General features: G+C 42.6%; 1 protein-coding gene across 1 annotated transcript; it reads left to right on the top strand.

Moving 5' to 3' along the window:
* The first annotated feature begins 29,357 nt into the window (after positions 1-29,357).
* REPS2 (RALBP1 associated Eps domain containing 2) lies at positions 29,358-128,011 on the top strand. The gene is made up of 18 exons (XM_035334034.1): positions 29,358-29,534; positions 60,577-60,700; positions 63,153-63,301; positions 64,852-64,975; positions 67,784-67,881; positions 69,480-69,618; positions 71,903-71,966; positions 73,710-73,852; positions 77,007-77,101; positions 81,662-81,731; positions 83,808-83,873; positions 88,450-88,492; positions 91,022-91,158; positions 103,709-103,773; positions 115,243-115,326; positions 117,218-117,363; positions 119,434-119,539; positions 123,231-128,011. The coding sequence occupies exons 1-18, from the start codon at positions 29,358-29,360 to the stop codon at positions 123,297-123,299; spliced, it is 1,899 nt and encodes a 632-aa protein (XP_035189925.1). The 3' UTR covers positions 123,300-128,011.
* Positions 128,012-144,179: the final 16,168 nt, after the last annotated feature.

Below are 144,179 nucleotides of genomic sequence, written 5' to 3'. Positions count from 1 at the left end.
AAACAAACGCACTCTTTCTACCAAAAAAAAAAAAAAATATGTAAAAACCGCTTTCCCAAAAATCAGAAATAATAAAAATATATATAGACATAATAAAAATATGTATATTTAACATCAGTTTAAAAAACGACCTCAGCGAGTTTTGGGCACGGAGCCGGCTGCAGGCCGCCGTGCGGGGCTGCGGGCGGCAGGGGGCGCCGCGGTGACACCGGGCTGCCGGGGGGCGGCCGGGGACGTGTGGCGGAGCCGGCGGCGTCGTTGTCGCTCCGCGTTATTAAAGTTTTAAGTCCTTCTGCTGTTTAAATGGGGGCAGTCGTGCTGTCGGGCTGCTGTGGGGACACAGCTTCTTTTAAGTTGTCACACAGAAGTCAGAATCGTGGTTTGGCCGCGGTGCCCACGCAGCCGTTCTGTGCTCTCCTCTCGTTCCAGCTGCCGCTAACCAACACTTTAACTTAACTGCTGTCTGTGCAGCTTGCCACAGGTGCCACCCTTAACCAGAGCGGATAATAACACTTTCCAGCTGAATAATGGAAGTGGAGGCCGTCGGGAACCAAGCTAGGTTATCCTAGATCACGCTGAGGATTCAAAGGGACGCGTTGCCTCCAATCTGCAGAGGTTTTATTTCATTTTATGCCTTACAGACACACGACTGCAGTCAGCCCTGTAGTGCAGCTCACCGTGCTGCGCTGGAGACAGCAGCAGGAGAGGGGGGAAAGGGCAAACAAGCGGCAGCGCTTCTCAATTTCCCTCCGTGGAGACAGTCTTCGTGGGCTGAGCCTTCCACCGTCCGGGCTCCAGTGCTTCAAGCAAGGAACCCAGAAACGTTTATGCCTAGGAGAGGCCGGCGGGCACCGAGGCTGGGAACGGCAGCCAGAGGTTGCAGCATGGGAACTGGGGAAAAAGTCAGAGGTAGGCAGCCAGCCTCCCCAACAGGAAGCCTTCTGTAAGGAACCGCTGCCTTTTTGGCCAGGGTGTCAGAAAAGAGACATATTCCGGTGAAAAAGCTGAATAACTATATACTAGTCTTCCCCTTATACCTGCGCAAACTGGAATTAAAGCTATGCATGGCAAATGCAAAATGTGAATGTTGTTAACTGGAAGCTGTAAACTAATCTGCTGGATAGGAGTGCATGGGTGCATGTGTTAGCGCAGAAACAGAGCCTTGATCGTGCAAGGCGTGTTACCAGCTTGACTTTGGCAACACTTACTCGTTGTTTTGGTGTTTGCTGCCAAGTATGTGTCAAATCCTACAAACTTCCTAAAATGTTTGAGAGTGAAGACTGAGCCTTTCAGAGTCTGTGTGTGGCTGCAGTGTTGATCACTTAAAACGCAGATACGGGATAAAGGAAATCTCTGTTGGGCTTCCTGGCTGTGCGTGACCTCTGTTAGCTCTCAAGGCCCCCTGAAGCATCAACCCCATATGAGTGTCGGGTGGGATGCTTTTGCTGTGGATAGCAGTACTTTCTGACACACCTTACCTGGAATGTGATGGGAAAAATGTGATTTGTGTCTGGAATAGTAAACAAAATTGTTTTTAATGATGTCATGTAAGGCTTAGCTGACCTTTTACAGAGTCAAGTCCTCAGTCCTCCACAATTTTTATAGACTCTGTTTAGGATCTGCAATTCAAGCTGGATTCTAATGGGCTGCAAGGAGCAGTGCTAGTTTTGATGAACAAAGTCTGCCACACCTGCATATATCAAAAGTGACCTGTGCCGTTCTCTTTTCTTTGTTAGCAATATTTGCACACAGCCAAATTTGCTTTTAATTTAAACCCACACAACACCAAAATCCTAGTGCTTTTCTCACATTGAGACTGTCATGGGAAAGTCAGTTTATAAACAGTACAGCTATCAAAGAATACACATCACCAGCTCTCAAACTGGTTATTTGCAATTCATCAGCACGGTCGTATCTGTGGCCACACATCTAAAACATATCCTTTGATCCCTCTCTTTGTGAGGGAAGTAATTATCCAAGGCCATTGTTCATCATAGGCAGTATGTGTAAAAGGTACGATAAATTAGTTTTGAAGTAAAACAGTGACTTGAATCATAAGCTTTATTTTATTAAGCTATACTCCTTTCAAGCCTAAGCGTGAAATACTGCATTTTCATTTCAGTAAAAAAAGCATCCATCTTCTGCATCCTCAACTGTATGTGCTGCATCGTGATTCAAATTGCCAGATACACTTACAGAGAATTATCTGCACTTATTAATTTTCAGCTTGGAGACGTGTGCTGATTTATTAGTCTGCAAAGAATGAGCTGGCTTGCTGGTGCTTATGTCTCTTATACATTATGTGGAGCTGGTGGATGTTCATAGCAACAACTCAGCAAGTAGGTGTAGGCTGTACTGTGAATAACTATCTCAGAAAATTGGTTAACGAGAAGTGGGCTTGTACAAAGCCTCAAAATAGTCATTGGAAAAGTAAAGTAGCAGCCCCATAACTTATTATTCTTGAATGTATTTGCTACCATTGCATAGTCTTGGGAGCCTGTTTGGAATAAAGAAACGTATTCATCAAACATGCCAATAAGAAAAGCACACCTCAGATTAATTGATGCAAACCTCTGTTCAGAATTTCCTGAAATGTGATGAGATTCTTCTTCCCATTGCTCATCCACTATTTCTTTGTATTTACCCAACAGGTATTATCTCCTCGTTAAAAAATCTCACCTAATCTCATCACTACCCAGCCATCACAGAAGATCTTGAGCTGCAGGAGTGACTTGGACTTGTCTTCTGTCTGTGACGTGAAGCGTGGGATCTGTCTAGTGACAGCATGTTTCTGGCACTTCACTTCTAAATGGGCCTGGCTGTGCTTCGCCCTGATATGCAGTATACATACCCTGCATAGCCATGTCCAAACGAGAGCTTTTGCTTTACAACGGATAAAGTACGTTTGTAGGAACATCGGTGTTAAGGGGAAGGCACGACTCACTCTGAGATTACATCCAGCACTGTAGACCAATCCTCCACTTGCAGCTTCTAGGTGGGATCAGGATACTGCAGGAGGAACTCTCTCTCTGCACGCTTTGGATAACTAGCACTGTTTTCACTCTTCCAGTGGACTTTTGTAGATTGTATTGAAGTTGGTGCTGCAAATGAGAAGGAATCCTCTGCCCGTCTTGTGCATTCCTTCAGTATTCAGGAACAGATAGTGTTTTACTTTGCTGTAGAATATGTTTATGTTGAAGTAACAAACACAAACTGAGCTTGTTTTCATATAGCAAGTCTCCCTTCTTTACCCCAGTCACCCCAAAATACCACAAAGCCTAGACTTATAAATCCAACCCTGCTGAACACGTCTTTGTTGTTTGTCATGGACATGGCAGTGTTCCCTTGACACCTAGGCTTGCTGGGCTATTTCTGTGCTCTGCGGAATTTGCTTTGCATTTTCTGTACGTTTTTAATGATGCTATCTAGAGTGACAGGTAAATTCTTAGAGACACAGACAGCAACACTTACATAACTGGCCTGGTACACTTGTATTATTTTTACTCGGGGTAGTGAAACTGATTGAATTACTGAGGAGCAGGGGAGTATGTCAGTAGTTTTTAACATGTCACCTTGTGAAACTGGTCTCTGTGCTGTTTCACATGCAATGCATTTCCAAAAGGGTGTGTTTTTGTTGTATAGTCTGCTGTAGTTCTGCTGCCTGCTGGTCTGCACAGATGACTGCTCATAAGCAGAGTCTGTAGACCTGTAGGGGTATTAGAAGACAAGGAAGAGAATATTTTGCTCTGCACAATATGCTTTGGCTTTTAGATAGAAGTAACAGATGTGTGAATTTGTACAAAACCAATTTATTTTCCTAAAAGTACAGATGCTTAAATGAGTGCAAATGGGGGGATTTGCAATAAATGGAGGGACACATCTGTCTTCTGAAGCTTGCAGCATTCAGCTCAGCACAGTGAAGTTCCACATCCTTAGAGTTGCCTTGGCCTTTCCCGTTGTGATCTCAGAGGAATCTGGGGAGCAGGGGTGGGTTAGCTCCAAGACTATGTCTGGGTCACAGGACTCAGGGGAGACTAATCCAGAAGCTGCTGTTTGCAGTTGTATTGGAAAGAGTGAAGGCAAACTGCTCTCCACAATGCGCTGAAGCAGAGTGAAGTGCAGGAAAGTGTAAACCTTCTGTGACTGGAGGTGCCAAAGAAGGTGAAGGGGAGATGTTTATCATCATTCACTTCTTCCTCATCCTCCATTCTAGGGCTTAAAAGCCTCTACAGTGTTCAGTGAAGGAAAGTGATCTCTGCATGTTCCTTCTAATCTTTGGGAATATCTCTCCCTGCCTGGGCTCCCTGGCCTCCTTTTTCAGAGACTTCTGTGAGATCACCATATGGTTCCTTTCTTTATTCTTCACTCTCATCCTTCTGAGACTTGAAGCAATTAATAATGGCATTATCTTCAAGGTTCCGGGTATCTCAGAGGTGGGTCCACTGAGACAGGAACTGTGCCAGGCTGTTTTAGCTCACTGATCACCTTCTGTGGCAAGGAAGACTTTTGTTTGTTCTGTTTGATTTGCTCAGTTGTTCTGGCAGCTCACCCTCAGGTGCAGTCTTCAGAAGCTCTAAAGACCTTGAATTTTGTATTTTTTTTTTGTCTTTCTAAGGGTTTTGAATGCTGAGGACCACATCACTGCACAGAGTATACAATAACGGGTAGGTGGCATGGCCGTACAGCTTTGTGCTTTGGAAGGCAGGGGCTGTGGCCAGATTAACTAGGAATTCAGTGTGCTAGGGACATCACATAAGGGAAGGGAGGAGTGGGCAAATAGCAGATCTGCTGAGCCTGGGTTGGTGCCTGTTTGCATTTCTGGAGTCAATTCCAAAACTGCTGGGTACCCAGGCATCATAGGGGTATCCAGTACATATACTTTGCTGCTGTTTACTGCACTAGTTACTCCTGGTGGTGTCTGCAGCTAAAGCAGCATAGCCACACATTCCAAAATGGGAGAAAAATAAGGCAGCAGCACTGCCCTCTCAGGTCAGAACTGTACCTGAGCATGTCGTGCCGTTAGCAGGGCTTTCATCCCTTACATCCCCTGAGGGCCAGTTCATCATGCTGTTAGTGCATTTTGCATTACATTTCAGAGCATGCTTTTGGAAACAGCTTAAACCAAACAAAGTGCATAATAAAGCTACAAGGAGCAGGCCTCATCTCCCCTCTTGGTAGGCCTGACATTGTGTCAGCACTAACATTCATATGGTCTAGATGTTTTTCAGTCTACATGATTTTTTCTTTTTTTCTAAGCAGAGCTGATTTTCAGCCAGATCACCAAGCTGAGCATACTCAGTGCATGACTGCCTGGTCTCTGACCCTGGCACAGTGGGGAGCACATGGACAAGGGCAAGAGAAGAGATGGCTCCATTCAGGCCCTGGTTTAGGTATTTTATATTGATTGTGAGGTTGTGCACATAGACCATGCAAGTCAGAAACGTCAGCAGTCATTGGTGCATCACTGCAGTGTCTGGAGCATTCAGCTCCCTCAGCAGCCAGCAATGCAGTCTCTCTGCCACTTGTCCGTCTTCTGCAGATGAGGAAACTGAGAAAGGTGAAAACTCCACTCATGTGCTTTCATTTTTCTAGCATGGAAGGAAAGCTTTACATTTTCTGCTTAGTTACTGCTATAAATGGGATATATAACTAGGACTTAAGTGGGAGACAACTGAGCTAAATATGTGTACAGGGACTCTCAGTATCATGGGACACTGCTGAGACCTTACTTGACATGCATTTAAAATGTTCTCCACAGAGGTTTTTTTTTTTTTTTTTTTTGATTTAACATTGATTTAACAAAATCAATGCTTTGCTGAGAGGCAGCACAACTGGGTCAAATTAAATAAAGCTAGAATTTTAAAAGCACCTTGTGATTTGAGATACTGCAGAAAGCCACTCTAAGAGGTGTCAGACACTACACATCCATCAACTGAGGAAATCCCTAACACTGGGGGCTTTAGAAAAATCCAAGCTTTCATATTTCCATACAGCTGAAAATGTAATGTAAACAGAGCCTAAGCGACTTGGCCAGAGTAATTTAGGGATTCAGAACTGCTGACTGCTAATCCTAGCTCAAGTTTCTAGCCACATGATGAGAATGCTAACGTTTGGACTTAGTGTTTTGTGTTTTCCTTTTAGTTCCTGCAGTGAGGTACATTTTGGGACAATAAGGCAGTGAAGACAACAAACATCACACCTCTGCCCTCTTTCTTTAAAAGGACCTCTTTTTTGCTGAGACCTAGGGAGCCAAGACAGACTACATGATAATGTATTTCTGCGCGAGAAGTCATTTTAGGCTATAACCTCACTTTTAAAAAAGTTTGTACACGCAAGATTAAGGAGGGTGCGAATAACCTGGTTTCTTTTTTGAAAGAGTGACTCACATGCAGTATGTTGGATTCTGGGATGGCTATGTTATTTGTTATGTTTTTTCAATACATCTGTATACCACAGTCACAGGTCAGAATCTGATTCTGTCAGCACTCTACAGACACTCTACGAAGACGTCAGCTGTTGACCTGAAGGTCTGTCTTATTCTTAGATTTTGAGACAAAGGCAGTTGGATACAGGAAGATACAGCTGCCCAAGGCAAAAATAATAGGTAGCTAAATAAGCATTTCTTTTCTCGTCATGGTTACAGCCTCCTTGATGGCTGAAAAAATACATAATGAGAACTTAGAAGACACAAAACGGCATAGTGAATGCTTATGGAGAAGCTATTTTTTTAGGTTACCTCCCAAGAGAGTTGCTCCAGGACCTTGATTGTAAGTCTTCTGGGGTTAACATTAACATTTTAGTTTGGATCAGGAGCAAGTTTTTGAAGCAAACCTTCTGATTGTCCCTTCTTACTGCACATTGCTTTACACTACAGAGTGGTCCCTGAGCACATGAATTGGATTCCTTCTGAGGGAAACTAAATCAGAAGTGTGTTCCAAGTGCCAATGGGTAATCAGGCCTACAGAATCAAACGAGATAATCGTAAAAAACAACAACAACAACAAAAAGCAACAACAAAAATATATGTTTAGCATGGAGTCAAAGTCCTCAAAATCAATTGCTTCGCTCTAAAGATCCACTCATATTGCATGATGTTACTTGGTAATATAGACACACATTATCTTGTTTCATTTATGTTTTTGAAAGGAATTATTTTATATATTTTTGATAGAGTTTCAAGTGCTTTTTGGTTTTATTTCTGAAATATGCTGATATGCTATCTTCTGTAACTCCTCAGTGGCATTTGCTCAGGTAGTATCATATGATTTGTTCAGTATTTGCACTGAAGTCGCACCCATTTCAGGACAAAGTTTCTAGACGCACAGCAAGTATCTTGTTAGGTAAAATGGTGTATTGACGATACATTTCGAATGACTGCTTAGTATTTTGGCAGTGGCACAGGTTCATGTGGAAAAGAAGAGTTAAAGATAGTGAAGGTCAGAAATTCTGCCTCAGATGATTTTGACTTGAAATGCTAGACTTAAAAAAAAATATCTTCTGTGTTCAGCAAAACATTTGGAAACACTCTTCCCTCTTTTCCATGTGTGGCCTGTGGTCGTTTTACTCTGCTACAGAGCTGAACTCCACCCCAACTGCTCTCTCACTCCCCACCCTCAAAGAAAAATGGGGAAAAAATAGGATGAAAATGGCTCAGGGGCTGAGATAAGGACAGGGAGATCACTCAACAATTATCCTCATGGGTAAAACAGACTCAGCATAAGGAGATTAATATAATTTATTGCCTATCACTAGTGGAATAGAGCAGTGAGAACTGAAAGAAAATACAAATAATAATATTAAAAAAAAAAAAAAAAACTCTCCCCCATCCACCCTCTTCCACCTCCTCCCCCCGAGCAGCACAGGGGATCGAGCAATGGGAGCTGTGGTCAGTCCCTGAGACTTTGTCTCCGCCACTCCCTCACGGTCCCTCCCTGCCCCTGCTCCCCGTGGGGTCCCTCCCACGGGATGCCGTCCTTCCCCAACTGAGCCTGCGGGGGCTGCCCACAGGCAGCAGCTCTTCAAGCACTGCTCCCACACGGCTCCGTACCACGGGGTCCATCCCCCAGGAGCAAACTGCTCCAGCACGGGTCCCCCACGGGCGGCAGCTCCCCCCAGACCCCTGCTCCTGCGTGGGCTCCTCTCCACGGGCTGCAGCTCCGGCCCGGGGCCTGCTCCTGCGGGGGCTCTCCATGGGCCGCAGCCTCCTCCAGGCCACGTCCACCTGCTCCACCGGGGGCTCCTCCACCCATGGGCTGCAGCATGGAGATCTGCTCCATGTGGGACCCATGGGCTGCAGGGGGACAGCCTGCTCCACCAGGGGCCTCTCCACAGCCCGCAGGGGAACTGCTGCTGCCTGCCTGGAGCACCTCCTGCCCTCCTGCTGCACTCAACTTGGGGGCTGCAGGGCTGCTTCTCACTCTTCACTCTCCCAGCTGCTGTCACGCAACAGTTTTTTCCCTTTTCTTAACAGCTCTCCCAGAGGCCCACCCAGCATTGCTCCCTGGCTCAGCTCTGGCCAGCGGCAGGTCCCTTTTGGAGCCAGCTGGAGCTGGCTCTGCTCTGACATGGGGCAGCTGCTGGGCTCTGCTCACAGAAGCCATCCCTGCACAACCCCAGTTACCAAAACCTTGCCACATAAACCCAATACAGAGCTAAATATAAAGCCTGATAGCCACAAGGTAAAATTTACAGAGATTGATGGGGTTATAAAGGAATGCCCTACAGCAAAAATTGCCTTGTGGCTCAGATGAATAGAAATTGACCCACGCTAGAGTGTTGGTCAGTGATGCTAATACCAGTATTTTAGGGTTTTATATGTTGTGTGGCAGAACATGGGAACTGACTCCCAGTCTGGCGTTTCATGAGATGAGGTGAATGGGAAATAACATGGTTTGAAGAGGATAAACCTAAATCTATGATTTTTTTTTTTTTTTTTTTTTTTTTAGAGATTTATATACCTCTACTCCCATAAAAAATTACTAATGTAAAGCAGTACCCTGTGCTAGCAGCTTCTCATTTGGACAGTGACAGGGTGGTACCAGACTTGTAAAAAAAAGAGGTATTACTGCTTGCGTACATTCCCTTTACAATTCTCTTGTTTGGCCAGTGAAAAAGCCAAATAGGCAGTGGTGGCTTATGACTGATTATAGGTGATTGATTGCCAACACTGCACCTTTAACTGCCTCTGTGCCAAATATTGTGGAGTTGGTAACCCAAATTCAGGGGGCATCACACCCATGGATGGCAACTTTAGATGTTACATACATGTTTCCCTTGATCCCTCTCCAGGAATGTGATAAGGCTCAATTCATTTTTGCTTGGAAAGGGATACAGTATACCTTCAAACAGGCTGCCTCAGGGATACAAACGCTCCCCTACTATAGCTCACAATTCCTTGGCAAAAGGTTTAACAGAAAGCCCCAGCCTGCCAGGCATTGTAATATATTGATACATGGATGACATATTGATAGGAGGGAAAAATGCAGAGGGAGTCAGACACGCAACGGAAGCTGTATGAGAAAAAATTATAGTTTTGGGATTAGACATTCCTCCATCAAAATGTCAAGAGGTCAAGTTCTTGGTAGTCTGATGGATTAAAGGAGCCATTTCTGTTCCTCCAGCCAGCATGGAGAGCATAGGCATGAAAATAGAGCATGAGTCCTTCTAACACAAAGGAGTTACAGCAAGTTCTGGGAGCTTTACATTACTGGGGTAAACTTATCGCTGTTTTTCCTATCGTTGTCTGTCTCTGTCCCATATACAATCTGCATAGAAAAGGGAAATCATGGGTCTGGGATAAACAGCATGAAGATGCATTTGAGCTATTAATAAAAGAACTGAGGTTCTTTTCCTTTTATTCTGAGGTTCTCTTTATTTACTGAGCTTCTTTACTTTTATTTACTGAGGTTCTTTTTCCTTTTTTTCCAACAGATAGGTCTCTGACACCCAACCAACCCTATCCACGTAGAATGTGATTCAGTGAGCATGGTTCCCATTGTGATCTCTGGCAAAAGGGACCAGAAGAACCAAAGACACTACTACAGTCTAGCTCCCACTCTTTCAATGACACTGAAATGAGATATTCAGATCTTGAAAACAACTCGCTGTCCTTAGTGTGAATGAAGCAGGCAAAACAGATAAGAATGAAGTGTGATTGTTTAGGGTCCTTGCCATCTCCTAGATGCAGTCCACAAGGGTACGGTACCACCCACAGCACTATCCAGAAACACACAGGTTGGACGTGGTGCTTAGGGACACAGTTTAGTGGGTGACATTGGTGGTAGGGGGATGGCTGGACCAGATGGTCTTGGAGGTCTTTTCCAACCTGAATGATTCTGTGATTCTGTGTTAAACTGATGAGAGGCTAGAGCCTGAGCTGGAACACGTCACGTGGAGCATGGGGACAAGGTAGATAAGGCTGCAATTTGCAAGGTCCTGCAGTTTTGGCACCTAACCTAACCCATAACAGTGGCCTAAAAGCAAGCTGGAGAGGGATTCTATCAGGAAGTGTAGCGATGGAACAAGCAATAATGGCTTTGAACAAATTCTTCACTCAGAGAACAAAGTGCACATGGGAATTAGGGCAGAAGATGCACCTTGCTTCTGTTCTTTTCTGTAAATTAATTTTAATTACTTAAAAAACAGTGTTAGCAATAAACCTAGGGCACAGGATGGGAGGTGGAGGGCAGTCTCTGTGGCTGAGGGGCACCCTGTCTCTCTGGCAAGCCAAATGTCTGGGGGAGCCAGCCCCAGAAAAGGGGCCCTCAGCCCCCCAACCCTCCTCCTTCTTCCACGTGAGGGCATCTTCCAGGCCGCCTCCAACACAGCCGCCTTTGGCCATGCATGGACCACTCCATCACAGAGGCTTGCTGAGGTCACAGTGGCCACCACTGCCTCGTGGGCCCTATAAAACAGGCCCCCTGCAGCTGGCCCACCAGTGACTAGCTCCTCTGACAGCCAGCGTAAGCGGCAGGAAGACGACTAGAAGCAGCAAGGCGAGAAGCGGCCCTACTTGGTGTGCGAGGACAGCGATGCCGTCCAAAGAAGCACCAAGAAGGAGTGCAGCTCACAAGAACAAGAAGTGTCATGGGCAGAGGGATAGTGCCGGCAGCACAAGAGACATCGGTGCTCGTGAGACCTCTGGCGCCCAGCCCACAGGAACATTTAAGCGGTACCACTGGTACTGGTACTGGACGTGGGGAACAGGCCGCCCCTCAAACACCCAGCAACAGGGGGCCTGGGCCTTCCCATAGGCGCAATGGTGGTGTGGGGCAAAGTCAGGAGCATCAGGCCGAGAGCCATGGGGAGCAGAGGTGTGCCCATAGTCTGGAACGGAGCATGGGACCCAGGCATGGCCGTAACCCAGGCGGCAGCATCAAACCTATGCATGAAAATCAACCAGAGAGTGGCATGGGACCTCGGCATGGGACTGGACGACCCCCTGGTTCTGCACCCTGGCCTGAACACATTCCAGACGGAAGGCATCCTGTGTGGGCAGTCCTGGGCAAGGACTGGCTTGTCCTTCTGCCAAATACCATAGAGCCCATGGAGGTGGATGCACCCGAAGATGTGCATTTTGTGAAAATAGACTGAGGGGTGAAAACAGTAGTGATTATTGGTGGCTAATTTCTTATATAAGGATTTCGTTTCTATATCTGAATCATTGGTAACAACGGACATGGAGAAGACTGAAGTACTCAGCAACTTCTTTGCCTCCATCTGCACTGGTAGACGGGCTTCCCAAGTCTTTCATTTCCCTGAACCCATAGACGGAGGCTGGGGGATCAAAGTCCCACCCACTGTAAGTGAAGAGCAGGTTCAAGACCACCTGAAGAATCTAAACAGGTACAGGTCTATAGGATCTGCTGACATGAATCCCAGGGTCCTGAGGGAACTGGCTGATGGAGTTTCCAAGCCTCTCTCTATCCTAGCTGAAAACTCCTGGCACTGGGTTGATGTCCCTGGTGAGTTGAAAAATGGAAACGTCATGCTCCTACTCTTCAACAATTAAAACAAAGAACTGAACAAAGAGCCCTACTTTTTTTTTTGCCTCTGTTAATCTTCAACAAGGTTGATGTCCATTTTGTTTGCTTCTTCATGTCACGTATTTTTAGTCGTAATGCTGAGATAACAGGAAGAGAAACAGCACTGCCATGGTGACATAGCTTTGCCACTTTGCTCCATTGTTTCTTCTAGTGCTTATCAACACAGATTTCCATCCACAGCAATTCTAGTGTTTCCGTTACGCGTATTTACACCCCGTAATGGCAAACAGGGTTTTCCACTGTTCACTGTAAAGATACTCAATAACTCAGTACATCTCAGCTTGTTAGAGTACTGAGAATCCTGGGGGTGTTCAAGGAAAGGTTGGACGTGGTCCTTAGGGACATGGCCTAGTGGGCGACCTTGGTAGTAGGGGGATGGTTGGACTGGATGATCTTGGAGGTGTTTTCCATCCTTAACAATTCTATGATTCTATGAAACCTTGGTGCTGCATGCAAGTGTGTCTTTCCTCAAAGGACATTTGAGCATAAATGATCATCATTGTGCAATGAAGTTAAATGAAGTTTATTTTCATGCCCAGACACTTTCCTTTGACCCAAGGTTACTACTCCTGCTTTCCGATCTGTATTCCTCCCAATATCACAAAGAAGAAAGTGGGGAAATGTCTTGCATTCCTTGACAGATACAAAACTTCTATGAAGAAGCAATGCTTTGTTTATTTATTTATTTATTACTTGAACTGGAGGGAAAAAAAATAAAAAAAAAATCAAGTACAAAGTTATTTCAGCAGGTCACTTGGGGTGCAAAACCACTTTAACAGTTATTAACACAAGTTCTCCAAACACTTGCATATTCCAAACTGTTTCTTCTTGCTGCATATATTCAGAGCTGCAGATGTACTATGTCAGGCCATTTATAGAATAAAATAGACTTTTTTTTTTTTTTACTTTTTTTCCAGTTGTACAATTTTAGTGCATGTGAAAAAATGTTGACAACAACATTTAAAATTTTGTCCTTTATTGTTTTCTCCTTTGATTAAGCACATTAGTCTTTGACACTTTTTCAGTTATTAAAGGTTATTGACAAGCTCAAAACAGGTTTGTTATCACTGAGAATAAACAGTATTCATTTCAAAGTCCAATGAATTGCAGTCACAAGACTGAAATCATCAATATGAAAGAGATCTATCTTGGAAAAATAATCATTCTCCCCCCCTCTCCCCCCCCCCCCCCCCCCCCCTTTTTTTTTCTCCTCAATTTCTTTGCCTGATGGAAAATATTTTTTTTCTATCTGGAATATGGAATTTGTCCTCCTGGCTTGAACCAGCCTAATAAAGCTCTGTCTCCAGTAGATGTATCTAACCAAATAATGGAGGTCTGCATTGCCAAAGGGAATAGTTTTTCTTTTGTGGATCTTACAAGTGATTGGTTTCTTTGATTAGGTTTATTAAAGTGGCTTGCAACCAGTTAATAGTCACTAAAATTACGTAGCACTTCAAAAATGTTGGTGCAGCAATTAATTTGGTGATCATCTGCAAAATTTAACTCTGGGTTTATTCCATTCAGCTTTGCAAAATTATAGTTTAGGACTTAGATGTTAATGTCAGTAAAGTAAGAGTTGCAATGATATATATTGTTATTGACCAAATCTTTGTTGTTGTTCTTCTGCCAGAGGTGACTTCAACCACACATTCCACATCCTCAAATCAGTAAAGCAAAATGGTCCTTCAGCCAGTTTGAAGGGAAATCTAGTAGTCTAGTAACCAAACTTAAATTGCTGTGAGAAGCAGTTGATGCCAAGCTTTCAGATTGTGTATGGAACTGGCTTACGAACACTTAAACGTTATTTGCAAGAGGCTTGGAAAAGATGAGTGGGGCTGGACAAAGAGGAGAGTAAGGAATGACAACATCTTAAATCACTGCAACTGTTTCTTAAATGAAAAAGCACATAAGGCCTAGAATTCCAGTTTGCCATCACAGTAATTATTGTACCCCTGCTTTTTGTTGTCCTTTACAAATCTCTTGGAAGAGCTAATGAGAGCGCTCAGCATGAATTGGCTGCTTGCTCACATTTGTTCCAGAGGAATGGCAATCAGTCACTGCTGAGATGGTTTGAGAAAAAGTTTGGCTTTGCCTTTGCATAAAAGATGAGATACTGTTTGATTTTTGCCTTGCAATGCAGCCTCCAAATTGCTGAATCACAAAATGTGTGTGAAGAACGCAAGGGTAGAAGTTCAGGGATCCCTAAATTTTATGGGTGTTAGTTTTCCACTCCAAACTGTCAATTGTTCTCAATGTTAGGTAGCAGAATGTGTAATGAATTGCAACAGACAAAATGCTAAAGATGTGAAACACCTTCACAGAAATGTAGATAGGAGCAAAAACATTCCCCAGCAAAAAGGCACCAGACCAAAGAAATATGAGCTGGAGTGGAAGAAGGGGTGCCATACTTCCCGTGCAGCAGTATATATGTACAGCACAAAAACCACAGACAAATCTGAGGAGGAAAACTCTTCCCCCAGAAACAGCAGTTGTCTTCTGCTGTAATTTTAGCATGGGAACGTTGCCGGACAGCCTTGCTCAGCAGCCTGCCCTGGCGAGCTGAAAGCCCAATGAATGACTTTGCACTCAGGCTTGTACCAAGAAAGCTGCAGGAAGCTTTCCACCCTTGCTTAGCGCAGTCAGTGGCACTAAGAGCTGTATTTGTCGGCAGCTTTGCACTGCTCTTGGTATCATGTCCAATATCCTTGCTCCTGAGGTTTCTGTTGGCAGTGCTGCCCATGCTAAAGTTGCAAACAACAGCGCCGCTGAATCGCCGTGAGCAAAATTCTTTGCTGTGCACAAAGCTCGAGAGGACTCGAAATTGCAGTGATGCACTGCCATCAAAAAGTGTCTGAAAGTAAAAGAGAGATAATTGAAGCTGACCAAAAGCTGCCTTGTGTGAACGGCTATCCTTCTTGCTTATGGCTGGGATAGATAGTATGGGTCATTTTACAATACAATAGCTTTGTGTAAAAGGCTGCAGCTATTTGGAACACGCGCAAGCACACACCTTCAAGGGTGGAAACAGGAAAAAATATTCAGTGAGATAGTTTTAGTGGTACTATTTTATATCCTCTCCCCAAGGGCTTCTAGTGACACAGGATTATTCTGAAATGATGTGTGTGGAAGAGTGCCCTTTTCTGTATTAGTTTGTTCACCTTTACTGGTGGGTGGTACAACATTACAAGGCATTCATAATTCTGCAGTGGCTGTCATCCACACGTGGAGTAATTGTGAAGACCTGTTCTGAGGATTCTCGTCCTGTTTTCATCCCAACTTGTTTGCAGGTTTCCAGGTCGGAAGGAGGTAGCTCGCTGTTACTTCCCAACGAGCTCCCCCAGACTCCCTGTTTTGTTAATTCATCAATATCCTGATACGGCTTCCCTCCTTACATCTCCCTCCCAGCAGACCCTAACCAAAAGGCTGTTCCACTCCTGTTGGCAATTTAGGACCATTCTTTGCTGTTGGCCTTTTCCGATCTTTTATCTCTGTAATTTATTAAATTCATCACCAGCTGCTTCATTAAAACATCCGCCTGCTCCCTTATGCCTACCAGCAGTAACTCTTCTGTGCTGTATGAGCTTTAGGAGCCTGCTTGAGAGCTGTAATGTGTGTCTAGGTGCAAGCAGGCAGGCATTCTGGAGGAGAGCAGCAGGCTCTTATCTCACTTCAGATCACAGAATCACAGAATGGCTGGGGTTGGAAGGGACTTAAAGACCACCCAGTTCCAACCCCCTGCCATGGGCAGGGACACCACCCGTTAGGTCAGGTTGCTCAGGGCAACCTCAGGATCTGGCCAGACCCTCATCCTTCCTGGGCTATGTACAATATGCATAATCTGTTCCTGTTAGCTGGCCATGGGGCGCTTGCAATCTTCATACCCTCTGATGTTCTTTCTTTGCCTGCAGTGCTTTCCAGAGCATTCAGCCCAAGTGATTTTTATATGGAAATGATCTAAAGGGCAATAATAAATAAAAAGTTGCAAAATGATACTGACACTGATTTCCAGCTGTCATTATCTGGGGTCTCAAGTGGAATCTATTTTGCCTTCCTGCCAAAAACCTCTCACTGCCCTTGACAGGAGGCAATTTTATTTAATGAAGACACCCATACGTTGGGATAAAGGTGTCAAGTAAATTATTCATGAGCTCCTTTATCTCCAAAGCATTCCAGCTGCTTTATCTCACTGTAAAATTGTAAAAGAAAATTAAAGTTTTCTTGTTGGAGTGCAGCTGTTGCTTTGAAAATCATCTGTCTACCAGCTAATATTGAGAGACAGTATCATCCTCAGCTTCTGCTGTCAGGCAGCAGAAGTACAAGACCAGCAGAACCGGGCAAACACAGTAGAGGGAAACAAGCCTTACTGCTCACCAGGGCTGTGAGGAAATCTATATTCAGATATTTTTAGGTGCCTCATTTTCTGCAATTAATGTCTTGAGCGGTACTGAAAAAAATGGAGCGGCCGAGCTTTTCCCCCCTCTTTATTCCCCTTTCTTTAACATATGGCTGTTCCTTGCTGCGAAGTATTTCATCGCAGACCAGGACTGTCGTTAGCGCAGTACGTCGACACGTATCGTTACTCACAAAGGAACCCAATATTGTCAGCACGGCTACACACGAACACAACAGTCGTTGCATTTCATCTAATTTCAGAACTGAGATGCACATACACTGATTCAATTGTGGAGGCTAATTCACTGCAGCAACTGTTGGCCTTATTGCGACTTCTCTTGCTACACAGCTACTTAGATTTGCACAGACTAGCAAGAGGGCTGCGAAAGAAAAGGTTATGATTGTTTTCCTTGATGGTATTTTATTGCTGTTGAAGTAAAAATCAACTGTAGTGAGAAATATGGTTAAAAAATCCATATCTTTAGAAGTGGGAGCAGACTACATACAAGCAGCTTGCTGAACTTATTATAGCACTCTAGAGGTTTGCCAGAGCAGGCACACTGGGAGCTTTTGTCCTTTATTTCACCCACTATATCTTTTGACCTTGTGTAGGGAGTTCTGGTGTAAAGGACAAGTCGCCGTGGTTTATAGTTTCACCTCCTCTATTTTGCAGTCGTATTGCTAAGTATTTTCTCATCATCATTTAATCATAAGGAAAGCGTGGCTCTGTGCCTGTGCACATTTCTACAGAGGGGTTAATGTCACGTGTGAGCAATCACAGTGCCACACTTCAGGGAGGCTCTCCAGAGACTGCATACACCATACGCTTTACATCCCTGCACGAGAAACTGGAGTTCATTGCTCATGCTGCTGGTCCGCTCATTTACAGCTGTGGTACACATAGCCAACCCTGCAAAGCTCGGTGCTGAGTGAGTTTGGAAGAGAAATATCACAAACAACTCCCCCAGCTCTCCCTGACCTGCCCTAACTGCTTGGACCACACTCAAGCCAAACTCTGGCTTGTTCAGCCCCCCGTGTTACTCAACATCGCCTCTTTCAAGGCTTGTGAACTACAATTCACAGTATAATTATCTAGTTCGCTGCTAGAAGGTGTCCTTATTCACAAATTAGTAAGGTCGTGTCTCCCCAGTAGCAGATGATCTGCTAGATTCCATCACTATTTAGCAAATACAGCTGAACTTGATAGATTTTTTTACCTTGCATTTACATTTTGGCCTCTGTGCTCATAACAGGATGGAAATAACATCGTGTAGGCCATCTCACTTGTGACATTTCCTAATTTTGTGGTGCTTTATTTTTTTATCTCAGTGTTTATTTTTGTGTAGGACGTTTTGTCTGGAACAGTCCTAGTGCATGCCGTCTATCCTCAGATACCATCTTCAGTTAACCAAACCAAAGTAACATTTAAAAATGTGATTATAATCTTAAGGGCTCAAGCACAGAGATAAGAAAATGCATAACCATAAAAAAAAAAAAAAAAAGTTACTCTCTTCAGTGCAGAAGTGGATTGCAATTATTCCTAATTAATTCTGGTGCTGCTGAGATCAGTATCTGGTTTAATATAGATGCCTTGCCAACTGGATGCTAATTTCTTCCTTCTGAGTGTGAAGTTTTTTCTCTCAGTTTTAATTTAACTGATAACATAGGATTTCCTGTGGCAGCTGGAGTGTTTTTTTACCCTTGTTACATCTGACACTAAATTTCACAGTTGATCTGGAGAAGCTACAAGCAAATGCTTCCTTCAGTCTTGGGAACAGAAGGATGTTCTCAGCCAAGGCTTCCTGCCACTGTCGGGAGGGCAGAGACAGACCAAGGCGATGTTCACACTGGGGAAAGTTTGTGGTGTTCCCTCACCCCCCTGTGGGCACCCAAACATCCAGACGAGATAAGTGTGGGAAAACCACACTTCATAAACCCTGCTTCTCACAAAATTATTACTATTTTTAGTTAGGAATGCTGATAACCCAATTATTTTCATCTGCATCTCTCTGCTGAGTTTTCTCCGAATAAGATACCAGGGTTTTTCTGAATCTATAGGATCATCAAAAATTACTAGAGCTGACTTCTAAAACATCCACAGAATATAGTATGTCCTTCTTGAGAACATCAGCAGCTATGACATTTCTCATGCGGTTTTGGTTTTAAGTACTACAAGCAGCAGACTGCCTCTGAACATCTGTTCACTGAACTTCCCAGAGAGATGGGTTTTGCACTGCAGATTTCAAGCATCTCTAATATTACTATGCAAGACCATCATCTTTTCTCCTCTTGCTGAGATGTTTTTAATGTAGATAACTTAGAAAAAATATATTGGTCTGAAAACTGATAAATTCCTGCATATTTTTTGAATTTTGGAGGATTTTGCAATACTCACCTGGTCATCCAGCTTAGCTATTCCTTTTAGCTTTCTCTTTTCCTTTTATTTAATTTTCTTTCCATGGCATTTCCTGGAACTGGCCAAGCTGTTTGACTTTTTAGATGATGATGACTTTTCATTTAGGTCCCTGCTCAGGACTCACTCTGCCATTAAAGCTTCAATGACAATTTACTAGAGTAGAAAATTATACTCTAATGTTTGAGACTGGGCCTCATCTGGCACACTCATTTATTGCAAATCTTTACAGTGCTGTCTATCTTACAGTAAATTCATAGGCCATTATCGTGCACGTGCTCAGCTTTTCAACTGTGGGCAGCCCTGTGGAAATTCAGTATTTCTTCATGGGTTTTAAAGTAAAGGAAGTACAAAGAGATCTGGCCTTCAAGGTATGGAATTCCCTGACTGTGTGTTCGGAGAAAGAGCTGTCACAAGAAAGTAGTAAAACTACCCCCAGAATTCAGTATAGCCACATTCTGGTTTTGACTGTGGATCTTCATAATTTATAAGCTTTTTTTGTATTGTTTACTCCCAATATTACAAGTTAATAAACGTGATGCAGATGACATAAGCATTTCTAGGAACGAGCAAATGCTTCTGTAACTGTCCTGGGATACAGACTTCAAAGAAAAATTATCTTGTATACATTGAGCAATCAAAATGAAAAATACATTATCAACCAATTATCAACCCCCCACCCCCCCCCAAAAAAAAAAAATGAAAAGAAAAAAACACCCCATGACTCTGAGCAAATCTTACTCCTCCAAATCAATTACTCTTTCAGCAAATACACTCTTTACATTATGCGTTCTTCCCTTAAACTAACTATAGTTTTAGAGAGGTTGAGGCTTGCTAAACGTGTGTTATTTAAACGATGTGGAAATACAACAATGTTCAAAAATACAAATGCTCAGAAACATGTGCTAGAAAAAGAGAGTGGATATTCACTATGAGCCCAGGGACCCTAGTAAGAAGGGCCTCACTTCCCAGTACTTCTACTTCAGAACGGTTCTTTTGTGGCTTCCTCAGATCCCTTTACGGTTTCTGCAAGACTGCTAAGCACGGACGCTGCTTAACTGGTCCACACGTTAAAGCAAAACCACCAGACATCCCTAGGAGTTTAAATTTAAAATGTCAAAGTTTTGTAAGACCTTATGTCTCTAGCTATGTGCAGAACTCTTTTAGGACAGAAGAGTCCCGAGTTTCACTGCAGTGCTCTTGCACTGGAACATCGGGGCTTGCAATATCATTTACGAGTACAATTGGAGCATTGTTGTAGGAAGTGTTTGTAAAAGTCTAGCTGACCAAGTGTAAGAGAGTAGCTACACATCCTGTGGCCAAGCTCCAATTGTTTTTTATTTTTTTTTATTTTTTTATTTTTTCTAATATTAGGGCCAGGAACAGCTGATTTACCACACCCCGACGAGCAAACAGGAAAGGCTGCATCCATCGCTTTGTTCTGCAGCCGTGCATGACGAGGGGAGGCGCAGGATACGTCCCGGCGGCACAGCAGGCAGCCCCGCGTTGTGCGGTGCTCTGCTCCTCCAGCACACCTGAGCATATCCCAGCCTGCAGCAGCCTCAGGGCCAGCCAACCCGGGAGAACAACAGGGAGCTTACACCTTGCCTGTGATTCTCTGCGTAGGCATCCTTTGAGACAGAGCTTCTTTCTTTCTTCTTCTTGCCCGGCTGATCTCCACTGTGACACATCTGCTGCAGTTTAGAGCTGAATATTACGAGGTGGCATCAGCCATAGGTTCCAAAGGATACCTGCAGGCACGGGAGCAGGATTTCCTAGACCAAGGGGCTGAATCCTCTGATAGAAATGGGGTGAAGAGAGTCCTCTTATTAGCTACAAAGAGGGGGATGAGGAGGGGAACGACGTGAAGGTTCCCATGTAGCTTGCAGAGGGAGGTATACAGCAAGGGAAGATAGGGATGACAGTGGTAAGCCACTGGTGAGGAGGATGAGGGAGGGATCATAGCAAAGGTCCCAGGTCACACGCAGCCAGTGCAGGGAGCCATGAGATAGAATCACAGAATCACTCAGGTTGGAAAAGACCTCTAAGATCATCTAGTCCAACCTGTAACATAGTACTGACAAATCCACCACTAAACTATGATACTAAGCTCTACATCTACACATTTCCTGAAGACCTCAAGTGATGGTGACTCACCCACTTCCCTGGGCAGCCTGTTCCAATGCTGCACAGTAAAGAAATTTCTCCTAATATCCAACCTAAACCTCCCCTGGTGCAACTTGAGGCCATTTCCCCTTGTCTTATCAGTTGGTGCTTGGGAGAAGAGCCCAATCCCCACCTCACTATAACCTCCTTTAGGGTAATTGTAAAGTACAATAAGGTCTCCCCTGAGCATTCTTTTCTCTAAGCTAGACAACCCCAGCTCCCTCAGCTGCTACTCATAAGACTTGTTCTCTAGACCCTTCACCAGCTTCATTGCCCTAGACCCTTCCCCAGATTGACCCTTTGTTTTCTAGACCCTTCACCAGATCGATCACCCAAAGTAGGGGGATGAAACAGGGTGGGGGCAGCTTGGGAGAAGCTCTTTCCTTCTTTTATTGGAGAGATGCTTCTAAACCTTGTCCCTTTTACTGTGCCATTGACTATTCTCCCACCTAAAGTTTTCCTTGTTTTCCGTGTTGTGCCCCCGTGCTTCTCCTGTGCAGTCCGCTCCTGATGCACAGCCAAAAAACACAGTGTTAGCATCACTGCAAATCCTGTGGCTGGCACCAACCCACCGGTGTGTCACCACAGCCCGGCCCAGTGATGTTCACAGGTGATGGTTTGGACTCCAGAAAAGCAACTTTGCCATCATCCTTCGCCTGAGCTTGTCAGCCTAGGCACGGGCAGCTGTTCCACTTTGATTTGGGAGCTGACTGGTCTGGCTGCTGCCTGGGGTCTCTGAACTTGGCTGTATGGCAGAGCCTGGTCAGAATTCAGAATTACTTCTGAACCACGCAGTCAGATTCTGCATTTCACCAACTCATTTCCTGTTAGTCGCTGTCATCACACCTCAGGTCACCCCAGAGTTCATGTCAGGAATAATCTGACCGCTAGTCCCTCACTGTTTATTTTCTCCCCATTACCCTTTCACAGCATCTGAATGCCCTACAAACCTTGTCTATACCTCATAAGACTGCTGTAAGACTAAAAAATACTACTAAAAAATACTACTAATGCTACTAGTGCTACTAATGAAGAACGTTTGCAGGATTGTGTGGCAAATATAACAAAGACAGGAAGGGTACCAGGTTTTTGTGAATCTCACTAAGATGAAATCCTTAGTCACAAGGTTGTAATTTATCTTCCTTACATGCACCTTCCCTCTTCACCATGATGAGATTTAATATCTAATCTGTATACTGAATGTCACCTGTCAACTGCCTGGAATTCTTACCTCAGGGAAAAATGAAGAATACATGTGAATGGTGAAGGAAATTTTAACAATATTTAGTCTTTGCTACTCAGTACTGGCAATGAGAACACAACTAAAAAATAGAAAAATAAGATTTTCTATAAAAACAAACACAGGGTTGGCTCAGTGACATAAGATGTATGTACTAACAGACTAGCCTACATTTTAAACCCAATCCTATTCCTATTTTAAATCCTGGCTTTAGATACCTGAATAGGAAATCTATAAAGGATTTGTAGCACAAGAAGTGGCAAGGAGTACAAGCCCTTTCTTTTCTCATACTGCTGTAAATGAAGAATAATTTCAGCGAAGCTGTTGTGGCTTCAGCAAAGGTGAGTGAGGAAGCAGGCTGGCAGCACTCTGATGAGCTGACCGGCTAGCCGTGCTCCTGCCTGAAGTCTGGAAGCAGGAAACAAACCTTGAAGAGGGGTCTGGGAAGAGCATCTTGCCCTCTGTTGTGAGAGCCTTCAATGTGAGAACAGTCCCTGGGGACGTGCTGCAAAATGCTTTGTGCTCTGCCTTCACTGTGGCCAGGGTCAAGCTTCCAGATCCATGTGTGCAGGTCTCCCGTGTGCAGCTCTGCCTTTTGCACGGGAGAGGGGCAATGATTTACCTCTGTGGTACCTTCCCTTACTTGCAGATTGCTGAACATGAACGGGCAGGCGATGGAAGCTGTTTGGGCTAGCAGGGGCTGTTCGAGCCCAGCTGTGGTCTGTGCTGTCTTTCCTGTGCTGCCTCCTGTTTGTGGCTCTGGTGGTCAGAGGCTGTCCCTGCTGCAGAAAACGACAAGAATCTCTCCTGCGCTGCTGAGAAGCAATGCCAGATCCAAACTAAGGCAACTCGGGACTCTCAGGTTTCTTTCCTTCCAAAGCAACGTCCCAAATACCTGTCAGGAGCTAGGCAGGGAGAGGAGCTTCTCACACGACGCAGTAGCAGCTCTGCAACCAGTCTGCAGCTGGCGTGTCTCTAAGCAGCGCTGGCTGAGCTTTACCGAGGGCACTGAGCACTTACTTGGCCAGCCCTGCACCAGACACAGCCGCACGGCTCCTGGCACTGTCTGCAGGCAAACCCTGCCTTGCAGGCTGGGTTAGGAGAGGTAAAGAGGCCACGGTGCAGTGCTGCAAAGGAGGGAGCTGCAGCTCTGGCTGCCGGTGGCTGCGGGCCAGCTGCACGTTCCTCTCTCTCTGCATGCGAGGTCTGAGAGCTAGAGTTTGCTATCACATTGCAGGCTGGGTATCAGTTACGGCAGCTTTTGCATAACAAGCAATGCAGTGAAAGTACACCCTTTCTCAAGCTGGTGCTGGACAAAAAGATGCATCATGTGCAGGTTACAAGCGTTACGGCACGCTGCATGCTCCTGCAGAAAACACCTGCGATGATACTGCAATTGCAATGACATTGTTGTAGCTGAATTTGGCCTGGGAAATTTGGTAGTAAATATAATTTATTGTTGCTGTTATCTCCGCTGTCAGTGGTGGTAGAAGAATCTGTAGCACGTTGCAGCTGATTTGTTTGTGCTTTATATCAAGCTGATGAATTAACTAGAGGACAAGGTGGACTATTTTCTCTGTTAAAATGTAACCATGAAATTGGCATAAGGGCATACTATTTTCCTAAAGGAAACTTGTTTAGGTCAAAACTGCATACGAAGCATGAGACCGCAGCAGCAGCACTGAAAGCCCTTTTTGGTCAGCAGGTTATCTTGTAACAGAACACTTCTTATAGGCTTTTTTTCCCAAGTCTTAAGGCAAAGGTTTTGAGAGGAAAATTAGCTGAAAAACACACAGAAAAGTGAACGTGCAGTATATTTTTTTATTTAATTGTTACCTCTTCAATTGGAAAATACACATTTGCTTTGCATTAGTGGCTCCCTTGCAATGAATAACGTCTCTCTGCCTTTCTGTGGTGATTATGCACTTAGGAGTGTGGTTGCCAGTAGCAGTTCATTAGACTTAACAAGCGAGGGAACGTTAGCCACCCCACCAAGCACTAAGAAATTTTCTTTAATTATTATCCATGTTCTCATTATCGCCCTTCTGCGTGACACACATTTCCCTCCTTGTTCATGAGAACACAGTTAACTTTCAGGTTGTGCTGCAAGACCCCTCTTTTAACGCATGTCTGTGGGATAAGACAGTCACATGTCCTTATCAAGCTACATTTTTTTGCAACTCCCAGGATCGTGCAGATCTTCCTCGAGCAGCATTTCTTGGCTCAGGATGTCAGGCGTGCTGATGATAAGATCTTGAGGAAGTGTTGTCCTGCTATGTGGTAAGGTTTAGTGTGTTCTGGCCGAAACCAGATGCACTGATGGCTGCCGAAAGCTCCATGAATTTCCTAAATTAAAGCACAAATGATAGAGGAACCTCATTTTAGTATTTGGTGTGCTGAGTGACCTTTTGCGTCTATGGAGCATAAAAGCAAGTGGATAATCTTGCAAAACAAAAACTAAAAATATAGCAAATGTGCACCTAAAATATTCAGTTTTTCAATTTTATGTGAAGCCAATATTTTAAAAGAAAAAAACTACCAGGGACTTTGATGGAAATTAATGGAAATGAACCTGTACTTTCCTGGAAAACTACGTAAAAAGCAGTATACTAGTTTTTGCCTTGATCTTATAAAGATGTGTGCATGGGCCTAGCCTTATGCCTCCGAGCTCATACTACATGTCTAAGTGTTTGTACAATGACTTTGTATGAAGACTATTCTAAACACAGCTAGTTGTGATATCATTGTAAGCTTTCAAAACTTTCTTGTAACTAAGAAACTCTATGTACCAGTAAATCAAAACAATGTAAGTATTTGTTATTTGCTGGAAAAACAAAAAAAATAATAACGCCACTTACGTAAACTAGATAGAAATCTGATTTATCAAAGTATGTTTTAAAGCTGTGTGTGGTCGTCTTTTCCTCGTTTCAGTTGTTATTCTCTATTATGGATTCAGCTGCTTACAGAAAACAACAACAACAACAAAAAACTGTCATGAACTGTATCTTCCACAGTCTGCTCAGAGGAGGCAGTTTTCACCTACGGTGCCATCCAATTTTTGAAAACAATGAATAGGTCAGAGCTAGGAAATAGCCACTCTTTCTTAGGTGTTTTTCATGCACTAGAGGCATCAACAAGCTGGAAGACAAGGAACCAAATTTTGCAACTCACTGAACATCTCTCCTGTTTTTCCTGGAGATGGCACATCTTCGTGCAAGCAGTAATGTGAATAATGAAGGACCTGTACTCTCAGCAAGAGTATTTGCACGCTAAATTGCTACATGGATCTACGAGGCTGTCAACTGCATTCCAAGCATGCTTGATGCCCTGGGTATGAAACCTGTGCAACCAGCTACTTGTCACCAAAGCCTTTTCTCATTTTCCAGAGAAAGCAAATAAAAAAACCCCAACATGTTATTAGTAGCCGGGGGTGTGCTTCACTCAGACTGATTTGGGAAAATCTGGATGACAGCTTTCCAGCCAAACATTTGCCTGTGTTTCTGAAGCTTCGCCCAGTGATACACGGGGTGTTGTCGCTGTCAACAGGACACAGCTGTCAGCTGGGCCTCGTGCCTTCTGGGCCAGGGCAAGCTTAACACGGTCTGAACCCTATGGTAAGTGAAATAATGTACGCGTTCTAATGGCTGGTCTTTGGGTTGTACTGCTCAAAAAAAGAAAAGATAAAATAAAATAAAATAAAATTAAAATAAAATAAAATAAAATATATGTTCCCAGGATCCCCTAAATACTGCCACATTAGAAGGGATTTTTTACTGTTAATTACATATTATATGTCTTACTATCTATGACTATACTGACAATTTCATTATGAAAAAAGCTACCTATCATACATATTAGTACAATTCCTATTAGCAAATCTTTGGAAGGAGGATTTTTTTTTTTTTTTTCCAATAACACTTTCATCTCCCTCCCACACTTGATCAAGGAATTGTTTGTAGGACTGCTGCTGGCTGTTTTTAGAATAAGTCACTGCGTTGTTATTTGGGTGGGGAGGCAGGGAGGAAAGGAGGACCACACACAGATCCAAAGCATACTTTGATAAGTCGCATTTCAATCCAGTTTACATTACTGCCATTATTTTTCTTTCCAGCAAACAATAAATAATTACATTGTTTTAATTTGCTGATAGGTAGAGGTTGTTAGCTGCAACAAACATTTGTAGCCTATAATGACATCACAACTTCCCTGTAAACAGGAAGGTTTAAACCATCTTCCTACGGTACTTGCACGGCTTCTGTTACCACTGAGTGCCTCTCAGCCTGAACTAATGTACCCTCACAAGAACTTCAGACATGCGATGTCTGTCAATACCAGCGTAGAGAGAGGAGGATGAGGCCACTGTCGAAAGGCTGTACCAGGGGACTACCACGTACCGCAGGCAAATATTTCCACTGCCATTACACATTGCCTGTACTTGGCACACATGCATGGTTTCTTGGGGTGCCCCAGTTCTTACAATTGGCATCAGCACACCTGAAGGTGTGCTCAGCCCCACGTGGTGCTCAGCTCACACCTGGCACCAAGGCATGGCGCCGTCCCCTCCACTGTGTGCAGAGAGGAGCGGCACTGCTTGCCCTGCCTCCTCCCCCAGCTCCCAGGGGTTTGGTCCTTTGGAGTCTTGCAGGTTACGGTAGCAGGGCAGGCTGGTTTTGAACATAGACCCTCTGTAAGCTGTGTTTGTGTTTGCAGTGTGGCTGGTAAGATAGACTGTTGTGTTCAGGGGAAATGGGTGTTTCCAGTATCTCCCTGCCATGCCCACCGTAGAAAAACAGACAAATTGAGGCCAACGCATCAAAAAACATCAAGGGATGCCTGGTGGGGTGTTGGAGAAGGGAGAATTTGTTAGGATGAGACGTTAGTAGCACAAGTACTGAGCTGGTCAATTTTCAGCAAGCATCTTCAGTCACAGGAAAATGCAAAATTAGCACAAGATGTTGACAGCTTTTTTTTTTCCTGTCAGAATAATGTCTCTCTTGTTCAAGTTCATCTGTAAGACAGCTGTAGTTCCACAAGCTAATCTGAAGATATTATCCTATTTTCACAAGAGCCATATAAATCAACATGCCTATGGTTAGGTAAAGATGGCCCATGTCATCTTTAAAGATGACCCATGACCATGGTGCAGGTACCTTTTCCTGGCCAGTACCTTGTACCTGACTGAAGGCACAGAGAAGGTGAGCAACATCTGAGGGCTTTCCAGGACTGGGCAGTCCTGGTGCAGCTCACTCTTTGCTCTGCAATGCCTTCTGGAAAGGACTCATGTAATTTTTCTGAGTTTTCCAAGTCAGCCTTCAAGATTCACTTTCTGAGATATAACTGTCCTCCCACCAAACCGTATGTCTTACAATGACAAAATAGCACAGCAATCCTCGGTCCCTAAAGGAACGAAGCTTTCTCCACCCATGGTCCCCTCACCCTCTATCTTTTATCAGGATCACCAGCTGTGCTCCCCGCAGTAACTGCAAATCCCGGCCCATGCAGCATTGCGAACAGCGAGAAGACGGCACGTATATTCGCTGTGGATTAGAGGAATTAAAGGTTCCCCTGTTCTGTGCAAGGGAGAAGGAGGCACGGTTACGTTGTGTGGAGGGGATAACGTAATTTTGAAATGAAACAATAGTTCTTGTTTATGAAGACACTGGTGATGTGCTAGCAAGTGGGATTTTTTTTGGCTTTACAGACAAATTAACTGATGACAACTTTAACTGAAGTAACCTTAACCTAATATTTTCCAGTCAAAACATTATATGAAATTATTTTAATTATATCTGTTCCAGAAGGAATAGTAAACAAGCACATAAAAACTAAAACATGTTTATTTCCTACACATTGTGTATTTCAGGAGCACATCTAACGACATTAGCCACGTGTTGCCAATGGTACAAGAGCGCGAGTGGGGCCATCTGGTTTCTCGGGGGCAGGCCTCTTGTCAGCACCAGAGCCTCCACGAAGAGAAATGCTCGCCCTTCGGCGGGTCGCTGGCACTCATGAAGGCAACCTTCAGTGAAAGCCACAAGTTGGTTACCTTATGGCTTGAATTACTTTGCCTGCTGAAATGACAGGAGGAGAGGCGAGCCTGGCAAGCAACATAACCCCACAGGCAGCCTCTCTGCTGGGATTTTGTGACCTGCCGGGCTTTCAGGGAGGTGCTTGGCCAACACAGGACTATTTGTAGTGCTGCAGAGGAGGAGCTGGTCCAGTGCAGAGCCAAGAAGATGATTACGGGATTGGAGCATCTGTCCCATGGGGAAAGACTAAGTGAGCTGGGGCTGTTTAGCCTAGAGGAGATTGAGAGGGGATCTGATCAACCTCTACAAATACCTGAGGGGACAACGTACAGAGGATGGGGCCAAACTCTTCTCAGTGGTGGACAGCAATAGGACAAGGGGCCATGGGTATACATTGAACCACAGGAGGTTTCATCACCGTATGAGGAAGAACTTTACAGTGAGGGTGACAGAGCACTGGAACAGGCTGCCCACAGGGGTTGTGGAGTCTCCTTCTCTGGAGATATCCAACACCTGCCTGGGTGCCATCCCGTGTAACATGCTCTGGGTGACCCTGCTTGAGCAGGGGGTAGGACTAGGTGATCTCTGGAGGTCCCTCCCAACCTCAGCCAGCATGTGATTCTGTGAGTAGTAAAGGGGAACCTCGTCTCTGGGAGGGCTCTTCGCCCTCGAAGTTAAAGTGAAGAAAGGTAGATAGAGAACACAGTGGCGTTTATTTTCTCTTAGTCTCTCCGCAGTGGCCCACCGAGTCTTAGTCTGAGCGCACCACGGCGCTGCCCGGTGCCGGGTCGCCCACACAGCCTTACTTCGGGCAGCGGGCGGTACTCCCAGCGGCGCCGCCGCCGTCCCTCCGCCCGGCTGCTGGGGGCAACGACACCGTCTCCGTAGCCCTGCGGCAACCTCGGGCTTCACCGCCCGGCCGCGGGAGCTCCCCCGGCGGTGAGGCGAGGGCCGCACCTTCCCCGCCGCAGCGCCGCCTCCCGCCCGCCCGCCCGCCCGCCGCCCCGCCTCCCCCGGCGGCTCGGGCCCCGCCGCCCCGCCGAGCGGCTCTGCCCGCACCGCGCCGCCCCGACATGGAGCCGGGGCCGCCGGGGGGCCCCGCCGCCGGGCTGCCGCTGAGCGAGAGCGAGCAGCAGCGCTACTCCGAGCTCTTCTCGCGCTGCTGCCCGCCCCCCGAGGCGGCCGCCGGGGGCAGCAGCGTGGGCGAGCTGTTCCGGGCCTCGCAGCTGCCCCCGGACACGCTGCACCAGGTGGGTCGGGTCGGGTCGGGGGGCTCCGGGCGGCCGGGGGGCGAGCGGGGCACGGGGCGGCCCCCGGGGCCAGGCGGCGGCACGGAGCCCGGCGCTGCGGGAGGAGGGCACGGCGGCTCGGGGCTGCGGCTCCGGGTCGTTTTGCTTCATTTCTTTTCGTTTTATTTCATTTCGTTTCATTTTATTCTATTGTTTTATTATTTTATTTTATTTTATTTATTTTATTTTATCTTCAGCCAAGCTGTTGCTGCTGCAAATATCCACCCCTCGCCTTTCTCCCTCCCCTTGCCCAGGTGCGTGTGCGTTAGGGGTGGCCGCTGCGCCCTTCACCCCCAGCTTGGCTCCCTGGGGTACACGCAAGGCTGTTCGCAGCCCCCCACACCTGCATGCAGCCTCCCAGGCAGGGCAGCTCGGTAATGCCATGAGCTGCCTCCAAAGAGCTGCCCGGTATCAAAAGGACAGCTGTGTCGGCGGGGCTGCGGATGGCACGCAGCGCGTGGAAGTCTTGCCCTCACCTTGATTTTCGAGGGGTGTTTCAGTGCAGCTGGACACCAAGCGACAGGGTCGCATCGGTGTGCCTGTACCTGAATGTGTTCAGGTGGGAAGCAGGAGGCTCTCGCCCAGTGCAAGCAGCGGAGCTCCGGCAGCAATTCCCCATGGAGATGATGGGGTTCCCGTGAAACCCACCCCAGCTGCGAGGAGCAGCCAGGGCTGTGCTGCTCCCTGCCACTCAGAAGAGGTGGGCTTCTGCTTTTCCCTGCCTGCAGGTGGGTGATTTGACCCACTGATGGAAATTTTCAAGAAGAAAAAATCATGTCAAAGTGGGGCTGAAGTGTAGTTATAGTTGGCCTGAGGGAACAGGACTCCCCCTCCACTCTTTCCTGACTGTCAGGTTGTCTCTCAACAACTTTATATTGTATAAATCCACATTACCTGGGTGATTCTAAATGAGAAAGGTGGTATTTCAAGGATGCTTTTCCCCTCTTACTTGCACTGTTTACCAGACAGGCAAACCGCAGCACTTTGTGTGCAGTCACGCCGTGGCCTTCGACCCACAGGGGAGGTCGTTGGGGAAGGCAAAGGTATCGCATAGATCCAGCACCAAGAGCAGGTCCTTGCAAAGAGGAAGAAGAGGGCATCTAATTTCAAATAACAGCATCCTGAAGAAGTCTATTAAAGCCCTGTTAGTAAATTTGTGTGGCGTTGGTATTAGCCATTTCATTTTCCAAAGAATTACAGAAAAAAAAAAAACACTCTTAGTTTTACTGTGTAGATCCTTATCCTATCATTTAAGTGAATTTGGTTGTCATATTGTCACAGTCTGTTCTGGGGGTTTCTTTGGAGGCTGTTTGGATTATAACATGTGACTTAAGCCTGGAAATGTTTCAGTATTCCTTTTTTCTTTTTTTAATATTTCAGATTATTTCCAGGTATGTTTATGATGTGAGGAGAATGTTACTGGGAAACAAGTCTGTAATTGGCTTCAGGAATCTTCAGGATAATAAGGCCTTTGGGATCTGGGGTTGTTTCTCTTCTTCCTTCCTGCCCTGCCCCTCTTGTTTATATGGCACTAATCACGGTGAAGCTGTGGTCTGTGGCTGGAGCTGCTATCTACCAAGCCCACTGCAGTCAGGTATTCTTACTAACGTTTACTGGAACTGAAGAAAAAAATGAATGGCCATAATGAAAAAAAATTGGAAGTGTGCATCTTCTGATATGGGCAGAAACACAATATTGTTTTTTTTGTTGTTGTTGTTGTTTGTTTGTTTGTTTGTTTGTTTTTTGAGATATCTGCTGATACTTGGTCTTTTGTTATCCTCCAAAAATGAAATTTCGTAGTTTTTTTTTTTTTTTTAAAGTACCATTCTAACAATTGTGGAAACAAGGCATGGAAACAAGGTTCATGGTAGCTCTTTTCTGCTAGTGCTGGGAACGCCCATTTTAGGCAAAAGCAACTCATTTGAGTTAAGATAACATGTTTTCTTTGAAATGACTGTTGACCATGACAGTTTTCTCAAAACAAAACATATCCTTTCAAAATCCCCATCTGTCACAAGTAGTGCTTCGTAAGCTGGCATCTCTACAGAGCCATTAAGAAATGGTTGTGCTGGGTTTTGTCGTGTCAGAAATATGGAAAATGGCTCTGGATTTGGAAAATGGGTTGGAAAATGGCTCTGGATTTCAAGTGAGCTGAGCCCATGCAGTACAGAAGGTACTGAGCACCATTCCCCAGCCCTTACATGGGCTACAGCAGGAGGTGGCCACGGGGCATTTTGTAAGCTTGGTGTGACTTAAGCATTTTTGTCCTCAAGGTAGGCACAAATGTTTTTTTCTAACCGCTGTGCTTCCAGAACTGGCATTTGGTCGCACAGCAAAGTGCTGAACCTGTGCCGTTGCCTTCAAGGTTTTGTACTTGTGTAGTAAGTGGGATAAACCTGTGAGAAAGAGGGAGCCTTTCGTTACAGAGTGTTTGATGGAGGTTTCTTGTTGGTCGGGAGGATGCTGACAGGAGCTATGGGAAATCTCCACCTTCCTTGAATGCAGTGTCAGGGCTTGCAGTCCCGACAAAGGTCCTGTGGGTGCAGCGAGGCGGGAGCCCTGCTGTTGAATATGGCAATTCCTGTGGGGAAAACAAGGACATGTGCTCCCAAACAGCAGAGGCATGGTTTTGTTCGGTTGAAGGTTCATTGGCTCGATCCGGGAGGTAATTTAGATGAAATAGGCTAGGTAGCAGAGAGCAGGTAACATGAGAGCACATGCCAGAAGAGGAAATGCTGGTTTAAATAGGAAAAAAAACAAGAGTGGCCAGGTCAGAAGGAGCAGATGGTGTGCACCCGAGAGCTCTGAGTCTTGCTAAGAATGAAGTGCTTGAACACAGATTCATTAGAGACAGACTCGTTAAAATCAGCTATTCTGCTGGGCCATAGAGTACAGCAGAGACTGTAGCAATTTAACTTGCTTTAGAGAGGGGACCATGGAGAGAACTCAGCAGGAGTTATTTCAGTTCTGGAAAAATGGTTGGAGTTATAATTGGAATTAAAAATGTAAGACGCTTGACAGGACTGGGAAGGGCACAGTAGGGACAGGGCAGCGTGATTTTTGTGGGCCGTGTAATCGTACAGACTCGCAGCATGGCAGAGGCTGGCAGGGACCTCTGGAGGTCACTGGGTCCAACCCCTTGCTCAGGCAGGGACACCCAGAGCAGGCTGCCCAGAACCACATCCATACCTCCCCCTGTACTGCAAGTCTTTGGGTGTGCAGCGCCACAAAGGTTTTATTTAGACTTGCGCAGAGCCTGGGGCGAATCTTTCACCAGGGTCTTTTAAAATAACTCTGTGAAATGTCTACAGTCTCTTGCCTGAAAGATCCATGCTAGGATTGTTTATTTTTAATATTTATGTCAGGGGAGGAAGGAACAGCCTAGTCATGTGCCATGCTGTTACATAGGCTCAGAAATAGAGGAAACTGAATGGCATCAGCCACATATAAATTGAGTGTTGGTCCAGTTGAAAGGGATGTTCCCTGTGTTTTGACTGATAATAAAAGGAAAAAGAACCGAGTTTGTGTGAAGAAAAAACATGCGTGAAAAATAAATGTTTGAATGATTGCATCTCAGGCAGGAGGCACCACTGATGGCCACGAGGAGGTGACAGCAAGATTCACATGCCTGCAAGGGAAAACTCTCTCTGGGGATAAGGGATGAGTCTCTCCGTACTTACCCCTGTGCCACAAGTGGCAGCAGTGGCTATTTTGCATCATCTCATCTGGGGCAATCAGGCATGATCCAAGTTTAAAGCTAGCCATGGTGGAGGACAGCCTCTGCTTGCAGACTCCGTGATCCCAAAGTGCATTTGTTAGGTATGCCAAGTACCAACGGACTGATGTGTGCATGGATTTCGGATAAAAGAGTGCTTTATACAGTTATTACCCACTGGTCTGCAAAGCAGAGGTGCCTTGTGGTAATTTTGCTGTTTCCCAGTATTACTGTGGATCTCTGAAGATTTTGACTAAGAAAGGGAACAGGAGGATGGGGCTCAAGTTTTACACTGAACTCCTTATCTTTTTGATTAGTTTCTCATGTATCTAATTAATTCTCACTCGGTTGTGTGATGGTATCTTTAATTCCTGGTTTTACAAACCTTAATCTTACTTGCGGACTTGCAATATCAGCACAAAGATCCAATTTTATTAAGAAAATGCATTTTTTCCTCTACAAACGAACAAACTGAGTTATTTCGAGCTCCGAGGATGACAAGTACTAATTGTGTGACTCTGGAGCTACACAGACACTGCATTTTTTTAGCTGGACCTCTCCTTCCAGTTCTATGTGAATAGGGAATTCAGACCAGCAGTCTTGCTTTTCCTCTGCATGGTCCATGAGTTATTTTGGTGACTTGTCTCTATAGTTACACTGAATTGTTTAACCCTCCTGTTGTGTTCAAAAGCAGAAGTGTGAATAGATTAAAAAAAAAAAAAAAAGTTGCTGAGCTTCTATTTCATTGGAAAAGTGCCAGTAAAGGGTTGGCTTTTCTATCATTTATTTTTCATAAGCGTGAATTACTACCTGCATGATAGCTGGGGCGGCGTTAGCTTAAAACGGTTTCTCTAGGCAGAAAAGAATAAGAACTGATGGCAGTTAAAATATGAGCTTTTTGAGTGAGGAAAGTCTGGAGTTATTGTTACTTCACAAAAGATAAAATTCACTCTGTTGTGCCCCTGTACAGAATTTGGCATTAAGCTGTTCTCAGTTCTGGAAATACGAGTCAGCTGAACGATGAACAGCAAGCACATCGAAGAAGTCATGTTAGCTAGGAGGGCACATGGAGAAATTACATCCAGCTGACATCTTTGAGTCAGGAAGAAACAAAAGGGAGGTACAATTTTATGTAAGTGATAGAGCAAGAAAAGAAAACTGACATTTCAATATCAGTACTTCTGGCCACAATCCCCCAAACTGCCATTGCCTTTCTAGAGTCACAAGCAGACCTGTATTTATGTAAGAACATCCAAAATCCAGATGTAAAAAATATAGTAGTATTTAAAAAAAAAAATCTAAATTGTACCAAGATAAAGGGCAAAACTTCACCTGAAGCAGTCTTAACAATATATCCCGTTAATAACATTCAGATTTCCTGGTACATCTTTAAACTGTTGTTTGACAGTTTAAACTGTCACTTAGTAGTCACTGCTTACTACTGAGTTTAGAGTGAGTGCATCCGTGTTGAGATGTACAGTAAATAAAATGTAGAAGCCGGTCCTTCTCAAGTGTGTTTCAAGTCCTGCTGTAAAACCAGAGACTTCTGAACCTGCTTGACATAGACTTCCCGCTGATGATCAGAAATAGTGTGGTCAAGACCCGTAGCCTTCATTAATTGACCTTCATTACAACTAAGTATGGATTCATTATTTTATTTTCCAATACAATAATGCTTTGCTACCCAATGATTTAAAATAACTGCACAAGAGGGATGGAGGAATAAGGTCCATTGGGATGAAAAATGAATAACTTTCATTCTACATGAGAGAGTGCTGCAGAATAAAACAATGATGATGAAGGTTTTTTTTTTTTTTTTTTTTTTTTAAATGAGTGCTTTTGTTATGTTGCTTGTGTAAGTGCAGTGGGTTCAACTAAACAGTTGAATATAACCTCTTACTTTTGTGCATATCTCTGCAGCAACATGCTGTCAGTATTCTGATGTTTCCATGTGGACTGACTGATGTTCACAACCTGTGCTGCAATGGAGATGTTATACAGAGAGCTCACCTGCTTCGGCTGGGGGAATATAGTGCAGACACCCCCATAAATCAGGGTTGGTGTAAACTCAAAGCATGAATTTAGCTGATCTGAAAATCTTAGCAAAGACATTTGTGAAAGACAGAACAAGCATTTCTGTGACAAAAAAAGGGATAAATAACTTATTTAAATTTAAAATATGATGAGTTGAGAAATACGTTTGATATGATATTTGTAAAGCAAGTTTATTTGATGTATTAACATCTAAACATACTGACAGTGTAGTAAAACAAAAAATTAATAAGCAATACATGCTAGTTCAGTTGTTTGTCTGCAGAAGCTGAGTGGATGAGCTAGTGGATAATTAACTACAAAAGGTTGCTGGAGTGAAAAACCAACTGTTGGACAATAACAACCTCCTCTTCCTGAACAGAGGGAAGACTTTCTTTTTTTTTCCAGTGTATTTCAGCAGCATTGTTTAGTTACCACCTCATACAAGATGAAAACTCTATTGGGAAGAATTTGGTTGTTTTCATGCAGTTCAGATACGATAATGAGGTGGAAGCATGTGGGAGGATGAGATCCATTAGTGCTGTGATTTGTAGGACGCAGTGACCAGAAAAAATCAGCTAAAGCACTAACTGCAAATTGCACTTAATTTATTTAGGAAAATATTTAAAACAGAAAACATGTTTTTGTAAATTTACAAGTGTTTATAAACATAAGAAATGTATAGTTTTTCTAGCAGATGAAAATAGTCTGCTTTTTTTTAAATGAATTCCAATTTACATCTAGATTTATCTTTGCATAAATCACAGGTGTATTTACCTCTGCAGGTAGGTGTATCTCTTATCAAAGAACATAAAAAATCAAATTGCTTGCAAAATAAAAATTAAGATGCATAGTAAGCTACGTAGCCGCTTAAATGCGATTAAATATACTACTTAAACATGTTATCATACATTAAAAAAAAAAAAAAATAATCATGCCCTGGTGTCCCCTTGCCTGGGCGAGGGCTGGCAGGTGCTGTGGGGGTGACAGCCATGTCTGAGCAAGCTGGCCCTGCATCGCACCTTGAACTGCATGCAGCGCTGTGCTAGCCTAAACCACTCTATAAACAGCATGATGTGCGTTAACTGAGGGGCAGGGAGTTAGAGTAGGTCAGTGGAAGGTGTTAACAACCTTCTGAGTGTGTCCAGTCTGTTCATGAGCGGAAGGCCTGAGGTTGACTTGGCGGTGGCGAGGCCTGCAGTTGGGTGTGAGGTCTCGCCAGCTGGATCGAAGCCTGCTTATACTACCCAGCAGTTACACGCTGCTTGTTAAATGGTCTCTTGTCCCTAGATGAGTCATTCAGTGGTCTTCCTAATGAATATAAATTACTGTGCACAGCTGCAAGAGTGCCCTGCATGGAGCAAGGTGGCTAGGGATTGCCTTTTAAGAAAGGGTCTTGAGAAGCTTCGAACAGCCTGGCTTCCAAAGCGTGTTTTTAGCTGGTGTGTTCTTCCTCTCCTTTATTTTTTCCTTCCAATGCCCTGAGCAGTCTTCCCCATCCAAAAAAACTGCAAATGGTTCTTCCAGTATCTCCTGTTTGTATCTGCATAGTCCTGTAATCTTCATGTGCAACTCAGCTGGTCCTCTTCTGCAACAGGAGATGGCAAAGAACTAGTCCTTTGAGCAGGGTCGTACTTGAAATGCTGGATCCAGAACTTAAAATTCCCATTGGGTAATGGCACTGAACATTTAGAATCTGCTAATGGGAAACACGTGGCTGAGCCTGAATTTAAGCTGTCTGTACATGGCCTGTAGTGTCTGCTCGCTCATTACCGTATGAATCATGAAGCTGAGTTCTACCTTCAATAGCAAATGTCTGTAGTGTTGCTGTATTATTATTATTGTTATAAGTTTCAAGTGGTTTTGGCATCAGCCTTTCACGTTATTATTACTATTTTTCCCTCTTCTGAAAGTCTCTCTTTCCATACCGGGGAACATTAGATCAGCTTTGGCATAGGTAACGTTTCACATTTCATGCGTTCTTTACTTACGGCATAATTTACACAATGATGGCCTATGAAAAGCCAATATGATGCTCTTTCAGAATATAACAATGTGTCTAGTCTTCTGCAAAACAAGATGAGAACTCTGGGCTAAAAAATAGAGTCAGAATTATTTTGTTACCAACAGTAACGGCAGTGGAGCAGTAAAAGGTGAAGTACTTAGAAGTTTCAAAGGCCAAAAATAAAAGTAAATGGGGAGGGAGGCAAAAACAACTCGATAGTGTGATTTATGTATACATTTATTTTGCTTTCCCTCCTCTTGGCATAACCGCTGCCCTTATAAGAACATCTTTCTGTTTTAATAGATGTAGGCTGCCTTTCCTTTACTATCTACGGATAGAAATGCAAATACAAGCCATGATGTTAAATATGCTATTAAATGCTCTCATACTGTGCATGAGCAGTGGAGATGATGTAATCTTGGACTCTGTGCAATGTTGCTGCTATGGAGTCCTGTGTTCTTTAGCAGAATTTAGGATGAACACTTGGTTTAGACACAAACAAGTAGGTTCTTGCTGACTGAATGATGCATTTCAACACATGAAATGCAAGCATGTTGTTTGAAATGATGATAATTTTAGGTTTTAGCTTAGTGATGTGGAAGAGAGAAATTTAAACCGCTTTTTTAAGTGATGTGTTGATTCAAACTATAGGTAAATAAAGATCAAGAAAGGGCAGGAATGGTCCTCTGCACGCACTATATGCAATGAAGTTATCAGCTAAAATGGTATGCCTTCAGTTAAGTCTTTTGACAACTTTTCAGTCATATAAAAATGATCCATACATTTCAATGAAAGAAGATTTTAATTTTTGCAGTATTGATTAAGATAAATGCACAACTGAAGAGAGTAGTGTTTAGATATTTGCTGCGTTGCTTTAAAAAGTACCTGCTTTAAGCACTAAGGAAATGAACTCAGGTAATGTGCCAAATGTGGTAAAATGGGATTGGTGCAGGGAGCATCAAGATTTTTTGGGGCTGCCAGTCTAGAAAATCACATCACAGCAAATTCAGAAGGAAAAAGGCTTACTCTAGGAAAAAAAAAAAAAAAATATTATAATGGGAGATCATAACGGGAGATAACAGTTTCTCTTTGTAGCAAAAATGTATCACAGAGTCTCTGTTCTCCTCTATATTAGTAGAGTCTCATTATATCTGCGAAGCAGAATAAAACCCACAATTAAATTTTCATGAAAAATGCCAGAATTTCTTCCGGTCTTCTGAAGCAAAGTTAAATGTGAGAAATGTTCACAAAAGAAGGTGATTTTGAAGTGTTTAAAAACCTATAATTTACTGAGCTAAATCAAAGCGCATTGTTTTGAACTGCTTAGGTGTTAAAGCACTGTGGCATCTTGAATGGGTAAGTTTTGGGAAGGATGTCATTTATGCACATCATCTCTTGGTCCTTCCTCTTGGTTAGACTAGTTCTGCTGTTAGGTGGAGCTGTAGTGGTGGCCAGGCAGCTCCTGGATGTGATCTGCTGAGGAACCGTGAGAGCGAGGGTGTGAACCATCAAAACTACAGCTTCCACAAGATTCTGTGGTACTTTTATATTAATGCATCCTGGAAAAAAATATTTCAAGCAGAAACTTGAAAAGCTCATTGGAATTTGAATGTTCTTTCAGGATGAAACTCAAGATTTTGCAGTATTTTCAATTAGTTAAGATCAAGATGACTAGAACTGGTGGTTGCCATCTATCCGGAGAGTATTTATCCATTTGTCATCACTTCTTGAATACTAGCTGTTGTGATTTTTAGCAACTTGAAGCACTTTTTGTCACTGCTTTCAGAATGTCCCATCTCTTTTATTGTTTTGCCGATATTGTTTTAATTATAAAGAGAGGACTAGGAGGCACCAAATATCAGATCTTCAGTGCAGAGTTGTCCGTAACTGATTCTCATTCTGAGAAGTAAAAAGCTAAAATTTATGAAGAATGAGTTTTCTCTATCATTGCTGAAGTTTTGGAAGACCTAGATAATTGTGGCTGCTAGAAATGTTCTCCTTTCTAGCTGTGGGAATGTATCCCATGTAGACAGTAACGTTCCTTGCTATCAAATCTCTTCTGTAAACTCTGAATTCAGCATTAATGGTAAAAAGGCGTCTTGAAAATTCTTCTTTGGACCCAAAATACACTAATTCCATCCTTAAACAGAGGAAGAAACAAAAACTGAATGCAAGTCATTTCCAGAGTGATAGTATTTTACACACAGTGGCGTGGCTGCTCAGTTACTGGCCTGGTACCTTTCCGGTGTGGTAACTGCAATGCTGATGCCTACCAACAGATTTTTGTGCTGCTGATAGTTTGATCTCTTACGTTTTTGGTAGGCAGCATAAAGAACAGGTAGACTGAAGCTAGTTTCCTATTACAAGAATGTAAGCGTCCAAGTAGAAGAGTGCTGGGAGGTAGGAAAGCAGTGAATCTCATCCAAAGCTGTGGCTGTGAAAGAGGCTGGAGAGGAGGGAGGCTTGAAAGAATCAGCCAGGTGCACGCTGAGGAATATCTGGTTTGGGAGGAGATCAGAAGGCAAAAATAAATAAATCCCAATTTCATTGTTAGCTGCGGCTCTCTGTTGTTGAATAATGAAAGGCAGAGACCAGGAAGCTGCTTGTTTCTGGTTTTCATTAGATGCTGTAGATACCATGGTGATGAGCAGGTTATAAATATAAATGTCGGCCGCAGATAGAACATGAAACAGACTGGAACCTGGTAACCTTTAAAAAGAGGGTAACATAAGGTTTAAAATTATGCTGATGTCTGAAGCTTCCTTCGGAGTCCTTGAGAAGTGCCTTAAAAAGCCTATCAGTAGTTTAAAAATAAAAAATAAAAGGCAAAAAAAAAAAAAAATCACACATCTGAAATCTTATCCTGTTTATGTTAATGCAATCTCATGCGATGGCACCAGAGTTAGAAACGAAGAGACCCTCAGCTTTCTGTTTTCCACAGCCCATGTGTTAAGCCACTTTAACAAAGAGCATGCTTCGATTTTTTTTTTTTTTTTTTTTTTTTTTCCCCACTTGTAAACCTGCTGCTACCCATGCTTAAGTGGGGACTTTTTAAAAGAACAGCACTACGTTCGTATTCTGGAGATAATGTTGTACTTGTAAAATAATACATCTATGAAGTCATGCCTTTCCAAAAGTGTTTTGAATGTTTTGAGAGGAAGGAACCTGAATGGGAGTCTGGATGTCACAGAACCTGGCACTGCACAGTACACCTGGCACTGCACAGTGCAACTGGTCAGGGCAAATATTGTCTCAGGACAAGAAGGAGCACCACCAGGCAATACTGATGTCAGCAGGAAAATAATTCTTAATGTTATTTACATTGAGTTATGTGTCGCTTATTTTTCTTCTCTCTCTCTGTTCTCAGCTGTATCATAGGATTTATACCTTTTATTTGAACTAATCTAAATCTGGACCCTCCTTGAGGACATTATTCTCCAAAGGATTGTTTCTCTTTAGAAAATACTCATTAACTGTTTTTTTTTAAGACTGCATTATTTACTGTATACATATTTGATTGCAGGGAATGTGTGTGAGAGGAAAGACTCTTGAGTTCAGTCTAGCAAGGTACTTTGTGTCAGTATGATCACTGAATTTAAGCCATACAGCAAAAGAGGGCACTCAGATACTGAAGAACAGGTCTTAAAGTGACTATCTCTTAGTAGGAGAAACATCAAAAAGAGCAAAAGTGGAGAATAAGTGTGTTAAGCTCCTTCTTTTTTAAATGCACTATATCGTTTGAAGTATTTGGCAGTGTTTAAATTTGGTTGTAACTATCATTTGCACTTACACTGAGACAAGCACGGCAATACTTGGGTCCTTCTAGAAACCTTCTAGTCACTCAAGTGTAAATTAAGTTTCAAAATAGGAGAGTGTTTGACATATTTTAATGAAGAACAATGTGGCAAGGGCTGTAGAGATGAAATACTTTTAAAGTAATGGATTAGAAGTGCTATCTAGTTTTCCATGATCCAGATTGACCTGTATAGGGTTTCTTATCCAGGATATAGGAATTCTGGTAAAATATGGTGCCTTTAATAGTTGTAGGACTGTCCTGTGGTCAAATTGGCTAAAACAGTGTTTCTACAGTTTCCGCAGCACTTTCTAGTTGTGTGACACGATCAGAATGTGACTACAGAGTTCAGAGAAGCACTAAGTTTGTCCAAAGAAATTAAGTAATTTGAGCCAATGATAAATATTTGAATAATTTTGCCTTCTTTCCTGTTGGCTGTTGCAAGACAACACTTCTTCCAAGCAACACTGTACAGGAGTTTTCTTTTGTAGAAGTATGCTAAGGCATTTCAAAAACAGGTCACTGTTGCTATAAAATGGGCAAGACAATAGTTTTGTAACGAACGAGCATACCAGAGCTGTGTAGTTCCAAGGAAAGGTAGATCTTCCCCGCATTAAAGCGTAACGGATTTTAATCTAAAATGACTTTTTCTTCCCATGAAATATTAAATATAAATCATTTATTTTGGCTTGCTGCTGATGTTTCTGTTCTGTTAGACACGTGCCTGTCCATGCAGTTTATACCTTGTTATGATATATTTCACTCTGTTGACTTAGCCTTTCCTTGTGGTCCGCTGGTGAGGATTGTTACAAGCGTCATACTGGAAGTATTCTGGACCTTTTCTTCATGGCAACAGAAGTTCATTTATTACCAAGGTTGTGAGCGGAATATGAAAGTTCTTTATGTCCTTGTGTGTACACCCGTCAGTCTCATTAGATACCAAGGTAGACTGTCAGCATTTCACATCTGTTTTTTAACTGCTTAAATGGCTGACGATGCATTTGAGTTTCTGAACGTGTAAGGTACGCTATGGGGAAAGCATCTTTCCTCTGGTTCTTCACAAGGAGCTTGCTTAACATGCCACCCAGCTCTTTATGCAACGTGGGTTTCATCTGCTGCTGAGAATGACCTACCACCTAATTGTCTTTCTGTTACCATTATGTCATTACCCATGGGCACGTCTTCCTGAAAGGTTTTGCCATTTCCTACATAACTGCATGGTTTCAGCTCAAAAACAATCACAGAAATAACTTACAGTTTCCTTTATTGCTGCTTATTCCACTTCACCTTTCTTAATGTAATCTAAAATTTGCCAATTTCCCATGTCATGGGGTCGGGCTATTTTGGCCAGGTTTTGAAATAAAATGAGGCTTGTGCAATAATACTGTTAATTCAGCCCAGTAATAACTTCTGAACCTGTTCACTGTCTACAAAACCTCACAGAAAATTAAGAGACTTTGAAGAGGTGAAGTTCCTAAGTTATGTGAAAGACAAGTCATTTGGTAGAAGAAAGCCCTATTAATTTTCCTGCTGAGGGAAAGCTCCCAGGGTGGACTCAAGTCACATTAAAGAATTTGTTTAGGAATGTCACTTCAAGGCAGGGATCCAGAGGAAATTGGGATTCATTGCTCTTGCTGCTCATGGGGGGCTCTTCCTCGGACCCGACATAGATATGAATAGTAGTTTGGGCATGAGCTAAGCGAAGGGTTGCAGAATAGTGATATAAAAGCCGCTGTGCTGGTGAGTAAAGAGGGGCAAAAGGGGATGGTGAGTCTCTCTGTGTCTGCTCGGGGATGCTATTTTGGTGCCTCCCTCTGCCCCCTCATCCCTCCCCACGCTGCTCCACCTGCGCTGCTCTTTGTTCCCCTCCGCTCCAGCTGGCGACCTAGAAGAGCCAAGAGAGCTGCTGCCTCAGCGCTTCTCTGCATCTGCCAGGAAATAAATACAGAGAGGGAAGAGAAACGGAAGGGATGCGTTCTTGCTCTTTTTGTCGGCTTTGCTTAGGGCTTTTTTTAATTGTACGCCTTGCAAAAATGTATCACTGTGAGAAGATTTCCTTGAAATTGGAGCTGGATCCTGCCGCTGCCTTGGTTTCCTTAGTTTTTTGGCATTAAGAAAAATGCAAGGCTTCAACAGTGATGCATTGGAGCTGGATTCTCATTTTTACCACCGTTAAATATACCACTGCTATTGAGAGGTTTGATGCAGTCCCCTAAAGGCTTTTCAGGGGTTGTGTTCTGTTCGCATACACCCCTCAGTCATGCAGCTCTCCGTAAGGTGTCCTACGTGTGCAGGTGGGCAGCCTGAATTTGATCTTGGTGTTGCTTTGGGAGTTGTTTGCTTTCAGTTTTATAAATTCCCTCTAACTCTCTTTTTGGAAGCTGAATATTACATGGTGGCACTATTCCTGCTCCTTTTTTGCCTATATTTTCTCCTGGTGTTTCCAGCCTCGTGGAATCTGCCTGGGCATTGGAGAGAGTGCTCCCATTGCTTTCCTTGTTGTATGGGGACTTGGGGGTTCCGTGACACCCCCAGTGATGTCTCACCCCGTGGCTGGGGTTCAGATGAACAGGGGGATTGTGTGAGACACAACAAGCAGGTGAACCTTTCACGTGTATAACATGCCATCTCAGCATGTCACAATTAAAAGCTACTTCTGAATTAAATACCTAGATTCAACACCTTACGCTCTTTCCTGTTTTTATTTTTATTTTTATTTTTATTTTTTCCCCAAGGGAAACACTGATTTCTTCAGCCCTTTTTCAGCACCCCTAAATCGTTTATCAGCAACTTCTCCAGTGGTTTCCCTTCAGGAAGTTTCACTTCTTGTGGTGCAAGAGCTGGCTTCATGGCACTGCTTGTTTTGTAGGACAGGCTGGCTGCCTGAATTTCCTTGGCACTGAGCTCATGTCTTAATGCATAATATTTCTCTTGTCATGGGTATATCTCATTATTTATCTCTATATCTCTTTCATTTTCCCTTAAGAGCATCAAGTCACCTTTTGAAAGCATTTACTTTTTTTAATGTATGTTTTTTTTTTTTTTTTTTTTTTTGTAATTATGTGTACAAAAAATGAGTAATAGATTTTCTTTAACTTCCTACTACGTCTCTGCTGTCTGTTTTTCCCTAACATATAAGGAAAGTTTGCCTTAGTTTCCAAATTCCATTACAGAAATGTTTAGGTATAAGTGTTGCAGGGAAATGCTTCGTTGCAGAAAAAAAGTATAACTATTTCCAATGGAATTTAAAAATAACAAAACACCATCTCATTGCAGAAGCATTTCTGCCAATATTAAATCTTGGGAAGGAACGTTTAACAAAATCTAATAATGAACCAAATTTTGTCTGACCATCTACATTTTGACTTCGTAAATGTGTTTGAGGTTTTAAACCACACAAAACATTTGTGACATGGTTTGTTTGAAGGACTGTTGGGAATGCAAGATAATTTCTGAAACAATATATTATCATTAATGTTCTATATGTTCATGGGGTTTTGACAAATACTACTCAATATACCTGCTTTTGCTTAAGATTAACAAGTCTTTAAATATTACGAAAAATCAAAGCAATGTGTTAGTCAAAGACACCATAAAATCCCTGTTGTTGGTCTCTTTAAAAACTGTCATATATCCTGTGCTCAACCAGCTTGCCCAGCCTGGAGCGAGCTCCATGTGTGCTCTGAAGGCACCGGTGCTGACCCTATCTTCCTTATTCCTCAGAAGGAATTTCCTTCTTGCTCAAGGGGGTAGTTCCGTGAATGGTTCATGAAGATGTTGATGTCCTTAAGAACAGCTTAGTTGCATGCAGACAGGCTTGAAGTTGCAGTTCTTACAGATGCATTGAGACAGTAGATTGTATGGTGCTTGAGGACATGGTTTAGTGGGTGACATTGGTGGTAGGGTGATGGTTGGACCAGATGGTCTTGAAGGTCTCCAACCTTAATGATTCTATGATTCTGTGATTGCCTAGTGTGTTTGCCAGTATCATTTTATTTTATTTCTTTTTCTATTCTAGTTTTTAAAAACATCATTCCTAGTGCCATGACTTTGTCCTGTGGTCACAAACACTCTTTGCCCCTGAAACCAACCTTGGCCAAGGACCAGAAAAAGAGGCATATTTATTGGAGGCCAGTTTTCAGTTTTGTTGGAAATATTGCCGCTGCCCTGTAATAACTAGACCTTTTCTGGTGAAATGAATTCACAGTAAATGTCCTGTTGAGTAGGAGATGTTTCTTATTCATTCCATGAAAAATGAGCCATGGGGGCAAGCTAAGTTGGATGATGGCCATTTTATACTCCTGTCAAAATTTACAGAAGACCAGCAGCTAACCTGAAAAGAATTTTATTGTAAAATGCTTAATAACAAGACTTAAAACACACAAAAAACAGAGTTTAACTTTTTTTATAATGTTTTATTCCTCTGAGACTTTTATTCTTGAAATTTCATTTGACTCCAACTTGTTCAATGTGTCTATTTTTTTTATGTGCTGTGCTCTCATCTTTAGGCCGTGTTGTAGATTTGGACTTAAGTGGAATGTAAATATCTTGCACAGGAATCCCAAGTTGAATCCTTCCCAAAGTTTTTGTAGAAAATCAATTTCCTGTGAGGAGTGTCAAGATTTTTATGGTTAATACTCCACGGAAATGCCTCTTTTTTTTTTTTTTTTTTTACCAAGCTGGAAAAAATCTGGTATTGTTATGCAATACAAATTTTGTGCTTTTGATGTGCTATAAATTCAATTACATACCTTGTTAAAATTTCATATAAAAGTGTGAGGACAACAGCATTCGTATTATTTTGGTTTGAGTTAATTCCTTTTGACATTGAAGTGTAGAGCCAAAAATTTTCAATGTTGTGAGAATCACTATGAAGAAAGCAATTCTGAGGGCTTTGAAAAATATGAGAGGCTATGGTATGGTGCCCAAATACTGTGACATTAAAAAGAAAGGTAGAAAGTACAATATTCCATTGTAAACTAGTTTATTTGGATCCTTTTCACATGACTTTGTGAACCAGAATTTTTTCCATGTATCTGAATCTGGAAGCATGAAATGGGCAGGTCAACCAATAGGTTTCTATAAGGGTGTGGCTATTTCAAGGAATTGCAGATTTTTTTTTGAAAAATCATTTTTTTATTGTTCCAAATGTGTCATATTGTTTTGGTGGCATTTTGCTGGCTTTTGCTTCTTAGTGGAACATTTGCAATTGTTGAATTTGAACAGTTTTTTTGAAATTGAACAGTTTTTCCATGATCATTTGCCTAGGAAGATAGAAGTAAACAGTAGATTCATGTATCTCTCACCATTTAGGAGAGAAAGGTAGCACAGTTTGTCTTCATTTGTCAAAATTAAAATCATCCTGGTTTTGTGCATACCTCAGGATCATCATACAGTCATGAGTCATGATTCTTCAAAGTTGTACTTTATCCATCAGTAACAAGTATCTCTTTTTGTGTTAATAAGGTACGTACAGCATACAGATATTGTTTGACATACCAATACTAAATGGAGTTTTGAAACTGTAATGAATTTATTCATGCATTTGTACCAGCCATACGTGTTGAGAATAGAGGTGTTTTTTTTTTTTTTTTTTTCCAAATACAACTTACACTGACCAGAAACTTAGGAATTTAGGAAATTTACATTTTCATTGTTTCATACTCAGTGGTGTATTTAATTTTCTTGTTTTTAGTTAAAGGGAAGTTGTTTTAATTCAGAACTAACATAGTAGCAGCGGTTATTTTAAAAAAAACATTTTACCTTAATACATTATTTCCCATAAAATCTGAGAGTTAATAAAAAAGTTGTTTCAAAATGTGCATGTAGTGTTTTGTTTTTAGAAGATAAAGTACTCATGAGGAAAAGTGTGGAGTTGTTTTCTGTTCAAAATGATTGTAGTTTCTAGTGGCTGAAAATGGTTCATTTGTGTATTATATAATAATTTTCTTAGAAAGTGAGTGTGACTAAAAGCTGGGGGAGGAACTCCATTTTGCAGTACTCAGCAGTCAGCCCACAACTGTGGTGAGAAGTGTGGCACGGATGGATGGTCTTCTTTGGTTATACTGGGGATGGGTCATATAGGAGCGCAGATGTAAAACTGGCATTTCTTGCCAGCTCCATGCAAGTTCCAGCAATTTGTAAGGCAAAAAAGAAATGTCTGTCATCATGTCTTCATCTTCTCATTCCTACCCTTGGCCTACCCCCCAAAAACAATGATGAAATGCAATCTAGATTTATTTTAAGTACTCACACATGTGGAGAAATCACTCCCACTTCTTGACTGAAGACCCAGTTTCAACAGCAAAATAAAACTAAACCACAGTTGAAAGACTTCAAGTGAAGAAATGAAGCAATAATTTTGTGTTCAAGTTGTTTCTATATTTAAACTTACTTTCTGTAAGCTGATAGTAATAAGAATATCTGAAAGTTAACCTTCCAGTGCAAAATCAAGCTTGGGACATACCAAGCTTGATTTTCCGTAATAACATTCTTGCCGTGCAGCAAAAAGCAGGTAGAGCAATACTTGCTAGGTAGGACCAGAGGGAATGGGAGTGTCAGAAACAGGACTTTCCATGCAGTCTTGCTCCCTGTGCTTAACAAAGTAGCTGTTGTTAAGTCTGCTAAGCCAACAGATTCCTGTGCAAAAGCATTGAGGGAATTAAAAGCTTAATCAGCCCCTGCGCTCTCAGGAGTTCAAATGGTTTAGACATGGAAAATAGGGGAAAGAGTGTATATTTGTTAAGTACGAATGCTTTTGCTTATTCTCAGTCAGGCTCCAAACTAAGAAAGCAGTTAAGAAACTTAGGGGTTTCCAGCCCGTGAGCATTCCTAGTGAATTCACATGGGGCTATTTCATGCGGATCTCGGAGAGAGAAATCCTTTGAATCGTACAGCTCTTATGTAAGAAGAGAATTTCCAGCTTGGCCATACGGAGTACGCTGTTACTAAGATATAAATTTATTAAGTCTTCTGTGGCTTCGCCTTTTGGTGGACTTTGGCCTCCTTTTGTGAATGTTTTGGGGCTTTAATTGCACGGTAAACTATTTACTTCACACAATTCCTTTCCATTTAGTGCATAAATTTTGTAGAAAGTGGAAGGCAGAGGCTTATGAGAAGGAAAAGAGGCTGCTGCTGTCTGTACAATGTGGATAGGCACACAACACGGTCTTTGATACCCAGCTTTTATTTGTTTCAAGCAACAATTCACCTAAGGGTTTCAGTCTTAAATGTAAAACTTACCAATATTAAATAACAGGAAAGAAATGAAAGGAATTAAAAGGAAAAAAAAAAAAAGATTGATAAATAGTTTATTTGCTGTCCTGTTGCATATGCTTAATTTTTAATGCTGAAAGAAAGAAATGCTAAAAATGAACAGATACTTGGAAAAGCTGCATGCAATAAGCTTTTACAAATCCTTTTTATTGTAGTATGCAGTAATGTGTACAGATGTCTTTTTGTTTTTCTAGATTAATTCCAGAAAGTCCTATGAAAGAGTCATAAGAGCCTCACAGCTGATGTTTTTTAATACCCTGGCTGCTGCAATGTTTCACCCTAGTAACACAGGTCTATTAAAATAAGCATGCTGTTAGTGGTTGCATTAAGACCAAACAAACTAGAAACTCTGAGCAATTTAGCATTTCACATGTATTGTGAACCACTTCTGCACGCACAGCCACACCGAGAGCTGGGATGGGTGCCGGCACGGCCCCAGTTTGTCGTGTCTGTCTGTCTGTCTGTCGTGGGAGGTTGGTGGTGTGAGAAGTAGCCGCTCGTCCCCAGTGCATCCCCACGGAGCTCCCTTGGAAGGACAGGCAGGCTTGCAGATAAACGCTGGCTCGTGCACCCTGTGTGAAATGAGACCTCGGTCACATTCAGCAGTTCTTGGATCCCTAAAAAATGTTCATAGGGAAATGAAAGGGGACTGAAGCTTTCATTTACTTATAATTTTGACATTTTTTGTGCTATTTGTGAGTGTGTAGAGGGAGGAAGCGCAGACGTAGGAATTATTTTTGAAATGATTGTAATATTTTTGGAGAAATCAAGTCAAAATCTTTGCTAAAATTGGTGTTGGGGCAGAGGGAGAGGTTTCCATTCCTTTAAGAAAATAGATAAGATTTTATTGGATATTTTCTGTTTGCTTTTCAGACAGTATTATTTCTCCTGCAATGATCACTAGTGCCTTAGGAGCTCCAAAAATCACCATGTGATACCAGCCACGGATCGCTCTCCACCTCACCCATCTGTTCACAGCCAAATATATCATCACCCTTTTCTCTATCCGATGTGTTAAAACATTCTTTAGTCTACTTTGTGCGATCAGTGTTAGCTGAAAGTTGTGGGGAGGAATTAGAGATTAAATGGAGATTCATATCCAGCCACTGGGCTGCTCCCCTCAGCTGTGTGAGGCCGTGAAGATCGGTGTGGGGAAGGGCTGCTTTGAGCAGGCTTGCACTATTTGGTCAAGATCTTAGAAATCCAAAGCACTTTTTGGCGGTGTGTCTCACAAGTGCAAGTTGTGCTGTCGTTATCTTTATCCAAAGGCAGGAGAGGGGCTCAGCAGGGTGTCTGCATTGGTGACGTGTGGTGGGTCATGCAGCATCGGTGATGGAGAAGTTGGCTAGGCCCGGGGCAGCTCCTGGCTTTCCTGAGGGAGCCCACCTCATCTGTTCACACAAACTGCCACCATCCTGGTGGCTAGAAAATCCTTTTACAGAATTTCACTCCACAGTTATCCTCTCTGTCAGCGATTTATGCCCGTTTCAGTTGAGTGCAACACTCTTAATAATGTTTCAATTAACTTTAAATTGCATAAATCTTCAGGGCGCTACCGAGAAGGAAAGGCTTGGAAAACAAGCTTCATCAATTGCTCCCTCTGGGGCTTCAGAACAGACATAATTTAAAGCACTCCATGTGACTTTTTTCCTCCTTTTTTAATGTACAGAAATTCATTTTTTGAGTGGTTTTGGATTTTTTTTTTTTTTAAAAGGGAGATTAGTTTTGCTAAATAGTTTTCTGAATCTGTTAAGTCATGTTACTAAAAGTTAATGTTGGATAATAATCTCTTAGTGTAATGCTATGAAGATTTTGTAAGAGAGCTGTGATTCTTAAGGGGTGTTATGTTTGTTTTTGCATGTCATGGTATTTGGATCCTACAGTTGTCCTAGGCCATTAAAGATAAGGGAGGAAAGCCAAATGGAAATAAGCATAAAGGTGTTGTTGGACTGATTGTTTGGGTGCTCATCTGCATTGTGCTGGCCAAAGTTAAAAATACCTGGTGCTAAAAGGTGGGTTTTATCTGTTACATTTTACATTATAAATTATATGTTACACATCAATGTGTAAGAAGTGCTTTATTTGTATTTTTTTATTGGAACGAAGGCATGCTGAAGATGAACAGAAACAGAGGGATTAACTTGCATTCTGTTTTGCAGGAATATCTTGCTGTGAACTGAATTGTGCATGGGACGGGACATCCTGTTTTGATCCCTGTGCCAGGCTTTCTACACAGAACCTCTAACCTGGGGTTGATCACATTGCTGCTGTATTTTTTGGCCGGTTCTGCACTGTATCAGTCACCGCTAAGGTCGGGGTCGCAGAGTTTCAGTGGGGCTGGGAATGCTTCCCAGTAAGGAGCTGGTGCTGGGGGAGCCAGCAGGAGCCGTGGCAGTGCAGGCAGGTTTTCGGGAGTAGCTGGAGCTAATGGTGGCCATGCAACTTATCCGTGGTGCGTCTGCAGAAAATTCAGATTTCAGTTCAGTTTCGGTTGGCCACCTCTGCTTATTTTTAAAGACCGCTTCCATTCCTTTGGCTAGTTGCTGAAGGATGCTCTCTTTCTGTTTTTTAAAGTGTTTGTCCCGAGTGTCTAGGAAAGAAAATCAAGCCCTTTTTTTTTAGAGCAGCGCTGAGCAACTCTTGCTTTAACTCTGTCTAAAAGTAAAGAAAAGGCAAAAGCAGCTAAATGTTGTAAGAAAAAAATCACCACAAAACCAAGATAAAAGCAAATAAAATATTTATACTGCTCTAGAACTCTGGATTTTACACCTGAAATATATATAAAATGGTTGCTGCTTCCTGTTTGAGCTGTTACTGAAGGAAACCTGAAGGATGGAGCAGCATACTGGAGCAGATGCAGCTGTATAGTCAGCACTGCTACTGTAACTTGTGAATGGAAAAAGCTCTGCCAAAATGGGGTAAAAACATGGCAGTGGCAGAGGGAAGGGTTGTGAGTGCTGCCTCGGAGCGATGTGAATTTCTGCCTCCAAGCTGTCTTGCTTGTGGCTTTTTCATTTTCCCTGACGACCTCACTTGTCGAGGTAAAATCCTGTATGAGAGATCTCAAACAGCAGAAACTCATTTGTATGCAGAAACTTTCAAGCCTAAAGACTAAATTTCTTCACAGACATTGTGCTGTAACTATTTAAGCTGACACTGAAATACAAAAATGTAAACTTCAGATATCTTTCTATAATCTTTCCAGCTAACTTCAGTTGGTTCTGTCATCCTCTGCAAGTGGCGCATCCCCCAGGAGTCCTGTGAGCTGAAGTGTGGCCCCATGAGGCTTGTATCCAAGTGGCTCAGCTAGGTGCAGAGGGAATGCCAAGTGCATTGCTTCATTATCACCTGAGATTAAGGATTGATTTACCTGTTATTCAGCTGAGAGGTGTGGCTGGGAGCACGAGGACAGTGTTGGGGCTGGAGGGTTGCGTCCCATCAAGGAGTAGAAGTGCGCTGGCTGAGAAGAAAAGGCGATTTGCTTTCCAAATTAAGTTGGGAAATGTTTTTGCCTGGATCTGTAAAGATAACGGTAATTGCCATGAGGTATGCTGTCGGCTGCCCTCGGTATACTTTCAGCTGTGAAAAAAGCATCCAAATGGAACAGATCGTAAAGTTATTCTGGCACAGCATCTGAGAGCTAAACTCTTGAAATATTTCTTTGCTGTAGTTGCGAAGAAATGTGGAAATAATAAGGCAGCTGTTGGGGAGGCAATTGAAGCACACTGTGGTCCTGCCTGTGGACAGTCATGTAGGTCTCTTGGTTGCGATAGCACACTAAAATTAAATTCATAGAATCATAGAATATCCTGAGTTGGAAGGGACCCTTAAGGATCATCAAGTCCAACTCTTGACACCGCACAGGTCTACCCAAAAGTTCAGACCATGTGACTAAGTGCACAGTCCAATCTCTTCTTAAATTCAGACAGGCTCGGTGCAGTGACAACTTCCCTGGGGAGCCTGTTCCAGTGTGCAACCACCCTCTCTGTGAAGAACCCCCTCCTGATGTCAAGCCTAAATTTCCCCTGCCTCAGCTTAACCCCGTTCCTGCGGGTCCTGTCACTGGTGTTAATGGAGAAAAGGTCTCCTGCCTCTCGACACCCCCTTACGAGGAAGTTGTAGACTGTGATGAGGTCTCCTCTCAGCCTCCTCTTCTCCAGGCTGAACAGGCCCAGTGACCTCAGCCGTTCTTCGTACGTCTTCCCCTCCAGGCCTTTCACCATCTTCGTAGCCTGGATTTACCCATAGTAACATGATGTACTGTGACGGAGGGAAGCCTTTAAACGTTGCCACCAAATGAGAAAATAAAGGGAGATCTAGCAGAGGAGGTCTGTATACTGGGTGTCTTTGCCTTACCTTTATCAACAGAAGTATAAAAAGACCTATTAGAGCAGTTAATGGGACTTGATGATCCTTATGGATCCCTTCCAATTCGGGATATTCTATGATTCTATGGTTAATTTTTGTACATCCAAAAAGATTGTGCCTTCACTTGATTTTTAGGATTTATCTAGCGTTTTGATTATTTTGCTCATGAGCTGAAAGAAGCTCAGGATTTGAGAGGATATTTTGGTGGTCCGTTCAGAAAACATGAAATGTCTGCAGGAGGCATCTCCTTAGGCTCGGTTCAAAGCTTTTCAGTTTCTCAGCAGCTGCAAGTTACGTTTGTGCATTAGGTGAGCTTGGCTAGCTGCTTCACTGATGGCAGGGAGGTGTTTTCACAAACTGAGTGGTACTTACACTGAGGCTTTTTATGATGCTATTTCAACCTGAGAACAAAATGGAATTGCATTGCTAAGCTTTGCAGGGCAGCTTATTTACTGAAGTGTAAGCTGCAACAAACAACTGATGTTAGATTCTTTGGAGAGGAAGGTGAATCCTGTCTAAAAACACGTTATGGTGAAACGGTAAAAATGAAGTGGATATTTCTGTAATACACATTTGTATTGTATGACTCATACTCATGCATCTGACTGAATTTTGACTTCAGCAAACAAAATCACTTCAACCCAAATCAGTGGGGATTTTTTTTTTCTGAAAAAACAATCATTGACTTAGTCTGTGGAGTGTTATTAACAGACTGCAATTTGACAAAAGGTAGGATAAGGATTGTCTGTGCGAATAACGCACTGCGAAGGTCAGTAAAATGCTTTTTTGTATGGTCGAGGAGTCTTGCATTACAAATGACTTCATGCTGTGTTATCAAATTTCAGAATTTTCAATTTATTTTATATGTTTTAATTCATATCTAAACTGCAGAAATGGAGAGACCACTCTTCCTGTATAAAAAAAAGTCTTGGACAGATTGTAGAAGCTTTTCCTATTAGGGTGGCATTGTTAAGACCATGCTTCAAGTGAAATTCGGTTTCAGTTGTGCGCATATATAGAGCGTTTTTGAGTTTTTTTTTTTAGCCATATTGAAGTACATTGGAGTTCATAATAATTGCCATTCTAGATAATGAATTCAATTTTTCAATGATTGCTATATTTTAAATCAGTGAAAATGTACTCTTAAGATGAAAATATGCTAATGAAAATTATGTTTATGCAAAATTCTCTTTACAATGTTAACAACTTAGTTGATGAAGTGGTCAAATATTATAAAAATTCAAGGAAATGCTACCTACACCTAAAATGTGTCCTTGTTAAAAAATACTGTCCTATAATGTTCATGTGATTGTCATGTTTTTTCATTCCAAAAAGGCACCGTTGCAGCTCCTTTGCAAAACGTGGCAATTCTACTTGAGCTCAAGTGCAACTCTCCATTCACTCTCACTACTAGTAAGAATTGTGTACTATTTTCAGGTCAGCCTCCAGAAAATGAAAGTTTTACAAACTGATGCGTATTTCAGTTGGGCCAGTTCCAGTGCTGGCCCAACTCCCATGTGGGTAGTTACATCCTGCCTTCATCAAGTTCCCCTGGTGCGTTTTGTTGCTCGCGGGTACGGGGGTTATTAGAATCACGTCTCGGCTGAGCGAGCAAGAGTTGGAGGGTCTGGGCTCCCCTCTCTCGTGTCCTGAGCCTTCTCGGGGTTATTTCTCTAGATAACTTTTTGGAAGAGAAGAGGTGAGCAGGAAAATGAACAGAAGTCCTTGGAATGACTAGTGCCTTTAAGGAAGCGTATTTGTAACGTATGCAGTGTATGTTATTAAACATCTGCAGGATGGGATCCATGAAATTCATGTCTCACATCCAGGAGAATGAAACATTCCTGGCAGTGCCTTGTATCAGAAGAAATTCGGATAAGCTCTGTGGAAGCTTCCTGCAATCTACTTGTTTGGATGGGGTGGTGTAACGGCTCTCTACTTGTCATCGTGCTTGGGATGTTACCCTTATTCCCTTGTTTCCACAGTAAGATTTGAAAAGCAGATAAAGCATCTGTAACCAAATTCTGCATACTCTGCAGATTTCCTGGGGATTTGGGGATTTAATAGTGATTTTAGCAAGTATATGTGTACAGCATCTCAGGGAGTGGCTTGATGAATATGTGCATTTCCATAGCCAAACGCTTAGGAACGATTGCCTACAAAAAACGTGAAACAGTTCACTGAGTAAGTGGAATCATACTTTTACAAAAATCCATACTGCTGTTTGGTATGCTTATGATTAGTTCTTAAATCCAGAGTAACCAGTGTTCAGGCTCTTTATTTTTGTGTTCTGGTGTAATAAGCATTATTAAAATTTCACATATCCTATACAAATTTATGGGCACCAGCTGTATTTATTGACCCGGATCGATGCTTATATGAATTTGATACAAGCTAGTGAATATGAAGCACAGCTTGAACGCTTCTGGATGGATGAATGCTGTTCTCAGATACAATATTCATTTGCCAGATGGGAGGAAGAAAAATTCATGGAGGTTTTGAAAAGTATTTGCTTCATCTCTTTCACCCCTGCAGGCTTTCTACACGCTTCTAAAGGAAGTGTTTAGTGAGGATGATGGTAGATTTTCCTTTCAAAGAGAAGACAGAATGAAGTATCAGCAAATAAGCATAGCAGCCTCTGACCTTATTCTGTAGACACTGCTATCGTGGAAAGAATTTTGTTTACGTGGCATCCAGATTTCTCAGGAATGGTGATTCTTAAACTTCCCAGTAAGAGTGACATCAGATGACAGTGTTTTCTTTTTCCACATCACACACAGATAAAACAAAAAGATTTATAAGCGTTTGTATATTAAATACCAAAGGTTGAGCAGAGGAGACTGGATTTCTTTCAGGTGCAGATCGGTGCTTACAAGTGCTAGGCTGCATCAGCAGCCTTTATTCCTGGGCAGTTTTTCTAGCCAATGCTGAAATCTTTTGATTAACAGTGCTGACTCACATGTCCTGGTAGCTGCACAGCTCAGATCAATGCTTTCTGTAACTTGCAGTGTGCTGGCATTGGCACTTCTGCTATTTGAAGAGAAGAACTGTGAGATTTGAGCTCTTTGATTTCTCCAGGTGTCTGCAGCTGACGTATGATACAGGATAGGGGATTCCATAGACCCTTGCCTTGGCCAAGGTAACATGAGAGTTAGAGTAATTTGAAAACATTTTTAGTGTTCACACGTGATTCTGTCCGTGGGTGCATGTGCATGTTGTGCACAAACGTGCACTGTGCCATAAACTTTGCAGTTCTTGGGGTCGGCATCAAATGTTCTGCCTGGGGCTGCTTGGCAAGTGCTCTGCCCGCCCTGAGGGAAGAGCTGGCCCCACAGAAGCGCCCAGGTGAGGCGGTGTGTGGAGCACTTGTGCGTGCAGATGCGTGTGCTTCTGCCTCGTGCCAGCATGGGGGGGTCTGGGGAAGCTCTGGCGGGGCTGTCGGCACGTTTTACATAACAGATGTGGTTGCTTCCTGCTGCTTTTACAACTGCGGTAACTGCAGTGGCCAAGCTACAGTAGCTTATCAGTAGCTCGCCTTAGAGCTTCAGCTTAAAGAACACTGTAATTTTAAACTGGGGTCACACAGAGCTTAAACAGTGAGATTTTGTTGTTAGGTCTTCAGAAGTGCCTTATGTATGTGTTATCTTGCGTGCCGTAAAGTAAGCTATTACCATCTCCTTTCGTTACAGGTGCCAGAACCCTGCTTGCTCAGAATAGCCAAATTTTAGTGAGCTTCTCAGGTGCTGTTTAAAAGAGTCTAAAGCAGATAAAGCATCCATTTTAAAAGACAAGACGGCAGAGTAAATGTATGGTTACAGAAATACCATGGAGGCAGAAGAGCAGGGCTAACAACCCCCAGTCCACGACAGAGCCCCTTCCTCCGGGTGGCTGGAAGCTCCTCCAGCACGTTCCTGCTGCCTTCCTGGGCAGCAGCCCTCCCGTGTCCACGAAGTGCTGTTCCTTACTTCACTTTAAATAACGAAGAGACACGTAGCCGTGGGCTCCAGGCAGTGGTACAGGCATTTGAACAACGATCCATTCAGAAAGAAATACCTGTTTAAGAATGCAGCAAAACTTGTCCACGACCAGCAGATCAAAGAATCTGTAAACAGAAAATTAAAAAACAAAAAAGTGAAGTGGGTCAGACATATGATACGGTTTTGAGATAAGCTGTTGATAAAGAACTGCTGCAAATATTTGTCTTTGAAAGAGTTGTCACGGGGCGGCTGGTGTGGAGGGCTGAGCCTGCAGCTTCGTCAGCACAGCTGGTCATCCTATAGGCAAAGTGGTTGCTCATCTTCTTTTTCTTTCAGAGGACCTGCATTCAGCTTATACATGTTCCTCTGCGAGCACTACAGCACTCACAGGGGCTTTCACCTTCCTGGGCTGGGTTTACCCACAAATGACAGGCAGTGAAGTGACCACGGCAGATTGTGACAAGGGAGCAGAGCAGACAAAAACTGGATGCCAGCAAGACACAGAGGACGACATAGCATTGTTAATGGTGAAGTAAAAAAGCAAAAATCCCAGCTTTACCATTGCTGACAGATGAAAACATTTCCCTTGAAGCCGGAGGACGACCACTTCAGCCTGCCCACCTGCTCTAGGGTTACTGAATAGCTGTTGCTGATTTTACCTCTTTCCCTACGTACAGCAAGCAAACTTCAGTTCTAGGCTCAGTTCCTGAAGTTTAGCTCTTGCAATCTAATTTAGACTTGCCCAGGGTGTTTGAGAGGTCAGTGCTCTTGGAGGCTGTGGTGGAAATTTGTTCGGAGAGAACCGGGGAGAGCTGGAACAATGTCAGATTGTGCTGGGAAAAGCAGCTTCAAGTGGGATGTCTTCAAGGAGCAATTACAAAAACAACACTCGCTGTCAGCCGATAGAGCAGAGCAGTGAGTGGATAGTAAATACAAAAATCTGCTTTTTGTTCCAGCGTTTCAAGATGTAAAGCTTTCCTAATAGGAGTTCACATGGAGAACAGTAATTTAAAACAGCCACTCTTCCAAACAGCTCAATAGCTACGTCTTAAATTTTAATGTTGATAAGTCAGAGATTTTTTATTTATTTATTGTTATTTTAAAGAGAAGAGGGAAGAAATGTTACTTATTTTTACAACTGTAGAAGAACTTCTGGCCCATCAGAAGGGTGTGCAGGCGTATAGATCTCGATCTTTCTCCCCATCATTCATGGTTGCGTGATAGGGAAGGTGGTGTGATTCTTGCAGAGAACATGTGTTTTAAGGCTTTTTGCTGAAATGCCATTGAATATATACAGGCATTGTTCCAGGACTGACTTAGAACAAGCACAAGGTTAGGCACCACGGCTCTCCATCCTTCTCTGAGAAATGTTTTCGCGTGCTGTGTGAAATGAGCTTTTTTTCTCGATTGGCAAGTGATGCATGAATTTGTTCCATTTAAGCAGTTGCACCTTGCAGAAATTTAAACTCAGTTCTAGTCCACTCAGCATCATGCTCTTGCCTCGAAAAACATTTAATAGATCGGTCTTTGGCTAATTCTGTTTATCATCCTGAGGTTAGATTTGGCAAGACACAGCGGTAACCTACCACCATGAAAAAGCATTTCCAACGTGTTCTGCATTAAACTTTTCTTCCATCTTCAGCTGTCACTGGGGGATTGCAGTTTTCTGCTGAAGAATCTAAAAAAAAAAAAAAAGGCAATGAAAGGTGGCTGTTGATAGTTCTGTATTAAGATCCCATGCGGTATCAAGGTGTGCAATTTATTTTGTTTTACGTCTGTGTCTGTTTGGCAGTCTGTGAATAGAGAATACCAGTTATTTCCTGGCCCTCTCACTGAAAACAACATAACCTAAACAGACAACAGGAAAGGATAAAAAAAAAAATGTTTTTAAATATCAGTTGAAGGAAAGCAGTCCTGATGTTTCCCTGTCTTACAGGGGATATTTTCATAAATCTTAGTTCCAAAGTACTCTCTGTTTTATTTCAGAGAGAGTCTAGTCTGAAAAAAATGCCATCTTGCAATGTCATACACAGTGCCTTTAATTCAGATGGATCTTGGAGAGTCTTAATAGCATATTGCACAGACTAGCTTAACTTCAGGAATGCATATCACTAAATGTAATCTGCCCAGCAAGAGACTATGTGCACTGACCCTGCAAAAGGTAAAATCAGGAAAACAAAACAAAACAGGATTCACTTGAAGCTGCTATGGGAATTTAAGCAGCATATTCTGAGGATTTAATTTTGGGTGAAGGCTAATCTGCCTCCTACCTCTGCTGCTGCTGCAGAGGGAGGCTGCTCCAGCCCGCAGCTCTAAGCAGGGTCCTCGTTTAGGTGGTGTGAGCTGCTGGCTGGAAGAGAGCGAGCATCCCTCAGCCTTAGCTGCCTGGGGACACTAATAAGAGCAAATACCTGTACCTACAATTAATCTATGTGAATAGCTGCAATTACTTGTGTCATAAATGGGGCTACTGTGGCAGCTTCCATCTGTTGCTCCAGGCCATTAGCAAGAGATCAGGGTTTGGTTGCAGAAATAACACGGAGGAGGTTGTGCCTACAAAACATTTTTCTTCTGTTACCACCAAAGAGTGAAATTACAAAGAGTAGGTTTCAGGCAGATAGCTTGAAAAAGCACAGTGTTTTTGAAAGATGGTGTGTGTATCCTTGATAAAAATAATAATCATTATTTTTAAGACTGCTTTATCAGAACAAAATGTCTCTGTTTCTGTATCAGGGGGGAGCAGATCATTTGCAACATCCTGCAGCCTTAATATTCCAAAGTACAGAAACACTGGTGCAGAAGTGACTCTTAGCTTCTTTTCGGGTGGCTCCCAGCATTGCCGATCCCTGTGCTGAAGCCCCACTTGCTCAGTGTTGCCTCTTGCTGGTAAGAGTGCCCTGGTAACTCATGGCAAGCTGGTGGCATGGGTGTGGGTCCTGTTGCAGGACCTAGGCTCCCACCTGGATGTAAAATAAGCAGTAGGGCCAGCTACAGGGAGAAAATAAAAAATAAAAAATAAAAAAATCAGGGTGGCTTCAGGAAAAAAAAAGGCGTAGAGGTAAAGGAATGGCACATTCTGCTGGTTAACTGAAGCTGTACTTGTCCAGAGAGCCTATCTCCCTTTACATCAAGGGGCCCGGTCCCACTGTAGCCCCTGATGAAGTCTGCCTGTGATCGCCTCGGAGCTCCCAGCGTGGTGGGGAATATTGCCTGTGCTGCAGACCTGCCGGCAGCTGCTGCTCATGTAGCTGGTGTCTGAGCGTGTGGAAATGGAGGTGTGTGCTTCACAGGGGAGGGGGCCGAAGTCTGGTTAAGGATGTATGGTAACGGAGCTTCGGCACCAAGACTCTGTTAATTTTTCCCAAAGCGTGTTCTGCTGAAGCGATGGGATGGGGAATTTCCTGTGTTGCATTTATGTTCTGGTTACAGCGGTCATCGGAGCTGTTGTAAGGACTAATTCTAAGTAGGATTTCCTATGAATGCCATAGCTTCTGCAGTGGAAATGTTTGACTGGCCAGCGTATGTGACAAGCAATCGTTTCACCAGCTGTTGGAATCATGCCTAGTATGAAAGCACACGAATCATTTTAGGATAGCATTGCTCCCCAGCAATGCTCCTAAAAATGGTGATAAATAACAACTCATCCCTGATGTTCTAAGGGGACTGTGATCAAACAGCAATATCCCGAATTGGAACAAATACGTTTGCTAGATAACTTTAAATACAACACGCGTTTTGCATTTATAAGGACTTTTTGCTTTGCTTGTTTACACAGAGCTGCTTGCGTTCCCCGAAAAAGTGAAATGCTTTTTACCAGCAATGCGCCTCTTCTCTCCTAGATTACGGAAGTTTGTGGAGCCAAGCGCGTGGGTTATTTTGGTCCTGCTCAGTTTTACATTGCTTTGAAGTTAATTGCGGCAGCGCAGTCGGGGTTCCCAGTACGAATTGAGAGCATTAAGAATGGTAAGTAGTAAATTTTGCTTGCAGCACTTTGCACTTTTTTTTTTTTTTTTTTTTTTTGCTTTCTTTAATGCTTGCAAGCTCTCTGTGCTGGTAAAGTTTCCTCCTAGCTCGTCTGTGAAACCACTGTATTTTGTGGAACAGAGGAGGAGCAGAAGGCAGTGTTACTTTCCAGAAGCAAGTGGTAGAAAGCTGTATGGAATGACACGTATGGCAGAGCTGAGGTTAGAATCATAGAATATCCTGAGGTGGAAGCACCCACAAGGATCATCGAGTCCAACTCCTGCAGCCCCTCTTGAAAGGCAGTGCCAAGTGGCCACTGGTTGGTGCTGTGGATGCATGTGGTGGTTTTACGGAGCTAGGCAGCTGAACACCACAACCGCTCTCTCACTCCCCCTCCTCAGATGAGGAGGGGAAGAAGTAAAGGAAAGAACAACTCACAGGTTGAGATAAAGATGATTTAATTAAAGAGAAAAAAAAATATATATATAAATATTATTAAGGAAATATTATTAATTAAACAATTCAACTAAAGGGAAAAAAGGGAAAGGGGAAGAGGGAGGGGGAAAGGGAATAACAAAACAAAACAAGTAAAGGCTATGTGGAAGTGCAGAGGAAAGAAATTACTCTCTACTTCCCACAAATGAGCGATGCTTGACCACGTCCTTGAAGCAGGGCCTCAACGCACGTAGCCAGTGTTCGGGAGGAGGACAGACGTTCTCACAACAAGAGCCCACCCCTCCCCTCTTCTTCCTTTTTCCACCTTTTATTGCTGAGTGTGACACCACATGGTATGGAATATCCCTTTGGCTGGGTTAGGTCAGCTGCCCTGGCAATGTTTCTTTCTCACTTTTTGCCCACCCCCTAGGAGGGTCAGAGAGAGTCCTGATGCTGTACCAGCACTGCTCAGCAGCAGGCACAGCACCGGTGTGATACCAGTGCTGTTCTAGCTACAAGTGCAGAGCGCAGCACTGTATGGGCTGCTGCAGGGAAAGTTAACATCCCAGCCAGACCCAGTACAATGCATCTCCCTGTCACCTTCGGCCTCTGATCGTGACAGCTGTCTGCAGCGGGGGCTGATAGCTGCTGGGGTGGAGGGGTGCTTTGGGGGCCGTGCTAAAATAATGCTCCCTGTCACTAGATAGGGAAACGTATGGTAGGTGTAATTTAAAGCAACTTTGTTCTCCACAAAGAATGACAATGATAATAAAAGTACAGAAAGATAAAGCCTCATACATGGGGCACTGCTGCTGGCATAGCTTCAGCTCAGCTGCCCCTGCTGAGGGCAATGAGTTGCAAAGGGTTTGCCCCTTCCTGGGTGAAAGCACCCACAGGTGAAAGCATCTGCAGCCCCATGTGTGCCAAGCCTCTCATCCCAGCTGCCAGTGAGGCAGAGGGGTTGGATCCTGGCATGGCAGGACCAGGGTTTAGACCACATCAGGGTTTGTCCGTCTGTTTTCCTCGCAGATGGCTTGTCTGCGATGTCTTGTATTGCACGTCTTTCTAAGGATGCCACTGTTAGTCTGAGAAAAACCGAGCTAAATTAGAAACCTGAACTAAAGTGAGATTTACTGTGTGTGCCTGATAAGGTACAGCAGCTGTGCATCATCCACCAGTCTGAGCGAGCAAGGGTCTTTGTACTGGTATCCTGCTTGCTTACTCGGACTGAAACACTTCCAGTGCTAATTACATCTTCCCTTGAAATATGTTAGTGCTTTCAGAGTGGGATGAGTAGCATGCAGCAAACCTAAATTGATTTCTTTTTCTCCCTGGTAGCAGTTGTAGGTGTAAATGATTACAGAGGTGATGTATGGCTCGATTTTGAAGGCTACACTCCGTTAATTCTGTCTGTATTAATCTTCGGGTGTGACTATGCACAAAAAAAAAATAATGATTTGTAATGAAGATTCCCTCAAAGTAATCGTGAATTGTCCTAAAGATACATTTGCTTAGAAGTGTCCCTCTTCTGCTCTGCAAAGGAGAAGCAAAATGGGACCTTTCGACACAGCCATCTCACCAGGCCCTGACATGGTCTCTGAGCCCTACCATTTATAACTTGCTCCTTGTATGATGGCAGCGCTGAGAACACTGTCATCCTGACCTAATGAATTCATCAGTCCCACAGTTTCTGTGAGAAACTGTTCTTTTTACTACAGACAATGTTTTCAAGGCAGGAAATGAGTTTTCTGCTCACTTTAATAATGTGCATAAGGCTTAATTGTTTCTCTGTGCATTAAGAGAGAAATCTATAAAGCTAGCAAATGTACCTTTGTGTAAGATTCACATCTTTATTAAGACCTAAAATAATGACAGGAGTTCCACATTTATAAATGTTACAAAATATAAACAGTGCTCTTTCACAGATAAACTTTTCACTGGTTTCACAGTACAGTGCTGCTTCCACGACTGTTAATGTTCTGAAGTCCCAACTGAATTTTTCTCTCTTTTAATGAAGAATTGCCTCTGCCGCGGTTCGTGGCGCTGAAAAATGACAGTGACGTGCGCTATGGGACTCCAGCAGAGCTCCATGGAGTTAAGTTTCAGGTTCCACACGCAGCTCTGGAAAAAAACTCCTACAAGAGAACAGATGAAGGGGACAAACAGGTAACGGGCCTGTCTCCTTCAGGCCAGTGTCATTGTGCTTTCTCCTTTCGGGTCCGGCCCTGGAAGTGATGACACTCACATGAGCTTACACAGTTCTGCAGCACAGTGCTGAAGATGAGCTCCTTAGGTGAAAAATAATCCCCATCGGGACTGTGCTCTTGTTTTGAAGATCTCTCATACCAGTCACATCCCTAAAGGGAATTTCTTTATATGAGCATGTTTAAAACTCAGCCCGGTCGTCTTCTGTGTAAGTTCTTGCAGTGTTGTAGTCCTCCCTAGTGCAGTGCTGTTTCTTGGAGAGTACAAGGGGAGGGGGGCAAATAGAAATCTGTCTGCTCAAGGGGGAATAAACAGGAAGGCGAGCGATTTCTTATGGCAAGCATGATCCTTAGTTGCTCCAGAAACGCTTAGCTGGAGAGGAGGTGCTGAAAGGGGGAGAGTTGGTCGTGAGCCACTGTTTCTGGGTGGGATAAGGCCACCGTGCTTCCCCCCTTACTAATCTCCCCCAGGGGAAGTCCAGAAGAAACCTCTTTTTCTGTTGTCAGTTAAACACCCTTCCAGATTCTTGTGCTCTCAAATGATAGTGTAACAAGGCTGGCCAAAGGAGGTTTGTGTTCCTTGCATTTATGAGAGTTGAGAGTGCTCATTCAAAGACATGCAACCTCACAGAGCGAGAGGTATTTGCATAATTTTCCCTAGCTATAATGCCTTCTCTTTGGGTGCTGCGTGGGGTCGCACCGTGGGTGCCCCGTGGCAGATGCGTCACCTCCCTGCACCATGGACACGTGTGACACAGCGTGACAGCGCTGTCAGCCTGGGTGATGGCATTCCCAGCTGCAGGTTACCCTGTGGCAACGAGCTGCTGCAAGATGCACAGCTGATGTAGCAGGATGAGGAAGAGGAGCGTGTACGTCTCCTGCCTGCGTGCACTGGCACTGAAGCAGAGCGCTGCCCTCAAACCTCTGGCTCCATCTGGGTTGTCTGTGTTGTGCTGCATTTTCCTTTAATACAGTAAACCGATCTAGGATCGCATCCTCTTAAACACTTTCTGTAAGTCAAGAGAGAGTGAGCGCTCTAGGATAGTTACCCAGTAACGCCTACAAATCCACCAAATGCTTAAAATACCAATTCATAGGTTTATTTTAGAATTTCGGTATGTGTTTTAGTACAAAGAATGCTCTCTCAGAAATAATGCCTTCACACTAACTAAACGTGTTATGTAAATCCACAGATACCCACTCACATTAAGCCTTCTCCACTCACTCCTTCAGGCATATTTGGAAGTGGGATATCTTAAGCTGTTAGTTGTAAAGCTTCGTTATGATGTTGCCGTGCCTTATCCCTAGAAGGCTCAATACCAAATTCTGTCTTTACCCTCTTTTGTTTTTTTAATGAGAATTTTCTTGGATATAGAGAGCCTGAGGGAATCACAGTGTTTTCCTCTTCTTTGTCCATCATGTTGCATGTGTTTGGATTGTGGTGCAGAATTACTTGATTATTTTGTTGTCGTCTCAGAGTTCCTTTTCTGTATTGATGTGTTTTTGAAACAGGAACCCAAGTCTCCACCAATGTCTCCAATCTGTTCACCTCCTGCTTCTCCATCTACTTACCAGAGAATACCCTTAACTTATGGATACGGTAAATCAAGAAGTGGGCTGGAGCAGCAGCATGGAGGTAGGGTAAAAGTTGGAATGTGCACACTGTATTCAATTATTCTTTTCTCTCTCTTTTTTTTTTTTTTTATAGAAGCATCAGAATTTCAAATTGAACTAACAATCAGCCTACTGATTTTAAAATTTAATTATATCAGAGTTTTGGAAAATGATCCAATCATGTCATTTTATTTTGCCTAAAAGCTTTTCTTTGATTGTTCACTCCCATCTTCCTGTTTGCTTTCTGGTAAATTAGTTAGATTTATGTGTCAGTGCTCACAGATAAATGCTAATACCCAGCCTCTGACAAGACTACGTGCAATGTATCTCAATGATTGAGAGTTTGTGAGTATTTTCAGAGCATATGATGCTTTAGGTATAGTTAGAGGGGAAGAAAAACCCATTCCTGATTTCAGTAGCTGCTCTATTAGTATTTGAATTTACAATGAACCTTCCTTTGCAGGAAAGGATAATAATCTCTCCAGTTTCATAACGGAAATAACAATAGGACATGAATATAAAAACAGTCCCACAGTGTAACATAGACAAAACAGATAAAAATAAGGCACTACAATGATGCTGTGTCCTTGATCTTACTGCCTTTAAAGTAGGTGGCAAAATGTTCTGGTTTTCGTCAGAGGGTAGTGGGGCAGAAGGCAGTTTTTACAAAGGCTTGAGGAGCTCCTGTTAATAGTAGGGTGCCTGTGCTCCCATAATTGTTAACATCTGATGACCAAAGCAGTGAAGATAGCAGGCACTGGTATATAGCACTCCTCTGTCAAAGGAACCAGGAGGAGTGCTGCCGGTTAGTGTGTTTGTAGTGAGCAAGGAGTAGTGTTTTAGTCCTTTAGCCATTGTTTTCGCTTATAAATGAGTGGAAAAAACAGAGCTAACATGTAGAAACTCATTACAGGCCTGATAAGAACGTGTTCAACACTAGCCAATTGCCTTCATATGAAAATCATTAGTGCAGAGTTGCAGGCATTCATTTGTTGGTTAGCTAAACTACCATTCATTCAAAGACAGGATTTTTTAATTTAATTTATTTTTTTTTTAACCATCCCACTCTTAGCATGGCTGAGTGATTGCTGGCTTCTGAAAAAAGCAATATTAGTGAGACTGTCTTCTGATATGACAAATCAGCTGCCCATGCTTACCTGTAGTGCGCTCTACTCTTTTCTGGGATTTTTTTAGGCTCTGTCAGTGACTTGCTTTTTTGGGGAGGGTGGGCATAAGGAGTCTCTGAATTTGCATGCAATGATAACTTCAGTGAAATTTCTCATGGAATTGGCAGCTGTGCCGTGCGTAAAAATAGCAGCATCCAATGCAGGTATCAACTTCTTCTTAAATTAATCATGCAGCTGCTTGAGGTGGTAAAATCTTGGAGGTGTCGAACACTGATCTTACTTTGCAGAAAGCACTGGAAATTAAAATAAGGGCATAGAATTTTTCAGCTCAGCCCTGGATGCCTTTCCAGAAGAAATTCTTCAGCCAAACATGTTCTCAGTGGAAGTAACTGAATAACACGTTATGACCTGTGCTGTACCAAGTGCCAGGCTAGATGACCTACTGATTCCTTCTGGCCTTTGAGATTAAGAACCTTCCAGTTTCCTGACGAGTATGCAAAAGACTAGGCTTGAAAACAACAGCACTTGCATATGTGTCTGAGGTGATAGCTTCACAGAACTGATCTTGCTAGACTTACTTTGTACTGAAAGCATGACTCTGAAACTGGGACAAAGTGTCTTTAAGGTCAGCCTTTCGCACTGCAACTATGGCTATATACCAGTGGATTTTACCTTTTTTCTTGATAATTTTTATGTTTTTCTTGCTAGCAAACACACAGCAGTGTGACCTTGCACTTAAATCTCCTCTTGAAGTGCTTCTGTATATTTTCCAACTTCCTTTGTTTTTTTTTTTTTTTTTCTTCTGAAATTAGAACTTGTACAGGAATAAAAATAGATGCCAGGATAAGACCACTTAGGAAAGCGAGGGGTTTCGGGATGTAATTTTTAAGGTCTTCCTGAGCTCAAAAATGTCAAGATTTCTTGGGTTGTCTTCTCATTAAGATTCCTTTAAATGCTGTCTATCTAATGCAGACTGTCTTAGTTGTGGTACATTTTAAAAGTGCTGGCAGCAGAAGTTTTCACTCTGTGAAAGTTTGCAAGTTGCCTTTGTGTTTGCATACTTGACCTGTTTCTAAAACATTGTTCTTAAATGTGCCGTTATGTCACTGCTTACTGTATTTACTGCAGTAGAATGCAAGGGACTTGCCCTAGCAAAAGAAGGAGTGATTGTTACTTTTCTTTACTAATTTACTAACTAACTTGACTCCAAATAATGAGAAGTCACGTTTTTTGATTTTCAACAGTAATTAGGGAAGGAGAGAAGAAAAGTATATGGAAGATTAAGATATAGAAGCTTTGTGATTTACTGTTAGATAGCGTTGTCAGAGCATGCTTTTTTACATCTCAGTTGAACTATTTCTTGCTTCTTGTAATGTCTTCTGCTATATAAGGCTGTAAATATATAAAATATATAAAGATATAAAAGGGCTACATAGATAGATATTTACACATTATGAATAATACTTTCTGTTATCTAATAATATATTATGACAATTCCTATCAGTAAGGTCTGAAGAAGAATGATGTAACATGAAAGATAAGCATGTGGCTGGAATTTTGTTGTTAAAGACAAAATCTACTTTGATACTATGATACTGTCGGGTCACTGATGCTTGACCTTGCAGTATTTAATTTTTTGCTTTCGCCTAGTAGAACCTTTTGGATTATTTTCTCACTTTTATACTTACTTTAAATGTCTGTAGCTCCATATGAAGTCAGACACACTACTCACCAGCAAGATGGATCATCATCAGGGAATTACGGAGCCAAACCTGCACACTCATGTTCAACTCTTGGTCGGGTAACGAATTGCATGTGTTTTTTTCTTCAGCAATGTTACTTTTAAAATTATAGATAAGTTAAAACAAAACAAAACAAAAGGCAAAAGAATTCTCCATGGTATTTTTAGACAAGAAACTGAAGTGTGCCTTTTCGTATGTGAAAAAGAAAAAAAGCAAAGATGATAGGAAGAAGAAATTTAAATGGATAATATAATTAAATTGCTGAAGCTAAGTGAAATGAGAAGGAGCAAATAGCACAGATAGGAAGACTGGACTGAGAATCCTCAAAAGTTTTTTTTAAAAAAACATTGAGGTTATCCTAGCAAAAATAAAACATTTTCATTTGAAATATGAGGTTTCATTGAGGTTCCTGCTTGATTTAGAATGTCATATGTAACACATACACGGAATTTATGGCCTAATATTCTGTGTATTACTTTTTTAACCCCAGTTTATAAGATGGTATCTCAAATAGAATAAACTAATTTCTGGCCTTTTGTTTGCTTTTATGAGATGAGTCCTGTCTTCTCCTGCTGACTGCCAAAGCATATCTTTCTAGTGTTCCAGTATGCCTGCTGTGCATTTATTTTGCAAACAGGTAGTTTGCCTAAGGAGGGTCAGAGCTCTCCTAAGGGAGAGGTTTTCCTAAATAAATATGACTCAGGGGCTCTGTACTTTTTCCATTACGCGCAGCATCCCACACCCATACTAAAATGTCACCTGAGCCTCAGGAAAAATTCTACAGATAATGTCACATAATTTGTGCTAAACTGAAATGAAATTGAGTGCATTTGTGCAGTACTTTGAAATGAAAATTAATTTACAACTTTATGATGTTGCCTGTTTCAGGGATCATTTGAAGTATTTCAGAACTGGTGTTTTTCTTTGATTCTTAAGAAATTGAGAGATGGATGTCAGAGAAAGGGTTTTGGAGATGGTTGGAGCCTGGTTATTGTTTGTTCTTGCCCCCCTTCCTCTTTAAGAGTGTTGTCATCCAGGCCTAAAGCATCTTAAACACCAAGTTATTACAGTTTAACAAAGACACTAATTATATAGGCATACCTCTTCAAGGCACCACCACCAACCTACCAAACATAGTGACCTGCCTTAAACAAGTCATTCAGAAAAGTACATAAATAAATGAATAAAATGCCCTCCTCTAGAATATTCTTTTTCCCAAACTTTTTTTTTTTTTTTTTTTTTTTAATTTTACTGAAAATGTGGGAAGTGACAGCAAGTCAAGGAGATCCCTTGGGACTTGCAAGTCTGTTTGAGCAAAACGTGTGCTGAGTTACCTGGGTGAGCTACAGATCCAAAGCAGTCTAGCTCCATAGTTACAGCATCTCTCCTAGGCTAAATATGTAGTTTCTTAGCAGAGCTAAATATGTCAAGCACTGTGCTGCATATATATAGCTGTAGGCCCTTTATTAGTCCCAATTTAGGTATATATATTGTTAGGTCAGCGTTAAAAGTAAAGAGACGATAATCGACATGGCCATTTCTGCTTCTCATCATTCTAAAAGATGTGTCTGCTACCAGAGCAGCATGAATCTGGTCTACTGATGTTTCCAGAGTCCGGTCTGGCCCTCCTGGCTGGTGCCAGCGGCCCTCCTCTCAGTCTCTTTCAGTGGAGCGGGAGCAGCCAGACAGCAGTGCCCATTACTCAGATGACCCTTGGAGGATAACTGAGGAGCAGCGAGACTACTATGTCAACCAGTTCAGGTCCCTGCAGCCTGACCTGAACTCCTTTATTTCAGGTAATTTTTGCCAAAAATGTCTGTGTCAAGTAAAGGAACCAGGCTGAGAGACATAAAGTATTAAGTAGATAACTTAATTATTGTGTTTTATTTTTGAAGGCAAGCAACTAAAAGAACAAACCAATTCTATGGACATTGGTGTTTTTTTTTTTTTTCCCCTAAATGTGGATATTAATTCTTTCAGAAGTGGTTCTTTTCTAAAAGCTGACCATTTGAAAATGCATCACATGCACTTCAATTTTGCAGATAGACTGTAATATTACAGATCTTTTTCCCTTTCATGTCAGTCCCTGCAAGTTTACCCTGCCATCTGAGAATCAGGACAAGCTTTTTTTTTTTTTTTTTTTTTTTTTCTTCTTCCCTTTCCCTTGTGTATCATGCTCAGAAATCCCAGTGCTGCTGTTTTTTTTTTTTTTTTTTTTTTTTTTTACACATCTGCAGTCCTGTTGTCCTCTTACACAGGTGTAATTGTTGGCAGTTAAAAAAAAAAAAAAGGCAGCAGTAATAATGTGGATCCGGTTTTTGCCCATGGTCAAGCTGACTGCAGAGCTTAGGGGAAAATGACATGAAAAATTGTGACTTCACACTAAAACAAAGTGGTTATCTATTTCCAGTGCATGATTTGAAACTGCTGAGAGAACGAGCACTGCTCAGACTTGAGGCAACACTGGTCCTGGTTTTGGCAAAATGCTTACTTGAAAGGAAAAGTGTTGTGGGTCAGTAAAAATTAAAATGAACTCTTATTCTAAGGGCTGTATTCGTAGATCAAATCTGCTGTGTGTATTGAGCTGAAAAAAAACCAGGGTTGGGCTTACTTTCCCAACAGAAAAGTGCAGCATCCGTGTGATGAAAGTTAAGCATGTGTTTAACTCTCCTGGGTGGTTAAACCTGAGTGTTTATGGCTTTGGGGGACTGAGATTCTGACCTCCAGGTGGTTAAAAGCAAATGCTGGAAAACATACACATGGTGAAAGTGTTGTAAGAGCGAACTGAGATTGCATTTTCATCCTGAATGGGAGGATCAGGCTACTTGGGAGAGGCATCCCCACAGGTACTGTCAGTCTGGCAAGGAAGAAGTTGCAGGGTTTACATTTTACTGAGTCCTGCTACACATTGCTGCTCTTCAGCAGCATCTGGGATTCAAGAGGCTCAGATGCAGCCAAAGGTTTAAAGGAATACCTGGTGTTGACATAAATCAGTGCTTCAGCAGTTCTTTGCCTCAGTTAAGTCTCTTTTGTATAATTTGCTGGAGAGAGGAAATGGTTGTTCAACAACACTGTATTTCCTTACACACCTAGGTAGGTCTGTGACTGCGTGTGTATATTCATACACAACCTTTCAGGGAGATTTGCACTTGCCTTTATATTGTGTGAGACTCTCAGCCAGTCCTTGAACATCCAGAATTACTTTTTATGAATGATAAATTCGAGCTTCACACGACATCCTAAAATAATTAAACTGTATAAATCCTTGCTGCAGGGTGATACAAGCGCTAGAAGTTTGTGCAGGCTTAGGAAGTTATTTAAGAAACCCATGATATGAAAATCCATCAGAAGTTACTGAATATTTCAATCCTACCGCTGGTCAGAGGCTGGAGGGATATTCTGGAGCCATACTATTATGTGGCTTTGTCACGGTCTCGTACTCCTCTCTTGGCATCTGGCGTAGGAGAGGACATGCTGCACTAGATGATTTTTGTACCTGTCCTTGTTACAGCTTTCCTCATGCACTGCAGTGGACGATCTGACCTGAATGCACAAAGGAGAGAGGGGTGTCGACCTAGACGTCTGTGTTACCTTACATTATGTAAAATATTAACATACATTTTATAAGCCTATATTCTGGCAGGGCTTCCAGGATACGTGGAACTTGTGCTGCCTCAGTAGCCTATGTGCACAGGATGGTGAAATAGGGGATTTGCTAGCTAGGAGAAGCATGACTCTGCCACACATGTGGCGTCTGGGTGAAGCAGAGCCATTTGTGTCCGTTATTTCATCACTGGTGTCATGGTAATGTGCTGGTTAGAATCGCTTGTACTGAGGCCTGCTTTCCTTTATTTATTTTTCCCGTTTGGAGGGAATGGGGAAATGAGGTCAACAGCTCTGTCTGACTTTGTCACTTACTCACCAAGAGACAAATGGTCCAACAGCTCTGTTAGGATGCAGTTAATTTGAGTGTCTGTTGAACATAAAGTAACCAGCTGCTTCTGGCAAAGCAGCCCTGGCCAAATGTAAATAATTGGAGATTTAATTTTAAACAGTTGATAAGGCACAGTTTCCCAACAGGTTCCGTGGCAAAGAATTTCTTCACAAAATCAAAGCTGCCCATCCCAGAGCTTTCTCACATCTGGTAAGTACTGTAATAGCGTTTGGGATGTGTATCCTGTTTTTCAAAAGATACTTAATTCAAGAGTTCTTGTTAAATTTTAAAAAGTGTCTTCAGTTTTAATTATTGCTCTTATCTCCAGAATCACTTTCAGGCCCAAGCAGCAGGGTGCTCATTGATCTTCCCGACACGCTTGTTTTCTGTAGAGATGTTCGCCTACTCAGCAGGACGGGGAAGGTTTGAACAGCTACGTAACTGAGAGCTGTTAACTGTGCTGTAAGCAACATCTTTAGCTCAACAAACTGACATTTTTCATGAAACGATGTGGAGGAAAAGCACATTTGGAGTGTTTTAGATGTGTTGTTGGCTTTATGTTTCTGGCTGTGTTTCGTCAGATGAAGCCTAATTAATACCTAATTTTTAGTAAGTGCAAGTACATAATTCATCAGTGCTTTTCTAACGAACCGGCACACTTACTTTTAATGAACTTATTTAGAAATGATTGCAGATGGAACTGTACATGATAAAATTTGACAAGAATGCTATTACATTTTCATAAACAACATGGCACTTTGTAATTCAGCATCATCCTTCCATATAGATAGGAAAAGCAAACAGTTTAAAATGTTGATTAAAATACTGATAGAGTTTTTACTTTTATATATGCTTTTATGAGGATAGATGTGAGGAAAAGCTTGCAAGAGCCTAAACATCTGTTGGGGTCAAAGAATATGTCTGGAATCTTTTCAAAGCAGATTGTCAGTCATGAAATAATAATAATGAAAAAAAAAATGAAGAAGCATTATACTGGGGGAAGTGAATATTGGAATTTAAATGAAAGATTATATATGAAGAATGGATTAACCCAATATGTAACAAAACACTCTGTATTGCTGATGTAAGTGGTTCCCTGCAAAAAAAATAATCAAAGACAAACATTATTTTCTAGTAGATCATTATAATTCTGTAATGATATAATTTATCAGGTTGTGTAACTGTGTTAAACACATGGGATGTTTCAGACTTTGCCCCTATAACCTCAACAGTTTGAAAAAATATTCATTACTTTCAAAGAGTAGGAAGTTACGTGTTTATTTATTTTAGTCACTGTGCTAATATAATAGTAAGGTAATAGTTATTTCTGGCAGAGGAGTTGATTTATAAAATTGAATTCTTGAGTATGAGTATCTGAAGTCCAGTTCTTATTGTTTGAGAAGAATGCAAGAATTAAAGAGACAGCAGATTTAATTAACAAGCAGTCAACACTAATATTTGAACACGTCAAGAACATTAATTTACCTCTATTCTTGAGGCTAGTCAGTGTTGCTAATTAACCATTTGCTGAAGTCCACTTTTATCTTTGTCTGCTCGAGTTGGCTTAAGATCCTGCATGGGTTAGCTGAAGCTGCTTTCAACCACTGGAAAGTTAATTTTGTCCTTAGAAACACAGGGTATGTATTTCATGGTATAGCATACACATAGTATTATATTGTATGGTAAGTTGTATAACAAAAATACACTGTCTTGAAAAAGAAAAGCTGCAAATCATTACTAGACAATTATCTTCGTTTTCCTCAAGACTCAGAAATAGACACTCCCGTGTGGGTGGGAGTTGTAGTAGCTATGATCAAGTAGAAATAATAGAGGTGCTTGTTCTTTATCAAAATAGCCGTCCTCAAAAAGCTTCATTTCTGTGTCTCCTGTGACTGCACGAGCACGCTTCCCTGAGGCAGCGGCTGGGGAAACGTGCGGCTGTCATCCCTGCAGGGAGCTGAGCGATGTGGATTGCGACGGGGCGCTGACGCTCCCCGAGTTTTGTGCTGCTTTCCACCTGGTGGTTGCGAGGAAGAACGGTTACCAGCTGCCCGAGATGCTGCCCGAGACGCTGCTGCCGGATTACCTCCAAGCAGGTAATGTCCCTAAGGCAGGTCATAGTCCTGTGGCTGTCTCAGAAACTCCATGTGCCTCTAATGGAGGCTTTGTTTTCCATGTCGAAGGTAGAGCTGAGTTCGTTGCTTAATGGCTCCCCAGTTGCTTTTTAAGGCATGAGGTTTTAATTTTGTTTATGAGGCGATAGCTGAAGAGGGAATTTGTGAAAGCACCAATCAGAGATGCGAAATGTACCAGTTGTCTGCCTCGTAATGCCTTTCGCTCTGCTCCCGTGTGCTTCAGGTGCCATTACAGCTAAAGTGGCAGATAATTTCCTGTAGCAAGCGGTGTATGGCTTTTAACTCTTGGTGATTTTCCCTTATGTATCTCTCTTTTGAAGATGTGCTGGAAATGGTGCTGGACTGCTTTGGAACTTACTGTGCTAATACATGTGCTGGATGCAGTCACCGGTTGTACCAAAGGGCGAATTTTGTTGTAACTCACGTTATGTGATCCACAGCTTCTGCTATAAATAATTTGCGCTAATGACAGAGGGATTACAACAGTTTGTGTAGAACGAGGATAAATTAATCCAAAATACAACATACCTCAGTAACAAAGTGCAGCGAGAGACAAGCCCTTTCGTTTCTTCTCTTCAGTTATGTCTCTTGTAATTATAAATGAACGTTGAAATACATACTGTTCCATCTGAAAAATGTGCATGACTTTCTAGGGCAAGGAGGATTAATCACAGATGATAATTATAGTGCTAAGGGATAATATTTAAGACCTAATAAAATCTCCATTAAATTTGATGACACTGAATGTATTAAAAGGCAGGAAAAGAGCAAATCAAGCTGCAGTTAGGAAAATTAAATGTCCACCCTGTATCAGATTTGTGAAATAATTTCTGATGGAGTCCATGTTCCTTCATATCCAAGGGGAGAAGCTTCTGTAAAACCTGCACCTTCAAGTCTTCATCACTTTTAGTCTCTCTAATTATGACATTCTCTTGTCATAATTACAGCTACCCTTTTCCCTCTAGGACCACCACTTTGCTTGCTAGTCTCACTCCTGATCTCATCATAAAAATAGCTTGTAAGCTTCTTCATGCAGGTTCTTGTTGGCATGTCTTCACATTAAGCATTTTTGGGTAACCCTGCAATGGAAATAACTATCTACGGTGGTATCAAATCATTACATCAGTGGAAGGTGTTAAGCTGTGGTTGTTCTGTGATTCTGTGAAAAGAGGACTCCCAGAGAACTGTAGGGGTTAGAAGGGACCTCCAGAGATCATCAGGTCCAACCCCCCTGCCAAAGCAGGTTCCCTAGAGCAGGCTGCCCAGGTAGGCGTCCAGACGGGCCTTGAATATCTCCAGAGAAGGAGACTCCACAACCTCCCTGGGCAGCCTGTCCCAGTGCTCCGTCACCTTCACGGTGAAGAAGTTCTTTCTGTTGGTGCAGAACTTCCTGTGCTCCGTCTTGTGGCCATTGCCCCTTGTCCTGTCTGCACGAACCACTGAGAAGAGGTTAGCCAAATCCCTTTGTCTCCCACACTTAAGGTATATATAAACATTGATAAGATCCCCTCTCAGTTTTCTTTTCTCAAGGCTGAACAGACCCAGGACTGTCAGCCTTTCCTTTCCTTTTCCATAATTTGTGCCTTTTAGTACTGAGCCCTTATCACTTCCGTAGATGATTATTGTTACATGTGTTGGACACAACCAAGCATTTCAGACCGATTTATGTGAAAGAGTGGAAAGGACTGCTTGTTCCAGGCACAGTAAATACCATGGGTAATAAGCTAATGCTGTTAGTTTGAGGGTCTGAAAATGTCTCACAGCATTTTGCTGCCTGTTCAGAAATCTGAAGACCTGCATAATAAAAAGTGCAACATCTCAACACACCGTAGCACAGTGAATCACAAGAAAGAATACAGAGCTGTTTGTATCAACTTCTTAAATAAAAGCATTGATAAATAAGCAAATCATCATATACTTACCTAAAATGTCAAAAGATACGTTTTTTTTGTTTGTTTTCATGTTTTCATAGTTTTTATTTATCCAAAACTTAGACTTTATTTGGCTGGTTAGAAATATGATAAAGATTTCTGGAAACTGTTTTTAATTAGGTTGTATTAAGTTCAAAATAAAACAGGCTGTTTCATTCCTGGTTTGGTTTGAGCAAAATATTCACATCTGATAAGACTGTTAAAGCTTCAAATAAAGAGGCTTGGAGCATAAGACTTTTAGAACAAATTAATCTTGCTAGTTTTATGGCTTGTTCTATAAACTACAAGTGCAAGGCCAAATTCTGTCCTGGCACAGCTCCACTGACAATTTGACCCACCACCTTTTTTTCTGAAGGTTTTTATGAAAACAAATTAAAATATGTAAAACTATTTGCCCTGTATGTAACCCACCGTATTTTAAATTAAGACAGATTTGCAAGAGCTTAATTTGTTCAGCTGAACTAGATGCTACCCAGAAACTAGGAATTCGACCTGAGAGCTGGTTATTCTGGCTTTCAATATATTGATCTCAAGAAAAAAGGTTTCCCAGCTCTTAAGACAGATTCATGTGAGAATTAGTAGTCTTGTGGTGGTACCAGCGGAAAGACTTGAGCCTACAGATTAGAAGTGTGGTTCTTGTGAATATCACTGTGAAAAGTTGCAGGGTTGATTTTTGTTTGATTGTTTTCCTGCTCTGTGCTGTTTAGTTAAGGAATACTGAAGATGATATATACTGCAGCAATGACCGTCATTAGTACATTTGTACATAGTATGTACATAGTACAGCGTGCTTGCTTTTTACTGGCCTTCAATTTTAGTGTGTAGTGTAGATTCTACTATACTTTTCAGTAGTTAAAACACCAAAAATTAGAGTTGAACATTTGGTAAATACCTTTAACCTTACTAAGACAGCAGAATATAAACTATAAGGCCAACTAAGTTGATACTGTCTACAACAGAAATTATACTTGTTAACACTTTCAAGACATTGTGTTTTTCAGAATTCAAGATGGAAAGATATTCTTTATGTTTTTGTCATCTGTCGTTAGTATATCAGTTCTGATGTGTAGAAATGAAGGGAAAAATGATGTCGGAACACGTTTTTAAGTAGAGCGTGTTAACCAAATACTTGTCATGGCTCTGGTTGATTTTTTCTTTTTTTTGGGTTTTCCTTTCTACTCTAGCTTCTTTGAAGCCTCTGCGTGACTGCGCACTGTTTGATTCTTACTCTGAGTCATTGCCAGGCAGCCAACAGACTCGGGACTTCAGCCGGACGGAGGTGAGAAGGTGTGAGCAGGGCAGCTACCTGCAGAGCACAGAGCAATAGGACAGCCTCACAGTTGCTGTGGTATGCATAACAAGAACAGTGAGTCTTCAAGAGTAAAGTGTGTCTAAGTTTAGCATTAAGCCATCTTACACTCCTCTCTTAGCCATTCCCTGTGTGTGTGGAAAGGGCAGACAGATCTTTTTCAAAAGAGATTCCCACAGAATGCATTTTGCAGTAGTCGTCAGTGGATTCCAGTCTGTCATGATGCTGGAGTCTCCGTGGGGAAATAAAGCTTTACTGTTGGTGTCTTGCTGGGGCAGCATTTGGCCCTCCTGTGCTGGGATCCAGCAGTGCAAAGCAGATCCCACAATGGAGGGGGACTGTTCTGGCACAAGGGCAATGCTTAGGGGAGATTTCTCACGAGTCTGAACAGATCAAAAATATTAGGTTTCAGGTGCAGACCTTGTCCTAGGCAGGTATTCCCGACCACCTAGCTTTTGAGTCTCTCTTCAATTTCCAGAGCTTCGTGTACACACATGCAGATGAAAACTGTCTTGGCTTATCCTGGTTCCTTCTACCTTGCCTTTATGAGGACTGAAACTCTCCCCAGTTTTATGCAGTACAGACATGCATAGTTCAGGTCTAGGTGGTTCAGCCCCGTTTTAATGTGCAGCCTTCTAGTAGTTCTAAGGAACAAGCATCTAAGAGTCTAGGAAGCAATTGTAAGGAGCTGGAAAGGGTGTTTTGAGGGAGGAATGGGGGAGGATTCTTAGGGATCCATTGTAAACAACATCACAATGGATGTCAGCCTTGTAATGAAAGACTACTGCAAGCAAAACTAAGTTAACAAGAACAGTTTTTAATTGAGGTTAAAAAATAAGGCTTTAAAGATCCCGTATGTCGAGCTAACCATGGCCACAAAGTTATGCTTGGATATTGCAACTCTGAATATACACGCCAAGGGATTTAAGGATTTAGCATCTAAGTCAGTGAATCAGGTGGCAGGCTGACTGCAAGAATGGGCTTTCAGCTCAGAATTGTTAAGGCTCTGAAAATTGCTGTGGATTGCTGCCGCGATTGAATAGAAGGTCCTTCTGATGCTGCTGCCAAGTTAAAAAGTTGTGGCATGTCATGGCAGCTCAGCAAGGCGTTTCTCCAATTATTTCATCCCTGTGCCTGGTTCTGGGGTGTTACCAGATCAGAACCCAGATCCCCTGTCAACAAATTCAACTCGGCTGATTGCACCGCCAGGCAAGCTCTCCTGAACTGCACTTCTAACGCATCTGACTCTTATGTATGCTTGGTAGTATTGCAGTCAGTGCTTTTAACATCCACTCTATCTTCTGGAACTGTTAAAATACGCGTGGTTCTCCCCAGTGCACTTGCTGGGTATTGCTTTTGGACAGCGGCTTGACCTAAGCACAGCGGTTGTATTGGGTTTTGTAAGCAGTGCTGTTATTCTGGTATTCTGTGGTCTAGGGTGTCCTCGTTCCAGTTAGGATGCTGGCTTCGTAAATGATCACCCAGATATGCAAAGTAATCTTTTGTTGGTGCAGAGTTGTGAGGAAGTTTGTTCTTCAGTAGCGCAGCCCTTGGGACTGTGAGATTACAGCGTTCATGTGTATATTTCAGAAAGCTCAGAAATCTTGCTTTCAGAGTCATCTTGTGTTTCTTAGTTATGTCATTTCAGTAACTTAACCAGTACAATTCCATAATCTTATTAAAAGGCTGTTTTTTAGGCTCTGCTTGTTTGTGGTCCTTGAATGTAAGTGCAGAGTAAGGATAAATCTAAAAGGAGATCATCTTCTAAGCAGTTAAATTGTATCTTCTTTTGCTTTTTAGATTTTTTGCTGCAGTGGAGCTAATAGTAGCATTTCCTAGTAATAATTAAAAAGCTGCAGAGGCTATAGAGCACAAAGTACTAAAAAACAAAAATAACAAAAACAACAACAACAACAACAACAAAAAAACGAGCAACAAATCCTCCATTTTGCATTTAATTTTTCATTTGATTTCCAAAAGTTAAGGCTTTCAAACCTCCTGTGCCTCATCTCTGCTCTCACCTTCTTAAGACATTATGTCCATAAATGCCAGTAACTTGCAGATTACTGTGCTATGCTTACAGTCAGATAATGTTCCTGGGGGGAACAGCTGGGTGTTCTACTCCATTTCTGTTCTGCAAAATAATTTTTTTTATGGGTAGGTTGAAAATAAAGAAGAAACTGTTACATGATTGCCTGTTGGCTGAGAATAGATAGTGTTACCTGAGTAAATCGTGATTATTTGCCTGTCTTTGCTGTTTCTTTACTGCCTGGGACCTAGAGGTGTTGGGCAAAGCTCTCAATTAATTTGTTGTAGGGCCTTGCTATTTTGGTCCTTTGTTATCCAAAATTAGTGGAACAAAATCTCATCTCAAACCTGATTTGAGAATGATTTTGACTTGATTTTTGTTGCTGTTGTTCAGCTGATGTTTCTATAATCAACATAAATGCTCTGAAAGAGTTTCATTTGGAAGGTCAGTGATTCACCTCCCATTCATCTCACTCTGTGGGAAGCGCAGTAATTCACTGTTGCAATTTAATTTGTAGCTTGGCTATTCGAGGAAATGCAGTTTAGATACCTGATCACTCCACTAGAAATACTGTATTATCAATGCAATCGGTTATGCATTATCTCTGTGCCTTTGTGTCTTTCCACGTCTCATCAATTCAGACTGTTTAATTTAATTTCAGAAGACCATTTTTACTGTCACTGTTGAACTGCAGTACTACAGTACAATGGAGACGATTCCTGAATATCTATAAAGAAATTAATGGCAGGAGACAGGTCACCAAATAGTAGGCTTTGTTAAACTTAAAACACACCAATACTGGTAGTGGTATGCTCAAAAATGACAAGAGTGACTGCTTTTTGTTAACTAGAGTTTTGTCTTTTCATTTTTTTCCTCAAGTTTTTTGTCTCCTGCTCTGATTTTCTTTTGGCTCCTTTCCACAAGCATTCTCACTGCCAAACGCTTAAAGATAAGACAACATTTCTCACTATGTGCATAAAATGACTGTCTGGGGTTGCTCTAAACTCTCTGAGAAATGTCATACTCACAATTCGTTTAAATTTGTGAGTCATTCCATTGATTCAGGCATGCAGTGAATTAGGTCTTTAGTCTTGACACTCTTTTCTTAACAACTGATGAAACCAAGACAGAAAATAGCGTCACGTCTCATCCACTCTCATGCTGTAGCAGCACCAAGAGTTGCTATTTATTGTGCGCTTGAAACATAAATCCTTAATGTCAAAAGATGAGTCTGAATCATAATCGGATCTGGCAATTTTGAGACATTCAAATCTGAATTGCTTCTGTGCTTCTTCCACCCAACATTTTTTTGTTGTTGTTGTTTGATCAGCTTGAAGTAGTCTGTGAAAAGCCACCTGGTCCAGAACCCGTGGTTCTCTCAGATGGGGCAAGCTCAGTAGCTAAGCCAATTGGTGACCTTTTAGTTTTCCTTCCTTGTAGCCTTGCTTGTAATATATAGTGTCATGGCTAACTAGGAATGTTAAGTGTTTTGCTCAAACATTTTCATGGTCCAAAAGCTATGGTTTGGGTATGTTCCTTCCTCAAAAGCATTAGGGAATCCCACGTGCAACTTTATAAAACAAATCTCATTGCCCTTTACTCTGGACTTGGCCCTTACATGAGGTTTTTTGAAAATGTCTGCAAGTTCTATGTTTCTGATTTTTTTTCTATTTTTTTTTTTTTTAAGTCCCACTGGAAAAAACAGAACAAAACAGCATTCCTTAACATTTAGAGAAGCTTGAGGTTTCTGATGTTTGATTTATTGTTGTTTTGGCCACAGAATTGTTCTTACAGATAATGGTAGTAGAATTTGTTCCTGTTTCCTTTTTGCTAAGCTATGCAGCAGAGGTTACAAGAACCACAAATGCTTATAATATAAGTTGTTGCTGAAATAAAGAACAGTTAAAGAATAAGACTGGTGCGAAGTTCCCCATTTTCCCATCAGAGGCCTGAATGGAACTGCTAATGAATGCCAACATGCTGATGAATTTTTTTTCCCCGTTTCTGTGAATGCATGCTGAAAGAAGAAGGTAGTCCAGGTCAGCTACCTCAGCCTGCAGACTTCAGATGCAGAACTACTGACAGTGCAGTACAGCTTGAGTTTTCACCGAAGGGAGTTTTCTCATGGACGCTAACGTGTGCGAAGAGGCTGGAGAAGGTTTCTTCAACCCTGGTACAGGTGTTAGACCCAGAGAAAAAAGAAAACAAAGAATGTCATTGCTCTGTTTTGGGAAGTCTTTCTTTGCATGTAGTCCTTAGTTCTTCGTGATTCATTGCTGAGTTGCTTCTTAGCTAATTTCAAGAGTGAAACTGGTGTACCTTTAAAAGCAGAGAGGTATAGTTGTAAGGTCTTCTGTGCTTCTTTATCATATAAAGCAAGTCTTGGTACAAGAGAGAATATCACCTTTATTTGTGTTGGTCTGTGTTCTTAACTACTTGACTGTGAAAATGTGTGGGTCTACTATGTCAATCACTATAATAACCAATCTTCTGTCTTTAAGAAGACATCAGCTGAAGAGGTGCCTGATAACTCTGCCCTGTTACAAGATACAAAGAAAGATGACAAACAAGGTATTCAAATCATGTTTTTTCTTTTTTTTTTCTTTTTAGTTTTTTTTTGGTGATAATTAGTAATTCCATATTTCAGCTGATAGAAGAAATGGCATGTTTAATTTTTAAGCTAGCTGTATGTTACTGTATGTTTAAAGAGAGCAACTATTGACAACAGCTAAGTTGAAGAAAAATATATGGATGTTTTTGTTTCAACATTAGCTATATCACATGTGGATGATATGAAATACACCTTCTAAAATAGGCTTAGTCCAAAGGCAAGTAATATTTTTACTTCATATTTCAACAAAGTTTTAATTGGCATTATCAGGAGTTTTGTAAGAGTAAAAGCTAGGTTGTGCCAAATTTTGGATTTCCCTTTTTTCATCAAATGGCAACATTTCAGAATTAGTTTTTATTCCAAATAAATAAATAAATAAATAAGGGACCCCCAGCAACCCTATATTTTCTTGCAAAACAAAGGTTTTGGAAAATACTTGATTCGTTTATGGCGCTTGAAATATGGGAACAGCAAGCCACGTGAAATTGAAGTGATCTTTTCGTTATTGCACTCAGCAGCTACTAGGGCTTCCAGAATTAGCACTGGATCGTAGCATGGTCGTTGCCTTTTATATTCTCTTTTCACTGACCTTCAGGTTCTCACTTGTCCCTGTCCCTCAGCTGTGGAAGTGAAACAGTTGTGGGTATTTTCTTGCTTGATTCTCAGAACTGTGGATTATGTATTCATAAAATAATAATAATTAAAAAGGGGGTTGGGGTAGATCTTGACCTCCCAGCTGTCCCCATGATAAGGAGCTGCGAGACCAGGTAGTCCACATTCATTCCAGTTACAGGTGTGGCCAGGTTTGGCAGATTCCCAGTGTCCCTGGGTCAAAGGAAGGTTGTCAGAGTTGATGGGTGTTTCTAAGACATTTGGGTAAGTCAGCATATTCCACAAAAATCATGTTTTGTTGTAAATCATAAAGGGTGAGAGCAGGACTTGAACCATGAAGGTTATTGCTTTCAAATGCCAAGGGAAGATTCACTTTTTACTTGAGGAATTTGTTTTCTTCCCTGTTTAGGTGAAGAATTCGTGCTTTGTTCTGGATAGGTGACACGCTATATCAGATGGGAAGCTGCTTTGGTGCATGCAGTCCTTCACGGCTGAGGATCTGCTGTATTTGTGACAGAGATTCCTGCCTTTTCAGCCAAAGAACAAATGCTCTCGTTCTACCACTTATTGCTATTCTGGCGAATGAAGAGCAGATTGCTGTCCTGGCTGAGAAGAAGTTCCCAGACATCAAGAATCTGTAGTTCAGGACTGTAGAAGCAAATTTCCCTGCATTTTCAAAATGATACAAGTAAATTAGCTCCACTCTGTGAGCTAATACTGTTAAGTGGGGGTGATAGTGCAAATAGAACTGGATCCAAGAACCAGACTTTTCCCACATGTTTTATTTGATAAAGGCAGATGGAGATGAGAGATTTCATTCTGAGTGGTCATTTATAATACAGTGTATTACACTGCATTAAAATATGCTACAAGGATGTCTTAAAGTAATTAATAAAGGATGCATAGACGTGGATGGAAGGAGAGTAAGCACAAAACATTGTGATTTTCTGAATGTTAAGCCCAGCTCTATCAGTGCCATTTGACATCCCTTGGAGCAAGCTGGCGAGGCTTCAACTGCTAAAAGCTGTTGTCTCTGTTTTGCCCAGGGTTTCGAGGTTTGTAAGTTCAGAGAGATGCGTCCCAGCTCTGCCAGGTTGTGCTGTCTGTGCAGGATCGTTGCGTTGCTGAAACACAGGTCCTTTCTTTTATGCATTCAAACCCCAAATTCTCAAAATTAGGGATTATTTGGCAACTTGGGTATAGGCCTTTCTGTTATTGACTTTTGTGCTCGTAAGAGTAGTTACTGCTTTTGGGTGTTTGGTGTTTTGAAGGTATTTTGCTACCATTGGTTTCTTTTAGTGTATGTTTGGCTTTATTAGACATTACAACTGATTTTGTTTTAGATGTTGCTTTCTCAGAGATGGTGTCTACAGATATTACCTGCACTATTTAAAGAAACCTTTTTGTTTGTTTGTTTTTATAAGCTCTTAAAGTAAGCACCGCTGTCAAGACAATACCAAAGGATTTTCAGCACTTGACTGTGAAAACAGGTAAGAAGAAAACAATTCACTTGTTACTGCCATTAGAATTTCAATCAAATGTTTCTGCATCACAGTGAACCTAAAGTAATGTATTTTGATATAATTTTTTGAGATCCTTTTGCTCTCGTAATATTATACTACTGAAATTAGCTTTTACCCCGTAATGACTACAATTTGCACAAGTAATCTTAGATAGTACTTCAGGTTGTCAAAAGGTTCCCTTGCTTTCTTTCCCTTGCTTTTACTGTATGTGTGTTCTTCATGTGTGGGAAATATTTATGACATAGCATTTTGCAAGGACTGTGAATTTTGTTTTTCTATACTAAAAATGAAATACAATAGCATCTTGTTGATAAAAGGTCTTCTCCAGTATTAAACAAGTATGTAATATTTTGCTAACTGTTCTGAAGTGGCTTGTTACTTTGAAAATGAGCTTTTGCATTTACCATCAAGTTTAAGGGTAGATAGCCTTTTGGAAACACGGATCTTGTGGCACATAAAGCATTGAGACATCCTTTTGATTCAAGGATGTTTCTCTTGTGAAACCATCTATGTTTTTTCTTTTTTCAACTCCAACACACCCTCCTTGTTCCTATCATACTGAAAAAAAAATATTTCTGGAATGTCGTATGTGAAAATTACTTAGCTGTACCAGAAACTCTCCATGTATTCAGCTCAGTTCGTCAGGTCTCCCTGGCCCTCCTCTCTGTTAACCTCATACCTAAAGTGGTAAGAGTGTTGGCAAGGTCCCAGGGAAGCTAAAATCTGGACCTGCTTTCTTTTCCTTTTGCATAAATGTTTTTACTCATGAAGATATCCTTGATTAAGAAAACTGACCCCAAATGTCTGTCACAGCAGTTCTGCCTTATAGCTCGATTTATTCATGGCTGCTCAACAGCTGCATGCCTCATTTCCCAACCTTTTTTTTTTTTTTTTTCCTGGCTTCTTCCCAAATACTTGGCAGCTACCAGATGTCCTATCTTCAGCTCCTATTCTTGAACAATTGCTGCTTCTCCTACAGCCAGCAAGCCACACACACTCACACACACGCAGACACACACTCCCCTCTAAAGGGGAAAGGGGGGCCAGTGAAAGACTTTCAGTTCTGTTCTCCCCCATCTCTGCCCACCACTTTTTGCCCAGACGCACCCCAAGCAATTTTATTTTCACTTCAGCATTTCCATCTTTGGTATGCTTATGGAAATATATATCTGTATATATATATATATATATATATACACATATATATATAGGTATATATATAGTCACCTGCACATCACCTTTGCCACTATTGTTGTTTTTCCCCATGTCCTTCATCTCCTTGTAAGGGAGCTCTTCTGGGTGCCACCGTGCTCTTTAGCAATGCTGCTGGGTTTGCGTACCAAGGGAAGCAATGGCAGATTTCCACCCTATTGCCAGGACTCCTGTTGCTTTGGGAGTTTCACCTGTGCAGTCCTGCTCATTGAGGATCTGATCAAGCACGTTCTGAGGCTGCACAATAAGACTGATGTTAGAAGTCAAAATATTTATCCAGTGTGCTAGATAAAGCACAACAACTGAGTGCTTATTTCAGAATCAGTCATCATTCTGAAATGTCATCATAATTATTAAACTTCAGGATGCAGATTCAGTTGGGATGAAGCAAGAGAAAATTTACATCCTTCGTTTGGGCTATTTATGTAAATTGAGGAAAGATGATCCTGCTGTGGTTCGTTAAGGAAAGTTTTTTTTGCCATCAGGCTAGAAATTTGAAGTCAGTAAAATCTTCACGTGCTCAACATCTCTGCAAATCTGTCCAAATCTGTCTATTTTATTTAGCCTCCTAAGTGTAAGATTATTGGTGGCCTTAGACTTTTAAGGAATTAAGAGCCAAATTTGTGAACATATAGATTTTACATTTCTGCACTAAGAAGAGATAAAAGGTGAGTCACTACATGTGATTTAAACTGGGGATTTTTTTTTTCTTTTCCTTTTCAGTGTAGCACGCTTGCACCTTTTAGAGCACACTTTTGCACTCAACTTTCCATCCTGTTAAGCAGAGGAGGCACTAGCTGTGTATAGTCCGTTAGGCTACAGCCAGAAATTAAGGAGTCAGCATCCTTGGGAATGTTACAGTGAATGGGTACTGGGAGAGGGGGTGGGGGGCAGTTAAACACCTAAACTGGGAACCTTCACACTCTCCTGTGGTGTGTGAGAATAAATAAGTTCATCATCGTATATGATTTTAATTGATCCAGACGAGGCTGTTCAGTTCATCAGGCTTTGCCAGGAATAATACAAACTTCTAAATATTAGCTATACCCAATTTACACAACAGCTTTAATTTTTTATTAGTTTCATGTAACTTAAGCTTCTCTACTCATAGCAATGGAAATAGGGAAAACTTGTGAACTGGCTAAATATTTTTGTACCATCTTGAATGCTTGTGTTGTGCATATGTGTAAACCTGCACCTCACACATGAACCGTGCACGGAGTGCACCGAAATATCTGCACACTGTACAGAAATGCTGCCATAATTCTTGTTTGCATGCCCTACTAATGAACTACCTGTTTTATAATAGTATCATATTTCATTTTATGAAAGGTTCACACTAAGGCGAGGTCTGGGTATTGTGTAACTGTAGCCTCAAATTTCCTGATTTTCAAAAGTATAAAAGAAAATCCTTGGCAGTAATATTATATTGCCATATTATTTATTAGTAGTCATTTCAGGTCTCTCTCTTCCTTTTGTGTTTTCCTGTTTACCTCAACAAGATGTCCTCGGAGAGTTCTCATTCAGCTCAAAGAGTTCAGTTTTACCTGTAGTTTTTCAGAAGAAAGGTTTTCTAAAAGAAGTATGAACAGAATTACTGTCTCCCTAAAAGAAGAAAAACTTGATGGTTCTTAAGCATGGCTTAGCTTGGAGAGAATTTATACTTCCTGTTTCTTAATGACATTTATTTAATAATTGTGCATGTAATTTAATAATCAGCAATTCAGCATTGGAAAAATTGGGTCCTGGCTGTAGGGAAGCAGTTTCTAAAGTTGTGCTCTCTGGGAGTCTGACACAGGGAGAGGGGGATTATCACCCCTGCATATTTTAATAGCAATTCCCTCTCTCTTCCTTAGTTGCTTTACTAAGTTTGTTGCATGGAAGTCTGGAATGACTGTGAGACAGTTTGCTGGTGACAATAATCTACTAGAACTTGATTTATGAGTTTTTTTTTTTTGTATCACTGTAGCACTGCATGACCCTAAAAACATATTTCCTTTATGAAGAAATAGTGTGTGGCTCTACATGTGTCGTGTGCTATTTCTTGTGTTCTGTATGCCTCAAGCCTCTTGTGTAGGGTCTATGCAGTGACACAATGCCAGACATGAGAAGGTCAGTATTTGCTAGTTGCTACCGCAGGTATCTCCTGCTCTGTTTGGGGGAATCTGCTGTATTCTCAGGTAGTGCTGTACAGCGACTTTGTGTGTGTATTGGGATCGCTTACGCTTCTGCAGTACCTGGAGGGTATCTCAGTGGGCTGAATTTGAAAGCAATCACAGAGATATGTTTTGTCAAGATTATTTTATGTTAGCAAGGAGAGTAACAGTTCTCTGGTGACCAGCAACAGGAGACCCGAGGGAGCGGCATGGAGCTGGGACAGGGGAGGGTCAGTCTGGGTGTCAGGGAAAGGTTCTGCACCCAGAGGGTGGTCGGGCACTGGGACAGGCTGCCCAGGGATGTGGTCACAGCACTGAGCCCACGAGAGTTCAAGAAGTGTTTGGGCAACGCTCTCAGACACATGGTCTGATTTTTTTGGTGGTCCTTTGGGGACCCAGGAGTAGGATTTGATGATTCTTGTGGGTCCCTCCCAACTCAGATATTCTGATTCCATGAACAGCCAAGTCTGTGTAAACCAAGGAACAGCTTTGAGGAATAACCCAGAGAAAGTAATTCAGCACTGTTGTTTTCCTATCACGTAGAACCTGATGGAGGTGGCAGGATATGAAGAATTCAGCCAAGTAAAATAAACAGATATTTACATTGATATTTTATTATTATTATTATTATTTTTACCAACACTTAGCCTGGAAAACTTTCTACCTTAAAATATTATTCTTCCCCAATGTCAAAGTAACCTCAATGTAATGTGTTAAAAAATTTTATGGGTGGCAAGAACATGGTCTTCTATACTAATTAGCTAAAGTATTTAGGGAGGACATAAACCTTTGTGATTTGGGATGCAGGACAACAAATAGATGTCTGGACCAGGAGAAAAGTGTTTTCTATGGATAGCTTTTGCTATTTCTGTGTTGCTTTCCATCACTCCTTTGCCATGACAGCATCAGACCTTTTGCTTTCCCTGATTTGTGTTAACCAAAGTAGAAGGTGAGGTTTTGACTACATTTGAGCTTTTGAATTTTTGGGGCATTTACACAGTACAGAAAGGAAGGGGAAGGAGAAGTGAAAACAAATCCTCATTGCTCATGTGGGATGATCAAGCTCTCACATCCACATTTGCCACGCTCCCAGTTTTAATAAACACTGCTCCCACAACTCTTATTTAGCATGATATGTTTTAGCTGGTGATTTTTTTTTTTTTTTTCTCTTTCAGCTCCTCAGGAACCTAATGCACTTAAAGCCAGACCGAGATCCAGGTACCACTTTCATTTCTGTTTCGGGATAAGACGTACATTCCTCTGATGTTAGATGTGATAACTGGTGTCGCAGTGTTTTACTGGTGCCGGGCTGAGAGATCTACCTGGCGGGATCTGTAAGCTCGGGACACCCCAGGAGCACTGCCTAGCACCCTGCAGTCTCGGGTCACAAGGTGCTGGCACTTTTGCCCATCTGCCCATCCCCGCTGCCTCCTCAGGGTGGTGTTGCTGTTGGAATCAGGGCAGTGGCTGCGTACGGAGGGAGATGCCTCATGCTCCCGCTGCAGCAGCCACAGCTCAGCTCTCAGGTGTGGGTGAGTGCATCCTTTTGTTGGTGGGTGTGTGTGACTGTGGCTGGTTGGTTGTGGTGGAAGAGCCTTATGGGCTCACGCTGCTGCGTGAGGGAAATGGCACCTGCTGAATATTGAAGGAAGAGGGAGACCTGTGCAAAGAAATACTGTGTATAAAAGTATTATTTTATGTATAAAGTATATGCTATGTATTGGTTTTGTCTCTTCTGTTGTACAGCCATATCATTCATTCACCTTAAAGCTTTTATTTTTTTGAGCTGGCCAGGGGAGCTTAATTTCTTTTTCTTAGGCAATGAGAGTACAGCAAGAGCTCCCTCCCTCTAAGCTTGTCAAAAGCTGCTAATAAGAGAGGATGAGCAATCCACATAATGAATGAAGGTGGAAATCCCCTGTTCTTGGGACCCACATCCAGAAAGGCTGAACTGCCTTGTCTGTCATTTTTCTGCTGCTAGCCAAAGCTTTTTTTGTTGTCCCACTGTTTTAAATTCTCTTGCTGTGTTACAGAATCGTGAAGTATAAATATGCAAAAAATACGTAAAAATATTTTATGTAAGACACACACAAAGATATTTTAAGCAAAAAAAAAATGCATAGAATAGCAAGCATTGTTTAAACATTTGAAAAAAGTCACTTGAATGTGATTACTGTGTCACACATGACTGTCTCACATGTGACTGTATCTCACTGCTTCAATGCAGAAGTTGGGGCTAAAGTTCCCTAGGCACATCCCTGCACCCAGACCTTCAGCCTGGCACAGCCTGGAGGGCTCTACAGCCTCAGGGCTCTCTGTCTTCATGCGTGCCTCACTACCAGAGGCTATGATTTGAGTCTCTTACATCTCCCAGCTCAGGAGGCTGGCTTTCTAGTGTGAACTGTGCAGACTCTTAGCTGCTGACTCTTAGGTGCCCGGGTCTGCCTGTTGTAAGCAGCGATTCACTGTCACAGGGCTCTGTGTTGGCACTGCTGCAGCAGGCATATTTTTTCTAGTAGCCACTGCCTTATTCTTTCTTTAAAAAAACAAACACTCAAACTGTTAACGTTGTACAATTGTAAGGCAAGTAAAATATATACCACATATTAGGGAAAATAAAAGTATAAGAAAGTAAAAAATAGGCAAACAGAACCAACAAAAAACCATTCCCATTTATTTCAGAGGGGTTGGGTTAGGTCTTAAATGATAGGGCCATGGAATTCAAAGCTCTACCAAGACCGAAAAATTCAGCATCAGCAGAGGTTTTTGTGTGACATGTAAATTTTGAAGCAATTGTAGCTTTCACTCCTGTATTTATTAAAGTTTACATCAGAAATACAGGATCAGCATTGTCAAATGTCTGTCCCACTAAATAGCTGTGTTCTAACAACAGCCTGCTTGGCAAGAAAAGATCCGTTTCCCATTAGTGGGAGTTATTTCTGTTCTCCTCGAATGTGTTTTTGGTCTTGTCTGTCATGCATAATGTATTGCAGTAAGTATAACATCTCATGTTGTCAATGCTCATTTTGAACAGAGCTCTTGGTCTTGCAGAAAAAAACAGGTAACTGCAACAGCTGAAAAATATTGGACACTATTCAGCAAAATCAGAATTCTTAGCAAATGCACTGCACTGGGATTAGCGTGATATGGGCTCACCTGGGGTGTCCTAGAAAGGTGTACTGAGAGGTGTACTTGAGCAGTATGGGTTGCTTTGGATTCACTCAGTTTTTCAGTTTTTTGTTTGTTTGTTTGTTTGTTTGTTTCCAATTTGGCAACAGTTTGCTCTGAAAAATTCACTCTGGTAGTTCGAATATCACAGTTTACAAAATGTATACTTGCAAGAGGCAAGTTGAAGCTATACCTCTATAAACATTACCCTCATGGTTGTGAAAGGCAAGCAACAGGAGCTGTAAAGAGAATTATTTTTAACCTGTGTTTATTCAGAATAATTGCTGCAGTTATCCTAGTGGCAGCTAAAGTTACTCGGGAAGAGCATGAAACTGTGGTATAAAAGGCCTTAAAAAACATTAGCCCTGTAAGTGTGACCCGTTCATTTACCCAGACACCTAGTTCCCTCTGTTGCCAGATAAATCTGCCCCCTTACAAGGGGAACTTGTAGTCAGTGGGGTGAGGGATTTCCACCATGAACTTGAGTTCTGGTCAGTGTATTTTTAGATTCTGTTCACTGTAGTTAAGAAGAATTTCTGAAATAAACTATTTTCTGCTTTTAAATCTTTTCTTCCTTAGGTCTTATTCTAGCACATCAATAGAAGATGCCATGAAAAAGGGAGAAGAGCCCCCTACTCCACCTCCAAGGCCACAGAAATCACATTCCAGAGCTTCATCTTTGGATCTGAACAAAATATTTCAACAAAACTCACAAGGTAGTTTGCTTTCTTTCCTTCTTTTGAGACCATTTAGGTTAGCTGAGTATTTGGCAAATTGATCTGCTTGCATGAATGCTTGACAACATGTGCATATGCTTGTCTGTGCTATAGACAGTAATATACTATGGAACAGAAGAAGTTGCACTTTATTGCATTACATCACCAGTGAGGGGAAAATCACTCTGTTGCCATAATTAAGGTGATTATAATGTTTTCTGGCACAATAACAGGAAGCCTAACATACGGTAGTCTGTCATCACTGATTGTTTATAACTAGTCTTGCTGTTTAAACGGTTCTCATCAGTAACTACAATACATTTGATTTTTATTACTATTTAATTTTCTGTAGTTCAGAAGCAGGAAGAAAATCCTGAGTGTTTAAACGGGGAGAAAGTGTAATTTGTTTTCGATGTTAAGTCTTTCATATGCATGGGGGCAATCAGAAACCATTTTTTGACTTAAAAAAAAAAAAAGGGGGGGGTGGAATTTCTTGTGACATGGGTACAAGTTGAGGGGAGAGAAAGATACAGAATACTGGCTGGAGGGAAATGAAGGAAAACCATTCTCCAGTGCTTTAGCGTTGGAGCATTGCTTTTGTGTTGCACAGCGAGCGGTGGAAAGAGGAGCTGTTTGTTCAGGATAGCAGGCACCCAGCGTTGCTGTGCTCTGCCAGTGTCACTGAACCAGGCCAGAGGTTCATGCAGCGCACACCAATCATCTGATTCAAGGACTAGGTTAAACATGGTCATGTTTATGCTTCAGAGGAACGCCAAGGTCTGACTGTGTCAAGGAATGTTTTAACTGGGTTCTCTTATGTGGTTGTTGGAGTTGAAAGAGTTTCACCTCTTGCTATAGAAGACATTCTTTTGTGCAAACAAACAACAGGCAGAATTCAAGAGCCCCCTTATATATGCTGAACCCTGAAACTCACTAGGAATAAACAAATTTTGTTTTTTTCCTTACACAGAGAAGCAATTCTCAATCTTTGACTGTGGTTCCTGTGCAGGGATCTATTGCCCCCAATTATGATTCCATCAACATCAAAAAGAAAACAAATGGAGCCAAGTACACATTTCCAAAGGCAGCAAATCTTCTCAGAATCCAGATAAAAAGCATAACTGGAAAGAAATAAACTTGGATTTAAGTTTCTCTTGGAACACGAATGAAAGGAGAATGTAAATTTTCAAAGAAATCATTCTGTGAATGAAAAGTAACATCTTGCTTTGAAATGGATCTTCTCGAAAGTCACCGTTACTTTTGTTGTAAAGTAAATACTTCTGGGCAACTTAACAAACTGAAAGTGTTATAAAATATGAGTGACAGAGAAAGGATAATTCATCGATACATTTTGTAGGACTTCATCACTGGAAATGGGACAAGTAATAGGGCATAGACAAATGCTCATTTGGGAACCAGGAAAAAAGAAAATAAAGTGCTTTCATTACTCTAAAACTATTCATCATACTCAGCTCAAAATTACAGATATTTACAGCTGGATGAGAATTGGCTCTAGGTTGACTAAACCTGAAATACTGTGTGCTACCAAATTGCAGAAATGTGAAAGGTCTCCCAGAGGTTCAGCTTCCTTCTTTGCCTGCAGGGTCTTGGCCTACAATTTTCTGCTCTCTTGAATGTGCCCTGGTGGCAATACTAAATGTTTGGGGTGGTCTTCTTTCAATCTCTTCTAATGGAGCTCTTCTATTTTGTATCAAAAATGTAAATACTCATTGTGGAGGAATAAGGAGAAATTTATATAGCCTTAGAGGATTTAAGGAAGAATTTCTTAAACAATTTGTAGCCTTCCACTAATAAGGGTTCCAGTTCAAAGTCTGCATCATCAGAAAGAGGAGGAATTAAATCAAGCCATCCCAGCGCCCCCAGGTACCACGGTGCATTTACCTTGCTTTTGTTTCATTAAAAATGTCTGCATTGGAAGTGCTATTTTCAGGTCTTTATTCTACAAAGAAATGTGAGCACGTTCTTTTCCATCATTAAGCCCCAAATGTTTGTTATTCTGTAATATCCTACTGATGATAAGACTTTATACAGCTGCTTTCTTTTCTTCTACTTCTCTTGTTTTCATCACCTCCTTTTTTTTTTTTTTTTTTTTCCATTCTTTCCCTGTTGGACTTGCTTTTCATGAGAAGTTTCAGTCTCATCATTTTGTGCATTCAGATACCTTTGTCATCTAAAGACAGTTCTTCCTCATGGGGTGGTCATTGTTTAATAGCCAAATACTCTAATGAGGTGCAATTTCTAAAAAGAGAGTTCGCAAGAGAGCAGAGAAATTGAGAGCTGTCACCTTAAACCAAAGAGCCCTGGAAAAGCAAGTGAGTGTGCACGCTCGTGTCAAGTAAATTGCTGACACTTGTGTAATAACGAGCTGTATTCTTATTTCTGCTGACAGTATAAAGCATGAATTTAGAATAGTTCCCATCTGCAATCAGAAGATACAATTATATAGATCATGTGGTGGCAATGTACTATTTAGGTTTCTTGGTGATTGGGATAATATACCCTGGCATAAATATCGAACCTGATGAGTGTTTATCTGCAGGCTAGTTAATTACCTTCTGTCCTAATCTACTCTTGACTGACTTTTTGCTTCATGTTTTCTATCTGCTTTCCTTCCTTCCTAGGTTTTAAAAAATAGTCTCATTGTTAAAGCTGAGCCACAAAAATGAGCAGCTGGAGCGGCCATCCCTTCTAGCACCTCTACTACCACTGTGTTGCCTAGTGTCAGTACAGAAAAACAGACAGTACAATTGGCCGCTTTAACAGCTTTCAGGGTACATCCTATGTGATTAGAATAATTCTGTTCTGGTACACTGTTTTTTGTCCTATTAATTCTTGTTCAGAAATAATCACAATCGTGTGAGTTTGGTGAATAATCTGCTCTGGCAAGAGTGCTCAGTGGTATTATGTTCTGCTTTCAGTTCTTCATTGGTCATGTTGATCTATAGGTATCATGCCTTTAATTGTAAAGGCATCAGTGGTTTGGAGCATTTTTGGGTGTATTTCATTTTTAAAGGGCAGAAGAAGAAAAATCTCCTTTCTTCAGGTAAATTCGGCCAGTGACTGTGGAGCATCATGCCTATTGCCAACTGCTTTTCCTCCCCCAAACGGTCCTGGGATACCCCTGTTTTTTGCTTAGCTTTGAAGGGTGATGCATTTTTTTCTCAAGCCTTACACAAACAAGTTGCCTCAGTGAAAGTTTCATTGTCTTGAGGCAGAGTATTTCTAAAACCCCACTAGTCCCTGAAAAGTTTTTCCCAGTATCCATGAACGAGGCTGTTAGTGAATTTAACTAGGACAAAATCACTGTATACCAGCCCATCCTGTGAATGCATGAGAATTTCTGTTAAGACTCATTAAGAGAGGGAAATTTTCTATTTTTTTTTTATCATGTAGTCTCTGTGTTAGCATCTGACAAAAATTTAGCACAGCTAGATTCTCAGTGTATTTCTTCTTGTTGAATATATAATCTCTGGCATTTGTCCTACGTACACATGAAGAAAATATTTGGCTGGGTTTTATGCATTCCTGGAAAGACAACAGCAGGTTTTAAGTACAAAAAAACCCGTCAGTTTAAATACGTGCATGACCTGGTTTACATCTTCATTTCTCCTCTAGCCTGCTGTCGAGCCAGATACAAGCCGAGAGGTCCTAGCGTGAGCGCTGAGAGCTTGTGGCCGACAAAGCTTTTCTGCACTGTTCACAGAGGTGTTTGCAGAATTAGCTCCTCTCGGGGCTCCTTGGGCCCCCTGCTGCCTGTCCCACCATTGGGGTAAGGGATCAGGCACTGAGGGAAGCCAGCATTGCCGCAGAGAGGTGCCTGTGGGGTGTGCCACACAGCCACGCTTCGCCCTCTCCGGCAGCAGAAAGCCAGGGTCTGCCTCGGGGGAAGAGGGGCTGGGGCAAGTCTCAGCTTTACGATTAAAACCAAAAATGCACCCACTGTCTTCAGGCATTTTGCTCAATTACATTTTCTGCCCATGACAACTAGTAAATAATTTAGTTCTGGGTGGTGACAGCAGTCTGGGGCTTGTTATGTTGACATTGATGCCTCTGAAATAGAGTTAAATAGAGTTAATAGAGTTAAATATATCTAGTGTGGAAAACACTTAGTTCCATTCCTGAATTTCATAACTTCTTTTAATTAACAGTCCTGTAGAACAAAAGATACGTGTTTGGAAAAGAGGATTTGCTTTGATGAAACAACATAGTTGTCATAGGCAGCGTAGTTTCACGTTGATGTGGAAGCAGACTGAATGTCTCTCTGTAATTCTTCAAAACAGCCCTGTAACTATTTACAAATGAGTTCTAGACTGAATTTTTTCAGTGCTTGTCTACTTATGAACCTCATCTCCTGCTGAGGCTGCCCCTGCAGTGAGGAACACGTGCAGCACAGGCACCGTTTCATACGCGGGCGGGCGTGTAAGCAAACACTCAGTGTAACTTGGGTTCGCTCCACAGGGGATGTGGGTTTCAGCCTGTAACATAGGGCTAGTACATTTATTTCTTTATCTCTTTGACCATGTGAGATGTTCAGTACCACACGTGCTTAGTAAAGAGGGAACACTCTAGTGTATGAAAAAAGTCCTTTTTTGATACCTTTGAAGAGCAAGGGTAATGGAAGTCTTTGATGCTTCCATTACTTCATCGAGTGCTCTTTATTTCATTCAACTAGCACAACCTTTCCTTGAATGTATGGCCTTGGGGTGTTTATTTGCCAAGTGTGGAGATTGCTGAAGAGCAGGAATCTGTTGAGATGTTTTTCATATTTGCCCAACCACAGACAACTTTTGTTTATTTCTGTATGGTTTTAGTCCAGGTATTGAATAAAATAGTTCTGTAACTGTGTAGGAGAGAGGATGTGGAGAACTAAAATGTTGCTGCACTGTTATACACGTTTTTATAGAATCTGATCCAAATAGTTACCCAAATACTGTTTTCAGCTGTTTGCAGCTACATCATATTTCTAGCTCAGGGAGCAAATGCAGGTGACTTTCTCTTTTGGGCACATGGAACTGGGTACTAAAACACCTGCCAAAGTGAACATAGGTAGGTATGGTTATTGCATTGTCTTCTGTATTATTTATTATAATTGGTATTTTTTAGGAAATATCTGTATCTATTAAGGTTAGCTATCTGTAAGTCTTAGCTACCAAAGATAAGCTTTTAAGGAATTAAGGAGTCATGTTGTTTGTGTTACCATAAATAACAATTTCCCAATTAACTTTTGGGTTCAAAGTTGAAGTGGCAACAGGGATCCAGAATAATAATGCACTTTTTAATGCTGAATTTAAATCACAGTGAAATTCATTAAGTAATTACTTGTGATGAGTCCTTCCTCTCATCACATTTGTATTGCTCTCTATTTAATAAAATCCAACTACTTTCTTGGGTAAAAAATAGAGCAGAATTTTATTCATGCTGTAGCATTGTGCTTGCATATTACTGTCTTGTGTTTGTTAATCAGTCCAAAAGATTAAATTAGGAAGGTGACAATTCTGGGCGACCTTTATTTTAGCAGAGCAATAATACCTACAATCATCTGCATAATATTCCCTTTTGCTGAATACTGTTTGCACAGTATACAAGAGTTCTGATGTCAACTTTATAGTTAAGAGTGCAGAGTCCAGTTAACATGTTCAGTTGTAAGGGTCGTAACAATTAAAATTTAAATTAAAAAAAAAACGTCTTTTACACTTAAACCAAAGCATAGAGAACCCCAAATCGAGCTGATATTCATACTACTTTTTCTCAGCCACTGAACTACTGCAAAGAAAATATTGTGAAATGCTTTCCTAACATAAATGTTGCTTTTTTTTTTTTTTTTTTAAAAAAAAAAAAGCAGAGGATAGCTTTTTTATTTTGGTAAGCAGCTCCTGGTCTGTCACTGAAGTTGCTGTTTCCTTGCAGTCCTCTTCCCTTTAAGAATATATGTGTCACTGAACTGAGCTTATTATAAATAAAATATGAAAGTTGTCCTCTGATTTGCATGGAAGAGTTTTATGCCTTTCAGCCTTTTAGAATTTTTTATGAAGGATACATGTGTTTACAGCTATGTAGCTAATTTCTTTGTCCAGATGGACAAGGACATAATCAAGATTGAACAGGCTGAAGAAAATAGTGAGGACATAAATGGATGAATGGTTATTAAATGATAGGAATCTGATGGGGTAAGGTATTTCAGCGTCTCTAGGTATTTAGATTTCTACATTTATCTCTAAGGGCTTAGCCCAGAGAGTACTTTTGTGCAAAATGGGGTAAATCTTGTTGGCTTTTCAAGTCTGTTTCTTGACAGTTTGTGTAAATTGAACTTCTACATGACATTCTCCATTTTTCTAATCGTAGCACTTGCATTTCTAGAATTGAGGAAAGGTTTGTGCTGTTTTCATTCTGTTGCGGGTTATCAAAAATATGAAATACTTTTATGAAGTTCTAATACCCAAAACTCTTTTCTAGTGGAAGTTGTTAAAGTTGAAAAGTTCTTGACTGCCCTACCAGCCCCAGTGACCTTGGCTGACCTATTTTCATGGTCTTGTTTGGCGTACTATATCCCATGGGGAAAAAAAAGAGAAAAAAAAAAAAAAAGAAAAAAAAAAAGTTGGTCCATCCTAGAAGAGCTCAACGTCTAGGTAAAACAGTTTTGCAGGAAATGATGTCTTGTTGCTCTTGTGGACAAGGGGGGCAAGTTGCCTCCCTTGCGAGGAAGACTGCAGATGCAGATACTGCCAGAGGGATGGGGATGGCAGGTGGCAGCCCATTGCTTTTCCCAGCTCCCATGTGCCAGAGTTGATCTCTGTTGGACATGGTCACAGCCAGCAAGTGCAGGTGATGCCTCTCTGGGAGCATCCAGAAGTCCCACTGGAAACCCTCGGGGTGAGAAACTGTCAGCATGGATCTGTCAGAGCTCGGTGGAGGGACTCTGCCTCCCTGTGGGTGGAGAATGAAGCTAAACGTGACGGGAGAGAGCAAAAGCATGAATAGTTCTGTTCATGGAGCAGGAGGGAGGGAGAAGCAGTCTCCAGATAGAAGCACACAGAAAAGGAAAGGGTAGAGAAACCAGAAAGTGAAATGGTTTAGGGGGAAGATGAGGGACTGGAAGGTAAAAATACAGAGGTTGTGGATATATGACAACAGAAGATGGGATGCGTGTTTAAAAAAAAATCTGCTTTACAGTGAAAACATGCTAAATTGCATAGATTGGGCATTAAAGAAAAAAGGCATCACAAAATCAATCAATCAAACAAAACAAAACAAAAAAACACCTTTAGTGTCGTCTTGCTTGTTTGATGTGAAAGTGGCCCATGAAACCTGTAAGGACAGCAGTGTCCTACAAGAAGTCGCACACCTGAGAGTTCATAGCGCAGAAGCAACAGTGCTTCATGGCTGGCTCTCTCTCTTTCTAATCACCTGGAAAGCACTTAGAAAGTTTTGCATGCAGTTGGGGTACAAGTGATGTTCAGTGTGTTTAGCATGTGAAACACCTGTAGCAGGAGTGTGTCTGTGACAGTATGTGTGTGGATCACTGGCTGTGGAAAACAAAGCTTTGTTGGTGAGCAGTTTCCCCAAACTAACTGAGAAGAGAGGTTTTAGCAGTCAAGCTCCAATTCTGGCATTGGCAATGCCTTCTACAATCTTTCTACAAACCTGATAACAAAATGACTATTAGGAATCTATTTTTTTTTTTTTTTTTTTTTTTTGCATTGCTGTTACACTCTGAAGATACCTTAGTGAGAATTATTAAAACAGATGCCTGGAATAAAGAAGGTATTTTGCATCGCCTTACTAGAATCCTTCACTAAATTTACATTCCTGGCTACAGCTCTAAGATTTTTTTTCCTGTTGCAGCTTTCTTAAGGCATATTAGTGGGAATTAACTTCTTCAAGAGATCTGATTTATTATTTCACAATCGCTGTGCTGAAGCATAGGAATGTAAATAAATGAAGGGTTGCAGAGAAGGATCCAAGTAGTCAAATTTCAGTGAGCAAGAGGACAGTTTATAAGACAGGTAAACAGGAATTGGGTTTCAAGCATAGACATGGAACTTTCCTCTGTGACCTGCCTTTGGTAACAGAAAAAGTATCCCAAACAAACTAGCCTCAGAATGGAAGGCCAAAATAGCCAGCTTCCCAAACTACCTAAGGCACTGAAGCAACTGGTGAGAACCCTTTCTTTTTCAGTATAATACTAGTAATTCATTCTTTTGGCTTATCTTTTTGGAACTGTTTCTATATTGCACATTTTGTTTCTTCACAAAATTAATTGGTCGTTCTTCTGTTAAACCTGATCTGGGAACTCAGCACTCTGAAGCAGCATAAGCTGGTGTGAACCTTTGATGCAGCCAGTCCCTCAATCCAGCAATGGTAGTCGTATTGTGGGCTGACCAGTAGCATCCACTTGAAAACTGCAATTTGTCCAGTTTTTCCACTGCCATGTGTAACAAAAGTGCTGAGGACTTGTCTTGTCCACCAGGGAGGCTGGAGGCAGAGTGGCTTGGCCAGATAGGATGGCATGGCCTGCTCTCAGAATGTGGAATTACATCCCGATGTTTGCTTGAAAATGTTTATCTAGCTTCAGATTGGAAAACCTGCTTTTTTATCTAGTGTGGTGTCCTGCTAGTGCTGTTAGACCTTTGCAATTGCCAAAATAGGGCAGGAAAATGGTCCTGGCAGCTTGCTGTGCTGATAGTCCACCATCAAGCGTAAACACACTAAGTAAAGAGCCGTGGTTATTGTCCTGAAAGCCTTATCGCTGCCTTAGTGGGAGTAGCTAGGGCGTGAAAATGCTATCATTTTCAGTAATACATGCAATGCAGACTCTGGATGTACTTAAATCTATTTTACTGGTACCTGAACAGTCCTTCCACCGTGCCATCTTTAAGATTTGCTTTACATTGCTCACTCTGGCGTGAATACCACCAAGCTGCACAGTAATGAGGCGACCTGTCTGAGAACTTGGACTGTGAATGCCCATCCATGGGTACCTCTTGCTCCCTACACCAGAGCGGTGTGCTCACCCAGCACAATTCCCTGCTTTTCTGTCATTGCTTATTTTGTTTGATGCGACGAGGCGTTTCAGAAACCTGGTGAAATGGGGCTTGTGCATCCCGCTCACAGCTTCCAGGCCTTTTTGATCCCATGACCATTGGTGGAATTGGCATGGGGAGCACAGCTGCTGCGGGGGCCCTGCTGCTTTCAGAGCAGCTGAAAGGAAGGATTACCACATTTTCCTGGTATAAGTTGTAGGGAAATACATAAGGACAGCAACAAACCAAGCGTGGATAACTGTATGAAGGGAAATTACTCTGTCTTACCCTGTGGTCCCTTTGTGCATGCCCACATCCTCCCAGTTCTCTCTGCTTTTGTGCAATGTGTGAAGACGTTTTCAAAGAGCGATGGTATGCAGTTTACCCAAACTCTGGGCCATGCACCTGAAAAAATGACATCTGTCTGTTTGCTGCTCAATCCCAAGTCACTTTGCTTTCATTTCAGGAACAGACCTCCCCCTCTGTTTATGTTTGCTTTCAAAGCTATTGTGGTACCATCACTAACAGCAAGAACCAATCTGTGTGGGACGGTCTCCCAGGAGGGGAGGCATTATGAAGTAGCCTAACAGTACAAGTCACCTGCTGATACACATAAAAATGTATGAGTGTCTCTGAATATTGCCCTTTTTTAGAGTAGTGATACTAGAGAAGGCTGAAGCCTGTATCATCTGTCAGTAATTCTTTTTTTCATTGCCCCGTGGGGAAAAAGTGACTTTTTTTGTAAGTTGCTATTAGTCCTCAAAAGTCAACCAACTTGGTCTTGTCTAGCAATTGTGCTCACATAAGCATCATTTCCTTCTAACAACAGGCCAAAGATGTTCTGCAACAGCACGAATTTTATGAATATTTCATGAGTAGCTTAAGTTAGAATTTGCAGGATTAAAAAGAGGAAACTGGGTCAAATGCTCGTGGTGTAAGCATCTAACTTCTTTAATGCTAAATTAATGTATGTCCTATTTTGAAAGCTAAAGATATTTTTTAATTCGACCATCTACAGAAAAAAATATTTTTCCCTTTGGAATTTTGTTGGGAGCAAATCCCAGGAGTCTTTTGGGGCTCCATAGTGTGGGGCTTTGTAGCCACGTCAGGATGTGCTTTTCTAGCCAAACCAGCACCTCTCTGCATAAAGAATTCCCTGCTGCTTTTCTAGGTATACCAGTGTGCTGGAAGAGCTGGGGAGCAGGCCAGTAGGTGCCGTATCTGTAGAGCTGTGCACAAGTTCGGGCCATTTCTCAATGGACACAGCTCCTGTAGTACTGCTTTTGAGGGCCTGCTGAAGCGTAAGCCAGCAAATACAAAAAGAAGGGCTCTGAAGGGGGCTGTGTATGTGCAGCAGGCCCAGAGCAGCAGCTGGGGTCAGGGCCTGGGGTTGTTCTGCCTTTCAGCCCCTCGTGCTCGTGGCTGCAGCACACTCCATAGCATCATGCTCGGGCTCAGCAGGAGGTGTGCGTGGCTTGTGCTCCCTGCCTCAGCCACGACACTGGAGCTGTTGGGCGAGCAGAGATCATCTCCTCGCAACGACAAGCACTGGTGGCAGCAGGTAGGTAAGGTGCCCCCAGATACTTCCAGCCAGCATTGCAGCGAGGCTCCCCCAAGGTTTCCCAAAGATAAACATGTTGAGTACACGTACTTGTCTGCTGTTAAATCGTGCAGCTGACTGACCTACAGAGCACTTGTGTTTGAGTTAGACTGTGTTTTCAAATATTGTTGTTAGCTGTAATTGCCAAAGCCAGTGCTCAGATAAATGAAATAACAGTCTGAAGTTCCGTAGAAGAAGGGAAGCCTTCATAGTCCACTGTTCAATTCTGAAGATTAGAAGAGAGGAAGATATGGTTGGAAGAGACGGAGAGAGAATGTGTTGGAGAGGGCACCATACTAGTATTGCAGTGACCTTATAAACAGAGCTAATTAACACAAGGATTGCAGTCACTTAAGTCTGTTTTTATTTCAGATCTCTCTTATGCCTGTAGGGTATGTTAATGGCTTCCTTGCTTAACCTGTATATAGTCAATACAACTGTTCTCATTAATTTCACCCACACATTTTTACTCTCACTGTCTGTTACTGACTTAATGGTTAATATTTTTTGTCTTTGAATTTTCAACCATGAAGAGATTTTTAGGCTTGGTGTATAAAAGATGTAAATGGTTCAGCTGTAACAAGGCACACAATGGTCTTTGTGGCTTTCTAAAATATGCATAGGAATAAAAAGTGTATAAATGTAATTGCTTGCTTAGCATTATTGTGGTAAAAGGCATTTCTAAGTTTAATATTGCACTTTTGGGGCTATACAAATAACCAACAGTGCAACACGGACTATCTCATCTCTTTAGCAGTACAAGTGCTGAGCACTCAATGTGACAAGAACCTGGGAAGGGTAACCCATCTAAGGAGTCCCATCAGTCCTTGTTGATGTCTCCGTATTAGCCTTGCCCTCCTCTCCTTTTTTTTTGTTTTGTTTTGTCTTCGTCCCCTTATTTCTCTTCTTCCCTCCAAAATACCTCCGGTGAGTAGTAACGTGCAGATACAACACATAAAGAAAGTGATTTCTTTTGGGTTCGTTCAGGCTTTTGTATTTCTAATTCCATGGCAGATTTTTTCTGTACAGGCTGTGCTCTATTATGTAGTGTGTTGTATCTGGAGTGAACTGAGGGCCGCAGAAATGATCAGAGGGCTGAAACACCTCTCCTACAAAGAAAGGCTGAGAGCTGGGGTTGTTCAGCCTGAAGAAGAGAAGGCTCCAGGGAGACCTTATTGTGGCCTTCCAATAAGTAAAGGGGGATTACAAGAAAGATGGGGAGAGACTTTTTAGTAGGGTCAGTAGTGACAGAACAAGGAGTAATGACTGCAAACTAAAAGAGGGTAGATTTAGATTAGATATAAGGAAGAAACTCTTTAATATGATGGTGAGGCACTGGAAAAGGCTGCCCAGAGAAGCTGTGGATGTCCCATCCCTGGAGGTGCTCAAGGCCAGGCTGGATGGGGCTTTGGGCAACCTGGTGTGGTGGGAGGTGTCCCTGCCCATGGCAGGGGGGTTGGAACCAGGTGATCTTTAAGGACTTTGCCAACCCAAACCGTTCTGTGATTCGATGAACTCTAATATCTATATTAAATGCTAAGCACTACTTTTTAAAAAAGGCAGTGATGTTAAGGACAAAGAACAAAGTACTAAGGATAAGTATATGCTCTTACTGTTCTTAACTAGAATTGGATTGCTTTAGCTATAGCTTTTGTGGCTGACTGGCTTCCATCTCTGCTTTTTATCATAACATTGTGGTTTTTTACAGCAATTAAATCACTGCTCATTTTATGGAATGGTAAGCACTGGAGAAAGTTATTTCAAACTGGGTTTGCTCAATAAAGATCAAGTATGGTTTCTGTTATTAAAATGTTGAATACTGCCTCATCACAATGAATTATCATGGAAATAAAATCTGGTTTTATTTGTAATTAAGTGAATGTGTTTGTTTTTCTTTCTCCCTGTTCAGCTGTGAGGTCTGGCTGGCTGCCTCCACCACCACCTGCACTGCCCCCTCGACCTTCTGTATCTCAGGTATGGACAAAGTTTGAGCATTTTGCTGTGCGTTATTGGCTTAGTTGCTGGCGTGGGCATCATAGCCATTGTTAGTTCCAAGTTGGTGCAACTCTACAGTTTGCTCTGCAGTTCTGTACATGTCCTTCATCGGTCTGTCTAGCCAGCGTGTTGTAGTGTCAAATTACAGCCTAATTAAATCTCTTTGTAGTGGAGCTGACATGCACCCACTAGACAAAGCTGTAAATTGAAAGCTAGTAGGGCTGGTCTACTAATAAGAGTTCGATGCCTGAAAGGCATGGGCTTGATACCTGCTATTTGCTTCTCAAACATCAAATGCTCGGAGGGCATCTGTTAAGGGAGCTGTAGCATGTAAGACTATACTTCACCCATGGGTCTGAAAAACAATGCTGAGAGGAATTCAGTCCCGTGCCAGTTACGTTATTAAGTTTGAAACCATTACCGGTGCATATCTTTTGTTTTGCTTTCTAGGTGATTTTTGTTTATTTGTATTTAGAGCATCACACAATCAGCCCCATGCAAATTGATGAACTTGTGTGTGTCTGCATCCAGATACTGCTTCATATTTTAGGCAGTGTTATGTTGTTGGCTCTGTTAAGTCTTAGGCAGCAGTATGCTTCACATATTACTCCTTTAGGTGAGGTGTTTAATAGAAGACAGGGCCACGGGGGAGCTAACAGCCCGTTACATATAAAAACTTGGCAAGGCACTTTCTTTGGGCCAGAAACAGTCATCACTTGAGTTTTGGAACTACTCACACGACACTGCTGGTGAACACCTCCTGCTGCACTGTGCTTTTGATGGAAATGATAAAGGCCTTGCTGCTACCCCCGGCTGTGCCAGCAGCTCGTTACTCTCTTCCTCGCCCTAGCCCCTTTTAGCTGAGCACAGCTAGTGTTTGCCTTGAGGACCATAGGGCACTCTGGTGTGAACTTGTGTGCTTCCACCAAGACAGTATGGCATAGCCATACTGCTAGTAAGACGTGCTCCTTAGTGTACCCGTCATATTTCTGCTTTGTCTGGTATTCCTGGAGAGCATCCTGAGCCAACTGCCACTTCTCTCCAATACAAAAGTCTGGTTTCTGAATAAATAAATAAATAAATGGAGTGGTTTACATGTCTAGACGTTATTGAATATATAGCTGGTGCTTTGCTTACATGCATTGCTTGCATTTACTCATTTCTGATGATTTAAAAATGTACTTAATCAAATATCTTCTCAAAATATTCTTGTGTTGACCCAGCAAAAATATACATAAAGCCAGTTCTTGAAAATATAATAAACTTCATGTTTGCTACATTCTGCTTCATTTATCTCTAAATGTGCCTTTCTGAGACAAAAGTAATAGAAAGTAGGAAAGTATGTGTGGTGGGGTCATAATTCAGTTTAGCTGACCCTTACAAATAGCATGTAAGCAATAGTAAGCATATGGATTAAGTTAGTCCAATGGGGTCCTTGGCTTAAAGAGCACGAAGTAGGAGGGAAGATCTGCTTTCAAAACAGAGGATCAAAATCTAAAGAAAAACCACGATGCTGAAATGACGCATTCAGCTTTTCCTGTTTCTGAATTTACCAAACTCTTCTCAAATTTCCATTTTAACTTATTTTTCAACAGTGTTATTGAAAATCCTATTTTATTGCCGTACCATTTTGTTATATGCCTGCAGCTAAGTGCTGCCAATGACAAATATAGCTTGGAAATGAAGCAAGGCCCACATACTTCAGGGGCTGTGCACCATTTATCTATGCTTGTGGTGTGGTTGTTTTGGCTCAGGTTTCGAAATTAGTTGATGGAAGAGGAGAGGGAAACATTTTTTTCTGAGGACTACAGTTTTGTATGGATGGTTGAGGAGCGGCATGGACCTGTTGGCTCTTCAGAGCAAGATTAAAAGGCTTACGGGATGTAAAAGCCAAAGTGCATAAAAGAGAGGTACGAAGGAGTAGGTAGTACATTTCAATGGAGCAGAAGACTTCCTGTGAGCTTAATCAATAGCAATAGAGAAATGGTGTCTTGACTTTGGTCGATGGTTGTTGTTTTTAGTAGAATTTGTCTCAACTTTTCAGAAGGCATTATTTTTCCTGTCACACCCTCCAAGGTAATCAAGCTCAGCAAGTTACTGAAACACTAGTTAGTCACAGCATGCCAAACGTCTCCAGTCATATCAAAACCTTTGTAAATTATGACCGCATCCAACTCTGACTCCACAACGCAGCCAGCTGAATAATGGGGAAGAAGAACCAGATCACTGGGAGAGAGAATCACAAGCAGAACCTTAGAGATACTAGTGATGTGGCATTGACTCTGTAGCTCAATGGATACACATATTGACTGTGAGAGACTCAAATCTTGGGATTCTGTGATAAATTGACCAGTTGACAGGGAAATAGCAGTGGGGCTGGCTTCGCTGTTCTGGGTTGCTGCTGCCAGCCCATGCTGTTTCACACCTTTGGTAGGTAGATGCCTTTACAGGTGCAGCTATGGCTGTTCTTACCTCTACACCAGCTGTTAAGGTTGGTGGATTGATTATGTGTTTCTTTCTTTTTGATGGACACCAAAAGGCTGTGGTAAATCCATCTCCTCTATGCATTTCTCCATTTCCAAAGTAAGCATTTTGTGGATTACATCTGCATCAGTCCACCAACTATGCACAGGTTATCCTCCGACCTTTCACCAGACATTTCTTTAAGGGGGAGAACTTTCCTCTGAGGTTGCTGAGGTGGCTGAATAATAAATAAAGGTGGGTAAAAGACAAGTTTACGTAGTGTGGAGAGGTACTGCAACATTTCATTATACCTGATTTATGATCTTCTAATTCAAATTCCAGCTCGTATCTCTGTGCTCTGCAAGCTGGTTTGAATTGATGTTTCCAGTAAGATGTTGTGAAATGTGGTATGAAATGCTTTATTAGAATCCTCAGTTCATGTTGTTTTTCTATTGGGGAAAAAAAAAAAACAGGTTTTGTCTAAATTCTGTGAAGGGCACTTAGAAAGACTTTGTATGGAAGCAGGCTCATATAAAGGCTAGAGTTTTGTTTTGGTTAATATGTTATTCTGAAGTGTTTTCCTTTTACTACCGTGTATGTGCCTGTGTGTAACTTAACTGACACCTTCTGTAATCCCTAGTAGCACGTCTTACACTTAGCAAATCTGTAGTAGCTGCTTGGTTTTCAGAATAATTTTATTTGTATCAGTTTTCCTTCATCTTCAGATTATAAACAATATGCTGCAAGCTATTGAACAGCCTTTGAACACTGGCAATGTGCTATGCCTACCTCTCTTATTCACTTCCCATGGCATGCTATAGTTATGGCTTTTCTGCTCTTGTTTTTTTGAGGCACAAATTTTCAGGGGTTTTGGATTCCCTAGGTGATGGTATGTAAACCAGACAACCTACAGCTTGTTGAAAAATCCAACATATATATATTTCCTGGGCTTGCAGAGGACTGGATTCAGTGCCCGCGGACCTGATCCTGTGTTCCTAACTTAATGAAACCCAAGTCATCAATTAAACACAAGTCAGTGAGGAGAAATAAAATAACAGTGGTCCCAGAACTTTTGTGCTGATCCAGGGTGTACACAGAAAATCAGTGTAACTTTTAGAGGTGCTAAGAATTGGGATAGGAAGCCAGCAGCACACATGGCTGATCTTCAGTGGCACAAATTTCAAACAGGAAATAACTTTGGGTGCTCATGAATAACATTCCACTGGAGCTGAGCTGGAACCAAACATGTGTATGCACATCTCATATAAGCCTCTATTATTATTATTTTTAATGGAAAACAAAATAATACTTTTTGCTGTTGGCTTTTAAGCCTACAGAAGCTATTTACTGCTGCTGCTTACTGTGGGAGATTTAGTGACATATTTACATTAATAGGAATTATGGATGAACACTGAAGAGCAAATATAGGTTTAGGATTTTTTCCAACATAGCTCACTGTCTGCAACATTACCCAATTAGATCAACGATCCTTTATTTAAGTTACTCTATTTCAGTACCTTCCTGTCCTTTAATGGGGTATCCTGCTTGTACTATATAAGGGGATTTGAAAACAGTAGGACTGGAAGAAAACCGTGTGTATCTTGGCTGAAAAAACTGATGTTCTTAGCCTTTTTTTCCAGAGTCTAAATTTTAAGCCTGTTGGTTTTGTAAATTAGCACTGATTTGTGCTGGATTTTTATTTCCTAGAGACCTTGGAGCCTGTTTTCCCCACTGGTCCCATGCTGGCAGTTTTGATGGGCACTGAAAACAATTACAGACTAAGGCAAAGTGGTCAAGTAAAGTCGGAGTAGGTAGGCAGTTGTTAAGATAGTCACACAGAAGTATCCTGATCACCTTGCAGCTCTGAAGATTAAAATCTCCCTGTGTTATATGAACTCAGAGTTAAGCTGTCAGTTTAGTGGTCATTGTTAGCGTTAGTTATTATTGATTTGGTGAAATCACGGAAACAAAGTGCTGTGAAGGATGATAGGTGGGTCTCCCTTCCCAGTTACAAGCACCTGGCTTTGTTGGAAAGCTGAGATAATATTCTTAATATATCAAATGTTCTGCTCTCAAAATGTTACTTGATACTTCATAATTCCTTGAAGCCCTTTGGCCATTCATCATCAAGACTTGCAAGTGAAAACTGGGACCCAGTTCAAGAAATGTGTCTGTAACAGCAAATTAAGCGTGCCCATGCTGATCTGCGGCACTGAGGCCGAGGGGTGGGGAGGGAAGAGGCTCCCATCCATCCTGCTGAGACCTCTCATTCTCCTGCGTGGGATGGCCATGTGCCGGCTCCGTGCTGGGAGCTGGTCCTGGGACCTCCCCTCTGCCAAAGTCTAACTTTGCCTGGTTAAAACTGGGAGTCCTGACAGGCTGATCTTGGTATATCTCCCTTGGGTCTTGAATTTCTTCCCCCCACTTCGACTGGAACAACCCCTATTGCAGGTTCCCAGGTTGCCTCGTAATGTCTTAGCTTTTTGTATGGCATCTGGGTAAAGCCTGAGTTGTGTAGAAGATGAGAGAGGGTTTGGTGAGAGGGTTCAGGGTTGTTTGAAAATGTTCAGCCAACTGAAGTGCCTTCTTACTGCAAAATTATGTGAGGAATTTCAAGTGCTGGAGGGACACCTGGACCTTTATGGGAAGGAACTTTTTTGTTATAGAAGAAAGAAAGAAAAAAGGATTTTGCTTTTGGCAGCCTGCAATTCGTATGATTGTATGATTGTATTCTCCCAGGCAACTGCATTATATTAAACCAAAGGAATACTCTTTTGGCTTGCATTTACAACTGCAGTGCAAGAAAATGGTGGGGGGGGTTTGATCATCTTTGCAGTTTTGGCCGCAGATTAACATATGTTGTATAATCGGTGCATTAGGTACTGAAGAAGCCTCTAAATAATAAAACTGAAAGTCTTCTGTAACATGAAAGACTTTGCCATCTGCCACTTAATATAATACAAACGGATTATCGTCTTATGTCGTGAAAATTATATATTAAATCTAAAAGGGCCAGACAAAGTAAATTATAGTTTAAGAAGTGGTAGAAACTAGCACAGTTAGAATTGAATTTGGGGAGTAGTTGATGGATGCCATAAAATCCTTTCTAAAGAGGTTTCTGGGAGAGTGGAAGCAGGGCAAGTATCTTAATTAAAACGCGGTGTAGTAATTTTTGAACATAGATTCACGTTTATTGTAAAAACAACAACAAAACAAGCCAAGAATCCAGTGCCTGTATCTGTAGTGGAAGGCCCATACCTCTTTCTAGCTTATGTTAATCTGGTTTTGTAGAAGTGGAGTATTAAAACAGATTGCTAATGCTTCCATCTGGGTCCTATTATTTCCTCGCAAATGGGCTGAATGCTGCAGCAATTTGTTTGTATTTACTGCCTTTTTTCTAAACCTTATCGCCAGTCCTCAGATAGCTCAGGGAGAGAAAAAGCTTATCACAACTTCAGAGCTGCACAGTGCTGAGGAAGCAGTCAGCACGCTGAGACCCTGGCAGCTTGTTGCATTTGCATCCCTATGGGTTTTCTCTCTGTCTTATCGTTTTCAGTCTCTGTAACAAGCAATAAAAAGAATTGATGACTCAGTCTTGGGTAGGCTAGACTCACAAAAATGGGAATTGAGACATCTTGACTTCTTCGGAATTGCCATTAAACACAAAAATAAGAATGTTTAGAAAGAGGAAAAATGCCTCTTAAATGAACTTACGTAGAGATGATAGAAGATTGCAGCGGGCGCATACTGAGTGTTAAGCATATTTAGTATCCTACTTTTTTATACAGATAAGCTCTTCTCAATACTTTTTCGCAAAGCTAAGCAGTGGCACTGTATAGGTAATTATTATGGGCTATTCCAATGAATGCACACTGATAATTTCATTTCTGTGAGTGGTGCTATTGACTACAATGGAACTATTTCCGTGTGTAAAGTTAGCTTGGAGCATAAGCATGGATGAGACTGAATTGTGGGGAAGACTGAACATATACTTAACTCTTGCTAAAAGGCTCTCAAGTAACAGAAATATGAAAGCTCCATGGAAACTTTCTGTTCTGGGAGACCAGTTATGGATTGTCGTGAGAAGTGGGTGTGAAGTCTACATGTAATCCAGCATTGCTAAGCAAAAGAAATGGAAATGTAAGCCAAAAAATAGTTGTAAAATAATGCTTTCTCTTACAGTTATGAAAATCTTTCAACCAGTGCTTTCAAAATACTTAGTGCTTAAGTGAGCATTATGTATTCTTTTAGAAAGGTCCTGTTAATGGACATAGAGCAGTTGGAAGACTATGAATGGCTGCTTCAGGATCAGACCATGAGATAGTGAGCATTTGCAATTCCTAATGCTATCCCTAATGATGAGGAATTGTCTGGCCTAATGCTCAATATTGGTCATAGGCCATGGGTTGGTCTCTGGCTGAGGCCATTCTACAGAGACTTTGTTGGCCAGTTTTATCTTCTGCTAGGAAGAATGAGCAGGATAAGACTCTTCTTAGAAAATGCAAGAATGGGGGAATACATGAGTTGGGGAAAAGGAGATATCACCAATTAATATCTGGATGTTGGTCTTTGCAAAGGAAAGCTCCTCAGGAGGTTTGGAAGAAGACTCTGTGTTGCTCTTTTCTGTGATTGGAAAAGATCAGAAAAGCTCTTCTTCCTATAATGAAGATATTCTCAGGCCTGGTCTGGAAATTATCTTTTGCACTGCTGGGAGTGCACATGAGCAGGATTTTCTTTACCCAGCTGCTATAATCCAGCCATATCAACACTTCCTATGTCAGCAGCTTGCTCCATTCTATGGATGTGAGTGAAACACTTCCATCTGAGCACTTTCACCCTATTGTAACGAAATTTTCCCTTGGAAGACCATATTGCATAACCAGTATAATCTCTCTGGGTAGACAAGACTTTAGAAACCTGAATTACTTAAAGCACTGCTGAAGAATTTTAAACAATAATGTAGCAGTGAAAAGTCGCCAAGATGTGGGAAAACTTTAAGACATTTATTACTGTGATGGAGGGAGGCAATTTATTGCTGTGTTTCTGGATGAGAAATGAGTTGCCCAAATACTATATTAAGCATCGTATAGAAACAGTAAAAGAAATAAAGGGAACCCACCTTAATTGATCCTGGTGGATCACCTTTTCCTTACACCCTACTATAAGAGCTCAGATTGGAATATCCTGGAGCCAGTCTCACTTGACCTGTGACCAGAAGGCTACAGGGACTGGCTTTCACCCTGTGTCCACAACAGTGAAGGGGAGGAAATCTGTGAAGAATCCCCCTGCCAAAACAAAAACCAGGAGTTAGATGCCATTTTCAGTGCCATGTTTTGTCCGAAATTATTGGACTGTTTCCTTGCAGAGGTCTGAGCTTCCTTCTTTGGAATATTCTTCGTGTTCTCTCGTAGTCAGTGAGGTAGGAGTTAACACTCTGCAAGGAGAAAGTTCAGGCTCCCAAATCTTGCATTGCAGCTGGAAATCTCCCATGTCTGCTTGGAGGACTTTTTCCTTTAAAACGTGTGTGGGGAGGAACCAGCTTGCAAACATATTTGTAAAGCATCTCAAACCTTGCCTAGGGGACTCTGTTGGGTTGTTGAATCAGCAAAGCTTCTTTGCATCGATGCAAGTTGCAGTTACAAAAAATATTTCTGCCTGGGTTAAGTGGTGTCAGTCCCTGAAAAAAATCCACTGCAGCAGCATAATGATATTTTTTTATGCTCGGACACTTGTGTCAGAGGCCCGTCACTTTGAGGGCTGGGGACTTTTCCATAGATGGGATCTCAGCTCTGCCAGCAAGTCATTAATGCATGGACCCTGCTTCTGCGTGACCAGAAAGCGAGACACTCCAAAACACCGAGGCTTACCTTGCCCGGCACCTGCTATCTGCACACCTCGCGGGGCAGGATCGGTCTGCAGGCTCTGAATAATTTAGACAGCTATTTTTTGGTGTTCTCCTCGAAGCCAAGCACTCAAAAATGGCCTGTTCCCCGTGCCACTAGGTGGCACTTGAGGGACATGGCAGTCGCTTGGTTTTACTCATTATGCATGAGCTGCATCACCAGAACTAGTCATTTTTTTAAAAATTTTTCGGTCAAATGTACTTATGTATTTATTTTTACCATCTGACTTCTCCAGCCAGCCCCTGCCCTGCTGCCTGCTGAGCTTTGCATGCCAGCCTGCGTGCAGTCCTCGCGCCAGCTCGGTGGCCCAGCCACTGCTCTGCAGACCAGGAGCTGCCGGAGCTGCCAGGCTGCCAGCCACATCGCAGCACTCAGCTGCTGAAAAAAATATAGATGCTGTACCGTTGGGATCTGCTTTATCAAACTGTTGGAAATTTTGGAAACTCCCCCTTTTGGCATCAGTATTCCAATTTATGTTTGCTTTCACCAGAACAAAAAGTTTACTGTTTTTTCTCTCTTCAGTTTTCTATAGATTAAAACAATGTTTTCCTGCAATGAGGCCACTTTTTAAGATGAGTTGTTCTGAAGCAGTTTTCGCCTTTTTTTTTTTCCCCCTACCTTTTTTCCCCTCCAGGTCATTTATCTTATTCTAACTTCAATTTTCATTCATATTTGTAATTGACATTGTAGAGTACATCTCCGTTTAGTTACTTCTACACTGCTTGAACACATTGGTTTTCGGAAGCTGCATTTATCTACACATGAAAGGAGATCAAACCTCTGTTATTTTTTTCCATGCTGTAGAATAAGGTGCTGTATTCTTGCTTCTGATGCGCAAGGTTTAATATAGACTCCAACAAGAGTACGAGCACCAGAAGCTGCCGGTCTGGCCAGGTTAGGGGGGTGTCTGGAGCCCCCAGTCCAAGAAAGGTCATTCAGAGCTGGCTCTCACATGTCCCTGTCATCGCACTGGATTTTACAGCAAAGTTATACCACGAGGGCTTCATAGTGTACATATTACAGAGCTCTCTGAAAGACTGTGTTTACTCTTGCTGCCCCTAAATGAGTGATTTATCAAAGTGATGTGATTTGGGACCAAATTTATTGTGTGGCTCTGTTGGGTATTTGAGCTTTGCTATCCCCAAATCATTCATGAAAGCCCCATAGATCTTCCCATACTACTGTTAACAGTGCTTAGACCCTTGATTTCTTTCAGATATATAAAAAGTGGTTGTAGAAATCAGAGAGGTTATGGACTATTCACATTGCTGATAAAGAAATGCTGTGTTGCATTAAATGCATTTTCAAAGGTCTTTGATTTGTGTAGACAGAAAAAAAAAAAAAAGATTGCTTTTTCCATTTTACTCTCCTATTTGTACCAGAAATCAACAGATATAAAAGAAGCTCTTCAATCCGTGAAAAAGGTTTCCAGAATTGAAATGTTAGTATCTAATAGCTATTTGAAATCCAAATACTTCAGATATTAATATTCAAATACTACTGGAAAGTCACAGTGTGTTTATTTTTATTATACCATCAGATAACACTACAGATGTAGCATACTTGGAAGAGGGGGAGAGAGATCTTGTCAGCCAAGACACATTTTCCTCCTCTCCAGAGGAATTTCACATGCATTTAAAAAAAAAAAAATCACAAATCTCACTCCTCTGTATAAATAAATGTTCAACATCGTGCAGTTGAAGAGCAGCAGTAACTTGACAGAACTGCTTTTCCCCAGCAGCCTTCTGTAGAGCTCTTACTGGTTTTGTTACAAAAGAAATGGAAGTGCTATGGGAAAAAATAAAAATTAAAAAAAAAGTCCTTCCTTTTAAAATATACCAAGTTGTGTCCGCTCTGTCATTTTTTAACCTGTGGTTAAGCCCTGTGAAACTTGTGACCACTCCACAACTTGATGGGTCTGGGCAGAAACCTCCTGGCAAGAGCAAATTCGGTTCTTCAGTGTGTGACAGGTTATTATTTTGGCTAAAGTCCTGGCCCCTTTAAAGTCTGAGGTTTGCCTTGAACTTTTTATTTTTAAACCCGAGCTTTCACCTGGGTAGAAGGGAGCCTTTTTTGAGGAGCGAGCAGGATGGCAGGCTGCCTGTCCTGCCTGGGGGCTGTTGTCAGCTTGGCTCCGACTTGACAGGAGCTGGGAAAGAGGAGAGGAGGCAGCCTGCGAGTGCCAAGTGCCCTCAGCCTCCCCGCTGCTGCCTGCTTTCCCCGTCTTCAAAAGCCAGCTGATGCTTTCTAGACAGAAAACAGCCGTGCCCTGTTTATACCGTGTTTGCTGTAGCATGCCCGGGGACAGGCAGCTCCAAACACTGGTGCCCTCCTGTAGCACATGTGCTGTGCCACATCCTGCTGGGGCAAATTGAAAGGTGCTGGAAGATCTCGGGACAAGATCCTCCAAGGCAAAGCCAAGGGTTAGCCCTCTCTGCTAATTTTCTTTTGTGTCAGATGCTCCAGAGGAGGGTGTTGTGGTTTGCCGAAGTGTAGACCTGTGTTTTGAGTGTTCAGCTTGGTTTCTGTTTGAAACAGGTGAAGGGGGAAAGGAAGGAAGAAGATTGTTTGGCTTCTTTTATGACTTGTATTTTAAGTACCTTTATTGGAATTTTTGGTATAATTCATACTTTCTCACTCCAGCCTTGCCAGCTTCAAAGACAGAAGCTTATTCCAATGAATTTTCATCAGTTTCAGGAGATGATAAGGTGACAGGGCGCAACCAAGGTCTTTCCAGCTTTTATCCACCCCACCTTGTTTTTTTCTTTGAAAAGGCTGTAAGGATAGCTATAGAGGAAATTCTGGTTACCAGGTCGTTTATATTCGGAGATGTGATTCCTAAGTTTTTGCAGAAAAACTCTCTTGTTTTCCTAGCACAATAAAATGCAAGAAAATGGTTTTGTTAAAAGTCTAGAAAAGACATATGTCATCCATTCAGCTGTCATCCTAGACCTCCATTTCTCCTACTGTCGAATTGTTAAAGTAACTTTTCTTTTGTGTATAATGTTTCCTTTCATTGACGTTATTGTATGTGACTGCTAGTCATTTTCTGGGTGTAGCAATGACTGATTTGTTGTTACAGACAGAGCAAGTATCTGAGGTTGAATTACCCCCTCAGATGAATAGACCCCCATCGCAGGCAGAAGAAAACAGCTCAGCAAAAAAGGTGAGACCTACATATGTTGTGCCATTGTTGAGTGATTTGCCCTCATCAACAAATGTAGTTGTTTCAAGTTTTAAAGCAATTAAACTGGGGGTTAGGGTTATGTTTTTACATGTTTGCTTTCTCAGGAGGTCAAGACACTAGGGAGAACTGGGATGGTGCGTGACATCAGCTCCGATAAATCATTAAGAAGGCTTTTAGTACACACACATCAATGCACGTGCTTTAAGAAAGGCAGCTTACCATTTGTTTCAAATCAACGGGGGCTTGTGGAGCCTTAAGGGACACAAAAAAAGACTTTGATTGTACTTGACCCCTGTCTCACTGTAATCCTTCCAAGTTGTGATGCAGTTCTTGCTTCCAGTTATTAAGGGTTTGGTTTTGATGTAAACACACCTGTTTGCTATGAGTTCAGGATCCGCTTCTAAACGTGCATAGAATGGGAAAGATTTGCGCAAAATATTTGCTTAAGATGTCTGATTTCTAACTTCTTTCTGTGTGAACACACACTTTGTATGAAGCCATCACCGAAGGTGCAGCGGCACTCTTGATAGAGCCTGGCTTATGGATAGAGCGGCCCTGGCAGCATCTGTGAGTGTTTCCCTGCTCCATGGCAAGGTTGTTGGCACACTGCTGTTTTGAAGGGCTGGTGCAACAACATCCAGCCAAAGAGCCCCCTGTGGAGGGGTCTGCTGTTAGGTATTGGGTATTTCTTTCAGTACTGTGCTTGAAATGGAAAAGGGATTACTCCTATGGATTTTGGAGTGTTTTGGCAATTTGAGGTCAACTGGGATTGCATATCTGGAATCTCACCAGTTTGTAGGTGTTGAATGCATACACAAGTACTTGCATTGTGAGTTTGCAGGGAGCTATAGGATTCCAGAACACAGTTTTATCTGAGCTCTGTGCGGTGCTGATGTCCTGATTAAAAGACCTTCTAATATTTTAAATTGTTTTTAAAGTAATGCCAGAAATGTTTTTAACTTATAAAACCCTTGTCTCTTTATAATTCTAATTCCTCTAATAATTTTAATCTTCCTAATTCTAACTACTGATGGTCTTATGTTTTTGTTTTCATACTGTGTCAGTCATAGTAGCCTCTTCTGCTGAGTCAGGCTGTTTACTACAGTTCTTTTTCTTAAGATTGCTTGGTCATTAACTGCTTCCTTCTTTAAATTTTTTATTTTATTAAAACAGATATAAAGCATTAAAACCACTTCTCATTGCAAAAGGAAGGCTGTCTTAATTTAAAAGAGTGAAAACACTTCTTCGTTAAAGGCATTAAGACTCTTTGTTTTACCTTCAGACCAGACTCTTTTTGATGTGACTTATCGAGAGAAATAACTGGACTTTACACTTTCAACATGTTAATTTTGCATAAATGATTTTAAACATGTGTCTTTCTTAGCTCATTTCTGTGTTGCTTCCTGTAAGAGAGTAGGGGATGAGAGGGGACAGGCTGCGTGCCAGGTGGGTAAGGGACTGAGGTAGAAGCTGTGATGCAAGTGATTGATCCTTACCAGCCGTGAGCATAATTAAAAATAGGTCTTGCAGTGGTCCTAATGTTTTTGAGCCAACTGGGGCTAGTACATCCATTCATAGCCCCTCCCCAAATGCAGACCTATACAATCCAGTTCTGAGGAGCCTGTCATCCAGATGAAGACAAAACGCTAGCATAATTGTTTCATTTGTTAAGGGGTTGTAGGAGGTATTGTTTCTTCGAACAAAGTCAAAAACGCGAGAGGCTATTACCAAATTTAAGTTAAGCCCTGTACCACTTTAAATTATGAAACCTTAGGCCAGATGTCAGCAATTTCAGTGCCACAAGCACTCCCCAGCCTAGTGACTGGACACATATGGCCTGACTTAACTTTGCTGTGCTTCTCCCTTGCAGGAGGTTGTTCTCGTTCAGCCGCCCTCCAAACCTGCCCGCAGGAAGCTTCGGACGGAGACGCAGGGGCTGGAGACCCCCGAGCTTTCTCCCACTATAAATGTGACTTCTTCCTTGCCAGCAGTCAAGCCTCACCTCCCAGTCCAAAAGTAAACAACTTGTTCCATACATGCCAAACTGCACTGTGAGATCTGACGTGGCAGGGTTTTCTCTTTGCATAATTTTGTGCTTTATAGTTCTGGTTTTGGTAATACTTCACAAGATGCAGGTCTCTGAAATCTACAACTGTCCAATCCAGTGCAGGCTAAGTCTATAGTCACCATAGTAAGCCTCTTGAAAAGGTACTGTTTTGTCCTACCTCTGCGCCTAGTAGACATATCTGAAGAGCAAGCCTTGCTGTTCAGTCAGCATCTCTATCATAACTCCTTTTAGCTTTGTGGATGTATGTTTTTACCTTGCACAAATCTTCTGGAATTTTGCTCATTCATTTGGACAGATAGAACCAACTCAATGCCCAGGTAACTGAGTCGTGAAATGCTTGATATTGGTTGGATCTGTGTGGTATTTCTTCATCACAAGCTCATCACAATGAGCTTGCCACTGGTATAAGCCATAGACCACTTGTGTCAATCCAATAATCGCCAAACCCAGCACGTGTTGGTTGTTCTCATAAATCCAGCTGTTTAAGCTGTCAACAGCAAAGACCTGTAGGATTTTGGTATATATTTATTTAATAGCAGTGTTGAAGGGGCTGTACAAATAGTAAGTGAAGGTACTTGAACCTCTTTTGGGTCTGTACATCTCCTTGAACCAAAACAGTGTGCAGGCAGTATAGCCTGCCTTCGCCCAAAGCCTTGCAAAGACATCTGGTTTGATCTGAAGCAACACTGAGGTGCCCAGATAGTTGAGCAGTTCTTGGCAAACTGTCCGCAGACTGAAGCTGTGTTGCATAAATGGAGATTAGAATAAATCATAAGACTCCTAGGATGCCCTTAAAGTGTAATTTTGTGCTTTGGGAGTGCATATTCCATAGTGGTTCAAAGAGCAGATAATAGCTTTTGTTAACATCTCAACTTAATCTTGTCTTATCTATCTTTCCTGAAATGTTTAAACAACCATGGTGTTGTAATTCCTTGTTTCTTTGTTTGTTTGTTTGTTTTTTTCCTATAATTATTATTTTATAGTCTACGGAGAGTGGTTTGAAGCAAAAACTGACAGTTCACTGGAAGATAATAGCATAAAGACCAGACTGTGTTATGAAGTAGACTCTGTTGCGAAGATCAGTGCCATCAGCTCTGTCAAGAGAAAGAGCTAACGGGGACTGTGTACCATTATGGGCCTTATTTGAATAGGACATCTGGTTTAGGTTAAATTTGCCACTAAATAGCTTTTGATGCCTCATGTAAAACTTTAAAATAATCTATGTGAAAAAGGGCTTGGATATCCAGCCAGTATTTTCTGTATTTTCTTTCATTTTATTCTCCCTCTACCTCTGTCTCTTAGAGCAGTTGGTCCTTATGTACTAAGTTGGCACTTTTTGTACCCATCTGTCTGACTGCAGTTTCCTCCACACCAGTCACCATGGGCTATAGAGTCATAATAATAAGAGAGAAATCTTTTATTTAAGCAGCAAAAGAGATGAGGCAATTGCATATGTCATCTGCCTGTTTCTGTTTGTGATATTAGGTAGTTTCAGTGAAAGTGACTGTTTTGAAAAAGAAAATTAATCTTTTTTTTTAAGTGAAGCAATATCAGAATTAGCAGTGCCTTGAAAAATCTGAGACAGCATTTTCATGCAGATGTCGTGTCTTTCTGAATAGAATGATTTTTATATTTTCTTTTAGCCACTCCTGAATTTGAAATTCTACAAGTATCTGAAAACAGCTGAAGGACAGATACTGCAATAAGTACAGCTATGCAAGGATTATTCCTAAGCTGAATCCAACTGCAGTGATTTTAAAATAATTGGGACAGTGTAAAATGTTTCTGTCATTCAGATTAACAAGCATGGCCATTTTACTTTCAAATAGCCCACCTGATTCAGTCATCTTATTTTAGTGTTATGTTTTTCTTTTCTCAACTGTGTAGTTTGTACCTTGTCTTTGAAATGTAGTCCAGTGTGTATAGGGTATAGACATACAAACTGGGTGGCTGGTCTTCTGGCATCAGCCACCATTGAGGCACTTAATTGAAATGTTTTGTATTTATCTGTCTGGCAGACAGTCTTCCAAGCAGAAAAGGGCTATTCAGACTGCTATACGAAAAAACAAAGAAGCCAATGCTGTGCTCGCCAGGTTGAACAGTGAGCTCCAGCAGCAGCTGAAGGTAAGGAACACACTGAAAATCAGTGACAAAGCTCCCTGCAGTCGGTTTCTGGAAGAGAATAACTATACTGTATGTGTGGCTAGAATGAGACTTTCCAGAAGTTACGACATATGTGCGTACAGCTTCATTGACACTTAAAGTCTAAAGGAGGAATCACAGAATCACAGAAAAATTAAAGTTGGAAAAGACCTCCAAGATCATCTGGTCCAACCATCCCCCTACCACCAAAGTCACCCACTAAACCATGTCCCTAAGTGCCAGGTCCAACCTTTCCTTGAACGCCCCCAGAGACGGTGACTTGACTGCTTCCCTGGGCAACCCGTTGCAATGCCTGACCACTCTTTCTGAGAAGAAATGTCTCCTCATTGTTTTAATTGTTGAAGAGTAGTGCTCTTTGTTCAGTTCTTTGTTTTAATTATTGAAGAGTAGGAGCATGATATTTCCATTTTTCCACTCACCAGGGACATTGCCCCAGTGCCAGGACTTTTCAGCTAGGATGGAGCGTGGCTTGGCAACTCCATCAACCAGTTCTCTCAGGACCCTGAGATTCATGTCATCAGGTCCCATAGACTCGTACCTGTTGAGATTCATCAGGTGATCTCGAACCTGCTCTTCATTTACAGTGGGTGGGACTTTGATCCCCCAGCCTCCATCTTCGGGTTCAGGGAAATGAAAGACTTGGGAAGCCCGTCTACCAGTGCAGATGGAGGCAAAGAAGTTGCTGAGTACCTCAGCCTTATCCATGTCTGTCGTTACGAATTACTCAGATACAGAAACTCACTCCTAATATAAGAAATTAGCCACCCATAATCGCTAACACACTACTATTTTCACCCCTCAGTCTATTTTCACAAATGTTAAAGGCTCATGGTGGCCCTCGGGGACTCCTCCTGTCACCCCAGCACAGCAGCCCGAAGGAAGCTGGGTCCTCTCTTGTGCTCTTCCTCAAGGCTCTGTGCAGAAGGGATGCCACCTCTCGCTCAACAGCAGGGGGGTGGGAAAGAAGCACTCATGCAACCCCTGAGAATTGTCAAGAGTTATTGCCAGGACATCCTGCAGGTAAGCCTGTGGGATGTCTGTGGTGTTTGGTGGCTCCAAGCTAATGCTTGGGATGGAGCTTGAGCAACAAGTAGGGAACTGGGCGGGCACTCCTGCGATGCTGTCGGTGCTCTTGGATGGAAGAGAGCAACAACATGCTGCGGTAGTCTCAGGTCTATTCTGGTGGAGGTGGATGCACTTCCATTGGTTCCTTCACATCTTCTGGTGCATCCACCTCCATGGGCTCTATGGTATTTGGCAGAAGGACAAGCCAGTCCTTGCCTGGGACTGCCCACACAGGATGCCTTCCATCTGGAATGTGTTCAGGCCAGGGTGCAGAACCAGGGGGTCGTCCAGTCCCATGCCAAGGTCCCATGCCACGCTCTGGTTGATTTTCATGCATAGGTTTGATGCTGCTGTCTGGGTTACGGCCATGCCTGGGTCCCATGCTCCGTTCCAGACTATGGGCACACCTCTGCTCCCCACGGCTCTCGGCCTGATGCTCCTGACTTTGCCCCACACCACCATTGTGCCTATGGGAAGGCCCAGGCCCCCTGTTGCTGGGTGTTTGAGGGGCGGCCTGTTCCCCACGTCCAGTACCAGTACCAGTGGTACCGCTTAAATGTGCCTGTGGGCTGGGCGCCAGAGGTCTCACAAGCACCGATGTCTCTTGTGCTGCCGGCGCTATCCCTCTGCCCATGACACTTCTTGTTCTTGTGAGCTGCACTCCTTCTTGGTGCTTCTTTGGACGGCATCGCTGTCCTCGCACACCAAGTAGGGCCGCTTCTCGCCTTGCTGCTTCTAGTCGTCTTCCTGCCGCTTACGCTGGCTGTCAGAGGAGCTAGTCACTGGTGGGCCAGCTGCAGGGGGCCTGTTTTATAGGGCCCACGAGGCAGTGGTGGCCACTGTGACCTCAGCAAGCCTCTGTGATGGAGTGGCCCACGTGTGCCAAAGGCGGCTGTGTTGGGGGTGGCCTGGAAGATGCCCTCATGTGGAAGAAGGAGGAGGGTTGGGGGGCTGAGGGCCCCTTTTCTGGGGCTGGCTCCCCCGGGCCATTTGGCTTGCCAGAGAGAAAGGCTGCCCCTCAGCCATAGAGACTGCCCTCCACCTCCCGTCTTTGTGCCCTGGGTTTATTGCTAACGTTGCTTTTTTATATATTTCTGAAAAGATACAAAGATATTGGGTAATCTGATGGTATCACCCAGTGCAGAAGAGCAACTCAAGGTGTAGCTTCCTTGTCTTCTGATCAGTTGTGCTACGTAGCTGTCTTCTGGTGTACAAGGACTGGCTAAGCCATGCTTTTTTTTTTTTTTTTTTTTTTTTTTTAACATCTAATACTGATTTTTAGTGTTGTCTGTTGACTTGTCTTTAAGCATGTTCTCAAGGATATACTTTCGCATAAATACCAGTTCTGTTTTCTCGGTTGTCTCAGTTCAAAGGTAGTACCAACTTCAGCTTTTCATCTGCTACAGCTTTTTCTTCCTAGCATATTATGAACATGCTTGTCTGAAAAGGGAGGTGAACCCTCAGTTGCACTTTTTCTTCAGTCAAGATGAAAGTCTGTTTATGTTCAACTTCAATATATATTATTTCTTAACTAGCTTTCAGGGATCTCCCAAGAGTAATGCAGAGTGGATGCTCTGTTCTGAAATCATAGCAAAATATGGGACAGTGATTGGAATAAGCGTGGAGATGAAAGCTTTTGATGACAGCACATTGCCATCATTAGCTCAGTTTATCTATAGTCTAATTTTCTTCCATATGCTATCTTCAGTGTGCTTAATTTCCAGTCCCTTCACAAAATAGGCCTCTGCTATTCCCTGCATTTTACCTGCAGGACCATAGAAAGATGGAGAGATTTGTTTAAAGTTCATAGAAGAGCAGAAAACTGAACTTGTCCTTCAAGTCATATTGCTGCCTGGAAACTTTCTGCTGAAGCAGGGCCTTGTTCTTACAGGAACCAGCAGACATTATGGGCATGCCTCAGGCTCCGTGAGCTTGCCCTGAGGTGTGGGGAGAATGGGGTGGAGGCCTGCCTCCTGCTGAGGACACCAAAGGCTTGGGGAATCAGCCCAGCTCTTCGATGGGACGTCAGCAAGAGCCAGGCCTCAGAGCAGGGGCATCCTCGCGGCCAAGAGAGGCTTTCCCGAAAGCCATCACAGTCGGCTCATCACCCAGGCTGATGTTTGCCCTGGCAAGGCTGCCAAAGAGGCAGATTGCAAAGTCCATTTCATCTCAAAGTGGCCAGATCTTGTACAGTTGCAAAATGAAAGAGTTTGGTTGTATGAACCAAAAATTCTCAGAAAGTAGTTTTGAGGGAAATGTGATTTGAAAATAAACTGGTTGGTTTTCTTTGGTAAAAGTGCTGAATTCCAGCTGTTTCTCTGCATCCCAAGCTATTCCACTGGCTGATGTATGACAGCTCCTCTCCGTGATTGCCTGAGCAAGTAGTTGAACCTCCATGTCGCCCTGCTACAAGGAGTGCTGTAGGAGGTGGCTGTGTGGTAATGTTTCAGGATGGCAAGGAGAGTTACTGAAACAGCAGAGCCCCAAGCCCCTGGGCAGCTCAGCACCAGTGGTTTGCCCTTCTCTGGTGCAGGGTGGTGCGTGTAAGTGCCAAAAAAGTTAGGGCACGTCTCTCTCCATCCTCCAGGAGGTCCACAAGGAGCGAATTGCCTTGGAAACGCAGCTGGAGCAGCTACGTCCTGTAACCGTCTTGTGACCCCCGGCGGGGCGTGCAGCAGCAGCAGAGCTCGTGCACCAAGAGCCTTGCAACGACCGTGGCACGAAGCAGCTGCATGGAGCATCCACCGAGGTGACTGCAGTGAAGTCTCCTCCGCACCCTGCCGCGCCTGCTTGCCTTTGCAGATGAAGAAGGTACAGAAAGCAAATACCAAACTGTCGGATGTTTCTGCCTGGGGGAGGAGGTGTCTGCCCTCTTCCCTCCCTTTTCCCAGCCTAATGTGTAAATGCGGTTTACCACTGAAATGTGTACCCTAAGAGTATTTTATTTATGTAAAGAATTCCCGATTTATACATATTCTTGCAACACTTCCTGTCCTGATTCTTGAGAGGTACATCATTCCAGAAGTCTTGCTTAAATTTAAAACTCATCCTTTGAGATGGGTTCCTGGTTGTTACTGACTCCTGTAAGATGGTAGAGGACCTGTGGATTGAAAGTACAAGAGGAGTAAAACTCACCAGACATACAGTCTTTATCAGCAATCACATGTAAGATAATTATTTTCTTAGCACTGTTTATTATTCAATCACGGATGTATTTTAATGTTAGAGAACTTGTATTTTATAAGTTACATATCATAAGAGAGAACAGTAAAATATTAAAATTGTATTATTTTGGAAATTACAAAAAAAAATGTTTTTGAGCTGTAACTCTTTCCTATCACCAGTGTTTGATCACTTGCTTGCAATTGCCAGTGTCTCTGCATAACTTTTTTTTAAAAAAAAAAAAAACACCAACAACATATTTCTAACAAGGTGTTAAAAATGCATTCCGGGCATTTTTGTAAAAGCTGTTCTAAGTATATTTATATTAGTCTGCTTTGTTGTCTTAATGGCTGCTGATTTGTTTTAAGGATGTGTACAAGAACTGTATTTCCAATAGAAGCAAGATAGCAAAACTGCTACATGTGAGGTTATAAAACGTTTGAAGGAAATAATTGCCTTCTAAAGCAGGCTTTCATTAAGGTTCCTTTGCACCTCGCTGGAGATGATATTGGTAGGATGAAGCTGCTAATGCTCATCTGTTTTCTAAGTGAAGAAGCACAGATTATTATTATTATTTTTAACCTGGGTCTGTTTCAAGGCAAACTCCGTTGGATTTTTTTCCACGGAGGTAGTGGTCATTGGCTTCGGTCTCAGTTCTTGTAATGGAAGCTGTCTAAGCAACACTGCTTTATTTCTTGGGCCAATACTGTTATTCTGGACATCCTCGGACATATTGTCAGCCATGTTCCCTTCGTGGGTATAATGTTTGCTTCACTGCTGGGGAAGTTCGCCTACTTGTTATCCATCTTAAACGTGATGCTGCATGTTTTGTATCCCATTGTATCCTGTTGCTCAATGACCTGAGCATACACCTTGTAAAAACTGTGCAGCAGGGTTTTTTGTTGTTGCTTTTTGATTGTTTTTACCATTTTTTGTCTGATGCTTCCTCACAGTAGCTTTAGGATGTCTCTGGGGTAGAGAGGAAGGAGAAATACGTTTAAAATAGCGAGTTGGCCTCCCTTCAGGCTGTGTCATGGCATGGCTGCAGTGAGGTATCAGAGGATGTGGAAGCAGCCAAAAGTTTTGTTGAGAGATACGTAAGAAAGACTTCAACAGGAACATTTAAAGTGATAAGGAAACAGGTTACTTTTGCTGACAGGGATATGGATGTGGGATATGGATCCAGAGGTCTAAAGGTGAAAAGAAGCATTTGCAGAATTGTTAACAAAAATCTCTCTTTGTAATGCATTGGTTTCAATTCATCTAAATGTCACTGTGCGAATGAGCAACAGACATTCCTCTGGATCTGGAACTTTTTTTTTGGTGTGACTGTTGGCGTAGCTGGAGTCAGATGATCATTCTTCATCAATGACAAAATGTGAAAGCTGCAAACTTCCAGGAAGCTGCAGAAGAGCTACTGTCCTTGTGCAATCAGTGGTGCTGTGGAGAAGTTACCATCATTTATTTCATATGTTCTTAACACTGAGTCGTTCCGGAGTTTTTAAGGATGTTAAGTGCTCTTTCTTTGCTTTTTAGTTCTTGCATTGTCCTTTGGTTAATAAACATCTGCTACTCAACTGGAAATAATCATCTGGCACCTTTTGTTTCTTCTATGTGATTTTTAAGGAATGCTTTTCAATGATTACAAAGAAATATGCATGTTGTGATTTGAAGGCAGTGAGTGACTTTCTTATGTTTGATGGAAGACCACACTAGAGGAAGACCCTGTTTATTTCACTCAGGTTATTCATTGAATAGATGGTGTTCAAAGAAAGAGTGGAAAAGTCTGTTCTGTGTGTCCTTTTCAGATGTTTCCTTTTCAAGGTACAGGTGTTCGTTCAACCTTGAAATACCTTGTTACCAACAAAGAAATGCTTAGTTGTTAGTCTACCACCAGAGTTAATAAATTTAAAATGTAACTATCACTGAGGTTGCACTTGGAGGGGTGTAATCAAATTCCATACTTAGCTTCAAGGCCTAGAAAGTGAGTTAATTTATAATCTGGTGTAGTATGGGCTGTGATGATGATACACTAGCTGACACAGAGACTAAATCAAGATATTCAAGGAGAAGTGCTGTGTGATACATATCCGGCATGAAATTGTTCTTCTCTATGTCTTAGTACTTAAGCATTTGTGCATATCCTGTCCAAAATGATAAAGTATCTGCTTTGGGAAGCTGTTACCATCTTGAGTTGGAGAGGAGAAGGTGTGAGGAAGCTCTGTTTCTGGCAGATGCTCCAAGCAGCCATGCCCATGGCTACTATTAACAGAGCCTGACAGGTCAAAATTCACATCTAAATCCAGTGTTAAGAAATTTTCTCAAAACAAAACAAAAAATCCTTTAGAAAAAAAATGTGGGCACAGAGAAATCATCACTTCTTGCAGGAAACTTTGTGAAATTTTGTGAAATTTACTTTGTGAAACTTTGGGTGGGAGATCCTCTTAAACCCAAGGCAGAATGTCTGGCAGAAGGAGGTTCCTCAATGTTTAGGGCATGTCTGTGGGCTCTGGGAGACTGATCAACTTTAAGCCACTGACATGCCTGGCACAGAACAGCAACTAAGACCTGGGAGCCCAGCCAGGGAGCAAGAGCAGCTTCCCATGCATCAAGTCTTGCTTTCCTTGATTCACAGTTTCTGCAAGCATTTGTACAGAGCAGAGCATCTCCAGCATGGGATGGTAACTGGGGACAGAAGCTAGAACATGGCTTCCTCGCATCTGAGAGGATGTGCTGGTGTTCCTGGTGTTCCTTTCTAAGTCACCACTTTCCTGCAGCTCTCCCAGTTTGGACAATCAAATATTTTTGTCCACAAGGCAAGACTACGCAGAGCAGGGTCTTAAACAGGCTCTTGCTATCTGGCTGTAGCCCAGATAAGGATTTTCCACAGTGTGAGACTGTGTATGTATACGTGTGCACACATAACTTCCTTTTGATCATGTATTTCTTCATAGATCTGGTCATGTTTGTTACATCTGATACCTTTCTATGAAAGATTTGTTTCAATATGTGGTAGTTCAGTGCTGAAAGAAGAATGCCCAGCCAAGTGCAGTGAATGGTTGCCTTTGTAGATCAAGCCATCTTTTCTTGAGCCTGTAAATATAAACAATAACCTGGTAATTAAGCGAGGTGAGCAGTTTCTGTTTGTTTAAACAAACAGCCCGTGAACAAACATTAATCCTTAACAATCAGTGTCCTTCTCCGAGTTATTAAATTAATACTAGATGCAGAGGAAACATTATCACCTCTTCCCAGAGAGTTTTCCATTCTCTCTTCCAGAGAGTTCTGCTGATGTAGCAGAAATGTGAGTGATGTAGTGGATCCAACCCTGTCGTCAAGTCAGCAAATACCCTTCTTAACTTCCAAGTTTGTCTCCAAAGTGTTCCTGTGTGCGAGGCAGTGGTTTTGCTGCTGGGAATTCTGCATCCACACTGGGGAGAGGAACTCGTTCAGCTTTCATCCAGGCATACACCGCCTGATGCTGTCAGGGCAGACCAGCACGGGGCGATGACGACTCACGCCATAAAATGGCCCCACGGGGATGGCTGGGGTCGGAAGTCTTCACAGGAAGCGTTTAGGATGGGCATGATATGGAAATCATCTTTTGCTGGTACGTAAGCTGCTTTCCTCCCACCTGGGCTTCCAGGACAGGAGAAAGACAGTCGAGAAGTTTCTAGCCAGGGGTTGAGGGGTGTCAGTTTTCCAGCACTGTCAGCCCTTTGGCCCTCAGCGCGCACAGTCCTTGACAAGAAAATACGCCGTGTTACGAAAGTCAGACGGGAAAGAGGCCCTAGTGAAGACATATTTTATCGACTAAAGACTAAAAGTATTTTTTCAGCAAACAAAAATCCAAATGATGTAGTACCTCTGAGAAGAAATGTATTTTGAAGCTTTTTCCAGTTATCTTCTTGATAATGTGCTATGGACACGCATTATGTTTTACTCTGTTACTGATTTTTTTGATGTAAAAATCATATTGCAAGCATTATCATTGTTAATCTAAAAAAATACCCTGAGGCTATTATATATTTGAATTTTAACTTATAGATAGCCAGATTTAAGCAATTTGTTTTCACAGCTGCAGAACGTCCATGTGGTAAGCTGCAAAATGAATAGTGCTCTATACTATGCCCATCTAATTTTGGAAAATGTATGTGATACGGAACTGGGTGCTACATTAAAATAAAAATGTCCAATAACTTCAAATTCTCTCGCTTTTGTGGTTTTTATTTAGGATGTCGATTGTGCAGATCTGACAGGAGGATAGTAAGTGTGAGTCACTATGGAAAAAATACGGGGTTGAGATGGCTGACCTTCAACTATGAAAGATGAAATCACTTAGGCTGAGATTGTGTGTACGTGAGAGAGGCTTATTTAAAGTGAAATCATATTTCCATAGGTTTCAGTTAAGTCAATACTTCATCTTTACTTTGTCAAGCCTCACTTTGTCAGAATTCAGGCTTAGCTCCATGATAAACCTGAAGAGGTACACCCTTCTCTAACTTAGACTGCACAAGCAAAAGGAAAAGCTCTTCCTGTGGGGAACCCAAACCCTTGTCCTGAAGGGCAAGAGCAGTGAGAAGACCCAAGTTGTTGTCCACCAGCACCCCAGTGATCATTGTTTTCTGTCCCCAAGGCTGCCAGGTGGGTCCCAAGGGTGGCCCATCAATTATGAGAGCTGAAACTAAATGGGGAAAAGTAAAGCATTCAAAGAGCTGGCCTTTATGGGCAGGGGGCTGGAGAGGATGGTGCGTTTCTACTCTCTAACTAGCGTGATTTTCAAGAATTACGTCCCAGCTATGCAAAGAGCAAGGCTTTAAAAGAGGAAATAATTAGTGATAAATTAATTTTTACGGCATTAAGCCATGACAAGAGATGATTTATTGCCCTGGAAGTATGTCTCTAGTGCACGTGAGGCACAAGGCCAAGGCACTAAAAACTTGTAAATATCCTGTAGGGAGCTATTCAGCATTGGCAGCAGGATGGATTTAAATGGCTTTTCCATTCTTAATTTTTACAATTGTATGGTACTCTGGGGTGCCTTCGTGCAATTCCAGGTTGACTCTTCATTTTTGGATTCAAGTTTCCAATAATCTTTCTTAAAAAATAAAAGATGCATCTTCCTGCTCTAGAAAAATATTTCTTAGTGGAAATTGGAAAGAAAAGAAATATAAGAAGCTCAAAGACCTATTTTTTTTTTTTATCCTTCCACGGTTTTTAAGGCAACGCTGCCTCACAAGCGTGCGTGATGAGACTGTATGCTCACACGGATTCTGTGGCAAAGCAGAATAAATGAAAATTAACAAATGAACAGACCCCTTGGGAATCTGTAGCGCACAGCTGGGTCAGAGCTCTTTCATCACTCCCCCTGTTTCACCTTCCCTGCCAGCCTCCTGGGCACCACATGCCCTCAAACAAATGCACTCAAAGCAGGAGGCCTGGGGTACGTGAGGTCAGGCTGCAGTATGCTCGCGTGTTCCCGGTATTCCCACAGCACACGCTGTATTGGGCACGTCTGGAAGCCGTGGCATTAGCTGTGTCCCAGCTGTGTTAATCCAGTAGTCATTCTGGCAAGTGCCACATCTGTATTCCCAGGTAAATCCCAATTTGATCTACATTTATTGATTGCCAAATTAAGTAGCGCAAGCTAGGAGGAATGTCTTATCAGAGGACATTTTGAAGATGCTTTATGCATCAGAAATGTGATGGGCTAGACAAGATCAAGGATATATATTGCATCTGGCCTCTTTTTCATGGGAGGGAGGAAGAGGGGGATGCTTTCCTTAAGCTGCTTCCACACATCACAAGAAATGTCAATTTTACTTCCTGTCCTCGGCTTGTGTGAGGAACTTGCTCATCACTGTGCTGTTTTTAAATGAAACAGATGCAAGAGGGAAATGTGCAGGTAACTTCTCTCTGCCACAGGCCCTCCACCAGGACCTTGCCCTGTGGAGAAGAGCAGCTGTGGAGCAGTGACAGTGTGTCCAGCCCTGTGACAGCACAGCACGCAGGGTCTGGCAAAAAGAAAAGAGGAAAAGGAGGCAGTAGGCCCAGTCCCCAGTACTGGTGGGACCAGTATGGAGGGAAAACACCACTTGGGAGTAGGTGAAGTGATCGTGCTTCTGGGGTCATGGAGATGTTGCTGCATCTCCACCACCTTGCCCCAGCCCCACACAGCAGAGTAACGTACTTAAAAAGCTCTGCTGAGCACATCACCATCAGGAGGCTTATGTGTAGGGCTGCCACTTGATGTACAAGTCATTTTGTTCCAAGGTCACGTAAAGAATTAAGGAGTTTGTGCTGTCTGTCACAGAGTTAGGGTACCTTTGGTCAGTGATACTCGCCTTTGGCAGGCTGATACAAAGCATGCATCAGCCGGGTAGGCTGGGCAGAGCACAGGCACTTACAGGCTGCTCCTGCCCCAGCCCAGGAGGCTTGGCCTGCTCTCCTTTAGCTGGGTTATGGCTTTGCTCTGGTTTGGTGATGCAGGGAGGTGGCCAAGGCTGCAGGTGGTGGAGCACGGGGCGCTTCATGATGTGTCAGCAGGGAGCAGCTCATCCGGGCGGCTGGCTGTGGCCTGTCAGCTCTGCAGGCCATCTATTGAAACCCTCTGTGGAAACCTGTGCTCAGCGCGGGCTCTGAGCACAGAAACCCGGGGCTGCTTGACAGAATTTGGGAGAAGTTAGGGGAATAATATCCAGGACTCACACCCACGCTAACGCAGACCACGCGGAGCTGTTGCTCCAGATGTCACTGCGTGGGGCAGTGCCGAAAAGCACTGGAGGGAAAGGGGAGGGCCCTGAAGCTGGCAGCAGCATTTCAGGATGCAGATTCCTGGAGACCGCAGCCGTGGCTGACAGACTGGCTTCTCTTCTGGCATCCCTGGCACCTAAACGCATGAGCTGCTGCAGGCAGGATGACATGGGAATCCCGTCTCACTGCAGCATTTCCATCATCTCTAAGTGGACATGGGAGTACCTGCGATACACACTCAGCAGTATAGGCTTCATGCACACTTTATTTACAGAAGTTTCTGCTTTGCTTTCCACTTGCCATTAATTATTCAATGTGCATTTTTTATCATTTCCTGTGTTATTTTTCTCCAGTATAGACAGAGGAATTCCCATCTGTTCAGTCTGTCTTTTTCCAGGCATTTCTTTGTCTCCAGTTATTTTTGCTGCCTGTCCCTGGAATTTTTTTCTCCTTCTTTATATTGTTTTTTTGAAATAGGGTAACCAAAACCAAAGCCAGTTTGTGGTTACCTCATCTCTAAAGCAGTGACTCTGAATTACTGCATCATGACACCCAGTTGTTTTTGCCTGTTTTGTTTAGTTTAGTTTTGTTTGTTTTTCCCTATCTGTCAGCCCTGCAAACATCAGCTGGCATCCTGGAGGGGCAGTATCATCGCAGCGGATTGAGAATTTGTTAATAACACTGTACAATCCAGTAAACGGTGCTGTGAATCTCTGGCTTTCAATCTTCTCTCAATGCTTGCATTGAGCCTGAGGCACCATTTGAAAGTAATAACTATTTTTAAGCCATCAGACATGTGTGTGAGTCTCCCTGTCCCATGGCAGGTATGCTCTGTAACCACGCGTTTCTCAGTGAGCTGCATGGAAAAGTTTCTGCATGAGCTGGAAAGGAAACCTCAGGCCTTGGCAGACTGAGAGCCCATATCTCACTGAAAAGCAGTGCTAAAAAATGTACCTCTTCAGACAGATAAAAATTGTCCTCTGACCTCGTATGCTTTGATTTCCGCTCGCTCAGATAACAGCATTGCCTGTGAGCATCTCCCGAGAGTGCAAATCTCAACCTGCGGAGCTGCTCTGCAGCTTATGGTAATGGTAACTCTGAGCCTGGGCTCAGGAAACTCACAGGGAGAAGGACAATTTTGCATGTAATTTTACATCCTGAGGTGTTTCATTAGCAGTCTTAACTGTTTAGTCTCAAGAAGAAGAAGCAGGATCAAAGGCAGGAGAGGAATGAGAGATCAAAATTAGTTCTAATCAAATTAATAAACATCTCAATTTTTATTTCCATTAAATGGGTGTATTTATTGCTCCTCTTTGAATTTTGCAAAGCCTCTTGAGACTTGCTCTCATTTTTGCACTCAGAAATCACTGCGTATTTTGCCTTGTGTAGCTGTCATTTATCATTAGGGAAGAAGTAACAATTCAGGCCTCAAATATAGCTTTTTTTTTTTTTCTAAAATAAATCAGGTTGGTTGTTCATTGACTGCCATATAATCCTCTGATCTGTTAGAAAGATACAAGTTTTTCACGTCAATCCTCAGTCTAGATGGATGTGTTAGTAGCTGTTATTTATTTATTTTTTATTTTTTGCCAATAGTTTTATTATGTATGTTTTAATACAATGGGAAGTGGGTGACAAATTAGGGAATGTGAATTTGCTCACCCTGTGTGTTACTTTGCTGTAAGCCAGTGCTGAAGGTTTAAAGCAGTAATTCTGCAGGTCACACTAGCTGCAGTACTCAGGAAGACTGGTCTGTTTGCGTTGTGCAAGTTGAGTGAAATGTAAAAGTAAATTAAATTTTAGAGGTTCTCTAGGGAATTAAGAAATTAGTAGGAAAAACAAAGGATTTGATTTTTACTTGCACTGTGTCATGTTGGACAAGGTGTTAAAGCCCCAGTGATTCAAATTTATGAATCCAGCTTTCAGAATCACAAGGTGGGCTTCAAGAGTGAGAACTAAAAATGAAATGGGACGTTTGTTTAATGTGCCTTCTGGCTCCTGAATCTTTAATCCTTATCCAGGGCCCCTTTCTAATGCTTGACCACTGATTTTTCGTAATTAAATCTAAGCTTACTTTTATCTAGTCCAGCAGCTGGAGCTTCAAGGAATACAGTCAATACTCTGAGAGAGCAGATAGATAGGTAGCAGTGGAGCTCAGCTGTTGATACACATGTAACAGCACTGCTGCAGCCCTACAGGGTTGTATCTCCTGTGTAAGTAAGAGCCACACAGAAAACCTTGAACAGCTTCAGTAATATCCTTTTCATTCCCAAGAACAAATAAAACTTTCAGGGAATGCTTCATTATTTGGTATAATTTTTATTTGTTCTCAATCAAAATATTCTAAGTATCCAAACCACTAATATTTATTCCAAACTTTGGTATCAAGCTCAGAAAGCTGTCAGACTGGCATAGCTAGAAGAGGAGTTCCTGTTGCTATAAGGAATAAGAGTGTTTCCAGCTTCTCCTCTAAACCTCCTTCCACTGGTGGAAGGTGTAGTAATTGTAACTTCCATAGACCCACCATAAAGGAGGAAATATACACAAGCTGCATTTTGCTCTGGTTCCAAAGCTTACCCTCTTTGTGAAGACTGCCAGAGTGTTTCAGACTGTTAGGCAGGTGGACAGTGCCAGGACAAGAGGCAGTGGGCACAAACTGGAGCCCAGGAGGCTCCCTCTGAGCCTCTTCTGTGCTGTGCGGGTGACGGAGCCCTGTCACAGGCTGCCCAGAGAGGCTGTGGGGTCTCCTCCTTGGAGACCTTCAAAAGCCACCTGGCCCCAGGCAGCCTGCTCTGGCTGTCCCTGCTTGGGCAGGGCTTGGAGCAGGTGAGCCCAGAGGTCCCTGCCAGCCTCAGCCACGCTGTGATTAGCACAAGGTCAATATTGCCCCATTAGCAATGGGACCATCACTTATGTACTATCCACCATATCCAGCTTTATGAAAGAAATTAGAAGACATGCCTTGCTGTGTTTTGCTGATGTGCTATAGCCTGCATCTATGTCACGTTTAGGCATCAATGTTCCTATCATATTTATCTATCTGAGTGTTTCTACAGGGAAACATTCATAAAACTGAGTTCTTCTTTCTGTGTCCTGGAGAGACTGGAGAACAGTGTTCTGAAAGCACTCTGGGGACAGACAAATCACAACCTATGTTTCTAACAAAGCCAGCCTGTTGCTTCAGCTCTTTTTCCTCCATCCAAAGTCTCCCTCAGCCCAACAGTGTTGGCTGGTATCACCAACCTTCCTCAAAGTAAACAAGCCTGACCTCAGCACATAACCCACTTTCTTGAGTACTGTCATTTCAGAGAGGCTGAATTATTTAATCAGCAGTGACCTAATAACATGCATGTGGCAGGTGCATTAGGGCTCAGTGGACTGATGAAGTATGGACAGCCCTGGCTCGAAAGTCTGGGAGATGAATTGGGAAGCTAATACAGGATGAGCTAGTCGAAGAGATTATTTTCTCTCATGAACAATACAGAGAGCACCACAAAGCTGTCTAAAATCCTGCCTTCCTAGAAATCTAGTCCTTTAAGCTTGTGAAATGGATTCTGTGGCTCTTCTTCTCTGTAACCGGCTGGGAAGGAGATTGGCAGACCTGGACTTGATCCAGGATTTCCATGAAGACAACTTTTAGGGAAGTGATTGCCCACCTGCACTCTGCTCTGGCGAGGCCACACCTCGAGTGCTGTGTTCAGCTTTGGGCCCCTCACTACAAGGACATCGAGACCCTGGAGCATGTTCACAGCAGGGCTACGAAGCTGGTGAGGGGCCTGGAGCACAAGTCCTGTGAGGAGCAGCTGAGGGAACTGGGGTTGTTTAGTCTGGGGAAGAGGAGGCTCAGGGGAGACCTCATTGCTCTCTACAGCTACCTGACAGGAAGGTGTGGGGAGCTGGGGGTTGGCCTCCTCTTACAGATAACCAGTGATAGGACTAGAGGGATTGGCCTCAAGTTGTGCCAGGGGAGGTTCAGGTTGGAAATGAGGAGACATTTCTTCACTGAAAGGGTTGTGAGGCATTGGAACAGGCAGCCCAGGGGAGTAGTTGAGTCACCATCCCTGGAGGCATTCAAAAGACATATGGATGTGGTGCTTAGGGACATGCTTTAGCAGTAGATTTGGCAATGCTAGGCTAATGGCTGGACTAGATGGTTCTGGTCTAAATGATTCTGTGGTTCTAACTGGAAAACCTTCCCTGATGCAAGTGGGGGCAGGTGTTGACCCTCATAAGGCAGCATCCTGCACAATGCGTGATAGGGTAAGCCCATGACAGGCTTGTAAAAAATGTATTAATGGAATGGGTTACAGTTGCATTAATAAAATATTATCCAGAGGAAATAATCTGATTAATTCTGAGAGCAAAAAGTGCTTGAGGCTGTCTTTTCTGTCACAGCGTTTATTTCTCACTGATTTTGCAAACGACAGTCTGGCTCTCAGATGCCTGCCCCCAGAGAGGAAAGATTGTCCCAGCATCAGGACACCAGCCAAGGAAATCCATATTCAAACCCTTTTCTGCCACAGCCTTTTCTGTGGCCCCAGGAAGCTGTCAGAGGTGGGATTAATCTTGCTTAATTCCACCTAGGTGAGAGTTAAAGCTCCAATGTTGTCTGGGCTCCTTCTGCATTAAGGGGCAGAGATGAGCACTTCTGGAGGCCTGTTCCTGCTGTGCCACAGTGCTGGCGAGCCCAGAGCTGGGAGCAGGAGGCTCTCGGCACCTCTCTATGTCCCCAGTGACACTTGCGCTTTAACCCAACTTGAGGCAGTGCTGCCAGACAGCTCAAAGAATGGAAATGCCTTGACACCAGCCTGGCAAAAGTTGGATCTTTGTAACCCAAAGCCATTTCTTCCTTTGGTTTGCTGTGAGGTCATTAATGGTGGAGGAGAGGGAATTGGAACGCCCCGGACCATGAGTCACCAGCACATGTTGGGAGTGCCTGTGCTGAGCTCACTGCAGGTGAGGGATGCCACTGAAAGCAGCAGTAGCAGCAGTACCATCATCACCGGTTTGCAAATTCTGGCCCAGTGGCATCATCACCTCATGCATCTGGTGGAGGTGGGCACAGAAGAGGAATGCCCTGGCTGTAAGCTTTGGGCATGAAACAAAATGCAGGTGGGTGCCTGATTATAGTACAGGTGGCCTCTGCTTTACTGAATGCAAGGTCTAACCCAGCCATTTGGATGGAGACACAGCTGCTCTTGCTCAGTGCCCCAGCATCCTTCATTTTTGAAAGGTAATGTCAAAGGTAAGGGAATGAGGAGGCTGTAAGGCTGTCACTATCCTATTCCACTTATCTTTCCCAAAAGAAGTTTGCAAACTTTCTAAGGTCATGGTGTACGGTGCTCCAGCAGCAAACAAAAGGAGAAGCTGCATCTGAGAGCATGCTCGTGTTTTGCAGTCATGTTGAGGGTTCAACTTGTCCAACATGATGGGGAGAGGAAGACCCCCCACACAAGCATGCTTGCACACGTACATTGCCTTCTTGCAATGCTTTGTTGGGGCTCATTCTTACTCTTGCTCTAGAATTAAGCATTTTAACCAACAGCCTTCACACAGCTGAAACTACACATGCCCTGTTTAAAATCCCCTACTGGGGGTGTGGTTTGGGCTTACACAGCAAGGTTTTTGTAGCGGGGGGCTGCAGGGGTGGCCTCTGTGAGCAGAGCCCAGCAACTGCCCCACATCAGATCAGAGCCAGCTCCAGCTGGCTCCAAAATGGACCTGCTGCTGGCCAGAGCCGAGCCAGGGAGCGACGCTGGTTGTGCCTCTGGGAGAGCAGAGTTTAGGAAAGGGAAAAAAAGTGCTGTGTGACAGCAGCTGGGAGAGCGAGGAAGCTGCCCTGCAGACTGCCAGGTGAAGAAGGTCAGTGAAGAAGGAGGCCCTGGGCTGGAGCTACAGCCTGTGGAGGAGCCCCCACTGGAGCAGGTGGATGTGGCCTGGAGGAGGCTGTGGCCCATGGAGAGCCCCCGCAGGAGCAGGCCCCGGGCCAGAGCTGCAGCCCGTGGAGAGGAGCCCACGCAGGAGCAGGGGTCTGGGGGGAGCTGCTGCCCGTGGGGGACCCGTGCTGGAGCAGTTTGCTCCTGGGGGATGGACCCCGTGGTACGGAGCCGTGTGGGAGCTGCTGCCTGTGGGCAGCCCCCGCAGGCTCAGCTGGGGAAGGACGGCATCCGTGGGAGGGACCCCACGGGGAGCAGGGGCAGGGAGGGACCGTGAGGGAGCGGCGGAGACAAAGTGCTATGGACTGACCACAGCCCCCATTCCCCTGTGCTGCTCGGGAAGGACATAGAGGAGGGTGGAGAGAGAGAGAGAGGGAAGATAGTTTTAGTTTACTTTTTGTTTCTCACTGTTCTAGTCTGCTATCAATAGGCAATAATTTACATTAATCTCCCTGTGCTGAGTCTGTTTTGCCCATAATGGTAATCGGTGAGTGATGTCCCTGTCCTTATCTCAACCCATGAGGTTTTTGTTGTTGTTGTTTTGTTTTGTTTTGTTTTTTTCCATGTTTTCTCCCCGTGTCCTTCTGAGGACTGTCAGTGAGGGAGCAGCATGGTGGAGCCAAGCTGCCCATTGGTGTGAAACCACCACAGGTCATGCTGGCACAGGGTCACCCTGTCTGCAGGCCCTACATCAGTGGGACACTGTGGTGTTTGGGAGGGGGCTGCCTCCCACCCTGCCGTGACATCCCCAGCACAGCTCCAGCACACAAACCGAGGAGCCCATAGTGTCCCCTGTGCCAGATAAAACAGCCAAATGCCTTCTTCTGCAAACAGCGTCAGCAACTGCGATGGGCCCTTAGCTGCGAAAGGAATTAAGGGTGTTTGGCTGCATGAACAGAGAGCACAAACCCCCACCCAGCCCTGCAGAGAGATTTACGGCAGCCCAGGGCACCGGGCCACCCATCGCAGAGCAGCCGTCTCCCGACGCATTTCTGCAGAAGCAGAGTAACGTGGCGTGGTGTCACCACAGCGCAGCACTCTGACTCACCGCCGCGGCAGCCGATCTGGTCCGTGTGTGCACTTAATCCAGCCCAGCCTGTTTCTCACATCGAGTTGTTTTGAGAGTTTGGGAAAGTTTGCTCTGCTCTTGGTTTTTTGCACAGTTCATTCCATCTGGGCCTAAAAGGCAAAGCACTGAAATGTTGCAATAACAGCTGTGCTTGCAAGCTTTCTGTCCCAGCTGATAATTAAATGCAGAATATCTCAAGGAAAACTCATATCTGGAGAAGACAAGCCCAGATGTTGAAAAACAATATATATATATATTGAAATGAACCTCAGAATCTGTCAGTATTTGTGCAAACCTGAGTCAGTTCTGCTCTTCTCAAGTCAAAGATTTAGCTGGGATCATGAAGGACACTGCCTATTGTTTAAACCTGCTGGTGCCTAACTCTTGCAGGAACTCGTGTCTGAATTTAAAACCTGTTGGCAGCGACACAAAGTGTCTGCAGCCATGGCTGTTGCTCCTAGCACCCATCGTTTGGAAAGACCAATTACTGATTCTAGACTCTCAATTATAGATTACACCTATCGTGTATAACTCTGTTTTGCAGCATACGGGGCACTGGGCAAAATGGGACCAGATCAGAGCAGCTGGATTGAACAACTGTATTTTTTCCCATTTCTGAATTTCTTTTTGGTTTTAATTTGCCTATGGACTGCAATGTGGGGAGCAGCAATACCTTCTCATGTTGAGTTTGGGTTTGTACAGTGCTGCCCCCGTGGGAGCACTAGTGAGTGACAGTTCATAGCAGTCACCGTATCTGGGTACATTTCCTCCAGGAAGTACAGTTCTGATGGATCCGTGTCTCACTCTTGATTTCCATTTTGCTGCTGGGTATTACCCAGCATATAACCTCCAGAAGCCTGGGATGCCTGGGACCTTGTCTCTTGCAAGACCACCTGGTTTTCTGTGGTGACACCTCAGCATTTCAGCTGAAGAATAGTGACGGGTTTGGGGTGGGCAGCCTGGGGTCCAGGCAAGGTGTCAGGCTGACAGGGGGATGCAGAGCCCCCAGGAAGCCCCCTGGGCAGCACCAAGCACAGTGGGTCCAGGCAGTGCTGTCACACACTGGTTCTCCAGCTTCTCACCTCACAAATGAGAACACCAGAGCATTTTCAGCAACAGGTCTTTCTCCTCTTTCAGCCTATAAAATCTTGATCTATTAATCTTTTCCTTCAGGTGTAAGAGTAAGGGATGGGAAAAGGATGGTTTGAGGGGAGGAATGACAAGCACTTGTTTCCTGGGGAAGGGAAGGCCTTTTGAAATGGAAGCTGCACATCAGCACTTCATTGGAAGGTGCTGTATTGTTTCCATGTACTCCTGGAGAAGTACACTTCATAAACCAGTAAGATGCTTCTTTAAAAACAAAAAGTTGTTCCAAACAGGTGATGTGTAAACACACATGTAGTTCATGGCTATCTCATTCTTCGCATATTTAGCCATCTACTTCAATATTAAAATCATAGAACCATAACATCATAGAATGATTTGGGTTGGAAGTTCAGCTCCCCCAGTTCAGCTGGAAGTTCAGCTGGGCAGGAACACCTCCCACTACAGGTAGCCCCAAACCCCATCCAGCCTGGCCTGGAACACCTCCAGGGATGGGGCATCCACAGCTTCTCTGGGCAGCCTGTGCCAGTGTCTCAACACCATCTGAGTAAAGAATTTCTTCTGACTATCTAATCTAAATCTACTGTCTTTTAGTTTGTATTCGTTCCCGCTTCTCCTATCATTACAGTCTCTGACCAGGAGTCCCTCTCCACCTTTCCTGGTGCCCCCTTTAGGAACTAGAAGGCCACTGTAAGGTCCTCCTGGAGCCTTCTCTTCTCCATGTTGAACAACCCCAACTTCCTCAGCCTGTCTTTGTACAAGAGGTGCTCCAGCCCTTTGACCATCCTCGTGGCCTTCTCTGGACTCGCTCTAACACTTCCATGTCCTTCTTGTGCTGGAGGCCCCAGAGCTGAACGCAGTGCTCCAGGTGGGGTCTCACAAGAGCAGAGCAGAGGGGGAGAATCACCTCCCTTGTCCCGCTGACCACGCTGCTTTGGATGCAGCCCAGGATATGGCTGGCTTTCTGGGCTGCAAGCACACATTGCCAGCTCATGACAAGCTTCTCATCAACCAATACCACCAGGTCCTTTTCATCAGGCCTGTTTTCAATCCGTTCCCCACCCAGCCTGTATCTGTGCTTGGGATTGCCCTGACCCAGATGCAGGACCTTGCACTTGGCCTTGTTAAACTTCATGAGGTTCTCACAGGCCCACCCCTCAAACATGTTAAGGTCCTTCTGGATGGCATCCTTTCCATCCAGCGTGTTGACCACACCACACAGCTTGGTGTCATCAGCAAACTTGCTGAGTGTGCACTTAATCCCATTGTCCCTGTCACTGACAAAGATGTTAAACAGCACCAGTCCCAATACTGACCCCTGAGGACCACCACTCATCACTGATCTCCACCTGGACATTGACCCATTGACTGCAACTATTTGAGTGCGACCATCCAGCCAGTTCCTTACCCACTGAGTTGTCCATCTGTCAAATCCACATCTCTCCTGTTTAGAGACAAGGATATCTTTGGGGACAGTGTCATATGCCTTGTACAAGTCCAGGTAGATGATGTCAGTTGTTCTTCCCCTATCTTTATAGGAGTTAATGCTGTAACCTCATCGCAGAAGGCCAGCAGATTTGTCAGGCACAATCTGCCCTTACTGAAGCCATGTTGGCTGTCACCAGTCACCTCCTTATTTACCATGTGCCATAGCACAGTTTCCAGGAAGATCTACTCCACGATCTTGCTGGCACAGAGGTGAGACTGACTGGCCTGCAGTTCCCCAGGTCTCCCTTTTTCCCCCTTTTTGAAAATGAGGGTTATGTTTCCCCTCTTCCAGTCAGCAGGAACTTAACTAGACTGCCATGATTCCTCAAATATGAGGGAGAGAGGTTTAGCAACTGCATCCGCCCGTTCCTTCAGGACCCGTGGATGTATCTCATCAGGATACATCCTGCTCAGCACTAATTAGAAAGAGAAGTATCTGCTGTTTGTAGTTGTGAAACAAATTTTAAAATATGTGGATCAAGTGCAAACTGCCACTGTATTTTCTTCACAGGTCTACAGAAGTCTTGAAACCAGAGTTTTGAGAGAGGTAATTAAGTCCTTAACCTAAAGATGGGCATTGACACGCAGTGTTGTTAGTGGTTCCCTTGCTAGTCTCTTCTGTGGTCTTAATCAGCTGGCACACGCATTCCTCGACTCCAGAGGGCTTCTCAGACAGCCAGAAGTAAAGACCCTCCTCTAACACAACCCCTACAACATTCCTTAATACTTTCCATGTTGCATATATTTTCTTAATATACAAAGCTGTGGTATATAGAATTTGTGGGGGCAGCATAAAATTAATATAAAAACAAATAACTCTGAATCTACCATGCTTATTTTATTACTTTTTTTCAGTGAGCTGATTGACAAATTCCTAATTTCTTATGCGGGAGCTCTGCGGAACTTGGGGGAAAACTTCCATCAAATAGTAGTTCTAGTGAACGACCCTCTCAAGATGGAGGGCCAAATTCCCTTTTCATTCATAAACTGTGGATGACAGGTGACTTCAGAACCTCAGAACATTACCACCTCCAGTCACTTCATCTTCTCAGTGGGGCTCCAGGCGGTCAGGGGTCTCCAGACCTGAAATAGTCCCCCTCCCAGTACTTAGCTCCTGGCTGTCCTGGTTCCCATAAGGAAAAGAGGTCCCTGGGTGGCAGATGCTGTCCTGTATCTGAGTTACCACTCTGGGAGTTTTGGTGTGAAAACACTTTCACTGCAGCTGGTGGATGTCTCCATTAGCCAGCCCTGCAGGGTTTGGGTGCTGAGACTGGAGGATGATTGGCATTTCGTAAAGTAAACACGGGGATTTAATCAAGAAGTAGCTGCTGCCACAAATTCTGGCCTAGCTTTCAGCACCAATGGTGATGATTGGTGTGTAATGTCAGCTCAAGAGGAGAAGCCATAACTTTCTGGAGGAAAAAAAGGCCAAACGGACATGAATGAGAAATGTTCTGCACACTGCTTAATCCTCCTTGATTTAGTGCTGACTGGGGGACTAGGAAAGCTACACTTTGTGTCTAAATTCAAATAAAATATAATTGATGCTCTTTCTTCCAAAAATGCAAACCATGACTGTTTAAAACCATTAGACAAATCCCCAGCAGATGAAACAACAGATAATTTCAAACTAAGATTTAAAGAAATAATAGATTCATTTGGTCTAGTTGTATCAGATGTGGCCTACGACTCTAGCTCCTTCCATTTTGCCTGCTCAATAGGAGACACCTTAAGGGACTCGAATTTGAGAGACCTGAAGCTTTGAAAATAAAAGTTTTTGGTTTGTCTACATGGACAGATAGGGAGGGTGAAATGAGGGTTTTAGGCTCTTCAGCAATTTTATGGCTATTCCCTTTCCCCCAGCCTATTGGCACATCCCATCTCACTCTACTATATTCCCTAAGCCCCTTGTTGCTATTTAGGCATCCCCAAAGGTCACTAGTGATTTAAAAAAGCTGTCTTTTCCCCAGTCATACATATTGAAAGGATATTCTTGATGCTCTTTTCTGGAGTTATCTTCATTTCCCCCAGTGTGCCACTGCCACTTCCCAGTTCACCTGTCCACTTCCTGCTGACCCCGATGAATTGTCTTTAACTACCTGAGTTGTATGTATATGGCACAGGGATTTTTGACTCAAGATTCTTCATCCTTTTTCCTTATTAAAATTATAAATCCAGTAAATCCATGGGGAGCTTTTACATTTGAGATGGAACCTGTTTTAACTGAAAACTTAGAAAGACTTGAAGCCTATGAATAGTAGATGGAGAGGAAGGGAAGGGAAGGGAAGGGAAGGGAAGGGAAGGGAAGGGAAGGAAATTGGAGATGAATCTTGGTTGATGGCCTCCTGTCAATAACATCAGAACTGAGACTAAGAAGGAAAAGGTTTTTGGTAATCTAGGACAGCACTGGATCTGAATCCACAGACTCAGATTTTGGCAGTGTTTGAAATGTCAGCTGCATCCTGTTCCTCGTTTCATCTACACCCCTTACGTCTGTTTTGCACAGACAGAAACAAAGTTCACATCTGCATTCCCCAGCTTTACCCGTCTGCCTCGCAGACCTGCATGGCAAGTAGTGCCCCACAACAAACAAATGAGGCAGAACATACACATGGTTGGAGCCAAATGCAGCTCCGGACCTTCAGAGCTTTCAAACTAGGGCTCACCATGCTGCCTATCATGCTCTGACAGAGCTTGAGAGAGATGGTGTGAGTGGCTTGCTAGGAAGGCAGGTGTCACTGACGCTGCGTGGCTGTCTACTGAAGGCAGTCTCAGGAGCAAGGTGGTGCCTTCCAGCCATAGGCTCACTAGCTTGGGGATCTCTGACAGCAGTTGTCCTCTGCAGCCCTCTACATTGCTGTCTTTGACTGACTCTTTAATGCCTCTGATGAGCACTGAAGTGTCTTGCTTGACTGTACCATTCCTCATGTTTCTCATTTCTTCCTCCCACTGAAGGCACCTTCCTCAGGTTGTGCACCTCCTGGAAACTGGAGGGGTATTTTGGGTGCCTGGGAGGAAAGGCTGAGCTGACATTTTCTAAATGTCTCCTTCAATAACTGCCTCTCCCATAGTAGGACTTCCTTCCCAAAAGATAAATGAGCCCTGAGATGGGACTATGGGACCCAGGGACAAAAATAACTATGCCAGCACCCTCCATCTGCTTTAAAAACACACACACTTCTACAAATCTCATCTCAGGGGTCTCCCAGCTTCTCTGACATGAAGTTCATGCTCTGAAACTAAGAAACTCTTCTCTATGGGGTAAATTCCTACGTTTTCAAGTGCAGCCCCCTCCTTGTATCAACCAAACCTTGGCAGAAGTATTGCTCTTTGAATAAAACCCCACGGCAGCCTTCACACCATGCACATGGGGGCAGATGACAGGAGGTATTTGGGCAAGGAGATCAGACTGTGAAGGTTTGGGAGGGTAAGAAGCTACCAGGGAAAGAGCAAGCAGGCCATGAGTATTGAACAGAGAGGAGATGGGGGCAAATTGGTTGGCAGTAAACTTTATTTCATTCATATGGTATCCAGTGAGCAGCTCCATGTTGGGGGGAGTATTATAATTAAACGCTGATGTATGCACATGAAATTCAGGACACACCAAGAAAACCGCTTTGTGATTCAACCTATTTTGTTTTATTGGAGGGGCTTGCTGGCACTGCCTTTAGCTGATTTAGTGGAGCACTGGCTTTTACTGGTAAAAACCATCCAGAGGTTTTCACGTGTTTGCTGGCTCCAGTTCTCAGATTATGCCTACGTATGGCAGAGAGATGTGGTAACACCACAGACAGCACATTTTTCTCTATATATAGTCTGCTCCTGAGATGTCTGTCACTGTAGTAGTACCCGAATGCCCAGCAGTCCTGCAGGTGAATTAAGCTGTATCCCGTTGGATTTAACAGGTGGGAAGTGAGGCTCCTGGAGGCTGCACCCAGCCCTGTCAGGTTCCCAGGGCATCCATCAATGGGACAGCTGATGCAAGAGGTAGCTGGATCAGAGGTTGGAGGTTCATGGGCCTCAT

The sequence above is a fragment of the Oxyura jamaicensis genome, chromosome 1 (assembly GCF_011077185.1).
Source record: "Oxyura jamaicensis isolate SHBP4307 breed ruddy duck chromosome 1, BPBGC_Ojam_1.0, whole genome shotgun sequence".
NCBI lineage: Eukaryota > Metazoa > Chordata > Aves > Anseriformes > Anatidae > Oxyura > Oxyura jamaicensis.
Note: the sequence above shows the minus strand (reverse complement) of the source record. Positions and strands in the feature narration are given on the sequence as shown.

What these genes read in the sequence shown, in the direction of transcription:
- REPS2 (XM_035334034.1), top strand. Translation starts at nt 29,358, where the DNA reads ATGGAGCCGGGGCCGCCGGGGGGCCCCGCCGCCGGGCTGCCGCTGAGC. An exon ending in CAGATGAAGGGGACAAACAG is followed by an intron (nt 63,302 to 64,851) that starts GTAACGGGCCTG and finishes TTTTTGAAACAG; the next exon opens with GAACCCAAGTCTCCACCAAT. An exon ending in CCTCACCTCCCAGTCCAAAA is followed by an intron (nt 117,364 to 119,433) that starts GTAAACAACTTG and finishes TCTGTCTGGCAG; the next exon opens with ACAGTCTTCCAAGCAGAAAA.